This window comes from Eulemur rufifrons, chromosome 6, assembly GCF_041146395.1.
Source record: "Eulemur rufifrons isolate Redbay chromosome 6, OSU_ERuf_1, whole genome shotgun sequence".
Lineage (NCBI taxonomy): Eukaryota > Metazoa > Chordata > Mammalia > Primates > Lemuridae > Eulemur > Eulemur rufifrons.
The window spans coordinates 1,125,508-1,269,686 of record NC_090988.1 but is presented as its reverse complement, the minus strand read 5'-3'; the positions used below and the strand labels follow the sequence as shown (position 1 = coordinate 1,269,686).

The window sequence follows — 144,179 nt, the reverse complement described above, 5'->3', positions numbered from 1 at the left end:
GCCAGTCCTCATCAGGACCCCACACCTGCCATCCTTGGCTCCAGGTCTGCGAGAATTAGATCCCAACACATCCTAGATTGATAAATATTCCCTTGGGTCTGGGGAGCATGCACAGGAGTGAATTCTAAGAGAACAAAACCAAGGATTGTGAAATATAAAGTTTGAACAGGCAAAATTGTTGATATGCATTTATTCACTCAAGATTTGGGGTTTAATATGTTGTTTTAAGCACTTGAAAGAGGCATTGACAGTGTGTTAGTTTCTGTAACTGAAGCCTGGGTTTAGTGGCAGCCTATGGTCAGTGAGGTTGAAATACTGTAGCTTCCCTGGGGTCACTGCATGCAAATGATTCTCCATTGTTAACTGCATATGAGTCAGCGGGGGTTGCCCATTCAGTAGATCTGAGCAGTGCCTGAGATCTGTGTTTCCAACGAGTCCCACATGAGTCCATTGCTGTGATTTTGAGAATTACTTTTTAAAGGAATGGTATAAAGGGAAGCATACGAAAGCTTAGGGAGATAGAATGTTTGAATGTATTTGCTTTGTACAACCCACCTGTCTGTCCATGCCCTAATCATATGCCCTTGGAAACCCCAAATGACACTCCCTTCACCAAGGCATTAAGGATTGCATTGGTAACAAAAGAAGTACAAGATGTGCACTCTGATGACTATAAAACATTGCTGAAATAAATTAAAGAAAGTCTAAATTAATGGAAAGACATTTCATGCTCATGAATTGGAAGGCCTAATATAGTTAAGATGGCAATATTCCCCAAATTGATATATAGATTCAATGCAATACTTATCAAAATCCTAGTTGGCGTTTTTGCAGAAATTGAGAAGCTTAAAAATCATATCAAAATGCAAAGGACCCCAAAACAGCCAAAAAGTCCTGAAAAAAGATCAAAATATAAGGATTCATACTTCCTGATTTCAAAACCTACTACAAAAATCAAAACAGTAGGATCTGGGCATAAGGGTAGACATATAGATCAATGGAATAGAATTGAAAGTCTTAAAAAACAAACCTTACATTTAAGGTCAGTTGACTTTTCAAAAGGGTGCCAAGACAATAAAATGTGAAAAGAATAGTCTTCAACAAATGGTGCTGGGACAACTGACTGTAAACAACATGTAAAAGAAAGAAATTGAACTCTTTTCTTATACCATGTACAAAATTAAGTGTGAAACTATAAAACTCATATGTAAATCTTAGTGATCTTAGATTAGGCAATGACTTACTTCTTAGATACAACACTAAAGGCACAAATGACAAAAGAAAAAAGTAGACAAAAAGGACTTCATCAAAATTAATTTTTTTTATGCTTCAAAAGATACCATCAATAAAGTGAAAAGACAGTCCACAGAATGGGAGGAGATATTTGTAAAACATGTATCTGATAAGGCACTTGCATCCAGAATATGTTAAAAAAAAAACTCTTATAATTCAACAAAGAAAAGACAACCAAATTTAAAAATAAGCAAAAGATTTGCATAGTCATAGCTCCGAAAATATACAACTGGTCAATAAATACAAGAAAAGATGCTCAACTTCATTAGCCATCAGGGAAATACAAATCAGAACCACAAGGAGATACCACTTCATACTCACTAGTACGACTATGATCAAAAAGACGGGTAATGGCAGATGTTAGGCTGATGGGATATAAAATGGTGCAACTTCTCTCAAAATAGTTTGGCAGTTTTTCAAAATGTTAAACTAGAGTTACCATACTACTCAGCAATTCCACTTCTAGGTATATAAACAAGAAAAATGAAAATATAAGCCCACAAAAAACTTGTATACTAATGCTCACAGAAGCATTATTTATAATAGCCAAAAAGTAGAAACATCCCAAATGTCCACCAAGTGATGAATGGATAAACAAAAGTGGTATATCCATAATGAAATATCATTTGGCTATTAAAAAAGGAATGAAGTGCTAATATTAATACATGCTACAACATGGATGAACCTTGAAAGCATGCTAAATAAAAGAAGTGGTCACAAAAGACCATACATATATCACATGATTTCACTTATATGAAATGTCCAGAATAGGCAAATCTTTAGAAACAGAAAATAGATTAGTGGTTGCCTAGGTCTAGGGTTGGTGGAAAATAGAAAATGATTGCTAATATGTATGGGTTTTTGAGGTAGTGGTGGTGGTGGTAAAAATGTCCTAAAATTGATTGGAATGATCGTTGCACAACTCTGTACTGTGTTCAAAAGCACTGAATTTATACTTTATTGGGTGCATTGGATGGTATGTGAATTATATCTCAATAAAACTATTAAAAAATGAAATGCAATGTTGAGAGGTCACAGCCATCCTTTAGAATCCCTGTGACGACTGACTGTCCTTTGTAGACTATAAATGATGGTGGCAGATGCTGCAATGTAATTGGCTTCCCTGATCTCAACAAGAATAATGGGGGTCTCCAAGTGGGAGAGGCCAATTGGAAATGCCTAAACATCAGACTCAATGGACGTCTTTACCCAATAAGCTACACAGTGGAAATAGTAATCAGAGTATTTTATCTCAAAAACATGTATAGTGACAGCTAACTAGTCATGAGATATCTGGAAATGAAATGGACCATTTACTAAGGCACTGCATACGTAAATGAAAAAACTCTAGGTATAAGAGAGTTGGGCATAAACCTAAACCTAACTTGAGTTCCTGTATGGGCATTCCTTGCTTCTTTCTTGGTTCCCAGACGTGAGCTACTTCCCAGCCCCCAGAACTCTTTGATTGAGGGTTTGGCCAGGTATTTCTGAGAAAGGACTACATAATCCTGCCATGACTATATATTATGAATTTTCCCATAAGTATTTTCCAGTCGAATTTTCAGCCATTTGCCAGGGTGATTGTGAATTAGGGAAATGGAAATACCCAGACCCTCTGGGGACATTAGATACTGTCTCTGAACTGATTCTAACCCCCAGATATTTGAAATGCTACCGTGGTCCACTGGTCTGGATGGGAACTTATACAGGGTGAGTAAATGAGGGAGTCTTGCCCTAGTCTGTCTCACTGTGAGTCCAGTGGGACTCCAGCCCCATTCTGTGCTTGCTTTCCCAGTCCAAGTACAGCCATGTGCCACATAACAACATTCTGGTCAACAATGGACCACATATATTACTGTGGTCCCAAAAGATTTTAATGAAGCTATCCTTTACAGGTATTCCATTTAAAAATATTTTATACCATTTTTCTATGCTTAGATACACAAATACTTATAATTGTGTTACAGTTGCTTACAGTACACAGTACAGTAACACACTGTGCAGGTTTATAGGCTATACCGCATAGTCTAGGCATGTGGTAGGCTGTGCCGTCTAGGTTGTGTAAGTGCACCCTAGGACATTTGCACAATGACAAAATTCATAACAACTCATTTCTCAGAAGGCACTCCTGCCCTTGCGTGAGGCATGACTATATGTACCGTGGGAATAGGTATACTTAGTAACTGGCAGAATCCCCATATTGGTTCCCTGACCCATGGATTGATTCCTATACAGTTCTTCTCAATCTAGATTTTGTTGACTGAATATTCATGTACAGTTCAACATATCCCTCTGTTTCCTGAAAATTTAGAGCTGGGTGCAGAGGCTTGATCTCACTCAAGCAAGAGTACAGGAAGTGTTGTGGTCTTTACTATGAGGTCTATAAGGTCTAGTAGTGTCTTGTTTTACAATATTAGCAGTTGTTGAGTTTCAAACTTAGCTCTATTACATCATTGGGTGTGGCTAAATGATGATATTCTAATTCTACCGTTTCTGTTTTTGTTTATTAGCTAGAGTATTTTCATAAAAAGGTATTTCCCTCTTCTGCTGTTACCTAGCAGTAGAGTAGTTTATATGAGAAAGGCAGAGTCAATTTTTTATTCCTTTCTTTTATTATATTTACCAGTTTTCAGGATAATGAATTTGTTCTTTAATATGCTCCAAAGGTAACCCATTGGTTTTTTTAAATATCAGTTTGAATTTATAGACTTAAACATACTTGAGGAGTCCTAAACACCTGTAATTATGTATTTTTCTTTTTGGAGCTCAGATTATACCTTCTTTGGCCAATGAAAGCTTTTTCAGTTTGATCCCTGGTTTTTTTTTTGTTTTTTTTTTTTGGAAAGATCCTAGTAGTATTTTAAAGCTTCCTTCTTACTGTGTAGAAAGACAAGACTTAGGCTTCTCTTGTACATTTCCTTCCCCAGACCTGATATTCAGCTCTTTCTCCAAGAATCTCTGATTTCTCTTAGTGGGGAATGATGTTTCAAATTGAAATCTGATGCGAGGAGTGCTCATTGCTGCTGGCTTGTTGATTGTTTCTTTAATAGACAGGGCTAACTAAACTGTCACCCACATTATATACTTGATAGTCTCAGAACTGTCAAGTCTCAACACTGAAACTACCACCGCATGTATAATTACTGAAAAAAATTGAAAATTTTTCCATGTGCTTTCCTCGTATAGCTGTACTGTATTTTCATTCATATGTGACGGTGAATCTTATGTGTCAACTTGACTGGATTGGGGATACCCAGGTAGCTGGGTGTGACCGTGAGGGTGGCTGTGGAAGAGATTAGCACTGGAATCAGTAGACCGAGTGAAGATCTGCCCTCACTGATGTGAGGGAGCATCGCCCGATTCATTTGGGGTCTGCGCTAGAACAAAGGAGGAAGGGCAGATTTGCTGTCTCTTCTGGAGCTGGAACATACACCTGCCAGCTTTCCTGCCCGTGGGCCTCAGAGCTTCAGGTTCCCAGACTTTTCCACCTTGGATGGAGAGTTACACCACCAGCTTCCCCGGTTCTCAGGCCTTCGGACTCGGGCTGAATTACACCACTGCTTTCCTGGTTCTCCAACTTGCAGACAGCGTATCACGGGACTTTTCAGCTTCCATAACCACGTGAGCCAATTCTCGTGATAAAATTGCCTCTTAAATCTGTATCCACTTAGACTGCTGATTCGGTTTCTCTGGAGAACCCTAATATAGCACATAACCATTTCGTACGGTCCTCTTTCTCTTAGTCCTCATCTAGCCTTCATTCTACAAGTAAGTGTGTGTTTGATGTTCACCACGAGTCCTTATATCAATGTTTCTCTAGTCATCATGGTTGCCTGAAATGAATTTTCTTGTAGGGCCCTCAAGGGGGGCTCATGAGAATGACGTTCCCTGTGTCCCTGAATGTTAATAGCAGGAACATTGCAACCGTGATGCTGTCCTCTTACTGCGTTCCATCAGGCAGCGCGTGGTGTTATTTGTTCTGTCTCGGGTGATGTCACCTTGATCATTTGATTGAAGTGCTATCTACTGAGATGCTCCGCCACAAAGTTATATTTATCCTGTTTTTACTTAGTAATTACTTTGTGGTGAGATATTTTGAAACACAAGGATCCTATTCTTCATTCAACTTTAATCCACTAGTTTAAGATGTATTGTCATACATTACATCCAAGAAATTACAATTAATTTCTCGTCTGAATTAATTTTATTACTGTGATTGTTTCTAAATGGTGATTTTCATATTCCATCATTCCTTCTATATTTACAACTTTGCATTTACTATAAGGAAGGGCTTCTCCTCTCCCTATTTATTTATTCATTTATGTATACGTGTATATATGTATATATTATCAATGGGATATATAATCTGTTACTGTATTTATTTATTTTTTGAGACAGGTCTTGCTCTGTCGCCCAGGCTAAAGGGCAGTGATGTCATCACAGCTCGCTGCAACCTCAAACTCCTGGGCTCAAGTGATCCTCCTGCCTTGGCCTCTCAGTGTGCTGGGATTACAGGCTCATATTTATTTTGATTCACAATTTGCCCCAGATTTTCTCAGTGGAAGCCCCATGTGCCAGCTTCTGTGTCCCTTTGATATGCCCCATCATTCTTTTAATTCCCTTACTTTTGATCACAACAGGGTGTTCCAGGCTCATGGTGTGCTTTCCCTGCCCTCGCCCTAGCATTAGCCATGTCTCCTCTTATTGGAGAATGGTGTTTGGAAGCCAAGGTCTGGGTGTGCTCATTGCAGTTGGACTGTTGCTGCTCCCAGACAGTCCCAGGAAACAGGGATAGGAATTACAGTTACAGCTGCACACACAGACACATCCGTATTTACTTATTTTCTACGTATGGAAATCAGCAGTTCACACCAATGCTTCCAATTCCAGCCCAGCTCCCAACTCCAGTGCAACAACAGAGCGTTCCTTCTAGCTTTCCCTGGCTTCAGATTCGCAGCTCCCTTCTCTGATCATGAGGAACCTGGTTTTCCACTGTCCTCTGCAGTATTTCTACTTATTTGCTCAATCACCCTGTTACCAATTTTTTGACCCCATTGGGTCTTCCTTGGCCACCTTCCCCGAGCCTGCTGAGCAGTCTCTCTGCTCAATCTCCTTTGCTTGGGCCTGACTAATGGCTCTTTGACTCAATTATTTAAAAGGAAAGAAACGTGTATTATTTTTAAAATGTCTTTTAAATTATTCTGAAATAGAAGTTTACAGCTTTGCCCTATTCTGTGGATGAGATTTTCGAGTGCCTTATTGTCTGTTGGGGTGTCACTCTGGTCCTTAGTCTTTTTTTTTCTTGTAAGAATTTCCATGGGATTTGACCTCGATGCCTCTGTGTTGCTATGTGAAATTCATTTTCCTGAATTTTTAGAAGGAGACATAGTTCAGAGTGGCTCTTCTAACGTCACGGTAGTGTTTCAGTATACAGTGGCTTGCTTTTTGAGATTTTCTTTCTCTCTTCCTTTGCCTCTACTTTATCCAAGCCTTTTTCTTCCTTAGTCTTTATTGTGCCTGTCCTGTGGAATTCTGACTTCACTCTTTGGACTTTCTCCTCAGTGTGGGTCCCGGTCTGGGAGGGAGACGTGGAGAGTCAGTTGCAAGAGTGGCAGACGCTAGGCTGCTCCAGTCCTTTTGGTCTTCACCTTGGACTCCTCAAACTCACCTACCACTGGCCAGGCAAAACCGCTGTTTCAGCTGCTGTCCTCAAGTTAGCTCATCACATTTTCCAGGGAGCATCAGGTACTGTTTTTGGGTTCACCTGTTCTCAACTTGTCAGGTACCCTATTGCTTCCATCTGCACTTCCTCACACCTGTGCCAACACCATGCCTGCCTCGTGCCGCTGGTGAGCCGCCCTCACTGACCGCATTGTGCAGTTCATGAGGATGCCTTGTCACTCAGCTTCCCTGTAAATGCTGTCCATGGGTTTTTGGTTTTTCTATTAGTTACTCTTTCTCTTTTTATGTGAGGACTCAGAAGGAATAAAAAATTACACTGTCACTGCCTGTAATCTTTCCCAGGTTTCCGTGTCCTTCTCAAGCTTTCCCATTTGGTTCATGTGAGAGCCAGGTAAGTGGCTGAGAATGGTTACGGGGTGGGACAGACTCAGGCAGGCAGCGATGCCAATCACAGCTGTGCTCCTGGATGCGACCTCTTTGCTGGAGTAAGTCAACACAGGCTTCGGCTCCTGGTGTGCAACCGCTGACGGAACACGTTCCGCCTTCCACTCCCGTCAGAGAAGATAATCAGAAGCGCTTTTCTTTCGTGTAGCAGAAGCAACAGTGTTACTTCCACTGTCTCAGAGCCATGTCAAGTCTTCTCTCTGGCATAATGTAGTCTGGGGGAGTTGATCCTCCTACTGTCACACAGAATATCATGCTAGCCCTTGAAATCGATGACATTTTTGAGTTGCACTTGTAATGTTGCAACTGGGTGACCAAACTTTGAAGGGTGGCAAATGATGGTCCAGTTGCAGAAGGATTGAGCAGCACGTGGGGTGCCTTAGTAAGGCGCGTGCATGCTAGAGGGCGGGAGCTCAAAAGTGCTTGCTACGTGAATGAAATCACTAGGGGTCTAGTGGTCTGGAGCACACTGGGACATCCACTTTCAAGTGAGACATAAGTTGCTGCCCCTTGCGCTACTCACCACAAAGAAAGGGCACACAGTCTGTGGGCCTCTTTGGATTAGGAGTATCGTATATGACATTTGGGTGTGCTGCTCTGACTCATGCACTGGGTAAGCTACATGGTTGCCAGTTTCAGTGGGGCCCAGTACAAGAAATGTCTTGGCAGAGGTCTAGACTTTGTTTCAAACTGCCCCGCCGATTTCACTATAAAATCCAACAGACCTAGAATTATTTTAAGTATCTCTGGCAGAAAAAGGTGCTATACACATCTGACAAGTTCTGATAGGAGACCCCAGGGCAAGGCCATGCCTCTTGTGTGGACAATTATTTTCTCTATTTGAAAAGAGCACTTGCCTTGCTATTGGGCCCTGGCCGAGACTGAATGTCTGACTGTGGGACACCATGTGATTATGCAACCTGAGCAACTCACCTTGAACCGAGTCTTACCTGTTTAACTAAACTGTGACATTAGACTGTCATGGCAGGATGGAAATAGTATCTAGGAGGCCAAACCTAAACAGATCCAGAAGGCGCAAGCATTTCAGTTATCTGTTACTGTGCAACAAACAACCCCAGAACTAAATGGTTTAAAACATCAATGACTTATTATTCCTCATGATTCTGCGGGTCTCGAGTTCAGGCAGGACCTGGCTGGGCAGTTGATCTGCTCCTTGCTCTGTCTCCATGTTGTGAGGTCACTAAGTTGGTTGGGCTGGATAGTCCAAAGGGTTCACTCAGGTGCCTGGTGCTCCTCCACGTGGTGGCTCTCTTGCCACGAAGCTGGCTTGGGTCTCCTCACAGCTCAGTGGTCTCTCAGGGTAGCTGGACTTCTACATGTCGCTGGCTTCCAAGAGAGAAAAAGTGGATCTGCCAGTTCTCTTAAGTGCTAAGCCCAGAAGTGCCACAGTGTCACTTCTGCTGCATTCTACTAGTCATAGTGAGTCAAAGGCTGACTCAGATTCATAGGAGGAAGAAAACAGATTCCACTTCTTGATGAAAGAAACAGTAAAGAATTTGTGGCCACAAAAAGTAAATTATATGAGTGGGTGGTTCAAATTTCCATGATGCTTTTATCATCAGCTATTGCCATAATTTGCTTCTCAAAACTCAGTGGCTTAAAACAGTAATCATTTACACATGTGGATTGGCAGGTTGGCTGAGAGGTGACTGATTGTGGCTGAGCTTTGCTGAGCAAGTTGGTTCTTCTCTGTGGGTCCCTCTCCTCCTCCTGGGAGCAGTGACTTAGCCAGCCATATTCTTCTCATGGTGATAGCAGAAGTGAAAGGTACGAGCGGAAACAGGAGAAGTCTCTTGAGTCTAGACAGACATAGAACAGTTACACCATCACTTCTGCTTTATTGTATTGGCCAAACGAGTCACTTTGCTGAGTGGAAAGGCAGCAAATCACCACAAACTTAACTGTCTAAAACAACAGCCATCCATTAGCTTACAGAATTCCAGCATGCTGTGGCTGGGTACTCTGCTTAAGGTATCACAAGGCTGAAATCAAGGTGGCAACTGAGTTGTTGTCTGGAAGCTCTGGTGAAGAATCTGCTTCCAAGCTCAACTGAGCTGTTGCTGGAACTCAGTTCCTTGTAGTTGTAGGACTGAGGTCTCAGTTTCCTTGGTGGTGGTCAGGCAGGGGCTACTCTCAGCCTGTAGAGGCTGCCTGCATCCTTGCTGCACAGACCTCTCAATCTCCAAGTTAGCAACCTGCATTGAACTCTTCCTGTGCCTCACATCTCTGTCTCTGACTCCTAGGTCCCAATTTAAAGGTTCAGGTGATTAGGCCAGGCCCACCAAGATTATCTCCTTATTTTAAGGTCAACTGATTGGGAACTTCATTACACTTGCAAAATCCTTTTTGCCATGTAATAACAGGAGTCACAGCCCATCATAAACACAATGCTAGGCATGCTTCAGGGGCTGTATACCAGAGGGCAGAAATCTTGGGGACATCTTAGATTTCTGTCTACCACACTTGCCAAGAATTATTTTACTTTTTTGTGTCACCTAGTAATATTCCCAAATTTATATGATATGGGTCATTTGGTTCTTTCATTTTTGCCATGCTGTTTTTAGACTTCTTTCAGTTGAGAACCTAACACTATGTATGGTGAACATCAGCAAGGCCAACAGCAGACAAAACTGAAGCTGGCTCCCCTTTCTAGGGTATTTTGCTCATTCTATAATTTGCTTAAATGAGCCAGTCATTAACTTTTAAGGGCATTTAAAAACATTTTTAAAAAACAAAAGCATAACACATATGAAGTACACAACTCTTAGGTGTATAGCTCCTTGAATTTTTAGAATAGTATATACTCATTTAACTCCCATCCAAGTCAGGGCATGGAGCATTTCCAGTGTCTCAGAAGGCTCCCACATGCACTGCCTAGGCAATGCCAGCTGCCAAAGGTAAGCATCATTGTGATTTATTTCATTATAGGTTAATTAGCTTGTTCTTAAAATTAATAGAAAGGGAAACATACTTTATCAATCTATTGTGTTCAGCTTCTATCCTCAAAATTTTGCTTATGGAATTCATGCATGTTGCTGTGTCTAATGGTTGTTAACTATTTCTAATTGCTGTGTAGTGTTCATTGTAGAATGTAATGCAATTTAAATATTCATTGGTTGAAAAATATTTGCGTTATTTCCACTTTTTTCCTATATGAATGATGCTGCTATAAACAAGATTTTGTATCATCATATACTTTCAGTTCTCTTGGGTATATACATCAAAGTGGAATTGCTGGATCATATGGTGACTCTTCTGTTTAACTTTTTTGAGGAACTGCTAAATTTTGCACAGTGGCTGTACCATTTTACATTCCCACTAGCAATATATTGTCTCAATTTCTTCACATGCTCTCCAATGCTTGTTATATTCTGTTTTTTTCTTTTACTATTATAGCTCACATAGTGAGTGTGGAGTGGTAAATCATTGATGTTTCAGTTTGCATTTCCCTAATGACTAACAATGTGGAACATTTTTCTATACATTTTTTGGCTGTTTGCATATTTTCTTTGAAGAAATGTCTACTCAAATCCATTGGCCATTTAAAAAATAGGGTTACCTGTCTTTCTATTGTTGAAATTTATGATTAGATTCAAATATTTTAATGCATTTCTCTCAGTGGTAGAATAAGACGACAGAAAAAGTGGTAAGGAGACAGAAGATTTGAACAATACAACTAAAACCTAAGTGTCTTGATCTAGTTGACTAGATAGAATAGAGTTTGGCAAAGTTTTTCTGTAAATACTTTATGCTTGGCAGGTAACACATGGTTTCTGACACATATTTTTCCCAGTAAATACAAGAATCTTACAACTTTTAAGTCCATTTTTCCTTTTCTTCCTTATGTGCTACTGTTGTCCTACATTATTTTTACTTCCACATATCTTCCCAACCCAGAACACATTATTATGGTTTTAAGCACTTTATATTTATTTATTTAATTTATTTTTTTGAGACAGAGTCTTGCTCTGTTGCCCGGGCAAGAGTGCCGTGGCATCAGCCTAGCTCACAGCAACCTCAAACTCCTGGGCTCAAGTGATCCTCCTGCCTCAGCCTCCCAAGTAGCTGGGACTACAGGCATGTGCCACCATGCCCAGCTAATTTTTTCTGTATATATTTTTAGTTGTCCATATAATTTCTTTCTATTTTTAGTAGAGACGAGGTCTCACTCTTGCTCAGGCTGGTCTCAAACTCCTGAGCTCAAACAATCCACCCGCCTCAGCCTCCCGGAGTGCTAGAATTACAGGCATGAGCCACCGCACCCGGCCCATATTGCTCTCATTTTCAAAAACATTTTTAAAATTAATTTTTAAATTTTTATTTTGTTTTTAATTAACAAATAATTGTATCTGCTTATGGGGTACAATGTAATGTTTTGATGTACATATGCACTATGGAATGACTAAACCAAGCTAATTAGCATATCCATCACCTCACATATATTTTTTTGTGGGGCAAACATTTAAAATCTGCCCCCTTGGCAATTTTGAAATATACATTACATTATTATTAACTATAGTCACCATGCTGTGCAATAGATCTCAAAAATTTATTTCTCCTATCTAATGAAACTTTGTACTCTTTGACCAACATCTCTACCACCCCCTACCCACTAACCACTCCCCACCCCCAGCCTCTGGTAACCACCATTCTACTTCCTACTTCTATGGGTTTAACTTTTTAAGATTCCACATATAAGTGAGATCGTCTGTCTTTCAGTATCTGGCTTATTTCACTTAGCTTAATGTACTTCAGGTTCATCCATGTTATTGCAAAGGGCCCATAGCAGATCCTGAAATGTCTGAAGAATATTTTTGTAGGATAGATCTTAGGTTAATGTTTATTTTCTTCTAGCCTTTTAAAGATGTCATTCCATTGTCTTTTGCCTGCCATTGTTTCCAGTGAAAAGTCAGCCTTATTTCTTATTATTTGGAAGTTAGCCTTCTCTTTTATTATTGTTTCTTTGAAAGAAATGTGTCTTTTTTTATCTGACTGCTTAAATGTTAAAACATTTCTCTTTATCTTTAGTATTTAGCATTTTACTGTGATGTGCCTAGTTGTTTGTGGTTCTTTGTATTTATCTTCCTTTGAGTTCACTGAGCTTCTTGAATCTGTGGTGTCATGCCGTTCATCAGTTTTAGAAGATTATTGCCCAGTGTTTCTTCACATAATATGTCTCCTGATTTGAGTATTTGGTTTTAAAACCTTATTTTTAACTTTAAAAAGTATTTTATTTTCTGTTCTAGGGGTTTCAGCATCAAAGAGCAGAAAAGGAAAATATTTTTAGATTAAAGAGTATTTTTTCCATTTCCTTTAAGTTGCAACTAATAGTGACCTGTCTGCTTTTTTCCCCCCACTGACTCTGTTTCTCTCTCTCTCTCTCAATAAGCAAACTGGTTAGATTTGTTTGATATATATGGCAGAGTTTTTCTGAAGGTTTAAAACTCAAGCTTTCTAATTTGAAACAACTTGGACTTTAGGTGTCAAGACAAAAAGAGGCATGATTTTTCTTCTTATAAAACTTCTCTGTAACTTCTGCAACATTTTCTTTCTTTAAATAGAAAGGAAATGATTATAAACAGTGGCAAGAGATATGAAAAATGTCACACTTTCCCCACAGCGTGTCCTTTCTTTAAATTGCTTTGCTTCCTATATTAGCTCTCAGACTTCTTATGAATGTCTCTACTTGCCTACTCCTTAAATATCAATAAATCTTGGGATTCTCCTTTTGATTCTTTCATCTCTTCATTTTCATATTCCCTAATTCCATTTACTCTCAGGGTGTGAATTCACATATACATGCTGATGGCCTATGAATTTTACTTTTTTTTTTTTAAGAGACTGTTCTTGCTATGTTGCCCAGGTTGGTCTTGAACACTTGGCCTCAAGTGATCCTACTGCCTCAGCCTTCTGAGTTCCTGGGATTACAGATGTGGGCCACCATTCCCAGCTTGACTTTTACCTCAAATTAAGATTTATTTTCCAAATTTCAGACACATATAGTCAACTGTATACTGTACATCTCCATTTGTATATCTGATGGACATCTCAAATTCAACATACCCAAGCTGAACTTACTCCTCAAACTGAATACTTTCCCCTTATCTTAGTGAGCAATAGCCTTGTCAACTTATTTGCCAAGTCAGAAATCTGAGTACCATTCTTTTCATTGTTGCTGTTTTTTTTCTTTATAGCTTAATATTGAGATATAATTTACATACCATACCATTTACCCATTGAAGGTGTACAATTTAATGTGAGTTTTGTTTGGTCTAATACATTATTAATTTTTAAAAATTGTGCTAAAATATATGTGATATTTTACATATATTTGCCATTTAAGTTTGCCTTTTAAACCATTTTTAGGTGTAATAATTTAGCACCATTAACTATACTCACAATGTTGTGAAATTATCACTACTATTTATTTCCAAAACTTTTAATCACCCCAAATGGAAATTCTATAACAATTAAACAATAACTCTCCATTCTTCTCTCCCCCTGGCTCTTGGTAACCACTATTCTATTTTCTGTCTCTATGAATTTATTTATTCCAGGTATTTTGTATAAGTTTAATCATACTTTTCCTTTTGTGTCTGTCTCATTTCACTTAGCATAATATTTACAAGATTCATCCATGTTGTAGCATCTACCAGAACTTTATTCCTTTTTATGGCTAAATAATATTCCGCTGTATGTACACAGCACATCTTGTTTATCCAATGTATGGTCCATAAACACTTAGGTTGTTTCTATTTTTTGGGTACTGTAAATAATGCTGCAATGAGCATTTGCATACAAATATATATTTGATTTCCTGTTTTGAATTATTTTGTCTATATACCTAGGAGCAGAATTGCTGGGTAATATGCTAACTCCATGCTTAGCTTTTTGAGGAACTGCCAAACTATTTTGCACAGTGGCTGTACCATGTTACTTTACTAATAGCAATGTACAAAGGTTCCAATTTCTCCACATCTATGCCAACATTTGTTATTTTCTGTCTCCTTTGATTACAGCTATCCTAGTAGGTAGGAAGTGGTATCTCATTGTGGTTTTGATTTGCATTTCCCTAATGACTAATAACATTGATCATCTTTCCATGCGCTTATAGGCCATTTGTATATCTTCTTTGGAGAAATGTCTGTTAAAATCCTTTGCCCAATTTTTAATTTTTTAATTTTTTTTCTTTTTGTTGTTAAGTTATAGGAGTTTTTATATTCAGGATATTAAATGAGATCATTCTTGACTTTGACTTCTTTATTTTCTGACCTCAAAATTATCCTTGAGTCTCATGGATTCTCTTTTCTTGAAACCACTTCAATCTTTTGTTTTTTCTTCATCCCTACTGCTTTAGAAGACTATTACCTCTCACTTGGATTAACATAGTAATGTGGTAACTTATTAACTGTGTTCCCTGTCTCCAGTTTGCTCTCCTATCCATACTCTATAAACGTTGTGGCCAGGGTGTTCAGACTTCACATCTGATTATGTCACCCTCCTGCTATAACCTTCAGTGCGTCTCATTGTTTTCAGAATAAAGTATAAATCAATACCATGGCATAAAAGATGCTTTATGATATGGCCTTTCTTTCTTTTCTCATTCTCTCTGGACATTTTCCTCTCTAAACCTGTGCTTCAGCCACACTGAACCCACAGTAGCAGGTCCCAGGACGCAAGATACTTTCACTTGCCTGTAAGCCTTGGTTGTTTTGCTTATCTGCCTTGAATAGTCTTAACCTTTCTTTACCCCTTGCTAACTCATACTCTTCCTTCAGATTTGAGCTTAGATCACAGTTCTTTCTGAAATCCTTGCCCGATGCCTTTTAAGACTGAGGTAGGTGTCCCTCCTTTGTCCTCTTGTAGCTCCCAGTAGATGATCTTGGGGATTGCCGCCTGTTGATTTGTCTGTTTCCCCTACAGGTGTGTTACTATGAGGAGGAACAAGTCTGTACTGTTCACCACATTTCTTTGGAGCAGCACAGTTCCTGGGACAAAGTAGATGCTCAATAAATATTTGTAATATTCAATTTGTCTACATTTCTCTCTACCACATTTTTATAACACACTGCCACAGTTAAGAAAATATAATGCAATACAAAGAAGAAAATGTTACCATTCAAGAAGATGGTATTTAAATACCTGGAAATATAACAATGTCCTGTCTCCAAACTCAGTTATCTGATTGGCTAAACAGTCATTAAGAGTGCACCACTGCAGCCAACTTCTCAATCGTTGCCCACAGTTTTGTGGTAGCTTTATCCCGTCACATGAATTGGAGTTTTGTTTTGAAATTTTTTGCGGGAGGAATGGTTGTTGTAGTTATGCACCAGCTTGTTTTCTCATGCCTGGCAAGAGTGATTGGCTCTGCTGTTCTATTGCAGGAAAGGGGAAAATAGGAAATAGCCTTTTTATGGGAAAATAGCAAAGCCACTGCCAATGACTTTGTATTTGTAATTTATGGGGTCATGGCTTTCTCTCAATGGTAGGAAAAATTGAGTTCTTTCTATTTCTCTTATGTTCATCCTGTTATTAACATTTTACCTCTTACATTTTTCTTTTGTTAGCCAGACTTGCCATTCCTTTTTTTTTTTTTTCCCAAGAAAGTTTACAACCTAAATTACCAGGTGCCGCCCATAAATTCAGGGTACTGTAAGTGCACCCAATCCATAAAAGCTGTATATATTCAAACATGGTCTAGAGTAAACAACATGTACTGGAGTTGATGAAAATGTAATGTACGTACATATTGTTGCTCACATGAGAGATCTACCACCACAAACTAAGCAGATCTCTGAGACAGACTAACTCAGGGAAGTGGGCTTTTACTTATGCAAAGCTGGGTGGGACTTGAGCTGCGTTCGCTCTTCAGCTGTGATGTCAGAGCACAGTCTTGGATCTTGGAGTTGTGTGCTGTAGACTTTCTGCTTGTATTATGTGCTGCTTCCAAATCCTCCCTTGTTAAATGCCCTTATTAAATAGAAGTAGAGCTGAGTTACGTAAAGTTATTTTAGATGGCGAATTCAAATCCTTGATGGTGAGAATTATCAGGACTAAAGCTAGAGTCTGGGACCGCAAAGAGCCTTCCCTGTCAAACCTAAAGAGTGTCCCTTGATCTGCAGAAGAATAGCAACTAGAGAGCTCCTGGTAGCGCCCAGACCGCCTGTAATTAGCGCTGACTCAGCACCTCTCAGACGCGGGTCTTCCAGGGCGTCCTTTTTTCCTGCCAGTAGAGGGCGACGCGGTTCCACGGCACAGACGTCGCGCGTCCCTTTCATCCGGTCGAGGCAGTGACGGCCACACTGCGACCCTGGGAAATTGCGGCCACCTTAGGAGCCTGTGGGCGTGGGCCACAGCCAAGGCTGCTTGGCGGCAAACTCGGTCAGATGCCCGGGCGGGATGGCTGGGAGGTGAAAAACTTACGGGAACTCAGAGCCCTCCCGTTGACAGTCCACATTCTACATAATTATCAGCTCACTTTCCTTGCTCACGAAATTTCTGTTAACTTTTAACAGTCCTATATTTAGAGGATTACCTAGTAACCAAAGCTCATGACACATGAGATGGTTAAGGTTTCTAGCAGACCTAATTTTATTTCCTGACTTACGTATGTTCTCATATCAACCTTTTTAATGTTCGATTTACCTCAGTGTTATCAAGTGCTTAGCATTTTTTTAACAAGTTGAGTGGATACATGAAAAATAGAAACTTGCAAAACTGGAATCCCATTTCTTTTGAAAAAATATGACCAGAATCAGTGAGGAAACATTGTCCAGTAGTAGGTGTGGTGATATTGGACTCAGAAAACTTGGGTTTGAGATTTGAATCTGCAAGTGTGGATTTAGCTATGTGTGGGTAACCTTAAATAAACCACTTTTCCTCAGTTTCCTCATCTATAAAATAGGAATAATAGGACCTGTCCTTTTTCATACATAGGGCTGTATGAAGTTCACAAGATAATATATGTGAAAATTTTCTGTAAATGGAAGTTTTATGCAAATGTAAGGTGAACTATATATTTTTGAACTTAGATATATTTTGTAGGAAAAATGATAAATGTTAATTGTAAAACAAGGAAAACAATGTTCAAATGGCAGAAAGAAGTCTATCAAAATTCCACTATGAAGAAATTATCACTGTTAATATTTGAACATGCTTTCAGACACCTCTGTATGGACTTATATACATGTATATATAAATACTATTTCAAAAATTGGATCATATTATACATTCTATTATTAAAATGACTTTTTCACTCAGTATTGCATTACCAATAGTTAACATTTATTAGTCTTTAACTATGTGTCACTCGTCTAAGCCATTTATGTGTATCTTTTTATTTAATCTCACAATAGCACCATTGGGTATGTACTTTTATTGCAAAGACAAGGAAACTGAGGTTCAGATAGGTGGAATGAGATTTTCTAATTTCCTTCAATTTTAAGAAATCTTACACTAAGATATTTCTTTCTATTTACAGCCTTTCCCTCTTTTATTATTATTATTATATTTTTGACAACCTGTTTGTTAAACAGTATGAAAATCAAGAGGACTGCTTGTTTTAAGATGTCAATTCTTACACATTTCTGGGGGAAGAAACCTCGGAATCAGCAGATTTTAAACAAGCACTCCTAGGAGATTGTGTGTGCAATCATATTTGAGAACCACAGCTTTGGTTTCAATTCCTGGATCGAGACTGCTGGATCGATTTAAGAGTTTAAGACATAATGCCAAACTGCCCTCCAGAAATGTCATACCAGTTTATATTCCCCGCAAACAGCGTGTGACTAATTTAGGCTCTTTTATGTGGGTCTTTGTGCTCCAAAATATTACCTTGTAAATGACTTCTTAGTTTGTCATCAGGACCGTAACCTACTTGTCGGCTCTTTAGCCTGTGTGTATGTGGGGTGCGTGTGCTGTGAACTTGGAATTTGAGGGTGGGCACTTTTCTTTGTGCATGTTAATAATTTTAAGGTCCGGAGGAACCTGAGAATCTGCATATTCTGTTCAATGACACACTCTCTCCTCTCTCCTGTACCCTCCTTCATGCGCTGCTCCCTTTCTGTTTTCCGGGCCATTGACTTCAGGGCCGTAAAACCTACTTTTCTAAAATTATACTGGATAAATAATGGCATAAACTCTGCATAATTAGTCTTACAGAGGGAAAGCAAATTCTAGTCCTGTCCACAGAAGTTAAATACCCTCCACTCTCCTGCTGATCACTCTAGTTTATCCTATTCTTGGTCCAGGTCCTTATTCTCCAAAATCGGCCTCATTCTCCAAAAAAATCGTGATCCTACCAACTTCCAATCTGGCCAAGTCTGAACTGAAATCCTCCCTCTTAACTATCTGAACATCATTCCTTCCCTGGACCCCAGATTTTGCCCTTTAGTTTAGTTGAGCTATTAGTAAAATTTCTTTTTTTTCATAAAAGAAGATTCTATTCATACTGAGATTCTAAATAAACCTTTCCCTTTTTAAAAAAATCATCTTCCTCCTACCTATAAACCTGAATTTCTTTTAATTTCTTTGTTCTTGAACAGAGCTATTTTCTCTCTTAAAGGAGACAGAAAGACTCTTTTGCTAATTCATTAACAATTAACCCTTAACAGTTAAGCTATAGCCATTTAACAAGTTAGACACAGATATCAGCCTAAGAGAGCATGTTCTCTGGAATATTCAGTAGGAGGATGAGTCACCTCAGACCTTAATATAACGTTTATATCATTTAGTTATGATAATAATTGTTCCTAATTGTCTCTGGTCTTTTTTCCCTTAAACTTCAAATCTATGCACAGAGAACAAAGTCATATAAAATTAGACATGGATAAGTTACCTGTACTTAATGTTGCCCCAAATTGAATACGAAAAAGTTTTCTTTTTCCAGTACATTTATTCAAGTGAGAGCTTGTATTCTAATACAGATTTCTAAACCACATTTTTTTTAGAACATTTTGGATCAGAGGATTTTTAATCCAAGAGTGAGTATGTCAATGTGAAAGGAAAATGGGGTGGTAGGAGCAGAACGCTGGGCTCCTGAATCTCCCGCTCCTTCTCTGAGCATTTTTGCTCTTTGGGGCTGTCACTGTGCAGTCTATAGAGGTAATGATTTGAAACTCCAAATACCCATTGAAGATACTATGCAATAGACTAAAGAAATAAAGGGACTATATTATTTTGATTTTGTAGAGCAGCATTTTGTGCAAGAAACTTCCAGTAAAAAGCTGTATCTTCATCTGTATTTGGCGATTCAAATCATGAGTCAGATTTTGTCAAAGTGAGGACAAATGCACACAAGAAACCAGTGGATTCCAGAGGAAAAAGCACTACTCTGTGATTTCTAGTACTGCCACTTGTATTTTTCAACATTTAGCAAACACCATTGCGGCTTAGTTCTGGCTTGGTCCCAGCCTTGAGAACACAGAACTCAAATGAACACAGAATTGTCTCAGGGACGTGGCCAAGTCATCTTCATACCCATTACATTTTGGACTGAAGATCCGTCAGAACACCTCCCAAACATTAACTGATAAAAATCACAGCCCCTCAGGAACCATGAACTGTATTCTGGTTCAGAGGAGAAAACCAAAACCTTTTGAGCTATATCCACTTACTGTCTACCCAGAGAAAACAATCCATTGTTCTGCCTATACAAATGAGTAATTTGACTAATTTTTTCTCCTGACTTGGCAGAATCTTTTATTGAACTGATTGAAATGACCAGATGTTTTGGCAGCTTCTGTAGACATAATCTAAGAGACTCAGTAATTGACTTAAGTAAACGTATCAGGATGTGTGGGCTGGCAATGGAATTGGGGATTCTGTTCTGTGATGACTTCAATTCCATAGAAAAAGGCAGGCTGCTTGCGTAATTGAAATGTGGAGAGATGGGCACCTCTCATTCTTTTACTTTAGTAATTTATAGCCTATTTAGATCTCAGCTTCCCTGTAACTTTTGAAAGTAATGAAGGAAAAGCCACAGCATCAAAGATCTATAAAAATTGTCCTTAAAGTGAAGTAAAATATTTCTCTGCATAAAAATCCCCAGATGAAAAAAACCTAAACAAAAATTCATTTGACTCACATTATCCAGAAAACAATACCTTTGCATTTTCTTAAGTTTTTGAGTGTCTTATATAAGAATGTTCAATGCTAGAATTTTCCATATTTTTTTTTTGTTTTTCTAGTTTGCTTTGAGCACATTTGCTGGGTTATAATCTCTGTTGATGATATTATTTCTTATAAATAGATCACAGGTCAACTTTCTTTTAAAAGGTTATGATTGTAAGAAATATTTCAAATTGTGGAAGATTTCTTAGAAAAAGAAACAGTCTAAATTTCTTTGCATGTATAAAAGCCTTGGGATCTGGGCTGAGCATAGGGCAGAAAGATAATACAACTGTGAAACCTTGGGCTGGATGGCTCGCTCAGCTTTTTCTTTTTTCCCCTTATAAGATTGAGGATTCCTCTTGAATTTATTTAATAAACAAGATTTTCAAATGTATCTCCTTTCACTTTCTTTTTATTCCCTTTTCCCCGTCCTCATTCCAAAAGAAGGAAAGAAAGAAGAAAGAAAGAAAGAAAGAAAGAAAAAAAGAAAGAAAGAGTTTCTAGAGTGTGGACACAGGCACGCATGTGTGGACACACAGACACACAGACACAGACACACACCCCCTCTACACTTAGAGACCAAAGTAGGTGATTAGCACCTGTGTCCAGGAGTTTGTGCAAACTTCCTCTTTCTTAAGGACCTGGAGCGCAGAGGCCATTATGTTCTCTGATTGGCATGTTGCACCCAGTGTTCTAGTAAATATTGTTCTGTATTAGCATAGTAACAATCATGCCAGCAGATTTCCCTAATCATCCAAAGCTCTCTGTGAGTGTTGTGTGAGTGTTGTTTTCCCTTCACGTGTTCAGAAGGCAGACTGGCTGCGTAAGTTTTCCCCTGCACGAGCTGACACAGGAGCTTTCTTGTCCTTGATTACAGGCGATGCCAATGACTCGCTGACCGTTGTTCTCTATGAACTCCTGCCTCGCTGTGTTGGGGAAGACTACAGAGAATTCACATGAAACCTAACCAGGGACTGCTTGAGGCCAAGGAGAGAATAAAAATGTTTTATGAGATGATTTGCATGAGATGTCACCAGTGGGTACAGGATCATGGCATTTTTTGGCAGACAAAAAAAAAAAATCAGAATTATAAATGACCCAGTGCCCTGTGACGTGCTGGTTAGACTAATTGACGCCTGCAGATGTGCTGAGTCTATGGCTGAAGGGCCAGATGTTAAGTAGCACTTAGGGACTCTAGGTGGCCAGGGCCATTTCCTTTAGTTAATGATAGTCCTGCCCTCCTACTCATGCCCCTCCCACTCTTTATTTTTTGGTTGATCCTGAGTTTAGAGCATTGAGCAAAACCCACCCTCGAGCACATACGAAACAGCAGAGGCAGGCTCCGGTGCTTTTTAAGTCACGGTTTTATTTTGTGATGGTTTTTGATAGCAAATTGCCTATTTTATTGAAAAGTAAAGGTGGTATGGAGACTAGCATTTCATGAGTTAGTGCTGTGTACACAATCTCCTGCCAGGTTTGTGTACGAAATCCTCCTGCAAACTCTGAGTTGCTGCCACCGCGCACATGCTATGGTTGTGGACCAGAGAGGTCAGGGAAGTTACTACATGACTGGGCTGGGACTGGAACCCAGGTTCGTCTGACTCCAGAGTTCTTTCCTCTTAACCCCACACAGCCAGGATACTGTCCCCTCACATATTTAAAGCTACTGCTTCTTTCTAGTTGTTGCAGCCTTTTCATCAGTGAAGGGATAGCCGGTGGGGGAAAAAAGTCAAAACGAATGATACCCCAAACTTCCCTATCTGTTTTCACAATATTAGGACAAAGTTAGGAGAGATTAAATTTTATTTTCCTGGCTACATCAGTTGAGATAACTGAGGCACACAGGATATTTGCAGAAATATGGCTCTTTGATGTCAGGACATCACGATTTAAAAAGGGAAATAATTGGCAAATTTTAATCTGTGTACCAAGCCTCTAAAAATTCCCCTTGGATGATTTACTGCATTTTCACTCTTCGTGTGACTGTTCAGTGCTCTGTAGATATAGTCATGGTCTTATGTTTTCTGAAATTAAACTTTTCCTCCAGAAAGATGCTTCGAGGAAGGATAGAAGAATCTATTCAGTCCTTCCCAAGCCCCTTTGTCAAGTGAATTGCATTTGTGGCCTCTCTTAAAAAGGTGCTTTGCAGTGTACGAGGGTTTTTGTAAATTAATGTCATCGTTAAAAATAAGCTGCCTTCCACATACACCTCCCTTAACTTGTTATCTAAGGCTGCTGTGCGGTCGCCATGGACGGCAGTTTGGGCACGGCCCTGGGGCCTGAGGGAATATTAACTTACACAGCTTTCCCCATGTTGCTTCTACGTGTCTGAAACTATTTCAAAACTTAGTGACTGAAATACAAGTTATTAAATACGAGAATGCATTTACGAGAATGCAAGAAGTGTTTTTGACCCCCTCTCTGCTCTTTGAAGAAAAGATGGTTGGGAAATGGATTAGTGTATTTATACGACTTACATCCTGGCTGCTTCTGAATAGCTACATCAACATACAGCCCAAGATTGTAAAAGGCAAGTTAAACTAAACATCAAGCAGAGTCCATCTAGAGTCTAGATGCAATTTAAGTGTCACCTTAGGATTTTTAAAAACCATTTTGCTTTATTAAATGTCAAGAGTTCTACTTGAGTGGGGATACTGGGTGTGAGGGGAAATGGTACAGAGGAATTCTTTGGTTTCTAGCTGGCAGAACCTCCAACCCTAAGTTTGCAAAATTTCCTTGCCCTCTTCTCTCTGGTTGGGCTCTGCCCCCAGGATTAGGTGCCAGCTGGGGGCGGGGAGCCGATCCCCTGAAGCCTGCTGGTGGGTGCAGGTTTTCATCCCCTTCCAGGCCTGCCCAAGTGTGGGTCAGCGTATGCCGCCTGCTCCTCTGTGTGTGTGTGCCCCTCAACAGTGCAGGAGCAGACAGTGCCTGGGTACAGTCACAGGAGGCTGGGAAGTGTCTGTGGGTCTCCAGCAGCTGGAAAAGGTTTGAGTCCCATAGCAGATGTTTGCTGTTCCAGCCAGTTCATTAATGTTGGAAACAAAACCCCCGACTATTCTGACCAACGTCCCAGTTTGTGATTGACAGCTGGGGTGTGCTTCGTGGGACAGAAGCACCGTATAGTCTGGGAGCAGGAGAGAGAGAATGAAGTAGGGGGAGATGGGAGCACAAAGGAATTGGGCTAGATGCCATTGCTAAAAAACCCAAAATTATCAAGAGAGAGGGAGACACTCATTTGAAGAGAAAGACAAAGTTAGCACAACTAATTAAGAATCGATGTCCCATCTAGCATATTATATAATCTAATTTCCCCGGCTTCCATGCATTCATTTATTCATGGCACGTTCACTGACAACCTACTATGTGACAGAAGAGGAATAGTACCGCATAGGGCGTTGGCTCACCAGCAGTTCATTGTCCAGTAGGTGAAAGAAACATGCAAAAGACTATAAAGGAAATGCCACCACATAGAGGTAGGAAGAGCAATACCCTTGGGGAGTGGGGAAATGCTTCAGTGAAGAGGTGACATTTGAGATGAGTCTCCAACTAGTTTTTCCAGCAGAGGAGGGAGGGGATGGGGTGTGGAGGGCATTCCCATTGATGGGAACAAGTTTGTATAAGGATGTGGATTATGAAAGCCCAACCTTGTGCAGATTTTTTGATTATTGTTTACAAATGGGAAAACTAGGCTCAGCTTAGGTTGTAGCGACAGAGAGTGCGAATCACCAGACTCCAGGATCTGGAATCTCTCTCTCCCTACACGTGGCATAGACTCCCTCTGAGATTTCTGGACTCTGTAGCAGAAAATAGAAAAGACGGAAAATTCAAGGAACTGAATTGGAACGTTTCACTTCTTCAGCTGTTAAAACACACAAATTTCAAATCAAACGACTAGTCTTCCGGGAGGGCCTGCGCAAACGTGTGCCTGTGGCCGAGTGCAAGCGGGGAGGAGAGAGAGCGGTGGGGGTCGCGGCAGCCAAGGCGAGACTGGTCCGAGGGCGGTTCCCGCCGGCGGGGCGGCTGGTCTAGCGCAGAGTCCCCGCCGGCGAGCTGCCTGCAGCTTCCCGCACGGGCACACGGGCGCGAGTCTAGACCCGCGTTTGGAAGAGGGAAGAAAGAAAGGAGGAGAAGGGAAGGAAAAAAAGAGAAACAAGAGTAACAGTGGGAAGAAGAAAAGAGGGCAGAAGAGAGAAAAGAGAAGCAGGAAATTTGACAGAGGAGAGGAGGCCCAAAGTGCGGGGCACAAAGGGGAAACGGGGGAAATGGGAGGGAAAAGGGGAAGGGAGCTAGTGGCGGTGGAAGGAATGGGAAGAGCCAGGGAGCACAGAGGTTGAGGCAAAGGAGAGCAGTGCAAAGACAGGGCCCCAAGAGACACCCGGAGTGCGCGCAGTCCGAGAGCACACGCCAGGCCCCTCGCGGAGCGTCGGGTCGCCGTGCTGTCCCTCAGCTGCTGGGGTCTGAACGCTCCAAGCCTGCCTCACAGTCGGCGCTGCTGGTGGGGTTGTCCCCGTGCCCTGCGCTCTCGGATCCCGCCAAACCCTCGGTTAATAGGCGGCTGCCTACAGCTGTGCGCTTTCCTGGAGGCACATAGAGCTCCCCGCCCAGGACTGTCCTCCGGACGGGCGCCGCGTCCCCCGGTCCCGGCCCCGGCCCATTGCGCGGCGGGTCCCTGCTCCGCCAGAGCCCAGGAGACCCCCTAGTTGGTGGCGCTGGGCGACGGCGCCTGGGTTGAGATGTCAGCAGTTCCCGGACCCGCGCTTTGACAGCAGATAAGCCGGAGGGTCCCGACGCGAAAGCAGGGGGCGCGCCTGGGCACAACCAGGTGACCCCGGGGCCCTGCGGGGGGACGCGCGCCGCAGCCGGACACCTGGCCGCGGGTGTCGCGGGCCCTCGAGCCGCCTCTGCATGGAGAAGGAGAATAAACGGAAACAGTTCTCAGTGGAGGGGAGGGGAATCAATTCACAAACACTTCGGGGTTGAAGTTCCTCAAAGACGCGTGGCGGGCCATGTCTAATGCTAGGCTATGACTCGGTCTATTAACACCTATTTTCTCTAAGGGTCTAATTATTACTTCTCCAGGTGTGTCCCTCGCTCTGAGTTTAACCACCCGCTCAGGCGCGCGTGGACTCGCTTCTGAGGCCGCCGGGGTCCGGTAAGCGGGGCAGACAGACGGCGGGGACCCGGGGCTTGCGAGCCGCGAGCCAACGTCACTAGCCCGAAACTCTGCGCTGCCGAAGGCCGCTCGAGATACAATCCTCAGTGCTCCTACCGTGCATTTTCCCTTGAACCCCGTGCACACCAAGTCTGAGAAAAAATCGTGGAAACGAGCGCGCCCCGGGCTGTTCCCGCCGACCGCCGGGCGCGGCGCAGGCAGCGGGAGCCGTCCCGGGCGCGGAGGCTCGGTGGGGTCCCTGTCTCCCACCAATTCCAATTATAAACAAAAGTTCATAGAGATATTGATTAGAACAGACTCGGAGACTAGGAGCTCAGAAGGAAGAAGGCAAATCACCCAGTAGGGCTCCCCGAACCCTACCGTGTCGCGAGGGACCCAAGGAATGAAAGCCGCGTTCGTGGCAGGATGGGGAGCTAAGAGCAGCCGGAATGGGGCTGCCTGCCCCAGGGCCCGCCGGCACCGGGGCCTCGCGCTGCGCTCGCTGGCCCTTTGGCGAGGAAAAACATTTTATAAACGGAGTTTAAAATAAAGAAGAATGAACGCTTTTATTAGTTACTATTTTTGTAGTTTTTTACTGGGGTAACGGACGGGGCCAGGGTCACTTATAGTTTGGGATCTTGGCGGGACAATCAAGTTTGCAATTTCGGCGCAAACGTTCCACGCTTGGAGCGCGCGGGCTCGGCCCGGGCTGCGGGGCTGTGTGCGGAGGGAGGGGGGGAGCACGGTCTTCGGGAAACGGTCCACGCGAGGAAGGAGAAAGGCACAGTGGTCCTCAGGGGACGCCAGCGCTGTGGCCCGCAGCCCCAGGAGCCTCGGCGAGGACTGGACTTCTAGTAAGAGACCCGGAGGTGCCTTCCCGCAGGGTTGCAGGCGTTGGGAGCCGGACCGACGGGAGGCCGGACAGGCGCTAAGGTGCGCGCGGGGGACACTGCCCGGAGGAGCGGCTGGCCCAGGCTCGGGCCGCGGGCGGGGGCGGCGCGCGCTCCCCGTACCGCGGGCACACACGCGCGCACACTCCTGCACACACACCTGGAGCTCGTCCCAGGAGGGGGGCGGGGAGGAGAGCCGAAGTGAGTGTCTTAAAATAGAGAGCCAGGCAGCTGAGCGCGGGACACCGACCGGCGGGAGGCGGCGAGGGAGAGCCGCCGGGCGCGAGTCGCGCAGGTCGGCGTCCGGGGCGCACGGGCGGGGGCGGGGGCGGGGGTGGGCGCCGACGCCCCTCCGCGCGCACTCCGCACCCGGCCCTGCAGGAAGCGCGCGCTGATTGACAGCTGCGTTGTCCCAAAAAGGTCTGGCGAAGATGCTGGTGTGCGGGTGGGTCTAGACGCGCGGCAGGCGCGCCCGCTGCCGCTCCCCTCCGCGAGGCCCCGGAGCCCCGCCGCCTCCCCGCTGCCGAGGAGCGGGGCTGAGGCCCCCGCCGGCGCGCCAGCCCCCGCGGCCCCAGCCGGCCGGGCACTCGCAGCGGCGCTCGGACCGGCGGGCGCTCGCCGCGGCTCACCATGCACTGCCACGCCGAGCTGAGGCTGAGCTCGCCCGGCCAGCTCAAAGCAGCCAGGCGGCGCTACAAGACTTTCATGATCGACGAGATCCTCTCCAAGGAGACCTGCGACTACTTCGAGAAACTCTCCCTGTACTCCGTGTGCCCCTCGCTGGTCGTGCGACCCAAGCCCCTGCATTCCTGTACGGGTAAGACGCCCTGCTGGGGGCAAGTGAGGTGCGGTGGCTTTCGCTCCCGTCGGTCGCCTCTGCTTTTGCACCCGAGGGCGAGAGGAAGGAGTTAAGGGTGTTCTTCCCCGCGCCCTGCAAGCGGTGGGCATTGCGAAGGCGTCTGCAGCCCGGGCGGGTGCTGCTCCTGCAAGCCCGGTTGCCTTGCTCGGAGGAGAGCGCTTCCTCCTTCCTGGCACCGCTGCGGTTTTCGGTCAGAAAGTTTTCGAACACTCGACCTGGTTCAGCGCCTAAATCATTGTTTCAGGAAGTGGTGGTGTGGGTTTCAACTTGAGCTTGGCGGCCTTGCTTTTCACATTGAATTAACTTGCCCAACCTCCCACTGTCTCCACTGGGAATTTTACAGGTAAATCAATGTCTTGAGGTTCTCAACAAAATTCTGAATTCACTGAACTTTATTTAAAATGATTTGATCTCCCTTTGGGAAAGTATTTCTGGAGTATGTTGCGTTTATGGCACAAGCAGAAGAGGTCACTCCCGTTTGTCTTAAGTGACTAAAAACAGTTACTAAAAACGTTGCTCAAGTCTGGTGTCCTCTCTCCACAAGAGCTGACCAACAGGAAAGATAAAGATAAATTAATAAATATATTGAAAAAGTCATAGTTTACATAGAAAATAAATCCAAAGGTATTTAAAATACTTTGCATTAAAGAGAAGCTCCAAGTTGCAAAGTGCCTTGGCATTAAGAGGATTTAGGTTATGGAAACGTGGGTATAGCAAAAAGAAAAAGAAGTTGAAGCAATTTTTATCGATAAAGTTACTGACCGTGCTTTCAACTAAACGTAAAAATTTGGTTTGGAATGTCTTCCACACCAAAAATCCTTTGAGGTTGTGTTTGTTGCATGGGTGGCATGAAATAAATTAAATTATACTTACATTTAAAGAATGAAATGAAGAGCCAGCAGTGGTTTGAAAAGACATTTTTAGAATATTCAGGCTGTTAGTACACAATGCTTGGAATGTTGTCTTTTTCTCTTGGTTTCATTGATAGCCCCTATAGGACAATCAGTAAATACATAATAAACACATATGGTGAAGTTCTTTTAAAATCTAATTGTTCCTACGTGTATTCAGTTATAAAATGAACTATATTCAGTTACTCCTTTTTGAAGTTAATTTATCTGTCAGGTAGAATTAGGCCTGATATTGTGTCACAAACCTTGTAATACTGAATTTTAAAAGCCAAGAAATATGTGAAATAAGAAACAAATAAGAAATTTTGGAAACAAGATCGATATCCTGGATGTTGATATTTTTGCATTTGCATGTCAGCTGTGTGTGGACCTTGGATGAATAGTCTACATATACGTTGAATAGGGGAGGTGGTCTGAATCTTGTTTTGAGTACAAATTGTCATTTGCTATGGTAACTCCAGTCTCTTTGAGGAAAAAGAGAGGATGTGTCTGAGTCATGAGCATTGCATATGGGAAGTTCCTAGGACAAACAGAACAACTTCTCCTAAGCACCTAGGTATAGTCTAGTGCTGGCAGAATTTTCCGTGACTTTGTGCTCTGCATTAACTTGAAGGCAGCTTTTCCTGGCTTATAGGAGTCACAGAACTGGATCATAGAAGAAAACATGCCAGAAAAGGAGTAATAAATAAGCCTCAGACAATAGTCATCCAGTCAATCAAGACTGAGTAAGTTTGTGTTTACTGAACCTTGTGTGGGAAATAATTCAGATGAAAATAAAATGATTCATGTATAGTTTTGTGAGTGTTAAAGTGAATTGCAGCATATATCATGGACTAAAGTTGTGCTCGGTCTTGTGCTTTTAGAATGATGGTTTGTGGCAGAGGGTAGGTGTTGGCAATGGTTTTCTTGCCCTATTATTCTAGTGCTTGCTTCCTTCAGATTGTTCTTTTGAAAATGTGTCGTGATTTTGCTCTAGTTGAGAATTAAAATATAGAAACTGGGATTTTCTGGTGGAATTAAACCCATAAAAACTGGCTACAATAGTCCATACTTTCAGATCATAAGCCTTCAGTGGGTTTACAATTACAGTTAAAGCCTTACAAGTATTAGATCATGGGAATCCCATTAGTGACTTCTCAGGGGTTTTGCAAATACCATACTTTCAAAGCATTTTTGTTGCTTTTAACAGTTAAGTTCAGGATCAAAAATCCTAGATTGGATAAATATAATCTTTTTTTATTAATTAAAAAACAATAAATTGCTGATATCCATAATAAAATTATAATTTTTTTTTCTGGATAGAGCTAACTGCTTAGCAGTTTTGGTGGAGCTAATGTATAAAAGTTCAAATCAAGTGAAAGGCATAAACTGGAAGTAAAGTTACCGAACTTTCTCAGCCTTTTGTTTGATTATTTATGGTTTGAGTAACTGTAACAGAAGTGAACTGTGTCAGGTAAAATAATGAAAAGTAAGATAAAAAATGTACTCAAAAATAAAAACGTTACTGGCATGGACAATAAGTACATAAAATTGGAGTGGAAAGAAAACAACAGTGTTTTAAAAACTTCTACATAGTGAAGAAGTCCATGTTGTTTAGATTTGTTAATCCAAATGTCAATTTATAATACTAAATTTCCTCAGGCAGAAGAGTATGTATTCAAGCAAACTGAGAAATGGAAGTATTTTTCATCAGGCAGATAATTATCTGACAGTAATTTATTATTAGATACTCCAACCCTAATGGAATTCTCTCCATCAAAAGATTATTGTTTATTTTAACAGCCCCTTTCTTATTAAAAATGCAGTAATTTTAGTCCTAGAAAGCTGTTTCTAAATTTGTTTCCCAGTAGATCTTGTAAATCACCGTAATAGACACTGAAAAGGATTCTAAGCCCAACTACAGGAAAGTTTATCATTAAACTTAAAATAAAATTTAGGAAACTAAGCCCAAAGAAAGCCTCAATTTGAAAAAAGTCTTTTATTAAGGCCATTGGTAAGGGGTGGATTTTTTTTAGAGTTAATTTAGTATAAATTAACAAGTTGGTCTGATTTTTAAATCTGCTAACAGTAAGCTTCATTCAGAATGGAAATATATTGCCATTTAGAAATCAGTAACGATCTCTCATAAACATGGGAACATTGACCATGATCGAAAAGGCCACAAATGATGTTCACGTTAGGATTTCGTAAATACCATCTAGCATTAGGGTGCATTGTTTTCCTTTTTTTTTCGGTTGTGAATGTTTCTAGGTGAAAAAGTTACTTGAAGAAAGCGGACTTCTCAGGATCAGATGGATTGCAGAGGTGGCCACGCAGTCATTTCTGAAGGCTCTGCCTTTCGGTCAGCTCTTTTTGAGTTTATAAATTTGACGGGTGTTTGGAAAAAATAATAACTTGCTTCACAAAAACAAGGATGTAGCAATTTATCCGAAGGGATTTCATATGAGGATACTGATAAGTGAACCTATGGTTCTAATTACTTACAATTTATTATAATTGTTTACACTTAGAATTACCCTACATTTAATGCACATGCACACTTGGGGAGAGGTGAGCGTAGAAACTTGGACATTTTACAACTTGTGACCAGTACTGGACTTTTATTTATTCTACTAAAACCTATCATCTGATTTCTTCCCAGTTCTCTGGCAGAATGGTTCTGTTGGATCTCTCACCTCTGTCTGACCTTCGGTGGTCAGTCCTACAGAGCTCACGATTGAGTTAGAGCTGGAAGGGGTCGTAGAGATCATGGACCAATCTCCCCAAGTAGGGGATCCATTTTGCAAGGTGCCACGGGCACAGCAGTGTTTCAACATAATTTCAATCCATTCTCTCCACCACTATCCTCCTTGTCAGGGTAACTTAGAAATCAGGAAGACTTTTCCGCTTTGTTACACACCCGGGATAAACCGCAGTCACACCCAGGGGATAGTCAACCAACCAATTAAAAGGGGCATTTGGGGAAGGGTGTTTATCTTAGGAGGTAGCATTGAGAACATTTTATCCTTTGGTGGGTCCAAGAGAAGCAAGTTCTCCGGGGTGGTGTCCTTGAGTGCATTTTTATCACAAAGATTGGTTGTCATCTCAGTGAAAAATTAAGTGCGGTGCAGACGTGTGTACTGACTTGTTTGGGGGTGGGGGGCGGCTACTGCTTCTTGGAGCTGGCACTTGCGATTCCCCAAATCTCAGCTCCGTCTTTGGTCTCTTAGTCAGAGACCGAAATCCATAGGGTCTTGGGAACCTGAGAGTTGGACACTGGAATGTTAATGGAGAAACATAAACCAGGGTCTGGGAAAATGATCATTATCAACAAGCATTTGTGTTTCTGCCAGAGGCACACAGGCTTTTATTAGCAATTACTCATGACTGCTGCTTCTGTTCCCATTCTCAGGATAAATGAATCGAGGCATGCACAGGATCTAGGACTCATCCAGGGCTGGAATATAGTTGGAATGGAGTTCTTTAGGGATCCTTAGCTGTTATGTCATTATGCCAAAGTTTTTTTAACTCCTTTGTTAGTAGAGATGCCAAGAGGTTCCTTAGGAGTCAGCTTTAACTTGTGAATAGTTCATTAGCAGCGTCTTCTTTGGCTCTGATTTTTCTAATAACAAATAGGAAAATGATTGCAAATTTTGTTTATGAGTTGAAATGCCTCTCCAAATGTCTGTAATCTTCAGTATCATTTAATTCAATAATTTAACTCAACAAATATTAATATTGCTTGGTGATGGCATTGTCATTGAGTCCATTATTTTTAAGCTTATTCTAAATCTTGACTAGCAGTTAGGGTGTTTTTACAAATCCCTCTAAACGGCTTGTAGAACCACTGCCAAGCCTTTCTTTGTTGTCTCTAGAGTATATGAAAGGCAGTTTGGAATTGGGATGGGGAACATTTTGACAATTTAGTACTTTTGCTTAACCATGTGGAGTTTTCTCTTTGAACTCCACCTAAAGGATGTTATCACCAGCAAAGATGTCAAATTAACTTTGTTAAAAACAACTCAAATGAAATCGTGTGTGTATATATTAATAAATGTAAACTATTTTATGAGCCCGATTTCCTACAGATATGCTGGTATTCTCGCTGGTGTATTTCTGGACTGAAGACTGAATTTGTGATAGGAGCATGGACAGTATGAAATTGTTAGTTTTAGCATCCTCTAGCAATCAAAGTGAAAAGATTAAGTTTGACGTATCCCAGACATCTATAAAAACAGCAATAAGGATTGCAAAAGGTTGTTTAAATTATAAAGAGAAATTAAAAGGAAAAAAAGAAGAGAATAGGGAATGAGATAAAGAGTGGGTTTCTTTCGAATTCTTGAGGGCACTTAGATTCAGCCCCATAGCACTGTGTCCCTCTGAATCGCTGTACAGGAAAAATAAAGGTGGCTTCTGAAATTCTGCCGTCGGTCCGTGGATAGTAAATGGCTAAAGTTAACTCTACTTAGACATATGCCAGGGCCTATTAAGGGGTAAGATCCACAGCCTGAGCTCTGCTCGGCATTTAGCATTCACAGTGGAGGACTGAGTAAATATTAAACCAGAAGCATTTTTAGGTGTTATTTGAATTTTGTTTTGAGGTCAGGCAGGGGGAGCAACAGAGGTGAAAAGCTGCGTAGGGCACGTGGTCTGAGCCTCTCTCATTTGTATTAAACTTGTGAACTTTTGTGGATGTCGTGGAGCTGAGTGCCACACTTGCCACGTGTCCTGCCCCAAAGTGAAGTTAAAGGCTGTACAGTTGGTGGGTCCTATGGCTAAGCCCCTTGGCCAGTTCTTACCCAGAATATGGTTAGAGGGCTGCGAGGACTTGGGTGGGGTGCATAGACGTAAGCCTCATTTTGCGTCCATTTTGGGGGAGTGCGATACTATTCAACACTCTAGCCTTGTGGAGTAGGAGATTCTAGTGTGGCGCTAGAGATGGACCACAGCTGGATTGGCCGCCGCCTTCTGCCCCAGAGCCTGCTGAAGCCCGCAGGTGCTCGCGGGACTGTCAGGAACCACACGGCACACTGCTCTTGGAAGCAGCATGACAAAGAGAAAAAGAGAAGGATTGGGGGTATTTTCGTGAAGACGCCACACATGGAGAGCCTCTCGGGCCTGCCTGGTGGGTGCCTGCCTTTGTTTTAGCTGCCTGAGGGGTTGAAATGGTGGTTTCTTCCTCCACAGCAAGGATGACAGAATTAGAATTAGCATCGGGATTTATTAATAATGGAGCTCAGACCATGACTTTGTTGGTGGCATTAACAAAATAAATGTTCTCCAGGAAGGGAGGTATTTTGTTTGTTTATTTGTTTGTTTTTGAACCAGAAAACCTTTGCAAACTCTCAGGATTTATTTTTATTGCGGTTTAATAACAGTTAGAAATAGAAAAGTCTTGTTAAAATAAATGCTCAAAATAAAAACACAGTTAATTTTCCATTACAGTGTCTAATTACTCATCATCATCAGGGATTTTTATATGGCAATTTAACTTCTCGAAAGTGGAAACTTGGCACACGTTTAAGGAAGAAAGCCGTGCAGCTAGATAGATATCAGACGATGGTCTAATTATATTTGGGCTCCAGTTGAATCTTCCGTATGATTGCTCTGAAGAGACGAGGAGGAGAGAGGGCCTCTCTGTCCATGGTCAGTAAGGAGAGTCTCTGGTTTCTTTAGTGCCAGCTGAAATTGAATACAGCGGGAGGTAATTCTGAACGTTAGGTGATGTTCGAGTACGTGTGAAAAGGGCCCAGCCAGTCGCCAGCTGAAGCTGACGTCAGGACTACTTGATAGGTCCGGAGCCACTGGCAGGTTCATAAGGACGAGCGAACCTTCCTCCATGCAAAGGTCAAAGGCGAATGAAGAGAAGCCAGTCTGGGAGGATGTCAGCACCAAACTAAATACGTTCCACATCCAAGCAGAGATGCTTGTGGGACTGCGCCTCTGCAGTTTACCACATGTCCTTAGGAACATGTTCTTCTGGGTATTGGGACTAGATAAGTAGTTTCACAGTGGACATTGGATAGGGTTGGCTGCCACCTGCGTGAGGTCAGTATACTTTGGTCATTATTTTTTAAAAAACCCAACTTATGTGTTTGATAAATGATATCATGGTTGTTCCTTGGCATTTCTTACTCAAGGATCACTTACAATAACATGTGGGGAAGTGGAGCAGTCTCTGGCCTGGCTGTATTTCCACCTCAGGAAGTAGCTGGTAATGGCAGGTCCCTGATACTCATTAACCTGCCAGCCTCCACTGCCCCCCACTGTCTCCCAGAATCCATTTCACTGTGTGCCTTAACCATTGCTGAGACTTGGGATAATGGCCAGTTCACAAACAAGGTCACAGTCACATGTGGGTTGATGGAAGTGTAACTTCGATATTTAGTTTAAGCAATATCTTGGGGAGTTGACTACACATTTCCCTGGCAATTTCTGGCAATTTATAAACGGTGGAATACTGGTATTACATCTTCTTATCTTTGTGAAATATCTTGAGCAAGGAGAGTTGCTGAAACTCCCCTTTTTGAGTCCTGCAGTATTCATCTGAAGGGGGCCACAAACTTGGGAGAAATGCTAGAAATACTTTATACCCTGAATCTTATTCATATGCATAACAATGATAGTAATAGGCTTCATTTTTTAGTGCCTGATGCATAATAGGTACTGGACTAAGTGCTTTTTGATCAGCTTTAAAACATCCCTATCTCCACTTTGCCAATGGGGAACCCCTGGAAGTTAAGTAACTTTCACAAAGTCAAGGATGTAAAGAGGGCTCTTACAAAGCAGTAAGAAAAAAGGCAACTAGGAAAATGGGCCAAGGCTACAATGAGGAAGTTCATAGAAATGAAGGTCTAGGTGGCCAGTAAGCATCTAAGGATGCGTGCTCCTTTTCACTGGTAGTCAGAAAAACCCAAATTACTGTGGGGTACTGTTTAATAGTCATCAGATAGGCAAAAATTAAAGAATCTGACAATATCAGTTGACGATGACAAAGATGTAGCAAAACAGACATATTCAAATGCTGATGGTGGGAGTGTTATTTGGTACGATGACTTTGGAGAGCAGTTTGGCAACACCTGGTAACGCTGCAGGTGCACAAACCCTACAATTTGCCAGTTCCACTTTTGTGTATGTGCCTGGAGAAGTCATTTTATGTGTGCAAAATGACACACATATCAGAATGTTCATTTCTGTGTTGTTTAGGTTAGGAAAAATAAAAAACAATCTAACTGCTCTTTCAGAAGGAAAAAGTTTAAAACAATATGTGCTATATTTATGCAATCAGATTCTATGCAATGATTAAAATAATTGAACCAGATATACTTGCATTAATACAGGTAAATTTTAGAAACACAATGCTCAGAGAAAAACAAGTTGTAGATTGACACATGTAGTCTGACACCATTTGTATAAATGACTGAAAACATGCAAACTAATCCTACATATTGTTTAGGGAGACGGGGGCATGGGATTGGGGAGTACTAACCACAGGTTTTTATATTCCTATGTAACTATTTATTTTTTAAGAAAAAAGGCCTAATGCAAATATGGTTAAGCATTATAATGTGACAAAACCTGGTCATGAGTACACAGATGTTCTTTGTACTTTTCTGTATATTTGAAATTTTTTATAACATAAACATTGAAAAATGATAGTACATGAGACCACATGTATCCATGAAACTCTTAATCTTGTGGGACTATTGATGGCTTTCTTAATAGCCTTTCTATCCTGAAACAGCAGCTTTTAAATACGGAGCTTGTTGTTCAAAGTCTCACAGTGGGAAAATGAGAACACTTTATAATTAGACACATGTACGACTCACACTAAAACAACCACTGTGGCTGCTGAAATTGGCTTTTGGATCTTACGAAACTTCCCTGGCTGGTTGGGGGTGTTATTTGTCACCAAGATAACTACTGTTCCCTTAGTAATGCGTTGGCATGTGAGTAAATAGTCTCTGAGCTGGGCATTTGCTCTTGAAGGAATTACTGGTGAAGCGTTTGGTTTTCCCCCCCAAATATCCATCAGTAATCATGTAAGAGAGAGTTGTTAAGGTTTTTTCTCTTCTTAATGATGTTTAAAGTCATAATGAACTGCTTTTGATTGCATCTTGCTGATACGGCAATGTACTACCCTTAGCTTTTGGCCAGTGGTCCATTGGTATTGAGAATTTCATTTACAAAAATTGTCTAGAAATGGCCATCATTGAATACCAAAGAACCTAAAAATGTTAACATGTAGCTTCTTAGTGGGGAAGCATAGTGTTGACGTTGGCATATTATCTATGAGTTCTCTTTGTATTCTGTAATCATGATTTGATTTAAAACTTTGTTGAACGTGTGGTGGCAGGGATTGTTGGAAGGGATGAACTGTTACCATGGTAATCCCACAGAGCGATGTCTGTTAACAGTAATAAACGGTGTCCTGGCGTTTGGAGGAGTTAACCTAGACCACATTACTCCCTAGTGGCAACTGTAGCGGCAGATGCTTTATTTAGCCCATCTTAACAGCAAAGACATTTGTCTTTTCTCTGCAAAATAGTCCCCATGTAGGAATGCAGCTCTTAGACATTTTGGCAGAAATGTGGCCTATTGGGAGTTCTGTCCTTCTGTGTCCCTCCAGAGGGAAAGTACTCCTTAGTGTGGAGGAAACAGTTTGTACAGTCAGGAGTCGGCCGAAGCGTCCCCCTCCCTTGACCGCTCCTCCCTGCCCAGCTCCACAGGCAGAGAAACAGATCACAGCACCGGGACCACCTGTGGCCAGTGTCCTGCACTGCAGTGCTTGGCTGTGCAGCCGCGGTCGGCGGGAATGGCTGACCACATCAGGAGGATTGTAGCCAAATTGGTCCTGACTGACGGGGTGGTGGCTCTGTCAGACTCATTGCAGACTCCCCTGGGTGGTCGAGCAGGGCCTTCTGCGTTTTATCTTACCCAGGTGGCCACACGGGATGCTTCGGGTCATTTGAACGACTGTGTCTTACTCTCTCGGCTGCCTCGATCTCTCCAGGTAAACTTTATTCCTCGTGAAGTGGACTGACCAGGCTCGGGGCTGTGAGTGCAGGAAACATTACCAAGAAATCAATTCCAGAGAGCTGCCCTGCGACTATGTAAGTCAGAAAAACACGAGAACTTCCTCCTGCAGCCCATGAAAGTCTGCTCGCTGGCAGCAAATCTGACAGATCCACTTCTTGAATTTTTTTTTTATTTATTTTTGTTTTTTATTTTAGCATATTATGGGGATGGAAATGTTTAGGCTACATGTATTGCCTTTGCCCCACTTGAGTCAAAGCTTCAAGCGAGTCCATCCCTCAGACGGTGCACACCGCACGCGTTAGGTGTGAATACACCCGTCCCTCCTCCCCCTGCCCGACACACGATGAGTGTCTACTATAGTAGACTATATGTCTACTATGCGTGCACACACAGATCCACTTTTGAATCCTCTCTCTAGAACTACCTGGGAAAAGACAAGCGAGGATTTAGGATATTTAGGGTAAATTTTAAGCACATTTCAGAGAGAGAGAGAGAGGGAGGGAGAGGAAGATATTTTAATATGGTTCCAATATGAGTCCTTTCTTTTTCATGACTAAAAATTTTACTGAAATAATTGGTAAATCACCCCAGAGGAGACTTTTGGGGCGGGCGTTGTTAATTTTGTTATCCCTGGATATCGTGATGTCTTGTTAATGCTCTTAGCACGGTGGGCTGCTGTGTGTGTTGGAAGCATGTTTTCGATCTTCAGTGTAGAATGCAGCATAAAGGAACACGGAGTGCCAGCGTTTTGTTTTTCTACTGGGAGATTGGGCCTTTGGCGGATAGAACAATGAGCTGCCTAAACAGAATGTGTTTCACTTCTCAGGGAGCTGCAGATAGAAATAACCACAATGGTAAATGGTAACCACGTTCCAGGCACTGCACTAGGTGCTTGTGTGTGTAAATGCATTTAAAGTGAATGGAGACCCTGTATGAAATAGTTGCTATTAACATTATCACTGCTTTTCAGGGGAGGAAAGAGAAACTCAAAGAGGGTAAGAAATGGCAACAAGGTCACACGAGTAAATGGCAGAGTTGAGATTAGAACTTGCACCTGTGTCTTTCGATGTAAAGTTCTGTACTGGGTATGATTATATGAAAGTGTGTAAATTAGAACTCAACTCTGTCCTTTTACGTGTGGGCTCCACATTACATTGTGTGTGTGTGTGTGTGTGTGTGTGTATAACGAGGTCCAGTTAATGTGTCAGCTCCGGAGGAATTTTATTTTGAACCTGTTAACTCTGTTACATGCATTTGCAATCATTTACTGTGTGCCCGTTTCTGAGAGATTCCAGGGGATTCCCAGAGGCAGTGGGTTGTGGAGGAGGCGAGGTGGCTGGGGACTGTAGACTTGCTGCGTCGGCCGTGTGACTCTCAGCTCACCGCGTTGCTCTGGGGGTCAGCGTCCTTGCCTGTGCAGCAGCTGCTCTTCTGGTCACTGTGCTTCCGTGAGCTGTGATTCTTTGAATAAAGGTTTCCTAGCGGAGTCACATGTGGGCTTCTCATTCATTCATTCATTATAATGAACTAGAGAGAAAATGTTTAACATCTAAAAGCCAGCCAAGTGCAAGAGATAACACTTGGCATAGTTTTTAGGGAATTCTCAATATAACATATAGGGAAAAAACAGTCTGGCTATTTGTTTGACATTACTTAAAAGAATAAGAGGCTAATTTTCCACGTTGTATCTGGCCAAGCTGGAGTGGGTTCTGGGAATCTCTGTTTTTAAAAAGCTTTCTCTGTGATTACAATGAAAAGTTAAGTTTGGACTTATACCTGTAATCCTAGCACTCTGGGAGGCCGAGGCAAGAGGATCACTTGAGCTCAGGAGTTCAAGACCAGCCTGAGCAAGAGCAAGACCCCTGTCTCTACTAAAAATAGACAAATTAGCTGGATGTTATGAGCTACTGATGATGCCACTGCACTCTATCCAGGGCAACAGAGTGAGAATCTGTCTCAAAAAAACCAACCAACAAACAAACAAAACAAAACAAAGTCAAGTTTGGGAACCACTGGAAGTGGAGATAACAGCTTAAAGATGAGATTGATGTGATTTACACCTCATGACTCAAACATATGAAACCATTTAGTGGAGTGATCCTACTGTATGTGTTCTGAGTCAGATGTTCCTGAGTTTGTCTGTATTTTATTGTCTGTGTGACCTTAGGCAAGTTACTTAACCTCTCTGATACTCAATTTCCTCATCTATAAAATGAAGATAATAATAACTGCCTAATAGGTTTAGTTGTGTAAGTTAAATGAGATAATGTATATAGAAAGCTCTTAACATAGTTCCTGGCAACAAAGTGCTCAATAATTAATAGATAGCTTCAATTAAAAATAATTATCTTCTAATAATAGCCTCATCGTGGTTGACTGAGACACAGCCCTTTAGGGAAAGATTATCATTATTGATGACTTAAACTCAAGAAAAATTAAATATCTTTAAAAAATCACTTTGGGCCGGGCGCGGTGGCTCACGCCTGTAATCCTAGCACTCTGGGAGGCCGAGGTGGGCGGATCGTTTGAGCTCAGGAGTTCGAGACCAGCCTGAGCAAGAGCGAGACCCCATCTCTACTAAAAATAGAAAGAAATTATATGGACAGCTAAAATATATATATAGAAAAAATTAGCCGGGCATGGTGGTGCATGCCTGTAGTCCCAGCTACTCGGGAGGCTGAGGCAGGAGGATCGCTTGAGCCCAGGAGTTTGAGGTTGCTGTGAGCTAGGCTGACGCCACGGCACTCACTCTAGCCTGGGCAACAGAGTGAGACTCTGTCTCAAAAAAAAAAAAAAAAAAAAATCACTTTGCTCCAGGGCATTCTCCTGGTTGCGTGGCACACTAGCTGCTGGGTGGTCCTTGAGTTGTTTGAGTTCGAGTTTTCGTGAATAGTTACGTTTCATTCCTCTCATCTTTCTGTGTTGTAGTACAAATTCAGAATTTTATAAATTCATAACTGAGTGGCACAAACAGGTCAACACCACAACATCACAAGATGTGCTTTGTTACTTTATTTTTTACAAGAGCTGCGCAGGATTAATTGCCTCTAGGCAATGTCTCATCGAGCAGCTGTAAGATTCTCAAGAACTGTCCCAGAAAAGTGGCAGAATTTTCCAACAAGTTTGATTTCTTCTCTTCTTTGAAGAGTAAAGTTAGGGATAGTCTTTTCTTTTAGAAGAGAATAAGAATTCTCTTATTTTTGTACTCTTCTAAATTCTCTTATTAAGAATCTTAAGTATTCTTATTTCAGAGCACTGAAAGAGAAAAATAACTTCATGGAGACTTTCTTTTCTAATTAGTGGTGTGGGAAAAGGTAGCCGATTGAGAGCCAGCCATTGTCCTGGCGCTGGGTCTGTGATCCAGCGTGATTCCAGAAGCCCCTGTGTGGCAGCCTTTGGGGTGCTGGTGGGCTGGCTTCGGTGGCGCTGTCCGTGGCGGTGACGGGGGCGGCCGGGTGGAGGGGCTGCCTGAGCACGAGTTCTGCATGGGCTTTCTGGAGTTGTTTCTCAGCTGACCACCGGCGTCGTGTGGAATCATCCACTGGTGGAACACTGAAGTCAGGGAATCCCCTCCACAGTGTGAGGAAATTCTCTTGAGGAGGAGTTCTCGCCCTCCGTGTGCGAGGGAAGCCCCGGTGACAACGGCAGTACCTCTGCCCAGCCGTTTATGACGGTTGCTACAAACCGTCTCCTGTGGCCTCATCCCGGGCCAGTGGGGCGGGGGGCCAGTGGAAGGAAGCAGGTGGGTGTGTCGCCATGGCCCTGGGGAGTGGCATGTGTTTGTGAAGAGTGAGAAGATGACTTGGTCCCTAAGGTCCTCAGAACCAGAGTCTGAATTTTCTTTTTTTTTTTTTTTTTTTTTGAGACAGAGTCTCACTTTGTTGCCCAGGCTAGAGTGAGTGCCGTGGCGTCAGCCTAGCTCACAGCAACCTCAAACTCCTGGGCTTAAGCGATCCTACTGTCTCAGCCTCCCGAGTAGCTGGGACTACAGGCATGCGCCACTATGCCCGGCTAATTTTTTCTATATATATTTTAGTTGGCCAGATAATTTCTTTCTATTTTTAGTAGAGACGGGGTCTCGCTCTTGCTCAGGCTGGTCTCGAACTCCTGACTTTGAGCGATCCACCTGCCTCGGCCTCCCAGAGTGCTAGGATTACAGGCGTGAGCCACCGCGCCCGGCCTTGAATTTTCTTAACTACTGACATAGGGCTCAGTTGGAGATACGGATCTTTGGCAGCTGGACGAGAACATTCTGCTAAACCTATGGATTCAGGAACACAAAGTGTGCGTGCTTGTGTTTGGCAGGAGAGCAGTGGGCAGGAATGGGGTGGGGTGGACAAGGAGTGTTGGCGAATGGGGAAGGAAGGGTCAGGGTAGGAAACGAGTCAGCCGAAATGTGGATCCTTAAGTGCTTGCTCAGCATTTGTTATCCTCAGGAGAAAAGCAAGCTTTAAAACGAGGATGGAAGATTTCATTGGGAAATGGCCTGTGAGTACGCGCTTACTTTCAGAGGCGTTCCTCGGAACTGACAGCAGCCAGTGACTTCTGCTTGGGCAACCACACGCCCCGTGCACGTGCAGCCCAAATATCATGTGTGCTAACGATGCACTGAATGGCATCATCTGGGTCACAAAAGATCGTTATGGTTGCATTATTGTACAGCATAGTAATGGTATTCATGCAGCGCCACACAGGACGTTGTATGCACTTGACGTGAAGAGGCAGTTTGGAAGCAGAGTTCAAAGTGGAAATTGTGTCAAAATCCTTTCTTCTAGGGACCATCACTGACTCATTCTGTGTTGTTTCAATGCCTCTGTTTCTGCTATTTATAAAACACAACAGAACTCCCCGGACTGATTAAGAAATACTAATTTATCTCTTTGAAAGGTAAAAGTGTGATGAACATGCAGAGACTTCTCGGGAGGGCTGCTGTGTAGTGTGCCGAGAATTACATATATTACTGTGCTTTTGGAGATAACTGGACCAGGGATCTGTCCCATCACCAACTTTTCCACTGCCGTGAGCTCAGAATAGTTTTTGGCTGGTTTTAGAACAGTCATTTAATCATTTGTAAATGATTGAAAGGAAATCAAGAGAAGAATAATATTTCATGACCTGTAAAAATTTTGTGAAATTCAGATATTGGTGTCCGTACATAAAAATGTTACTGGAACACAGCCATGCGCTTTGGGTTTTGTACTGTCTGTGGCGGCTTTCGTGCTGTAACAGCAGAGGGAAGTGATGGGGACAGCGTGGCCCATGAAGCCTAAAATATTTACTCTCTGGCCCTGGACAGGCAAAGCCTGCCGACACTTGAACTGGACTATTGGAAGCAGGTTCCTCAGTTATGAAATAAGGTTATTACTGATCCACAACCTATGATGTCATTCCAGGCCACAAAAATACCTCCACAGACCAGGGTTCTCTTGTCATCCTGTGATGTGTGAAAGGCCCAAAAGTGGGAGGTTAGTGGGGAATTTTGCAAGGATACTCTTAAATTGAGATCAGACTGTTGGCTCTAAGGGTAAATTTCCAAGCCTTTCTAGAAATAACACAAGGATTTTCTGCACCGAGAGAGGGATCAAAAATGTTTACGATAAAGTGATTGGAATTCAATAAATTGGTTTTGGGACTTTCTCTGCTGGTCCAGCCCTCACTGGTTTTCCCAGAGGGAATCTGAGGATGAGGCTGGGAGTATCAAAATTACTGACACTTTTCAGTTTGCGATCTGGGTGACAGTTTATATGTTTCTTAATTGACTTTAACTTGTTGCCCATCCCTAGAAGTAATAGCAACAATAATAACAGTTACGCAATCACATTAGCACAGCCCCACCTGGAAAGGTTTGCGTGGCTGGATAAGGCACTTGCTTGGATCGTCAGTTCTGCTGTGGACATGCGGGAGACCGTGTGCCTTGGGGATCTGCAGCTACTCAGGGCCGGGGGCTGCCAGACCTTTCGGGAAGGACAAAGCATGACTCTCTTGGTGCCCCGGTTGCTCCTGTTTACATTTAGGCACTTGGGCCAAGGTGGAGTTTTGTCTCCAAGGCAGCCTTTGAGCTAATGCAGCCACTGGGAAGTGAGAGATGTGAAATTAGTCTTTTTTGGCCACAACTTCCCGAGCACTGTTGGGTTACACAGCCAGTAGGCTGAGAACCCTTTAGAGTTAGCCCTTAGCACTAAAAGGGAGCTGGGAGGAGGGTGTGCAGGTGGAAGGTCCATTAACTTCAGAGGAAGAAATGATTGATGTTGGTAGTTAAAATTCTACCTCAAAGAGAAGTACATGTGGTACATGCTACACCTGATTTTCTTACTCCAAATCAAAGATGATGTCGGCAAAAAAACAATAACAATAATAGGTACAATCACAGCAAACGCTCATGGGATGCTCTGTGCCAGGCACTGTTCTGAATGTCTTATGGGAATTAACTTATTTAATTCTACCACAATCGTATGAGGAGATCCTTTTGTTCTTCGCATTTGATAGGTGAGGAAACGGATACTGAGAGGTAGAAAGGTGGCCCTGTTCGTGGGAGAGAGAGGATGGGGAGGAGAGGAGATAAGGTTCTGGGCTGTATGGAGATTAGCTACATCAGGGGGCCAATCTCCGGTTTCTGCAATGCTAATGAAGAGAAAAAACCCTGCTCATAAAATATGGGCGGAGGAACAGAAGACGAATCCCAACCTTGTCGCGCTTAGGGAACTCTCTTGCTCACTGTGGAGCTGGGCTCAAGAATTTCTTATTTTAAAAAGCATGGAAGCATGGTATGGGGCACAGAGTAGATTCTCAGCAATATTTTTTGAAAAAATTTGGATTTTCTTTTGTTATTACTGACTTGATTTTTCTTATCTGGTTCTTTATTTCTAGGCCATATAAAACTATCCCTGGAATGACTATAACATGTTTTTTTTTTTTAATGGAGCGGTGAAGTTCTGACGTAGCTGAAGCTCTAGGGAATGTATTCGAGTCCAAATTTGCGAAGCGAGTTAATGGCAGGGACACAGCTCAATATTTTATCGATTATGTTTCACTGCCTTAGGTATTGTTCTGGGATGGATATGATTTAAATAAATTTTCTCACATTAATATTTTTTGAAATTAAATATTGAGCAGGAAGACTCAAATATATGTAAGATATAAAGAATAACAATACGTGAATAGTTGTGTGTGCCCACTACCCAGTTTAAGGGAAAGGACATTCCTTCCGAGGTTGCCTGTGGGTCCCTCCCTGACACTCTCCCCCATTCGAGGTCCCCAGCTTCTCAGTTCTCAGTTCATACTCTGCTTTTCTCTGTAGTTTTGCCATATGTTTGTATCCCCAAATCATATGTTGTTTAGCTTTGCTCGTTTTTGAACTTTATATAAATGTTATACTGCATATATTTTTTGCAACTTGTTTTTTCACATAACCTTATAGTTCCAAGATCCGTATTTGCTGTTGTGTGCAGCTGTAGCCCACTCACTTTCATCTGTATATGGTGTCCAGTGTTTAAATAGACGCACTTTGGGTTATTTTTGCTGCTTTGAACGTTCTTGTTAAATTCTTTTTTAAACCAGTGATTGGGAGGACTCATTTAAATGAACTAGTTTTTCTATGAGAAGAATAGTTCTACAGTTTAATGCAAATTCTAGTATCTATTCCTTGAACAAATAGATGTAGTTTTTATTTTGGGACACATACTACCTATTAAACAGGTTTATTTTTAGTTGCTTTTTTGGTTATCTTTTTTTCCCCCCAGAGTTGAACAATGATTTGTTTATTTTATTTTCTAAAGCAAATCAAGGAAAATAACTCTTCCTAATTTACCAGTGAAGGTTTTGTAAATATTTTAAGAAAACAAATTTTAAAACATGAAATAATTTCAGTTAGAATGTGAAGTGCTGTCTTATCTAAATTAAACATTATTCATCCAAAGCAACAAAAACAAAAAATATTATATTATATAGGTAAGATGGTCTCTTCCCTAATCATGTTTATTTGTAGATGGGAAAAGAAATGTTTATTTCTAATATTTTTCAGCTTAAAAGGACCTTAAAAACCTTTTGAAATAATCTACAGAATTGTGCAAAGGCACAGAGGTTTAGAGCAGTCAAGAATCTATGGTCCACTCAGTTTTTATTTTTTGATGGGAAAGAAAACCAAAGCCCAGAGTAATTAAATTACTTGACCAAGATCACACTGAGCCCTGCAATGCCTTTTAAATACAACTTCTCTAAAATAGCTCTGTGAATCTGTAGTGTCATTTCTAAATTAGAAGCCAAACACTTCTTTTCATAATAATATTTTTTGCTTCAGTGCATCTTAATTTAACTTATTTAATACGGTTTTAAAAACAAAGTCACTAATAAAATTTATAATGACAGTTTGAGGTTTGATGTTTAAAATTGCATTTCTCCACCCTATTGACTGTGCTGAGCCTAGAGAGATTTTATTTAGTTCCCATAGCCTGGTTTCTGGCATTGACAATATTTCCATTGTCTTACAACTAGGCTGCTGTCAGTGGTGTTCGAAGACCAGCACTAAGCTTGAGGGATCCTGCTGTTGTGTCAACAAATAATGGCACAGGCCTGTCTCTGACAGCTTGTCCACAGACTGTCCCGGGCTTTCCCTCTTAAGGGAGCGGCAGCTTTGCAAGAGAGATCTTAATGAGGTCATTTGGATTAGACTGGGTTAGTGGGCAGTGAGTTCCTTGCATTTAGGGTTGGGTGTGAGGCTTTTCATGTTCTTGGAATCTCCCCTGGCCCTCCTGGTCACACCCCTCCAGTGCCACGTGCAGCCGGCTCCCTCTGTCCCTGTCCTGAAATAGCCGTGGTTCAGCAGGGAAGGAATCCACTCCTTAGTCCCTCGGGCTGCTCGGCTCTTCGTTTTCCAGGGGTGGGTTTTGACTTCTGTTTCAGGAGAATCTCTGAACACTTAAAATCTGGTTTAAGAACACAACAGGGCTTGGAGGCTGACGGTGCGGATTCCACTTCCAGCTCTGCTGTTTACTTGGTGATTTGGGCAAGCTGCCGAGCTTTTCTGTCCTCGACTGTGAAATAGGTAGAATAACACCTGTGTGCCGGGGTTTGGTGTGGAGATTGAATGAGCTCAATCTCCTGGATCTCTTACGGACGAAAGATTTCACCTCTGACGGAAGTAGAGTCTTAGATGTTTCTACATCAGAAAGCCAGGGCACGGTCTGCAGGAAGCCACCCCAGCCTCCCTCTTTCTCTTGTGCTCCGGTAGCACTGGCTTGTTCAACGCCTCGTAGTGACCCTCTCTCCTTTGGGACTCTGAGCTTCCTTCAGCCTAGGACTGTGCCTTCCTCATCTTTGTGCTCCAGCACCAGCATATGTTTTGGCACTTAGTAGGTGCTAAAAATGGTGTGATTTTGAACCTTACTAAACTTATATAGTTCCTTTATATAATGGTACTTTTCTTACCGTAGGCATATGTTTTCTCTTATTCAACGTCTCCCTGCTTTCTCCACACAGTTGAACTGTCCCCTGTCTGGGGATCACCCCGGCCTTACACCTGCAGTTTTCAGATGTTGCTGCTCCCCTCCCCACTCGCCTTTTTTTTTTTTTTTTTTTTTGGTCTAAGAATGTACAATATGCGGCTTGTCACACTTAGCTAATAGACTGAATTATCTGGAATAATCTGCTCCAGCTTGAGAAAATATACGGCCTCATTTTTAGATAATAAAGTGTCTGCTATTTTGCTTTTTTAAAAAAAAGATTCTTTAAGTTTGTATTGACTGTACTTCATCGTGAGGATATTGGTTCATTTCAAGTTAATCTGCAGGACTAAAGTATAACCCATTTGGGTGGGGGAGAGGGGTGAGACGGCAGCTGTTAAACAGTACATAGCAACTCTTCACAACAGCTTAAACATGAAAAAGGAACTGGAGTAATAGAATATGCTGGAATTTGATGAGGACACTGAGAGCGACAGGACATGGGATTTGGACTTGCAGTTGTAGACAGTGACTGTGTCCCCAAAGACCAGAACCCCTGAACCCTTAGCCCCAGGATACCCAGAAGAAAGGCTGGTGTAATTACCAGCTAGGGTCCGTCCAGCTCGTGGAGTTCACACCGTTTCCACACATAAATAAATTTCCCCTGAAGCAGGGAAAGTGTAGTTCTTGCCATCTTAGTGTCCCATAAAGTTGATGATATAATAATTATAATACCCTTAAAAAATTTCAGAGAAACAGTGCTAAGAAACTGAAAGAATTAAGTCACCTAAAGCACATAACTGGTATTAGGCATCTTTTCATGAAAGAATCTGGCCTGTGCTAACAGACATTAGAAAATGCCCCCCCCCCAAATGTTTATAGCATCATTTGAGAGTGCTGACCCATTTGGAAATAAAATTATTAATGAGCTCATGTGCCTCTTTTTATGCACGTTTTTATACAAGGAAATTGTATAGGTAAATGACTTTTTTGGATTTTATACAAAATTGGATTCTAAACAAGTTTCTCAAAAACTTATAGCATCTACATTAAAAATCTTAGTGAATTAAATTTAACCCTTAAATGAACTTTCTGATTAAAGCAAAGAAAATCCAGCAGTTGTTTCAACTAGAGCTCATTAAAAAAAAATTATGGAGCCTTTACCCCCCAACCGCTATGCTAAGGACTGAAGAGATGGTGGTGATGTGAGAGTCAAAGCCCTCCCTCCCTGCCTCACTCGTGCGAGATACAGATGAATAACTGTGTAGTTACCCATACAAAATCATATGACAAATTCCAGGAGGGAGGGTGGGTGTGCTGAGGGGCCCCTACCCCAGACTGAGACTTAGGGTAGCAGTTCGGCCCAGGGAGGATGAATAGGCAGGCTGAAAGGAATGATCTAGCAGAGGTAGAACATCTCTAAAAGGAGTTCCTCTTCCTGAATGCTATAATGAATATGAGGGAACATTTTCTGATGGTTAAGGATCTCATGACCTTCAGAGTAATTGTTTTTTGTCACCAGTCTTGATATAGTGTTGTAGATATCATTGTATAAGATGTTGTAGAGTATTAATGACAATGCAACCTCAAATGCATCTTTAGAAGTTGTGTTTTTAAAATAAACCTGCATAAACTCAGCCTAACACTTGTATTGTAGAAGTGCAATGCAGACTATTACGGTGAATTATATGTTTTTGTAGTTTTGTAGTTTCTGACTTACTGTTGCTTTATAAAGTCATACTTCTTTTTTTCCTTCTCATTATTGCTGCCTTGGTAGGTCAGGGTGTTATTGACATATCTTGATGAAATTAGGGCTTTTGTGTTTTACCAGGAATAGAGGCTCATTTGATATACTGAGTTTACTTTGGATTTTGTAATGAGCCCCAGAGCGACAGGGGTTAGTTGTTTCCCTTCTTTTGAACTGTTTTTCTCTTTTTGGACAGAGATAATATGCTCATTGGTGAAGTACTTAGAGATTCTTAAATATCAAATAGGAAGACTAGGGAAATGCAAAATATGATTATGTATGAATGTTGGCCTGTTCTGTTACGGGATTACAGTTCAATTCTAGGGATATTTTCAGAAAGGGAAAAAGCATAAGCTCTCTTCTCCATAGCTGTTCAAGGAGCATCATAACAGACTACCCTGTATGATAGTCCCTTTGGTCAGCTCAGCTCTGCCCGGAAGATTAGCCCAGCAGTTGCGTTTGTAACATACGGTGCTTTAGCTCTGTGGGCTCTCCCAGAGTGTAGGTATCTAGACAGCTTATTATTGGATTACTGTTCTCATGGGGAGACCTTCAGATTGACGGAGGGCAAAGTGGGATGACGAGTGGTCTGGAGAGCAGAGGGAGCCAGTTGGACTTTCAGCTGCTGCTGCGTCTCTTGCATCAGAGAGCTGTTCTTTGATTAGAACGTTCCATAGACCTTCAGAGCCAAAGGGAACTTACAACTGCTCAGCCAGTCAGCACCTTCACTTGGCAGAGGAGAAGTAGGGATTGAAGGCAGCTCCGAAAACATTCATGGCGCACCTACTGTCTGCCAGGTTGAGGGAGCAGCTGTAACGATGATTATCCCCTCAAAGAGTTTGCAGGGTCGCAAAGGGATACAAGCTGTTAGAAGGTAATTTAAATACTCCAGAGAGTGCTGGCAAAGAGGTAATAAGCATGAAGGCACCGTGGGAGTGCAAAGGCAGGGACTTGGAGGAGGCAGCAGGAAGAGGCCAGGGAACGGTTTCTGGATGAGAAAACCTGAGCTGAACCTTTAAAGGATGAATGAGAATTAGCCAGGGGAATGAAACTTCTGGGTGAGGCCATCTGAGAAGAGGGCAAAATATGGCCAGAGATAAAGTGGCTTGAAACAGGTCTATGCATCTGGGAGCTACGAGCAGGCCAATGTTAATAGACTATAAAGTGTCACAAGGTGAGGCTGGAGAGGAGGGGGCTCGTGCTGTCGAGAATTTATTCTGTAGGCTCTGGGGAATCACTGGGCGGGTTTCAGTAAGGGAATAGCATAATGGGATTTGGGTTTGGGGAGAATCATTGTGGAGGGTGAGTTTGGGAGGGAAAGACTGAAGGCTGGAGAACTTGTTGGGAGGCTTTTGCCTTCATCCAGGCAAGACATGATGAACCAGGACACAGGTAGGAGTGGGCCGAGGATGGAGCCTGGTGGAATCCCAGCATTTAATAGACAGGAGAGAATTAGGCATCCAAGCAAAATCCTACTCAGAGAGATGAAAGAAAAATCAGAAAAGAGTGTCAAGAAGAGAAATTCAAAAGGAATGAGCCATCAGCGGTGCTAAATGCAGCCGAGGGATCCAATTGCATAAAGACTGAGAAGTGTTCAGAACAGTTCTACTCAGACTGTAGTCAGCAGCACCAGCGGTGTCTGGGAGCTTTTTAGGAGTGCACACTCAGCGCTGCACACTTAGAGACGTAGTCTGGGTGTGGAAATGGCTGTTGAGACTCTGACGTGCTATTTCTGTTGGAATGGTTGAGATGGAGTCAACACTGCAGTAAATTTAGGAGTTAATGGGAAATGAGAAACTGGAGATAATATAGTCTTGCAAGACACTTGGTGCTATAGTTTGATACTTCCCCCCCCCCCATCTCATGTTGAAATTTGATCCTCAATGTTGGAGGTGGAGTCAGTGGGAGGTATTTGGGTCGTGGGGGCAGATCCTTCCTGAATGGTTTGGTGATGTCCTCATGATAATGAGTAAGTTCTCACTCTGTCAGTTGCCCCGAAAGCTGGTTGTTAAAAAGAGCCTGGCACCTCCCTTCTTTCTCTTGCCTCCTCTGTCACCACATGATCCCTGCACACACTGGCCACGCCCGTCACTTTCTGCCATGGGTGGAAGTAACCCGAGGACCTCTCCAGAAGCAGATAGCACGTTTCTTGTACAGCCTGTAGAACTGTGAGCCAAATAAACGTCTTTTCTTTGTAAATGACCCAATCTCAGGTATTCCTTGATAGCACAACTAAACGGACTAAGACATTTGGCTCAAGCTAGGAAAGAGAGAAAGTGTTAGAGATGGCTATAAGTCAAGAAAACACATTTTTAGTATGGCAGAGACTTGCGCATTTTTGGTTTAAAGGAAAGTATAGGGAGATTGAGGTTTATGAGGAAGTTGGGTAGTGGATGATAGTGGGTCCTGGAGGAGACCGAGGGGTTGAAAATAGGTTACAATAAAGTGGCTTTATTTCTGTAATTATTATTTTTTTTAATTTTAGGCTTCAATAATTTGATCATGCAGTTTTGTGGTTAGAAAGAGGTTGAATTGATTATAGATTGACATAAGTGTGTAGAGACGAGATATCAAGGAACAACTAACTCTAGCCTGCAGTGTATACATAGTGCTTAATGCAAACTTGGTCTGTTTGGCCAAATTTATCCAGGGCACAAAGGTAAAGGCTCGTGATGAGTGGATTGATTTAAAGAAATAAAGGCCAATTTCCAATGCACATGGTTGACGATGTTCTCTTAAGAGGAAAAACAAATATGAGGAAGACATAAACATCCTTACATAGAAGTATATGAACAAATGTGAATCACTGCAGTGTGGGTCATGTGAAATGGCTGCTGCTCCGGAGGGGTGAGGCTGGGCTCCCAGCCACGTCTCAGGGTTTCTCCGAGAGGCGTCACTGTTTGCTAGGAGTAGCCTGCAGCTTTGGAGGCACAGACGTGGTTTGGATTCTCGGTCTCACTTCTAGCATGTTAGCTTGGGAAGATTACTTAGGCACTCTGAGCGTTTGTTTCCTCATCTCTAAAAAGGCATACTAAAACTTACTGCACGGGATTGTCATGGCCATTACATGAGAAGCTGTGCGTGTAAACTGTCGGGTGCACGGTGCTAGTGTTGGCATGATAAGCATTCAACCTCTGTTGAATGAATGAAAGAGTGAATGTAAAAGTCAGTGTGTGATTAGGCAGGCTGTTCGATATTGAAAAGGGCTGATGATGGTGCCCTTTCATTTACAGGATTTTATAAAGAGAAAAATGAGCTATTTATGAAAGCACTTTTATGAAATTTAATGTTTTAGAAGTTAAAGAAATCATTTCATTATGTTTGTAGGTGGTCACAGGGTTAACTGGCTCGCTAAGTCCTTTGGCTTAGGTTCCCCGTGTATCCTCTAAAGGAGAAATCAATCAATTGATCACTCAGTCAACAACTGCTAACTGAATGCCTGATGGATGTAAGATACCATTGCAGGCACTGAGGAAAACCCAAAACAAACAAACAACAACGGCAACAATAACATGAAAGCCAGGTCCTTGTCCTCCAGGAGCTTAAAGTCTCAGAAGATAAGACATTCCAGGAAGGAGGTATCAGGCCTCGTGAGGAGCCCCACAGTACACAGTAAACAAGTTGCTGGCCGGGCGCGGTGGCTCACGCCTTAATCCCAGCACTCTGGGAGTCCGAAGCGGGAGGATCGTTTGAGCTCAGGAGTTCGAGAACAGCCTGAGCAAGAGTGAGACTGTGTCTCTACTAAAAATAGAAAGAAATTAGCTGGACAACTAAAAATATATAGAAAAAATTAGCTGGGCATGGTGGCGCATGCCTGTAGTCCCAGCTACTCGGGAGGCTGAGGCAGGAGGATTGCCTGAGCCCAGGAGTTTGAGGTTGCTGTGAGCTAGGCTGATGCCACAGCACTCTAGCCCGGGCAACAGAGTGAGACTCTGTCTCAAAAAAAAAGAAAAGAAAAAAAAAAGTTGCTCAGAGGAGAAGTGTCATATTTGCAAATCACTTCTTTACGCAAATGCTTATTTGGAGAAATTGGCATGTAATAAGACCTTGGTGGAATGCTAATTGTCCTTGGAATAAGGTACCGCGCCCTTGAGTTGAAATGGTCTCACCTGCAGCTCTCCTGCTTTCCAGAGCTCTGAGCTCAAATGGTTTTTTTCCACCCCCTTTAGGTTTCTTAGTTAGGAGTTAGCTGTTTGGAATAGTGGTCACTGTCAGTTGTTTACTTAGAAATTGTCTCTTCCTTTCCACTACTTCTTGCCTACAAAATAGGTGGTGGCTATAGTGGGGCAGTGTTGCAAACCATTTTTATCATGGAAATTGAGTGATCCCTGCGTTAGGTCACATATTTGTATATTTTTGAGACAGAGTCTCACTATGTTGCCTGGGTGAGTGCCGTGGCGTCAGCCTAGCTCACAGCAACCTCAAACTCCTGGGCTCAAGCGATCCTCCTGCCTCAGCCTCCCGAGTAGCTGGGACTACAGGTGTGTGCCACCATGCCCAGCTAACTTTTAGTAGAGACGGGGTCTCACTCTTGCTCAGGCTGGTCTCAAACTTCTGAGCTCAAGCGATCCTCCCGCCTCGGCCTCCCAGAGTGCTAGGATTACAGGCGTGAGCCACCGCGCCCCACCTAGGTCATATTTAAAGGCTTGTGTGAACTCTGGTCTGTCTCTGGTGTTATTCCCAGTTCCTCCATGAGAGTGCTGTGGTCTCACAGCCTTCACCCCTGGACCACCACTTCCCAACATGCCCTACTGTCTTGGGCCACAGTCCCCTCTCAGCACTCTGGGAGTGTCCCTAGCCAGTAATTTAGCCCTCACCCTGTTTCTTGCTGAGGTAATCTTTGGTGGCTTCCATTGCAGCTGGAGTTTGGATCAAATGGCAGCTTGTACTTTTCTGAAGGCACAGAAAGATCAGTAGGTGTAAGGACAGCATGAGAAACCTACTCTAAATAATGATTAAAGTTTCCATGAGAAATAATCCAGTATCCATTTTGCCCTGACATTTCCAAAAAGGAGAATGGTTGAGACCCACAGCCACACATCCTGCCACCCAGCCATCTTGCCACAGTTCCGACTGCTACTGCCGTGTCCTGTAGTAAGCCCTGGGCAGCTTTGGGAGGGCGGCGAGGGGGGCTGCAGGCTGGCGTGGTGAACAATGCCCCATTCACAAGTTACAAGGGCATGCCTGTCTCACGGGCCAACAAAAATGGTGCTGGGAATCAATGTCACTCCACAGTGACATTTAATCACCTTGCTATAGGTGATTAGAACCAATTAAGAGGGTGACACATAGCAGAGATGGGGAAAGAAAACACAGAGGGAGTCAATCTTTTCCCCTTGGCCTAAGAGAGAGAGCAAGTGTTTGCCATTTGCCTACTTCCTAAGTCCACTTACAAATTGCCGGATAACCTTTGGGTTGTCAGTTGACCTTTCCAGGCTTTTTCTCCCTCCCTACATAGTTCATAAAACAACAGTGATGTTACCTGCTCCATGAGAGTCATGTCTTAATAAACCTGGTGGGAAATGCTTTTCTCTTCTGAGGTGTTTGCTGTTACTTCATGTTTCATTCCCAGGAAAACACAAAGCCCGTCCATTTGGTGTGAGCAGTGAAAGGAGGATTCCGACAGGTGCCTCTGCGAGCTTCCTGGTGCAGGAGCCATTCCGAGGGCATCAGGCTCATTTTGATCTTTGGTCGGATGGAAGGCTAGAAGGGTGCACTCTCAGGCTGGCTAGGGGACTCTTTGATCTCGCTGTGCCTAATAGGCAGAACGCTCTTCTCTGTTTCCTCTAAGGACAAAAATAAACAGAGAAGCTGAGTTTGTGAACAGCTGCATAAACAATGCAATTTGGAAGTATGCAAAAAATATGCGGGTTATGTATACATTCATACATATATTCTCTTGATCCGTCTTTTGCATCCTTGTGACCATCGCTTGATCTGGGAGAGATTTCCGTCTGATGCAATGGAAATCCAGTCGTTTTTAAGGCCTTGAGGGGTTTAAGGACTCAGAATTTGGACAGAAGCATTTCTTTCCCCTGGATGTGGCTCAGTTCTGAGACATCCTACAGTATACAACTACAGTACAGTAGTTATAAAACTACAACTACAGTATAATAAAACAAAATAACCCTCTTTAATATGCCGAGAGTAAGCTACTCACACTCCGGAGGGTAGGTGACTTGGGTTGATTTTCTGGTACAGGAGATGAGTTTACACTTGGATGATAAGAGTTTGCAAATCTGAAACCAAACTCACCTTTCCTCTACTGCTCCCTCCCAAAGATCCTTTTCTTGTGAAGCCGTCATTTACTCCGTGGGAGTGCTACCGCGTCCTCACACTGGCGTGACGCTCAGTCCCCTTTATTTGTCCCCTTTACACCTCCCCTCTGATCAGTCTCCATAAACTGTGGCGTTGTCCTTTTTGTCTGTCTCTTCACTGACACTCTTAGTTCAGGCCATTATTCTCAGGACGGGTAGTGTAACAGTTCCCTACTTGGTAAAAAACAACTTTACATTTGAAGATGAGAGAGGAAACTTGATTGTTTTGGGAATACATGTGACAGAAGGGAGAGCTCAGACATATCCTTTAGGCTTTCAGGAGAACAAAGGAACAATGACTTTCAAAAGGCAACAGAGGTTAAAAGTTTAGCAGTTCTATTTTGCACCCGGATGTTGGTCTATGCTTATTTCCCACCACTTTTCCTCACTGACATGTCATGTGTGGTTTTGTGTCTATGCCTCTGTCCTGATGTCCCTTCTGCCTAGAATGCTTACAGTCCTTCCTTCTGCCGAGTGAACTTCTCTGTTGTTCAGAGTTTAGTTCCTTGGCCTTCTCCTTCCCTGAACACTCGAGGCAGAAATATTCACTCTTTCCACTGAATTTCCAAAACCCTTTTATTCTTTACTCCCTGTTTAATGGACTGCCTTGCTTTATAGGTGCCTCTGTATATTACTTATCTGTCTCCTTACTAGATTATGAATTCTTGGACAAAAAGGTTTTTTTCTTAAACATATTTGTTACCTACAGAGCATAGCTAGTGCCTTGTATATGGTAATTCTAAACCAATACTTAAAAAGAAATGGATGGTACTAAACCATGATAATCAAACATTCATCTAAAATCCCCTGTGCCCATTGTTTTAAGCAAATGTTTAAGGAGCTCTTCATTAATAAAAATCATATAAATTTCATTTAAGTCTCATGGTAATCTTATGGCATAGTCATTATTTTTGTCTTCATTTCACACTTTAGAAAAATGGGGCTTTGAGACTAATTCTTCAGGGCTACCCAACTTGGTAGTGGCAGACTCTGAACTCAAATTCAGGTCCACCTGACCCCAAAGTGCATGATCATATTGGCCACGTTGTCCCTCATGTGACCTGTCTGGAAATACGAGGTGAATGAAGCAGTTCCAGCTTGCAAGGAGCCTCGGACAGTGCGGGAGACAGATGTGGGAGCAACAACTGCATTGCAGTGACAGCTCCTATAGGAGAGGCGACTGCCATGAAAGTGCTTGGGCCTGTAGGGGAGAGGGGACACTGCAGGGCAGCTCGCAGGAATCAGTGACCTAGGTCTGCCAGGGGCCTGGCAAGAGGGTGGACCTGTAGTTTTCCCCTGTGCCGGGCTAACCGGCCTCCACATCGGCCACATCTGTAACTGTCCCTCCTTACGTCTCCGTTCCGGCGAGCCCGCGTTTCATGGCAAACGGCGACATGGACCCTCAGTGTTTGGATTCACATAAAATAGATGATGGTGATGATGAGAGACCCAGAGGGAGTAAAGGGCAGAGAGGCTACTGGAGAGGTTGATGACATAGTGTTTATAGAAATTTTAAGAAATGAGATACAAAAATGTAGCTGTGAGTTTCTTTTGTTTTAAAGTACCCAAGCTGTGGAGAAAAACCAAGGAAGCACTCAGTGGGCGTCTAATGAGCAAAGCTGACACAGGTCTCCAAAAAGGACAGTCCAGGATCTTCTCAGCACACACCTCTGTTCTTGCATATGTTCCAGTGCAGATTCTCCAAGACCTGCAGCTTGCTGGGGGGGACCTGAGAAGTTAATTGCTTTAACCTCCTACGTGCTGTAGGGCCTTCATTCAGAGACTCTGCCTGAACGTGGCCGGTGGGGAGGAGGGCAGCTTTTCCTATCCCTGCTCAGCGACGCCACACCAGACTCCCACATCTTCATTTAACACATTTGAGAAGCCTAAGTTGATCACCTATTTCCTAGGAACACAAGGATGAGTAAGACAGCTCTTTCCTGCTCTAGGAGCTCATAGGCAACTTCTGCTAGCGCTTCCTGAGATGACATGGTTTCTAAACCTCCGGCTGTTCTCAGCACCCTCTTCTGGTGCTCATTGAAAGCCTGGCTCCAACAGGTGGACCCAACACTCTGTGCACGGTCCCTGATTTGCACTTCTGTTAATGAAGGCTTAAATTGAGTTGGCTCTTCTTGAACTGCGATCAGCTCAGATCTCACCTTTCATCCATCCCCACTCTGCAAACAGCTGTGAGATCAAATGTTTTCCATGTTAATGGATTTACTCATTCAGTAAACTTTGAGAATCTACCAAATATTCAGCACTCTACTAAAAGCTATTTCTAAAATACAGTTCTGGACTAAGATACATTTTTTTGGATTCAAGTTCAGTCTAGTAGCAAAGATGTACGTAAACAGAAATCACCAATATGTTGTGCTAAGTGCTATGATAGAAATGCCTGCAGGGTGCTCTGCAGTCATGAAGGAGGTTGCACTTACCCCTCACGTGCAGCGGAAGATGGTGGGAGGAGGATCAGAGAAGCACTCTTGGAGGGTTAAAGCTCAGAGTACAAATAACAGCTAACCAGGTAAAGAAGGAGAACCAGGCAAACAGAGCAACCTTTGCAAGAGATGGGGCACAGGTTGGGCGCGGTGGCTCACGCCTATAATCCCAGCACTTTGGGAGGCTGAGGTGGGAGTCTCGCTTGCGGCCAGGAGTTGGAAGCAAGAGTATGGGCATGAAAAGGCCTGGGATATCTGGAGAGCTGAAAGGATGACTAGAATAGGTTTGGTGATGAGTGAACAACCTAAAGAGATTGGATTCCATTCTCAAAGCCATTGGAGGATGTGTTTAGATCTGTTGATTTTAGCCCATTCCAGGCTTGAAAAATCCTGATTATTTCATGCAACACATTGCTTTTTTTGCGTGACATGAGAACATTTGGTAAGAATACCTTTTATGTTTCTAGACAAACTTTAGATAAAAATATTGGAAAGGGAATAATAAAACAAGGACCAAAGCCCCTAACATGCCTTGTAAGATGGCCATTAATCAACCTGAATATGGATGGCCAGTGGGCCGTGCAGGTCTTGACCCTGTGCAGCCTGGCCCCTCCCTGTTTCTGCAGCCTCCTGGTCCATCCACATCCTCTCTGCTGTTCCCAGAACATACCAAGCTTTTCCCTGTTTCTGGCCCTCCCCATACGTTGTTCTACTATCTGGGACAGTCCTTCTCTGGCTGGTTCTTTTCAACCTGAGATTTCCTCTGAAATGTCTCCTCTTTGGAGACTGTGCGTATCTCAGCCTCCCCACCCCAGACCTCACCAAAATAGTCTCCACCACTCAGTTCCATTTGTTTCTCTCACGGCACAGTACTTATCCCAAGTGTAATTAAATATTGATTATATACTTGTTTATTGATTTAATTATTTATTTCCTTTCTCTCTCTAGACTTTAAGCTCCGTGAGAAGAGAAACCATGTTTGTTTTGTCTACCACAGGTGCCCAAGACATGTTTTTGACTGTTTATTACATGAGAAGGTTTCCACATGAATACCCATTGCATTTGGTTGAACATGAACCCCGAGAGATGTGCATTGACCTTTTTGCCCTCAGGCTAATCAAAGGGGAGTCGGATTCATCATCCAGAATCTGGGGTGACTTGGACCTCAGGGGCCAGGAAATACTGTGCGATAACATAGGAGCTCTCAGAGAAATTGGCAAGTTCTGAGCAACCTCTGCCTCCCTTTAGCAACTTACTTTTTAACATTGAACTGAAGAGGAATAACTTCCTTACCTCTCAAAGGACAGCATGCTCTGAAACTGCATGTTCTCCCTGGAGGAGGGGTTCGTGTTTCTCATCCTGCCCACCTTTCCCTGCCTCATATTTAAGGATGTGGGAGATAGTCCACATCTAGGATGCTACCTAGAAGTATAGGATCTGGGAACTTGCTTTTAAAGAGCTTAAGTACAATTTTTAAAATGGTCTGTTCTAGAATCTCTCCCTCCCCCACCACACACACATTCTAGGGGCTTGGTAGTCAAGCTGACTAAGCATAGACTTGTTTTTCTTTTTTGAAAACAGGAATATCTTTCAGTTCCTGCAGCAACAGGTGAATATGTTAGTAGATGGGGAAATTGTTGTCCATTCACCATTTTTAGAATTGATGACTTTAGAACAGCTGGTAAAATTAAGTTCTGCCTTAGAGCAACATTTACCCGTAATTGTGTTTTTTTATTGTGATATCAAAAGTTCATAGTTTGTTTTTTCCTCCCTCTTTGGAAACCTTTAGAACTTTATTTATGTCCTCAGTTTTCTGAAATTTTAGAATAATTATGTACTTTGGTGAGTCTTTTTACATTCATTGGTAAGATGGTAGAGCCACCTAATTCAGTTTAGAAATATTTTATTATACTCTTTCTTTTATAATTTCCTCCATTCTTTTTCCTTTTTCTCCTCTTTGGAAGGTCTGCTAATTGAATATTGCAAGTCCTGGGTTGATCCACTAATTTTCTTATTTTTCTCTTCACATTTCTGAACTTTGTGTCCTGACTGTATCCTATCTTAGAACCTTGGACAAGATGTTTAGCTTTACATGAGCCTTAAAAGCCTCATCTATAAAATTGAGGTATTGATGCTACCTTGTTACAAGGATCAAATGTAAATTTACATTTACAAATAAACATAAAATGTTTAGAACAGTACCTGACACTGTTGTGAATATTTTCTCTATATTTGTCTTTGATCTACTGTTGTTAGTATTACATTCTATATCCTTGTGTTTTTAATCTACTTTATTATGTTTTTTCTTAATTTGATCTTCCAACTCTTGTCTTCTTTTTTTTTTTTTTTTTTTTTGAGACAGAGTCTCACTCTGTTGCCCCGGCTAGAGTGAGTGCCGTGGCGTTAGCCTAGCTCACAGCAACCTCAAACTCCTGAGCTCAAGGGATCCTCCTGTCTCAGCCTCCCAAGTAGCTGGGACTACAGGCATGCGTCACCATGCCCGGCTAATTTTTTCTATATATATTTTTAGCTGTCCATATAATTTCTTTCTATTTTTAGTAGAGATGGGGTCTCGCTCTTGTTCAGGCTGGTCTCGAACTCCTGAGCTCTAACGATCCGCCCACCTCGGCCTCCCAGAGTGCTAGGATTACAGGCGTGAGCCACCGTGCCCGGCCCCAACTCTTGTCTTCTATTGTGAAAATTCAACTATCATATTTTTATTTTCCAAAAGTTCTTTCCTTCTCTATTGTTCCTTTTGTAAAATATTATAGGACCCTGTTTCATGAATAAAATATTTTTTTCTCATCTCTCTGAGGATGTTAATGATAGGTTTCTTTTTAAGTTTTTCTTCTGCTCCCTGAATTGTTTCTAACGTTGCCAGTTTCCCTTTTTTTCACCTGTTTGTTTGATTTCTGTCTTTTATGTTTGAGGCTTTCCTCATGTGTTTAGTGACTTGTCTCTTCCTTTACAGGAATGAGTCTCTGCGACTGCGTGGGAGGGGGTGTGTGTACACGAGTGAATGTGTGTGGGTATCCAGGCAGGGTACCCGGGTAGGCAGCAAGCTGTTTAGCTGGGGACCCCTAAACACACCAGTGCCAGTAGGCCCTTTGGTTTCTCTGGAGAAGAATCCCTGGTGCTGTGCTGGCAGGCGGGGCGAAGACGCGTGTCCTCCGGGATTGAGAAGCCTCGGGACCGACGCGCAGTGCTGCGCACAGACGTCCGTTGGATGCCTCTGTCCTCTGCTGTGCCTCGTGTGCCCAGTCCAGAGCCTCTTTAGATCCCGGGCCATTGAAACCGAGTTCCCTTCGCAGTATGCACTGTGCAGCCACAGTATAGACAAGCCCGAAGTATAACAAGATTCTTTCCAAGGACATTCTTAGGCTTGAAATAGGTCTGGAATACACAGATGTCACAGTCTGTCTGTTGGTGTCGTGGTGACACTCCATGTTTAGAGTGTCTAAAAAATCGCAGAGAGTAGATACCACTGAGAATAACATGGACACGATGAAGTGTTGCTCAGCAAGTAGCACTTTCAGTCCCCGAGGAGCTGCGTTTGTGTGGCGACGCCGTAACTGCGGGTGTGTGGGAACGGGCGCGTCTCGGGTTATTGACGTCTGATGCCGGTTGGAACGTTCTGACATTGTCGGAAGGAAGGGATTGGAGTTGAGAATGCATATTCTTCAGAGACTCAAAAAGGCAAACGGTGATTTTTCTGAAATGGTTTAAGTTCTAGCTACATTAGTTCTAGGCTTGTAAGGATTGTATGACCTTTGATTCAGTTCAGTGCTGGATGTAATTTAATGTAGGCCCTGTGACTAAGCTATTTTGTACGGCTGATCTGAGAGCCTTTGAGATAAAGGAATTACATAAGTACAGTCTTTGATTCTAATGTCAGACTCTGGCAATGTTGCTCAGCATGCCAATAAACTTATTTCTCATTCCCCTGCCTTTTCTTCAGTATTAATTATAGCTGCTAGGTTGGGTGCAGATATTTCTTTAACAACTTGAGGCCTTTCTCCACTGAACGAGATGTTCTGCAAGTCTTGGATGAGAAACTTCCATAAATCTTTTCCCTAGGCTTCCATAATGCTGTATTTATACCTAACTCATGTCTTTAAATCATACATAGCATGACATGCAAATGACAGCAATGGGAGAAGCAGGGAGTGAATCAGAGCCTGTTTATAGCTCTGTTGATTGTAGTCACGTGTTCACTTGAGAAAGACCTTGTGCCTTGATGGTGACTAGTGGCAAAGGTATGTGAAGCTACTGCATGAGCTAGGTGTGAGAAATCCAAATACATTATTGCTAATGATTTTCATAAGGGCTAAAGAGTTTAGGCCAAAAATAATTAAAGTGAACAATAGTGCTGTCAACAAAGCTCCCAAATAATGAGATAGTAATTAATGGATGAATAGCCTCATTGTTCTTTTTGGCTTGAGGCATTAAGCATCTCATTTTTTTTTAAGTCATGGTAAGAAGTGCAATATTGCTCATTTCTACCTTTATTTAATACTACTAAATTTTAATTTTAATTTATCTCATTTTTATTTAATCTTAAATCTTTTATTTTAATTTAAAAATTACAGGATTCCCTCCCTCGCCCGCATTATATGAACTTTCTGAGCAAGAGTGGTTTTGGTGCTTTGTGACTTTCTCAGTTCACTCCCTGTGGTAGGCCCTATAATTATGCTCTTAATACCTGTTTTGATAGTGTTATTAATGATAATGACAAGTTCTGAGTGTGCTTGTATTGCCTAATAAGACAGACTCTCTGGTGTTTTCCATGACTTCACCATGTGGGCTCAGCCTGGCCAGTTGTTCTCCTCATGGCTCTTTTCCCCTTTTGGCCTCAGAATCATCAGGGAAAGCCTTATCTTATTTTTTCAGCGAAGCCTGCATGACGACGTCCCGGGACATGCTCTTACAGGACTACTCCAGGCAGCCAACCTTCTTTCCTACAGCTGCTTGGAGCGTTCAGGTCAGCAGGAAGCCTCGCTCTGCTGAGCCCATTGGTTGTAAGTCGTCGATTAAACACATCTGTTTCCTTCAGCATCTCTCCTTTCTCCCCAAGAAGGACCAGGTGCTTGCAAACCATTTCCCGGGTCACAGAGCATCAGGTCCTAGAAACTTTTGGCTTCCTCCTAGGACTCAATTGTTTGAAGAGTTGTAAGCTGAAGAGTTGTAAGCTGAAGAATCGATGTAGCCTTCATTGTACAAAATATATTTAGACAAGACATTTGTCCAGACTTGATTTAATAAACTCCTCTCCCTTTCCCCCAACCTTCCTTTGTTCCCTTCCTCCTGAAGAAAACATGCCCACATCCCATTTTAAGTCGTATCTGAAGCAGTAGATGACCCTAGTCATTTCTGGGGTAAATTGGTGGCTTGAGTCCCACTAATTTCCATATCTTCCAGACGGTACTGTTTCCCGTGGCTTCTCATGCTTGGATCTGCTGTGACCAGGCTTTTAGCTCCCTTCTTAGATTTCTCAGAGTCCATTACCAGAAAGACTCACCGAATTTCAGAGATGTGGATTTCTTCAGACATCTCCTGTCTCCTGTGGGCAACTGAAATGCAAGGCCTTCGCATTTGGTCTGCAGGTGTCTTCAGGGCTGGGGCTGGTACATAGACTAAGTCTGAATGTGCTTTTTAAATCTTCACACACTGTGACTCTTGAGTTTTGCCATTTCATTGCACAGTGTTGGGGGGTCTTGCTGGTATCTGGGTCCTAGATTGCTTATCCAGCCCTGACACTCAGAGGTGGCTGTGGAGGGAGTAGAGTGTGGTTAGGGGTGGAGGCGGGAGCTGAGGTTAAGAAAGACTTGCAAATGTTTAGTCTGTGGAGAAGGAGGAGGAACGGTGCTTGGGAAGGAAAAGTTTGGCAAGAAAACCTCTTCCTACGGAAACTTTCTCAATCTCTCAGGAGAAATGAGATGGCTTAGTGTTTCCAACCGATTATCTTTGCCTGTCATGCCCAGAGAATGTTCAAACTGAGGCTTGTATAGCTCCTTGCTAGTTTAGAATATTAAGAAAGAGTGGAGTCAAAAATACCGGGAGTCAATGTGTTGGGGCCGATCATTTCCCCTTTGAACTCTGACCAGCCAGAAGCCCTAATTGGTGAGTGAGTGGCTAAGACGTGGTCACCATTGGTTTATATTTAATTACAACCTTAGAAAAGTGACAACTTGAACTTGACTCTAATAACTTCATTATAGGCCTAAACATGTAAACAATGGGAATGGGTGGCTCCACTGAGATTTTGGCATGGTTGGGCTGCTTGAAGCTATTTCTGGAGGCTTTTACAGTATTCTAAGAACACATCTGTGTAATGTCTTTACTTTTACCTTAAAGGGCATTACGGCACTCCTGCCTCTGCCGGTCCTTTGCTGAGTTTGGGGTAATGAAATAAACTCAGCCAGATGGGAGAGGGCCACTGCTCTGCCCTGATCCTCAGCTCCGTTCCCTGGGACAGGGAGACTGTTACCCCTTATTATGGGGGTACCTTCAAGAGCGAGACTCAAACATCAGTCAGTATTGATGTCTGATGTAAAACGTTCCCATGACTATTTGGGGACACACTGGCTGCCATTTGATCTTAACAGCTTGAGTAAGAGAAAGAGAAGGAACTGTTTCATTCCATCTAACGAGATTACTCCATCGAGCACAGAGCTTCTCTTTCCTCCTCATTTCAATGGGGTAGATTCCTTCAAAGTTTGAGTCCTTTTTGCAACATAATTTTATGTCCCCTGAGCACATTAGCTGTATAATATTTAAGGGCACATTTTTATACGAAAATAATGGGATGCTAGGAAGAGAAAACAAACGGGGTTCCATAGAATCATGTGGCTGTCTGCGTGATGCCGACAAGCTGCTGGACATGCCAGTCATGGTCGCGGTGGGAAATGCAATCATCGACTGTGTTTTGGGGCCTTCCCGGATGCTGGTTTGCTGACGGTGCTCCGGTTTGATGGTTTGCCTTTGTGTTCCAGCATGGAGTTCTCCCCACTTTTCCTCATTCAGTGGAACCAATTTCACCCTCAGAAGTTCTTTAAGTGTTCTTCAGTTAGGTGCACATCGCAGAGGCCTGTGCTTTTTAAATCTTCTGGGTTTTTTGGTTTTGCACCTTTTCTGGGGACTGAATTTGACAAATTTGCATACTTTTTTATGCTGACAGATCTCCCACTTTGACCTGTTCCTTTTTAGTGTTCACTGTTTGTCTCAGATTGGAATCTTAGCTAACCTCATCCTTAGAATCTCAGTCAAATGCCACTCTTTCAGGGGAATGCTGACAGCCTGTATTTGGTTAGAATAGATCCTCCTGCTTTATAGCACCCTGCACTACTACTTTTTAAATTGTCTGCCCTCCCGGCTAAACCATAGCCGGGCAAGGATCTGGTCTGTCTTGTGTATTGTTTTATCCTCAGTTCTTGGCACAGTAGCTACACTAGGTATTCCATCATTCATTGAACGGAATTGAATTTTATTCTCTTTTATCTTGCTTTGTTTCTAATTCTTTGCAACTCAGGCAAGCCATAAAGATATTTGAACCAGGATTAGAATTGTGTAGGGAGAAGAATGAAATCAGATTAGGTTTTTAAAATTATATTTTGACAGAAGATGTTCTGAGTTTGACAGATGTATTCTCTTTCTGGGTAATCAGAAGCTTGCCTGTGGACCCATGGGGCCACTTGCGGAAAGGTAAGTGGCTTTTAAATTTATTTTCTTTTTTCTTTATTTTTATTTCAAAATTTTAAGGGGGTACAAATGTTTTTATTACATGATTACCTTTTATTTTAATATAATGCTTAAGTCAGGGCTACTAGTGTGCCCATCACCCAGATGGTGTTCATTGTACCTGATAGGTAGGTTTTTACCCGTCCCCTCCTGGTAACTGGCTTTTTCTAGACACTTTCCCAGTGCCCTGATTATGCACATCTTCTGAGCCTGCCTGGTGGACATTCCTAAATCATGAATAGAGGCCTGGAAGTGTTAGAGGCGGAGAGAAAGTTTCAAAACTTACGTCAAAAGATTCATTAGTGAGTCACCTTGCTGAAAGTTTGTCTTTCTCAGAATTCTCTCTGGCCACTTTCATTGCCCCTGTGCTCCTTTGCTTGTGCGGCTCTTGGGCTGCAATGTCCATCTCCTCTGTTGGTTCTGTCGTATTTCCTTTCACAGCCCTGTGGGTGGAGACGTACCCCAAGGCCCAGGCCTTCCTCCTCTGTAGTTCTACGCCTTCCTCAGGGGATGCATTCTACCTTCAACCCTTCCACTCTGGTTCTGTGTAAAATCTACACGTCCATCTCAGAGCCCTACTGGGGAGCCCCAGTTTGTGACTATGCCTGATTTCGGGTGTCTGATTGTCACCTCAAGCTGTAAGCTTCATCTTTTCTCCCACACATTCCCACCCTGCAGACTTCAGTTTTTTCTCGATGGTGGTCCACATCTGGCAGTCACCTCGAGGGTCCTGAGTCTTCCTGCTCCTCCGTGTGTCTGCCCCTTCTCCCCAGCCCAGGCAGGTGTCTCCCAGGTCCTGTTGGGTCCTTGACAGCCTCTGGAGTCCACTCCTTCCTTCACCCCTATGAGCCAGGGCCGCCCCCTCTCACAGCTCACCTCACTGCCAGGCGTGGCACGTTTTAGAACCCAGCGGTCTGCCCTGTATTCCTGCGGTTCCCATACCGCTCAGCATGGGCTGCATGCTTCCTTGTTCCCCTGTTTCACTTTTACTTTAGATAGTTAGCTTCTTGAGGGCAGAGATCAGGAGTGGCTTCTCTTCGTGTCTCTGCCAGTTAGCACAGAGCTGAGTAGCTGTTTAGTAGAGTTCTCCAACGATGGAAGTGGACTAGAGGATTCCTCCTGGTAAAATTTGAGCAGACTCTGCCTCTGGGAGTGCCAGGACCTGAGCTAGAAATTGTTGAGCACAAGGTATGAGGCAAAAGGATGGATTAAGTCAGCACAAGAAAGCAGTGTTGTGACTTCCTAGTGAATACAGGCATCTCTAAAATATGGAATATTAGTTGGGTCTGCTAAATTGGGTGTTTGAAAAAGTGCCTTTTTTTTGGAATAGTTCGTCATTGTTTTTCATACTCATTGTCCAGTGTTACTGTCCAAGAAGCTTATGGAGAAGTACTATTGTTGCCATTTTATAGAAGAGAACACAGAAGCTTCAAAATATGCCCTGACCAAGGCCATACAGACCATAGGGGTCAGACCCACATCTCCAGCCCTAGTCCACTCATTCCAGGTAAAAATCAGTTCAATAAAGCATTGAGTTAAGTGCTAAGAAGATGCATTTTTTTTTTATTTTGTCCCAAAGAAGTTTGCAATCTCCTGAAAAACAGAGGAGTAAACAACTTAACACTTAACTGAAGGTTTGAATTAGAATAAGGACACAAACAAAATGTGTGAATGCACGAAGGTAGCAGTGATCAATTCTGTCTTTGTACTAAACGGCAGCTGCTCTGGGCAGCTTTCCGTCAGTGAGTGCTTATGATGTATGGATGAAAGCAGGTGTGGGTGTATATAGAAACAGCTTGGCTAGGAGGAGAAAGACCATGCCACTGCCGTGTGTTCCTTGGCTGAGGGGGATGAGGAGTGGTGGAGGCTGCAGGGTGGGTGGACGACCACGTTAGGCAGCAGGGGAAAGTCCAGAAACCTTCCTGCTGGTCTAGCTTAATTGATCTCACTTAGCTCCCAGAGCAGCCCGGTGATTTTGTGGGCATCTACAGTGCTGATGACGCTGCAGGTTGAGTGTGATAAGACTGAGCTTCTCTCTTTGCAAAATAAAGAATCTGAAAAGATGGCACAATGCGGTCAGTCTACCTGTATTGCTCTGATATCTTCTGCTCACGTTCCAGGCTTTCTTCATTCTTTGAAATCCCCTCAGTGTTTTCTCCCCACTCTACCTCTCTACCTTTTATTTTTAAATGTTTATAACCTTCTTAAGTTTTTATTTTACTAGACTCTATTCCAGAGTCTACATCATGGCAATCTCGCATGAATTTTGGAATAAATTTATTCCATGTTTCTAATTCATTCACACTTAACTGATCAAAATGCTCCCCCTCCTTTTATAAATGAGGTTGTTAACGGCCAAGACATTTTGTCAGCCTTTGAGTTGGCCCCCTAAAACATTTTCTCTCTTCTTCTGTCACTTAAAGCTAGAAGCTGTAGGGAGTGGGTCTGTTTCATTCACTCTTGCTGGGCTAGAAACTTGGTGTATCACAAAGTTAAAAGGCAGCTCAGCGTCTCTTTGTATTTCCTTCCTCCCACTGTCCCCTCTCTGCCCTGCTTGCAGATTACCCCGTGGACACACAGTCCTGAACTTTCATGTCGGTTACCACTGAGTCTCTGCAGCTCGCTCTCCGCCTCAGTCAGGGCAAAGTAATTTTAGCCTGTTTTTCCTGCAGTGTTTAGAAATTGACTTTGGTTCTATCTCGTGCCCCCCAACTCCATCCTTACTTGCTTTTTACTAACCTTGAGAAGGGCTGTGCCTTGGAACTCTAGAGCTGTTCTGTGAATTTTTTTTTACAGGTCTGCAAAACCAAAGTAACTATTTCTGGAGTCTTGGTAGTTTTATGAAGTGCCTGGCCAGGTTAGCCCTTCCACTGCCTGCTCATACCTCTCTTACCAGTCTCGGTCAAAGGCGGCAAGGGCATTGGGCCGCCTCCACTGCGCCAAGAGAAACTCTGCTGTTGCTAAATCTTGCTTTGCATGTGAATACACAGAGGATAAGAAGATACATATACATACTTCACAAGTAGGTCTGCTTCCTTGATAAGAAAATTCGTCCACTTTAATTTGGCTCCATCACAGAGCATCTCGAAACTAAGTGAAGGGAGGGAAAGCAAGGGAACTGATAGCGATTGAGTGCCCCTTGGGCACGTCACATCATCAGTGCATTTAATCCTCACAGCAATAATCTAGGAGGGAGCACTGACTGTATAGATGAAGACACTGAACCTAAGAAAGTTTTGGTAACCTGCTCAAGGTCACTCTGTGAGGGGTAGAGATCCTAGTCTTTCTACTACCCCAAATTTCCAGCCAGTTGGTAGGAATGGGAGCCCAGGGGAGTAATTTGGTATGGGTGATTTGATGATTTTTTTCTTAGGAAACTCAGCTATAGCGACCCAGTTGTTCTGTGGAGTCCCCTTTTCAGGTTACCTGAACACGTCTGTACCCAAGTCTTTGTGTGTGTTGCTTGCGTGCCTGCAGAGCTTTCTGTGCATATATAGGTCACACATTCCTGGAACATAAATCATTCAAGCAGGCAGCTTAGAGATTCGTATCCACTCAGACCTTTGGCCCTTGCTTGTGTCAACCGGAAATGTGGGTGTGGGGAGTCAATTTGGGGACTGGTATGTTGGAGGAATGGATGAGAAGCCCTCAGGAGGTGTGTATGAACAGAAACGACTCTTTGGGTTCCTGCTCTGAGGGTCAAGTACAGCCATAGCTGGAGAGGTCTGGCTTCTGCCGTGAAGGAGAACTTACGTTGAGGAGACGAGCCAGGAGTCAGCAGCCCTGGCCTGGGTGCATGCCTGGCCCAAGCATGTTCACACACATGAGTTTGCAGACAGCTTCCAGCATCAGCGTGTCTGAAGGACTCTGTGTAGCCCACCAGATGTCCACGTCTCCCCAGACTCCCTGGGTGCCCCTCAGTGTAGCCAGCCGTGAGTATATTCGGGTTTTTAAATCCAAAAACAGAGTCTGAAAAAGGCCAAACATTTGCAGGGAAGTATTTCTAGGTATATGACACAGACAGTTATGTGAAATCCATCCTATAGGGAAACATTGGTTAAGGGGATTGGTCGAAGAAAAACAACTATTAGAAAATGCATCCAGTGCGGTCATGTTTACACTCCTTTTGTCAACTAAAAATGTGTTTGTTTGAACAGTGTCTTTGGTTTATTGCAGTCGTCACTCCCTTTCAGTAGCAGATAATGTGCTTGAATTTCACAAGTGTATGTAAATGATCCAGGGTGGAGGGCAGCTGTCTTCAGTCCACGGTTTCACATAGTGATAATTCTCAGGAAAAGAGAAAGACATACTTAGGGTTATACATTATCTGCCTTCTCAGTAACCACAGTGCCCCTTGTGTATGCATTAATTTATAATGTTGCCCTATTCTTAAAATCTAAATTTGATTTTTAGCCAAAATATAGATTTATGGCTGGACTATCTCACAGTCCTTTTGCAGGAGTACGAAGTGGTAGTACATGAACACTTTGTGAGATTAAAGCTCCAGGCCGATGCTGTTTGGTTGGAAGTCAGGTCATATATTAAAACAAGAAAAGACAGCCAGCAGCTGGCTAAAGTATATTTTGTCTCACTTTTCTGCTCCCCATGGGTTTGCCTTCCAGGAGATTCAGTGATTTGTGGCACTTACCACTGACTCCCATTCCAGCCGTGCCCGTTCCTTCTGTGCCTCAGAGACGTATCGGATACCAGGAACTCAAGACAGTGCCCCGCTGCAATTCTAGTTATTTGCAGTGGTGGTCCTCCTAAGAGCCCGAACGTTTCTCAGCATCACACGTGGCTTTGTGTGTGCACCTCCAACTTCAGGAGGCTGCCCTCAGCTGGTGAGGGGACAGTACGGTTTTGTCACCGAATTTGCATCTGAACACTGGGACAAGATTCTCGAAACTACAGACTTTGGTGATCAGGATGTTGCCTTAAATCACTGTCATCCATCAGAAGTTATTTATTTATTTTTTTCTAATGAAGGTTTTCCTTTGGCTTAAGCTTTATGGAACCAAATCGCATAAATCTCCAAAAGCCGTTTTTAAATAACCGGCGATTGCTTTTCAGTCTACCAGAGGACAGGATCATCGGTAGAAACATCTTTCCATAAATTAATCTTTCAGGTTAGTGTAACTCTAATCAAGTTTTTAGTGGGGCTTGCTTTTCTTAGAGCCTGACAAGTTGATTCTAAAGTTCAACTAGAAAAATAAACCAATGACAATAGTCGAGAAAATTCTGTAAAAAGAATAAAGAGAGAGACTTGTTCTACCAGATAACAAAACTCCCTAAAAACCCACAATAATTAAAATGGAATGGTCCTATAATAGGATCATATATTAGTTCAGTAGAACAGACGAGTCCAGAAACAGAACCATGTATACATAAGATTACCCAACTATTTCTAGGACCCCGTATGGTCCAGTACATGCACAACAGAAATCTGACTGGAGAAGCCTTGAACAGGAAGACCTTCATTTTAGTTTTTCTCGAGGAGTATATTAATGGATTTTATGCAAGATACCCCCTAAAATGTTTTCCAGAAATCCTCTCTAAATAGCCTTCACACTCCCAAAGGGGCAGACTCACAGCAGCCTCTAACAATGTGCCCCCCTTCCTCTGGTCCATGTGGTTTCCTAACTTTCCTCCTCCCCTCACACAGCGTGTTCCCGATTTGTGACCACTCCGCAGAGGGCAGCCCTTGGGAAGGGTAGTTCTTTTCCCAGTTTGGCTGCTTTTCTAGAGAGCAGGAGATTTTCAGAATCCTGGTGATAAAAATTCCTCAGCAGACTTCCAGAATTCTGATGAGCAAAAATTTATTTATAGTAAACTCCAAACTTCATTTCTTTGGGAATTTATTATGTCTTAAACCTGGCATTTTAAGTCACCAGACTAGTCAATATATGGTGTTAGGGTTGTTGGCTATCAATTTAGAAAAAATAATGTGACCTATTTATATTTTACAAAATAAACATCTTGTAACTATATATTTTCAATAGATTAACACACATTACTAGACTTGGGTCATATGTGTGTTTGTATGGATGTAGCAACAATTCTGTAAGTTTACCTCTAAGATTTAGGGGTTGAAAGTGGTAAGGGTAGTCTTCTACTTTATGTGATTCTGAATCTTTACAAATTTCTTTTGTGACAAATGCTTGTAACTGTTTTTTATTTCTTATAAAATTTATTTGAAATTTGTATTCAGTAAAAATTTACTATTTTGGTGTAAGGATGAGTTTTGATAAATGCAAAAAGTGTATAACTGCTTTCAGATAGAAAGCAGTCTCAGTGCCTCCTCTTCCATCACCCCCCACCCCCACCGTCCCAGCCAGTGCTCTTGTCACTGAATTTGCATCTGAACACTGGGACAAGATTCTTGTACTTGCTCTTGTACTGTCCCTTTAATGCCCTTAACCTCCAGTAATCTGCTCTCCATCCCTTGTACTGTCCTTAACCTCCAGTAATCTGCTCTCCATCCCTTGTACTGTCCTTAACCTCCAGTAATCTGCTCTCCATCCCTAGTGATGCCTCTCCTTTTATGTCATATGAATGGAATCGTATAGCCTTTTGAGTCTGGCTTCTTTCACTTAGTGTAATCATTTGAGGTCCATCCATGATGTGTTTAGCAATAGTTTTTTCCCTTTTGTTGCTGAGTAGTATTTCATTGTATGTTTGTACCACGGTTTGTTTATCCATCCCCAGTCGAGGGACATTTGGATTGTTTCCAGTTTTTGGTAATTACTATAAATATTTGCTTATAGGTTTTTGTGTTTTCTTTTCACTTGGGTTAATACCTAGGTATTTGCTGGGTCATATGGTGACCATTTGTTTAACTTTATAAGAAACTGCTAACTCTTTCCAAAGAGGCTGGACCATTTCGCATTCCCACCTGCAATGTAGGAGAGTTCCAGTTGCACTCCATGCTTGCTGACACTTGATGTTTTCAGTTTATAAAAACGTTTAGACTATTCTGGGAGACGTGTAGTGGTATATCATGGTGGCTTTAATTTGAGTTTCCCTTATAATCATCTTAAGCATCTTTTCCTGTGCTTATTTGCCATCTATGTATCCTCTTTGGAGAAGTGTCTTTTCGAAACCTCTGCTTATTTTTTATGAGGTTATTTTTTAATTTTTGAACTTTGTGAGTTCTTTATATATACAAGTCATTTGTCAGGTGTGAGATTTGCAAATATTTTCTCCCAGTGTGCAGCTTGTCTTTTCATTTTCTTAATATTATTTTTTGCAGAGAAAAAAAATTGTTAATTTTGATGAAGGCCAGTTTTTTTTTTTTTTTACTTTTTTCTTTCACCCTTCATGTTTTCAGTGTCATAGCTAAGAATTCTCTGCCTAACCCAAAGTCACAAAGATTTTCTCCTATGTTTCCTTTGAAAAATTGTATAGATTTGTGTTTCCATTGGGGTCTATGATCCATCTTGAGTGATTTCGAAAAATAATGCCTGAGGTCAAGGTTCAATTTTTTTGCATATAAATGTCCAAGTGCTCTAGCACCACTTGTTCAAAAGGCTATTATTTCTCCATGTTAAGTGGTGTTTATTTTAAAAGAATGAATAGGATTCTACTAACATGAGAACTCAAACATATTCTAACATAAAGGGAGAAAATTCCTTAGACCCTTTGATTCTGAGAAGGCAGAGAGTCCTCTTTGCCCAAGGGGACACCCACAATGTGTGTTTTACTAGAAGTGCATTAAACTACACATATTTTATACTCCATTTCTGGGATTCTAGATTTATTTTCTTTGCCTAGCTTTCTAGGAGAAATTTTAACTACTCATGGGTACAGGGGTCAAATGATCATACTTTTTTAACAAATTGAACATATGTTAAAACTTTAGAATGAGAAGGAAACTTTAAAGCTCATTTAGTCTAACTTTACTTTTTTTAATTACAAAAATAATACTTGCATGTGCAAAATGTAAATAATACAGAAGTATCATCTAGGTATTGGGATGCCATGGCATGCTGGTTTTTCCTACTGCCTCTCTGTCCCTGCTTCTCAGTCTTTTTGGCTGGCTCCTTTTCCTCTTTGTGACCTCAGAGGCTGGTGTGCCCCGGGGCTCCATCCTTGGATTTCCTTATTTCTTTATTCCACTCACTCCCTTGGTGATCTCATGCAATCCCGTGGCTCAAAATACCACATGCACTCCCATGAGTCAAAGTCGTGTCTCCAGCCCAGCCTCTTCCCTGCACTCCAGACGGGTTTATCCAGCTGCCTCTTGTTAAGAGGCATGCAACTTGTCTGACACGAAAATCTTGGCTTTCTCACCCAGTGCTGCTGTTTCCCCAATCTTTTCCCATCTTAGTGAGGGGTACAGTCCTTCCATCCATCCTTCAGTTGCTAAGATCAAAAATCCAGGCATTACTCAGCTATAAGAAATAATGAAGATACGACATCTCTATGGTTCTCCTGGAGAGAGTTGGAACCCATTATATTAAGTGAAGTATCCCAAGAATGGAAAAACAAGCATCACATGGACTCACCAGAAAATTGGTTTCCCTGATCATCACCTAAATACACACCTGGGAACGACACCAATCGGATATCAGACTGAGGTGGGGGGAGGGGATGGGTGTATGCCTACATGATGAGTGCATTGTGCACCGTCTGGGGAATGGTAACGCTTGAAGGTGCTGACTCGGGGAAGGGGGGGTGGGGAAGGGAGGGATATATACCTACATGATGGGTGCAACGCGCACTGTCTGGGGAACAGACACGCCTGGAGCTCTGACTTGGGGGGACAGGTGGTACATGGGCAACGTATGTAACCTGAAATTCTGTATCCCCCATAATAATAAGATGAAATAATAATAAAAAAAAATCCAGGCATTACCTGGCGCTCCCTCTCTCTCTCAGACCTGACATTCAGTCCTTGCACAAAGTCCTTTCAACCCTAACCGTAAAATGTACCGAGTCTGACACCCTCATTGCCACAGCTGCTGCCTGTCTGGTCTAGAACTCGGCCTTGCCTGCTCACGGGTTTCTTTGCTCCCACAACTGCCCCTGCAGCCCGACCTCTACCCGGAGCCACAGGGTCCCTTGAAGACGTCTGTCTGATCGTGTCCTTCCCCAGCCCACTTCTCGCCCATGGCTTTTGATCACATTCTGAATAAAATGCAAATGAGTTGCCTTGGCCTACAAGACCCTGCATAATGTGGCTCCAGCAGGTCTCTCTAAATTTTACTGTCCTGTGGCCTGTCCCCTTGCTCACTCTGCCCTTTTGCTGTTCCTGAACCCACACTGCTTCCCCCTCTAGGGCTCTGCACCTGCTGCCCGCTGGGCCCTGTGCCTTCTCAAGGCTCTCCTGTGTGGGGAGGTGCTCACGTGCTGAAGGGTCGCCTTCCCTGAGATGCCTGCCCTCCTCCCCACCGCCCCATGTTCCCCTGTGTTGTGAATAGAGGATTCATTGCTACCTGGCATTGTATTATATATTTGTTTGTTTATTTGTTTGCTGCCTGCCTCCCCTACTGAACTGTGAGCTCCTGGAAGGTGGGCTTTGTAGTACTCATTGCTGTATCCCCAGCCTCCAGAGCAGAGGGTAGCCTGTGGCAGATACTCAGTGAATATTTATGGCAGGATTGAGAACAGGATTAGATGAATACCCATGTTTTCCTTTTCATCCTATTCTACTCCCACCCTTTCCCTGGAGGTTATCACTGTTAATAGTTTGGTAACTAGCTTTCTGGACTTTTAAAAAATGCATTCATAAATGCAGACAACACACAGAGATTTTTTTTATGATAATGCAAACTATTTTATATCATACTTTTCTCTCTTTATATTTTAGATATTTTCTCATATTAACAATATTAATTCATATATATAATATAGATATCTCTGTTCATCTATCTATATCAGTTTATAGAAAGAGTTATTTAAAAAAGTTTTTGGGGGGACAAAGTCTCACTCCATCACCCCGGGTAGAGTGCAGTGGCGTCATCGTCACAGCTCGCTGCAACCTCAAACTCCTGGTCTCAAGCGAGCCTCCCGCCGCAGCCTCCCGAGTGGCTGGGACTACAGGTGCGTGCCACTGTGCCTGCCTAATGTTTCTACTTTTTTTGTAGATGTGTCTTACTCTTGCGGAGGCTGGTCTTCAATGCCTGACCTCAAGCGATCCTCCCGCCTTGGCCCCCTGCAGTGTTAGGATTACAGGCGTGAGCCACCCTGCTGGCCTGAGATAGTTTGTTAATGGTTACATTGTAGTCCATATGATAGGTGGACTTTCTTATGGGTAGATATGTGGGTTCTTTCCCCCTTTTCACTATTATGACAAGACTGCAGTGAATAAACTTGTACGTAAATCTCTGTACACATAGACCCCAGCTTGCAGCATTCTCTGTTAGTAACTTGGTAGATACTGCTTAGTTTGTTCGTCTAAAAGATTATACTGTTTTACAAACCCCCCAACAATATATGAGTGACTGTTTCCCCATATCCTTGCCAATGCTAGATACATTACCACACTTTCAAATATTATTTAGTGTTAGGGGAAAAAATGTTTAACCCTCTTACAAAAGAGAAAGGTGATAAAAAAGCCTTTCTTACAGTTAGGTAACTAGTCATTTCCTATACTGATAAGCTCCTAAGTTTCTAGGTTATAAATTAGCCTGCTAAAGAAAGGTAGTCTCTTTTGAAAGAAATGGCAGAATTAAAGGAGTCAAGTGATTTGAGATGAGAAACATCTTAGGCCTGTTTAAGAAGTTTTCAGATTCTTTCTCAAGAAGTATCATTTCATCATGCATGCTGGGAGATCCAATCCACGAGCCCAGGCATTCTCATTTTCTTGCTATAAGATATCATTCGCAGATGATTTTTTTTTTTCCTTAAAAAGAATCCGCAACACAAAACCTCAAGTGTTAGAGTTGGCAGGAGAGTAATGGAAGTCGTAGCACTTGGTGATTTATTGTTATTTAACAGCTCTGTGGTTTCCCTTGGGCCTTGCTGGAAATATACTCAAAGAACAAGAGAAGTTATTGGTTTTAATAACTTGTGACTGGGGTCCAAAGCAGAGGCATGGGAAGGAATACGAAGAGAAATGCCAACCTGGAGAAAAGAGCGAGAACACGTGTCGTGCCTGGTGCTTCCGTGATGTCAGGGGGTTCGGCTCAGATGCCTGCCTTGCCCAGTAGCCCCTTGTCAGGCTGGACGGAGCCCCACAGGGCAGGCTTGAGTCTTCTCCATTGCCATGAGATACCGAATGGTGGGACGAGAGGGACTTTGTGGCATCAGTATATTAGAGTTTGAAGGATTCTTTGAGATCAGCTGTTCTTACTCACTGTACAGGTGACAACTGAGAGATGAAATGATTTACATAGGTAATGATTGAGACATTTTAAACCTGGTGCTTATTGAATAATGAAAGGAAAGAGGTCTTTACTGGAACTTCAAAGGCTTAACAGATTGTTGGATGGGGAAGTACTCTTGCCTTGAAATTCCTGCAGCAGGAGTGGCATGTAACTAGTACAGATGCCACCGTAGCCTGCCCCTGTGCGTGTCCATGGCAGACACTGTTAACCAACCTCAGCATCGGTGCCCTTTGGTCAGCCAGGCTCTGACCCAGCCTGAGAATCCTCCCTAACACAGTGCTGTGGGCACCAGTCATAGCTGACCTGAGTTTCCATGGGAATTAGAATCTACCGGTCCCTTCTTCTAAGTGATGAGTCCGTGTGATTAGAGATGTGGTGATAAGAGCCCTGGCGGTCCAGCCGGAAGAACTTGGTTTGGCTTCCTGAATCTGCCTTTTCCTTGCTGTGTGATCTCAGGCAAGTCACTGAACCTTTCTGGGACTATTCTTCATCTCTGAAGTGAGGGAGTTGAATTAAATAATCCTAAAGCATCCTGCCAGCTCTGAAAAATGCTGTGATTCAAGGAACATGAGACCTCTCAGGAGGAATTCATAGTTACAAGCATGTCTTTTGATAAAGACCACGGGTAGTTCTCAGGAAATCTAGGTTGGATTTCTGAAATAAGTGTTTCTAGCTTTTTCTGACCACTTCTTTTTATCTGCTTGGGCCCACTGACCAAGAATTTAGGGGTTCAGAAGGGAGAGAGGGGGGAAAGGTTCAATTAAAACTGGAGGACTTGCAGGAACCTCTTGGCCGCTGGAAGGTCTCACAAGCAGATCTCCGTGTTGCCTGCCAGCCCTGAAGTCGCAGGTCTCGAGTTGCCGCTTTCTCTTCCCCTGCCTCCGTTTGTAGCTCCTCAGGAGCAGGGGGCCCTGCCAGCCACAGGGGTCTCAGCACGTGGCCCTCCGAGGGCTCCCAGCCTCCTTCCCCGCTGCTCCTTGCGTGACGGTGACGGTGACGGTGACCTCCCTCCCTGTTTGTTTTCCAGGCTCCCCTTCCCTTCGGGCCTACCCTCTCCTCTCGGTGATCACCCGACAGCCCGCGGTTATCTCCCACCTGGTCCCTGCCGGCCCGGGGATCGCCCAGGCGTTGTCCTGCCGCGCAGTCCCGGTGGCCGAGGCGGTGTCGGCCGAGGCCCCGGGCGGCGAGGCCTTGGCCAGCAGCGAGTCGGAGACGGAGCAGCCCGCGCCGCGGCAGAAGAAGCCCCGCCGGAGCCGCACCATATTCACTGAGCTGCAGCTCATGGGCCTGGAGAAGAAATTCCAGAAGCAGAAGTACTTGTCCACCCCAGACAGGTGAGCATGCACGGAGGGGACTCTGCGGCGAAGGCCCTTGAGAAGGGGAGACTCCTTTTCTCTGAGCGTGGGCTGGGGCGCCACAGACGACTGCTTCCGGGAGGCATGGCAGGAATCCACTCCTTGGCTCAAGTTGTCTCAACCCTGATTGGACAGAATCCGGCCCTCGTCCCACACGGCCGCGACAGCCTGCCTGTGGCTGCGCCGACAGCCTCCACTCCTTTTGCCCCCTGGCCTGTCCATATCAGGGTTGACCCCAGTCCTGTCAAAGAGAAAGGGAAGGAAACACAAATGAATTCCTTAAGCGTTTTAGTAGCTCTTTGATAAACGTTTAAGTGAGAGAGGAGTCTGCAAATCACTGGCCGAGAGGGAATTTGGCTACAGATTTGGTGCACCAGGCACCATCGCTGTTATCTGAGGGTCTTCTGGGTGCCGGGCACTGGGGCAGGGATGGCACGTCCCAAAGGTGGCTGTGGAGGAGGTCGTGGGCAGGAATAACAACTACCTACGGTACGGTGAGCCCGGTCCTGGTGCTCGTGTGGTGCCGTAGGAACAGATGTGTCAGACGGGGTGAGGGAAGGCTTCTCAGAGTAGGAAACATTTAAGAAGAGATTTGATTCCAGGAAGGACAGGGCACCCCGCACCGAGGCACAGAAAGAAGCCTGTCTTGCTGGGCATGTGGAGGGAACTGCAAATGGCTGGGACATCTGCAGCTTAAGGTGCGAATGGGTCAGGTGGGGATGAGGCTGAAAGGCCGGAAGGCTCTCGCGTGCCTGGCTGAGAACGCGGCCTGGTGGTTCAGGCAGTCAGCAGCCTTTAGGAGCCGGGGGTGACATGACCAGACTGCCCTTTTAGAATCGTCTCTGCAGAGATGCCATAAGTGATGGATCCGAGAGACAAAAGATGGAGCAGGCAAGCCAGTTAGGACAGAATCCAGGGATAGTCACTGAAGACTTGAATTAGGGGTGATGGTGGGAATAGACAGGCGAGAGCAGATGGGAGAACAATTGTGAGGAGAGAAGGGACAGAGTCAAGTCGGGGGAGGAAGCAGGAAGGGAGCTGAGAGTTCTGCGGTTCCTGACTGGGCCTCCAGGTAAGCAGGGATACCATTAACTGAAGTGAGAAGCAGAGGACAGCACGGGTCTGGGGGGGACAGGATGAGTCCTGTTTTGGACCTGTGCATTTTGGGTGCCTTGGGGCAGACAGTGGAGACAGGTCTGTGAATCAGGTGTTAACAGACGGGCTCTCCAGGTATTAAATGGGTGTTTTGATGCCCCCAGCACGTAATCGAGAGCCTCATGGACTTGTGCAGCCGGGGGAGTGGGCACCATTGTTTATGAGTTGCGTGCGTGGTAGCTTGTTGAAAGGGCTTTTGCACACATGAGTAAAATTTTAGGCTTATTTTCTGGAAGTCAGAGGATGTTTTTACAGAAATGTTAGTTCTTGATAAACCTCCTGGGGCTTCCTGTTACCTGCCCAGGCATCTCTCAGGTGACCTGCACAGGATTGATTCCTTTGCCTGGGGAGGACACCATCTGGCTGGCACTGAAGCTGCTGCCTTAACCCGCCCGCTCAGATGATCCTCACCTCCCTACGTGACCAGGGCCATGAGCACGGCCTCCTCCCACGGCTCTCGCCCTCCTGCTCTCTGTTTGTTTCTCCAGTTTCCTAGGTGAGCCCACTTAAGCATATATGCAGGGAAGTGAGAATTTGTAACGGTGGCAGGTAATGAGAGAAAGCTGATGACAGTGAAGTGTGTTTCTGTAGCCAGAGTGAGTCAGGGCTGCATTTTTCCCAAGTGAGCTAACACCACTTGCTAACGCAGCAGCAGAGCTGTGAACTGAACCTTCCATTGACTAATGCACCTGATGGCCTCAGGTGAACTGGGCTTGGGAAGGCCCTGCAGAGCCCACGGAGGACCGGTCTCCAGGGAGGCCTGTGAGACCAGAAGTCTGTGGGGTGGCCCCTGCGTGCTTGGTCCTTAGTGAATGATGGCTCGGGAAGCAGTGCCTCCTTCCTGGGAAGAGCTAAGCGCTGTTGGTGCTGGGAATTTGTTGGCTTTAGCCTGTTAGTAACTTTCAATAAAACTGCCAGCTTCCAGTAGCCATCTGCAGGGACAACCAGATATATGTAAATGCAGATTTAAGACAAGTTCCACAGTCTCTGAAGGAAGACTGCTTATTACTGGGAATTTAAATTGTGCACTCTGGTCTGAGCAGGGGGACCAGGCAGCTGCACCAGGGGGTGCCAAGAGTCAGCACCTGGAACCTTCAGGGCTGCTACCTGTTGGTCTCCCTGATGGTTAGATCTACTCAGGCAGAGAGAGCTGCAGCTGAGAACATGCACCTGAGACCCCACGGCTCAGTCTGTTTGGCTGCACAGGCTTGTATGAACTTGTGGGCCTTAGAGCCACAAACGGCAAACTTCAGAAACTTGGGCACCTTCAGAAAAGGGGGGTCACCGCCCAAGTTCTATCAAAGGTGATCGTCCCAAATTGCTGCGTTGAAAGTTCACACTGCTTCATTGAGTAGGGTTGGAGCTTCAGGTAGGCAGCTAATGTTGGCTTAAGGAGATCGTCCTTCCAGTTGCTTAGGTAGGCCTGGGGTTCTTACCCATTGGGTCAATGTCATAGGCTCGAGAACTGAGGTTGGAAGCCTGGCTACAGACTTCCCTTTCTCATTCCATTTGCTCCACTCAGGTTGTTTGCTGCTCCGTGGGCTGTAGCATCCCTGTGTTTCTCTTTAGCAGGCCCAACTTATACAAATATATTGTGCGTGGGGGTGAGCCCCAATACAGCACGTGGTGTACAAGTCAGACAGAAGTGGATTTGGATCCTGCCTCTACCTCTTGCTCTAGGATCCTCTACCTAGGGTCAGCAAAGTTTTTCAGGACAGGGTCAGATAGTAAATATTTTAGGCTTTGTGAGCAGTATTATCTGTCACAAATACTCAATTCTGATGTTGTAGCACAGAGGCAGCCATGGATAATATGTAAACGAATGAGCATCTCTATGTTTCAGTAAAACTATATTTACAAAACCAGGGAGCAGGCAGGATTTGGCCATAGTGCTGATAGAGTCTCATCTGTCTAAGCCTTGAATCATTTCCCTGTAAAATGGGAATAATTATACCTACTTCAGAGTGTTGTGAAAAGAATAGATGAGACAGCAAGCACATGCTAGGGGCCAGTGTGCAGCCTGGGACACTGTGGGGCTCAGGAAGCAGGGGCTGTGTTTTTGGGCTTTCCTCGACTGCACACTTCCCAGGACTGGCTTTGACTTTTAGGACTTTTCAGATGGCTACTGAGAAGTGCAGAACCACGATTAGGTAGAATAGAAGGCAAGAGGGCTATGGATTTAAAGTTTCCTTCAGAATCTTTGTAACATTTAATTGATCATAACATTTTAACCATTGTAACAGTTTGGGGCCGCTACAAGGAATGAATCAATCCATCAAAAGGTATTTGGAGCCCTGCTTCTGGACTTAAAGAGTGTGATAGGCACTTTCGTGGATATGAAAGAAGTGGGAGACATGCCCTGCTCTTGCTGCTGAGAGGCAGAAATAACACGTGCGAAGTGGTTTCAGAACTGTGGAGACTGTGGGGCCGTCTGGGTGGAGGGTGCAGAGCAGACGGGCCGTGGAGTGGGGGCTGGCCTGCAGGCAGGGACTGGCACGGGGTCTGCAGTGGTGAGTGGGGCGCCCATGAGGAACGGACAGCTGTACCTTCCGTTTCCTGCTTGGACTTCGGTTCAGAGTCCTCATTTGTGGGGGATCCGAGTGAAGACCCTGTGGGGTCAGGACAAGGACTGTGTGATGAAGGCGCAGCCGTCCTTCTCAGGCCCATTGCAGACAGTGGGTGTTTCCAGGGTGGGGCCAGGCCCAGGCATCCCTGGGCGTGGGCTTCTGTTTCTCAGCTTCCCAGAGCTTCCTCCGTAGGATCCTTGGGAGGAAAGAAGAGCCCTTTGGGGAAGGACTGGAGTATGAAGCGGGAGGTCGGAGCTTTGGTGGCAAGTGCTGGAGCTCGTCAGCAGGACCCCATCCCTACTGCCCCTCCCCGTTTCCTCATCCTTCCTTTGTTCTTGTGCCTTCCAGGTTGGACTTGGCCCAGTCCCTGGGACTCACTCAGCTGCAGGTGAAGACTTGGTATCAGAATCGCAGGATGAAGTGGAAGAAAATGGTAAGAAAGGAGAGAGTCCAACCGAACGCCCATCCTGATGGAAGGATTCCTACTGCAGGGCTGGAGTTCAGAATGTGATAGGCACTTTGGTGGGGTAGGCAGGACCATGCGGCGGTCTGGGTTGCGGATGGGAAGGACTTCTAAGCTGCTGGCGGGGAGGGAGGCTGTTTGACTGTAGGGTGAGCTATTCCTCTTGACCTGGATTTCCTAACCAGAGGGATATTCCTTTTCACAATTTCCTTAGAAATCAAGAAAAAGAAAGCCCACAAGCCTCTTAGTTGCTAGTTTTAACCCTGCCGGCTAGCCTTTTCAAAGAACTTCCTTCCCCCTCCTACCACAAGCTAAGAATAGAAGTCAGTACTCTTTGTTTATAATGATGGAGAGAACACATCTGTTCTTTCAGCTCTCGGTCCTCCAATGCAGTGATCCTCAAACTTTGGTGGGCATCAGAGTCCCCCGGGCAGCAGATTAGATGTGGGACTCTGGGCCCCCTCCCAGGATTCTGATCGCAGAAATCTGAGACACGGCTGGGAATGTGCACAGTAACAACACCCAGGTTATTCTGAGGTGCCTGACGTAACGACCACCGTTTCTGTAATGCCGCTCTAGTGCCTGGCTAATGAACACTTTATCTTTGATTTTTAAGGGTACTTATTGGAATAGACATCTCTATGTTTTGAAGAACTCAACTTCATTATCATTTATCTTTTTGCTTTTTTTTTTTTTCTTAAAAGTACTGTTAAATCCAGATTTTCCAAAGTAGTTGAGTATTTCATTTCTCAGTTTCGTAAACCACAGAGACAAGGTTAAAGCCCAGAGAAAGGTGAAGGGGTGGTGATGAGGGCAGAAGGCCTGCTCTGTTCTCTACCGACCAGGTGCCACTGTGTCATCTGACATGGGTCCCTTACAGCCTCACTGAATCTCACCGGCTCTTTGTCCTGTTGTATGGATCAGGCATTTCATCCTTCCTAGTGACATTCTAATTTGCTAACCCATCTGGTCACAGGCCATATTTCCTGGTATTTCAAGGGCTGGAATATGTTTTTCACAATAATCAAATAACTAAGTTGTCCCCCACCCCATTTTTCAGGGGAAAAAAGTCGATAGATATTTTCTCAGTCTTGTGGTCTCCTCCACTAATTTTGTTCTTAAACCTTCAGTTCTTGCTATTCCTTTCCATCTGCTAGCAATGAGAGGAAAAAACAAAATAAATAAATTGCCAGTGAATATTAATGGGGAAAATGAGGAAAAAAGCCAACAAGCAGCTATGATTATGGTCCCAAAAACGAATTCTTGGGCAAATCTCATAATTTCTACTGGGGGCACCTGGCCCTGAAATGGAAGGGCTTTCAAATGGAGGCAGCCTGGCCCTGAAGTGCTCGCGCAGGAGGGCGGCGATGCCAGTTGCGTGTACAAACACACGGATGTTGCATGAATCGACAAACGTGTATTCAGCATCTCCTGTGAACCATGCCTTTTCCTAGGCACTATAGGAAGGAATGAAATAAAATATAACCCCTACCTTCAGGGAATTTCTGATCTGTAGAGAAACAAGGCCCAGGAAGCAGCTAGGGAGCACATTATAATTAAGTGCTGGTTGTTTATTATAGATTTATAAGTTCATCAGAGTTCAGAGGAGAGGTGGTGGAGAGGATTGCAGGGAGAAGTAGAGATTGGAGGATGAATGGATTTAGTTAAATAGATAGTCATTCCAAGAACTCTGCAGTGCTAAGACACACATGAAACTTAACAGTGGAGACCTTCTGGGGGATTGGTATTTAGAACCTGGCGGGGGATTGAGAAGCGCTGGGCTGTGTTCCCATGCCTGCCTCTCCCTGGCTGATTCTGGGCAAGTCCCTTCACTGCTTTCTGTGCAAGTTCCACCACGCACCTCTTTCCTCGTCAATCATCGGCATGGAAATCGATGTCTCTTGAGTAGCAGAAGCATTGTTTAAATTGGTTATCAGCAATCTTTTCGTGAGTCAGATGATTAAGGAATTGACAGCCAGCCTTCCCTGCCAGCACCGCCCGACACCCGTGGGACGACGCATGTGCCTTCGCCTCTGACGTCACTTGTTTTTCACCAGCCACTGTGCTCCTGGCGCAGCTGTGGGCTGGTTATCGACGGCTGTCAATGCCCTGTAAACCAAAATGGAAGAAACTCAGCAGTTTGACCTCAGAGAACATTCAGGCCGACCAAATTCAGGTCTGTTTAGGAGACTAGAGTGCTAGGCTTTCAGTTCACTTTTGCAGTAATTCGTTGAGCACTTGCTTTTGTCAGGCAACAGAGATGCAGAAACAAGGCATGACCCTGTCCATTGAAAAATAGAGTTATAAGAAGGTACTTAGTCAAGTGGGGGAAAAAGACCTACAAACTGGTATTATTATTGCACAGAGTGATCAGAGCAACAGCGGAAGGATTTACAGGGCTCAGAATCAGTGTGGAGAAGGGAGGGCTTCCGGGAAGAGGGGTCGCCTATGTTGGCGTTAGTGGCTGAATGGAAATGTGCCAGGTGACGGTGGGAAGGGTGTTGCAGGCAGAAGGAAGGGACAGAGTCCTTGGGGGCACTGCAGTGCTTCAGAATGGTGGGCGCTGGCGTGTGGGGATGGTGCTCAGTTGTGGAACAGCAGGGCATTGTTGGGATCCTGATTGCTTCACATATTTTCCCAGCAAAACTCTTTCAAGGCTACCTCTTCAGGTACCGGGCAGGAAAAGAAAAGGTAATTGGGTAATAAAGATGTCTCAAGGCTAGTAACCTAATTGGAACTGGAAAAAGATTAGCAGTTGATTCTCAGACTTATCCACACGCCTGCCAAGGGCAGCCTTGCCAGGACCAGGATAGCATCTCTGACTGGTTCTGACCGGTCGGCGGTGGTACCGTGTAGCGGGCTGGGTAGATCTAATCTTGCACGTGAGACGGGTGCTCACCCTCTCACGTGCTCATTCCGTTTCAGTTGGCTTTAGTTCCAGGAGGCCCTGGTGCTTCGCAGCAGGCCGACAGTATCTCCTTACTCAGGGGTCGTTTTCAGCTCTCAAACAGACTTCTGTTCCGTGAGAGGATCCAAATGGACATTACCTTCCTCTCGCAGTCTCAGAACTGGGTGGGCCCACGCCATGCACCGTCATTATCCTTCTCACTAAGTCCCCAAGGAGTTAATGACTCCATGAGACTGTTACCAGTTGCTTTCTATGTAACCCTGGGTGTTTACTTAACCTCTGTGTGCCTGTTTCTCATCAGGAATGTGCCTAACGTGTACCTTGTGGGTTGTAGTATTAACTGAGATAATCTCCAAAACTCTTAGAACAGAGCCTGCCATATAAGATGCAGCCAAGAGATGTTATTATTATTATTACTATTATTTACCGATCCTCAAAATGGATCTTGAGGATGTCTTCAGAGAATCCAAATGTTTGGAGGCCAGGATTGATAAGCCAAAAGTGAATTGTACAAGCTTCTGGGGCTCTAAAGTTTTTTTTTTTTTTTTTTTGGTTAATAGCAGTCCTGGGCGTCTGTCCTTTCTCAATCCCCCTCCCCAGCTGTCTCCCAGTCAGTGCCTGAGCCTTTGGGACCCTGCTTGGGGTCTGATGGGACGTCCCACCTGCAGGCCGAGAGAGCCAGCTGACGTGAGCAGCAGTGTCTAGCAGGGTATTCACGCCGGAGAATCCAAACTTGTTTCTGAGCTTCATGGACACAGTCATCAGTTACATGGCCCCACTGTTGTACAAAGCTGCCAATAGAGAAAACAGAGCAAAAATCACCCCCATTAATCCGTCTGCTGCCTGGAGTCTGCTGGGAGTTTGGATAATTGCAAATAAATACCTGACCCAGAACGGCGGCACATTTTACACATCCTTTCACGTTGTGGCGGATGAAATACTGCTGAGAGTGTTCGGTTGGAATGGTCAAGGGTTTTGTGTTCAAATCCCAGCTCTGCCTTTGGCTAGCTCAGTTTCCTGTCTGAAAAGTGAGGGAGAGAGAAGTTTTCTTCCTGCGCTGACTATCCCTGTCTCCCATCTAAGCACCTCAGGAAGGATGCAAAAGGCCTCATCTTGACGTCCTCAGCAACAGAACATTTGAATACCTAGTTTTAGAGCTCGGCGGCAGAGGGCTGTCCACAGGCATGGCTAATAAAAGTAGGCGGTGCACTAGATGTTCTTCCTAGAGGCAGAGAGAGGCATGTGACCTCTTGTGCTGTGGGTTGTCTGGCTTCTCTAGACCAAGGGGACTAAATTGGCTCTAGGAATAATTGGGGACAAGGGCCACAGGGTGCATGTGAATGTGCACACCCTTGTGTAGGGTGGTTTTGAGATAATTGCATGTCTCAGACGTGCTGGAAGGCAGGGGGCCAGAGGTCGAGTGCAAAAAGCAGCCAAGAGGGTAGTTATCTGCTAATTATTGCTTGCGCGGGAATGTTTTATTCCATTTAGAAAATGGTCTGATTGTTTTGATTTTTTTTTTCTTGCTGTAGGAAAACAGCCAGGTGGGGTCTATCCAAACTGTGTGGGTGGTGTTCTCTAATTGCTGGGCTGGACTTTCTTTTGCCAATTAGGTGGCTTCCTTAGACCTGCCCTTTTCTAACTTGATTACTCCATGGGGCAACTTACTTTTGTATAACCTCTTTCATGCCGAGTGGAGCTGCTTTCAACATGTAAATTCTATCTTGGCACATTTGGGTGCTTTCAAAAGCATGCACTCGGACTGAAATCAAGATCAGATAATGACTTACGTGCAAAGGAACACGGGGCTGTCTTCTCTCCAGAGGTGGTCTGTCAGCATCTCTACCTCATTAAACGTCCCCTTCACATTCGTGTGTTAGCTGTTTGGGTAGAAAGTACGGTACTTGAGCAGATTTTCAGCTAAAAGGAGGTGTTTATTAAGAGCTTATTGTTTTCCTCATACCATACACAAAAATTAACTCAAAAAAATCATAGACCTTAATGTAAGAACTAAAACTATTAAACTTTTAGATGAAAATATAAGAGTAAAGATTCATGACCTTGGATCAGGTAAAACCTTCTTAGATACCACACCAAAAGTGCAAGCAACAAAAGAAAAAACAAATTGGACTTCATCAAAATTTAAAACTTTTGTGCTGTGAAGGACATCCTTAAGAAAGTGCAAAGACAACCCACAGAATGGGAGTAAATATTTGCAAATCTTATATCTGTAAATATTTGCAAATCTTGTATCTGATAAGAGACTTGTATCCAGAATACTTAAAGAACTCTTGCAACTCAATAATATTACAACCAAATAATCTTACAACCAAATCTAAAAATGGGCAAAGGATTTGAATAGATATTTCTCCAACAGATGACTTTTTAGAATTTAGCTGAAGGAATTTCTGTGTCAAAAAAGGTACGCACATTTTAACATATTTGATTTGAATTCTCAGATTATCTTGAAAAGGTACCAATCACACTTTCACACTAGAATGTCAGTGTTTATTTTCCTGCTTGCTGCAAATGTTATTGTCTTTTTGTCAACTTGATAGTTATGGTATTAACATTCTAATTTTCATTTCTTGCCTTGTTGTTGAAGTTGAATTTTCTATCTGTTTATGATCACTTTATTCAATGCCAAAATGTATGATATTGATCCAAAGTGCATTGAGCATTTGCAGAATGAAGGTGTGAATGAACCCTGTGATCTCCCTGCTGGGAAGAAGTGGTTTAGTTGCTGTGTGGGGTTCTACTGGGGAGCAGGAAGGTGGAGGGAAGGAGTTATTTCTTGGATTCAATAAATTTCTTCTCATACAGGTTCTTAAAGGTGGACAGGAAGCACCCACAAAACCCAAAGGTCGTCCCAAGAAGAACTCCATCCCCACGTCAGAGGAGATTGAAGCTGAAGAGAAGATGAACAGCCAGGCCCAGAGCCAGGAGCCCCTGGAACCCCCTCGGGGCCAGGAGAAGCTCTGTGAAGCACAGGAACCCAAAGCAGGCGACGTCCCCTTGGAGATGGCAGAGCCGCCAGGCCAGCCCCCGGAGTTGCCAGAAGCCTCTTCTGAACCCCCTGCCATTGAGCTGAAGTAAAACTCTTCTTCGGGGAAGAGGGAGACAGGGAGGAAGGGAAAAGAGAGAAGGCAGGGAGTAGAGGGAGAGAAAAACTTCCAACAGCCAGTAAACTGGAGGAGAACAACAGGTCACCCGTCTCCCTCCCCCGCACGGTTCCCATGGCCTTGTCATCACAGGCATTTGGGGAAGACTTGCGCGACTTAGGCCCTTCTCTTCCCGAAAGGCTGCTTCAGCCACGGATGCCCTTGACTAAGGGAGACAGCACCCTGGAGCTGCCTGCCCAGCTGGGTGACGCCGCGGGGGCGGGTCTGTGTCGCAAGCCCCATGCTGGTGTGCAGTGGCCTCTGGGCAGCCAGCCATCAATGCAGGGGCTTGCGGAGGTGGGTGGGGAGTGTGCCCAGGTTCCTTGCTGACGCAGCACTTATTTCTGTAGTTTTAAAAGAGAATTTAATGTTTTGGGTTGTTTTGGGGGGGAGGGGAGGAGGAGGGCAGGCAAAAAAAAAAAAAAAAAAAAGATGGGGGAAGGGAGTTCTGAGTTCTTAAGAAATGTTCCTGGATCGAGTTTGTTTGTTTGAAGACACGTGTGCCTTTGTACCCATTATAAGATGGTCATGTGAGCCAAGAACTGATAAGCCTTGTTTTTCTTGCTTCATTGAATTGCCATCCCTGAAGCTGCAATGCAGATATGTTAAGATAACTTTTATTTTTTAATTAAAAATAAATCTTTCAAAAGGATTGGGTGCTTTGTGTCTTCTTGGGAGCTTACCTAACCCTTCCTGAACGTCACCCATGGAGAGAGTGAGCCAGGCTCCCTGGGCCTTCGTTTCCTCATCTATGAAAGGAGCGGCTGGGCCAGGCCGTCCGTGTCCAAGTGCAGGGAGCCGTGGAGGTGGCGCTGAGGCCCCAGGGGAGGAAGGAGGAGCGTGGCGGGGCTTTCCCCAGCACCCCCTGCGCCCCCACCTTCCCATCCTGCCTCACCCCCACCCCCTGTAGGTAATCGTTTTTACTGATTTCTTATTTATCCTTCCTGGATTTCTTTATTAAGTATCCATTTGGATGATGGGGCTCTGCAACTTTTAACAGAAGATGTGAGAACTACTTGGCTAGATGTGCTCGGTGATTTTAAATTTAAAAATGATGTCCCGTTTTTAATAAGACCAGGAAAGAGGTAGGCTTCAGGTTCTCTTCAGGTGTGTGTGGGGGGACCCTGCCTGTGTATTTTGTCTGATTCTCATGCGCGCTGGCCCAGAGCCCTGATCTTGCAGGGTCACCCTGATGACGGCTTTCCCCGCATGCCCCCCTGTGCTGCCCCACAGGTAATTCTGCCCAGGCGGGGGCTTGGAGACTACCAGCCAACTTTAACAGTGGCCTCAACTAGGAAGCAAAACCTGTGACTAGTTCTCTAAAACAACCATATATTTCATTTCAAAGTTAAACAGGAAAGATCTGTGTGTTTTCAATCATGTGGCTGCCCACTCTCCATGAACACAGGCAGTCGGAAAGTGATGCAGTTTTGACTTTGCCAAGGCAGTGCCTTCATTCCCTTTGCTACTGAGATCAACAAGAGAAAGCAGTCTTTTCTTAACTCTCGTGAATAGACAAAGCAGTTAAGGATTTGGCCTCTGAGAACCAGTTTGTGCAGACCACGCCTAGCTGCCTGTGCGAGGTTTCTTGCACAGAGCGTGCAGAAAGCTGTCTCCTCCACCTCCAGCCCACCCCGCGGTAGTTTTATGATCTGCATACCAGGTGGTGTCACAATGCGCCACAGTGTGCACAACGGCCAGAGTACGCAGGTGGGCCTGTGCCAGTTCAGTCTCACTCCTGAGGAACTGTCCTGTCCTGTACACCCCACCCCAAGAGGCCTGTGGTCTGGATGCCGGTTTCCAAGGGCGCTTTTCCACCTCTTGCCCTGGGCTCTCATGACGTCATTTTTTGAAGTGTTTGGTAGTGACTGTCACCGCACGGTAACTGTGTGCGTGTGGGCTGGCGTTCCCGAGTGCTCGGTTCCGTGTGCTGTTTCTGCCTTCTAGTTCTTACTCCTTGGCCTGTTCCCTTTGGTTTTGTGTCTTGCCCCTAGGAGTTGAAGGTATTTCGTTGGTGAATTTAAGACCTCAGATTATCTTTCCTTGTGTTTTGGAGGATCCAAGCCCAAGGTTCCCTCCACTTACAAGCCCTTGGCTTGGCTTCCGGCCTCAATTCTGCATGACTTTGCCCAGTGTTTCAAAAAGAGGCCAGGCTGGGCCTTTTTTTTTTAAAAAGAAAATCTATTATTTTTTTAATTGGCTGATACTTTGGGTATTTATGGTGTACAACATAACGTTTTAAAATACGTATACATTGTGGAATGGCCAAATCAAGCTAATTAACATATGCATTTCCTCACATACTGTGCTTTACCTGTGATGAGAACACTTTTTTTTTTTTTTTGAGACAGAGTGTCACTTTGTTGCCCTGGCTAGAGTGAGTGCTGTGGCATCAGCCTCGCTCACAGCAACCTTAAACTCCTGGGCTTAAGCGATCCTACTGCCTCAGCCTCCCGAGTAGCTGGGACTACAGGCATGCGCCACCATGCCCGGCTAATTTTTTTTTTATATATATATATTTTTAGTTGGTCAGATAATTTCTTTCTATTTTTAGTAGAGACGGGGTCTCGCTCTTGCTCAGGCTGGTCTCGAACTCCTGACCTCGAGCGATCCACCCGCCTCGGCCTCCCAGAGTGCTAGGATTACAGGCGTGAGCCACCGCGCCCGGCCGAGAACACTTAAAATCTACTTTTTAGCAATTTCCACATAGACCTTATTAACTGTGGTCAGTGTGTTGTATAATACATGTCTTGAACTCATTTCTTCTGTCTAGCTGAAATTTTATGTCCTTTGGCCAACATCTCCCCAACTTCCCCACCCCCCAGCCCTGGTAACATTCTACTTTCTATTTCTGTAAGAGTTCGACTTCTTTAGATTCCACAGAAAGGTGACGTCATGTGGCATTTGTTTTTCTGTGCCTGGCTTATTTCACTTAACGCAACGTCCTCCATGTCCACTCATGTCACGAATGACAGCATTTCCTTCTCCTTGAAGGCGGGGTGGTGTTCCATGGTGCACGTACGCCGTCCTGCACCCGCTGGCAGACCCAGGCCGGTCCCCCAGCTTGGCCGCCATGAATAGCGCTGCGGGGACCCTGGGGGTGCACAGGCCGCCTCACACACCGCTCTCATTTCCTTCGGACGTACAGCCAGTGGTGGTGCTGGGTCACATGGTAGCTCTGTTTTTAATTTTTGGAGGAAAGGGCTGGCCTTTTGAACTTGGGTAGGGACCTGCTGGCTGTGCCTTGCCTCAGAGCCACGCCCTGTGCCTCCTGCAACTTCACCTTGCCCTTTCTCCTCAGCTCCTCGGACTGCCGGCAGCCAGAAACCCACTTCCCACGTCCTCTCGCAAACGTGTGATGGGCGTGGGTTCCGTGCGGGGTCGGGAGCGGGCTTCCTCAGTGACTTCCGACCCTCACTCGGTCTTTCTCGGGCCCCCTGACTTTCTCCCCGGTCACCTGCCTGTCAGGCCTTGCTAAGCTAAGTTCTCTCCCTTCTCCGCATCCAGGCTGCTGGGCCCTGTGGGTTCAGGGGCTTATTGGAGAGTCGGCCACCTGCTGCTTTTTTGAGGTTTTCTAGAAAAAGGAGAGAGCCAAGGCAAGTCCTCATGAATCCTGACTTGGAGAAGATGACCAGTCGAGGACTTTGGCCCTCCTGTCTTTAGCAATGCCCCCGCCGGGAGCCTGGAGAGTACAGTTCAAGCACTTTGACAGGTTGTGAAATGGGCTGTTTCTTCCAGTTTTATAGGAGCCCGTTAACCACAGAGAGGCTAATATCTTTCCCAGGGTCCTTGGTGAGAGCTGAGCCCAGGGGCCAGACTCCCTGCAGAGGGTCTGTCCCTTTAGTGTGCCTTCTCTCTGCCTGGTCTGCGTGGAGAAGCTCCCTACACTTAGCTTTTGTCCCCCTGTAGGGGCCTGGGGGGTTCCCTGCCTCTGCTTCCATGCGCATCTTTTCTGCTTCTGCCTAAGGCCCTGTCCTGGGTCGCTGTGCTCCTGGTTTGCTTGCACGAGGCCTCCAGAGCTTTGCTGAGACACAACGGCAGCCTCAGCTTGACCCAACAGTAACCAGCGGGTCTCACGAGCCCTCACACTAGTCTGAACAGATCTGTCAGAGTCCAGCCTCACACGGGCTGGTTTTAAGTTTCTCTCAGAGACTGGTTAGTTCTAGAACTGTCGTAAAGAGGGGGTCTGAGAACACTGAGCCTCCACAGAGTGCTTAGAGTTCACCCGCCGCCCTTCTCACGCCCTCTGGACTTCACACCACCCTGGCCAGGACAGGCTGTCCTCAACAGAAACAGGGTTTTGTCAGCCTGGTCTGGTGGTGTCCACTCAGCAGGAAGTGGGCAGGGACTTAGCGGTTTGCCTGGAAGACTGCCCCGAGGCTCTCTCCAGTGTCTCTCCTGCCAGGGTCAGTCGCTAATCACCTCATCCTCTAAAAGTTTTCTGTAGGTGCTACCTACATCTTATCCCTTGTTATATTTGGAAGGAACCCTTGGGGGACAGGTAGTGTTGGGGTTAAAGAGCTGAAATGTGCCTTGCACAAAACCTTGTTTCTCAGGATTTCTGTGCACTTAATTGCCTGTTTGCCTAAAGCCCTGGGTGGCTGCCGCTGCTCCTTGTGTAAATATCTCCCCACCGCGCTTCCCCCTTTGCCTCTTGGATCCGGCTCCCATAGGTGGTGCCCCGGCGTGCTCTGTGCCCAAGGGACAAGGTCCTTTCTCCCACTTGCTCTCCTCTTATGCTTCTCAGCACAAGAATTTGAAGGCGCCTCTCCCTGCAAATGTTCCTTAATTAACCTCACCTCTTCCCCAGTCTAACCTGTTGACTCCTCCCTCACCTCGTCCTCTTAATGCGCCTTTTGTAATTATCACTGTGGTCCTGCCATATTTCCAAAGAGGACACGGATTAGTTTTGTTCTATTTAAGTGTAAATTCCTGGAGGCTGTTTTTTGGTTTATATGTTCCAAGTTCCTTTTTCTGTGCTGAGGTCGCCAAAGGCCCCAAAACAGGCAATTAGAGGATCTGGCTTCTCCCAGTCTCCCCGTCTCCTTCTGCTGACATCTTGCTTGAGGGTCCAGGGGGTTTGCATTCTCGGCAGTACAGTGAGTGCAGCTCACTGTCATGAAGCTCTGAGGTCCTCAGTCATAAATTAGCTCCCCTGGTTGTTGGCCAGTATTAGAGCTGCACTCGTTGTCGGCAGGACTGGGGTTGCCACCACTCTTCAGAGACAAGCGGGAAGGCAGAGCAGTGTCTGTGCCGTCTGCTGAAATAGTCCCAGCACTCAGGGGATCCTATGGGGCCAGAGCCTGCCAAGGGGACCGAGGTGATCAGGGAGTCCACACTTGAAGGCCCTGGTGGCCAAGGGTCAGTTTGCTACTTCCTTTGGGAAAAGGTATTGACAGGGCTCTGGGGAAGATGCTTTCACAGGATTTCCCCCCAAGGGGACCCTGGGCAGTGTCGCAGCAGGCAGCCTGGGAGGAAGACAATGCCAGTGGAGGCATTTCTAAAATAAGAATTAAAGTCTTACCTAGTCCAAAATTATATTTGGGCACTGGTGGCGGGTTGTGAGGCTGGTTTGACCTGTGATCTTAGGGGGTGACTGAAGGGAGATGGGTTGGCCCTCGCGTGTTACGGAATGACTGGGAGAGTAACGCAGCAAGGTTGGAGCTGCACCTGGGGACTCAGTCTAGAACTTGGGATGGGCAGGAGCCAGAGACGTCCTTTCCATTTTGCAGAGGAGGAAACTGGGAGAGACGGTGGCGACTTGGGAGAGGGTCCGAGGCAGCCAGGGTCAGAAGCCAGGGCAGCGTGCCCCAGAAGGCAGAGTGCTTGGGGCTTCCTACGCCATTAGCTACAATTCAAGCCAACAGGTATTTCCTCAACATCTGTTTTGTACCGAGCCCTGCGCTAGTACTATGGGGGAGAAGAAAGAGGGGACAAAGTAACATATTCCTGCCTCAAATAAGCTAAATCTTGTTATAAAGAAATTTATAATGTTGTGAGTTTGAGGGTGGGGCCAGGAATTCCAGCCAGGTTTTTGTGATGTTTACACCTTCCTTTACCGAGGGAGATGGTGTTCTTTCTTGGCAAGGAAGGTGATTCATGGAAGATACATCCCTAGGCATGTCCTCGCCAGGCAGGCTAAGCCCACGAGGAGAGGGCTCATGTCTTCGGTAGGCCCCTTGTGCCTCTGGAAGGGTGATTAACACTAGAACAACAGGTGTTTGTTAAATTCACCTGAATGTGCCTCTAATCCCAGATTGTCAACCAAATCCTGGGTGGAGGGTGGTGTGGGGCGGGCAGAAAGATCCTGGTAATACCATCTGTAATCTGGGTGTGGATCCTGATGGAAAGTGGGGAGCAGCAGCCTGCTGTGGCCTCCCTGCACTCTGCCCTCGCCTCCCAGTGGGCAGTGGAGGGAGTCGTCTTGCTGCGTCCTTGCCGCCCAGCGTACGGGCCCGTCCAGGTTCGCTCGGCCTTGGCCTGTACCTGCTGCTCTGCGCCGTCAGCCCCTTGCGTCTGCCTGGCCGAGGGGAGCTGTGTAAATCACCGCGACAGGCCCCTTTCATGACTGCCGGCCGACCTTCCTTCCCAAACCCGCTTCCCTTCTGTTTATTTTCGTTGTGGATTTATTAGACACACAGTTAAGTGCCCATTTAGCTCTGTGAACTGTCATCGTGACTGCTTTATGAATAAGATCATTCACTGACAAAAGTCTTTAAACATTTTTTAAAAAGAAGGTGGGGGAGGCACAGGGAGGGGGAGGAGGAGGAAATAGCGCCCCAGGTCAGCCGGGAGGCCAAGAACAACCGAAACCCAAGCAGTGGCCTCTCCTGCAGCTCAAGAATGTAACAAGGGCCCTCAGAGTTGCCCTGCGCTCACCCTGCTCGTCGAGACGTGTGTCATCTCTGCCGCGGGGCGCCGGGGTCTAGAGTTCATCCTTTGTCTCGGTGCCGGTTGCATGCCGCGTGGGGCAGGCTCGGTGGCGGCTGTGCACCTGCTCGGGATGGTTGCCAAGAACCCCAGGGCACGTCAGTCCCAGCCCTTGCCCCTTTGGGGTCCTAAACTTCCCTGATCCGAACGCTCGCGTTCCGCCAGGGCTGCCCTGCTTCAGGTGGCGTCTCTGCCCAAGCACCTGGCTCCTTAAACACGCAGATGGCTTTGCCGCGGTGGCAAGGCCTTGGTCCAGCATCTTCTGAATGCACGCGGGCTGCACTGGCGCTGGAACGTGCACGGCACATGTAGTCTCCGTTTCAGAGGTCAGGACGTGAGAATTAACGTGGTTAGGTGACGTGCCCCGCTGCTTACCACAGCTGGGAGGCCCAGCGTATCCCCGACCCGGGCCTGTGCTTGTTTCTAGGGAGGCTGAGCTGGCCGAGCCCGATCTCAGAGCAAAGCCCTGCGGCGGCCAACCTGCACCCCTCAGCTCCCGGGCGGGCGCCCCTTAGCCTGCTCCCACACAGCTGTGACGGGGCATCTCTCAGGACCTGCCCTCACAGTCTGGGGTGCAGTCAGCCCCTCGAGTGTGAATGAACAGGCCCTCCACCCACCACCAGTATTAGCAACGAGTCCAGGTCCCCGCCCACCTCTTCTGTGGCGTATCCAGAGGCTTGGGAACGTTCGGGCTCTTGGAGTACGTTGTCATTCGCAGTTACCTTAGAAGGGGCTGCTAGCGGCATCTGGAGGCACTTGGAGGCAGGGGTTCCATCTGCAGCACAGTAACAGGACAGCGTCCTCACCGTGGAGTGGCACACCGTATTAGGGGACATGGTTTTCCACACCAGAGTGGAAGAGGCCCAAATAGAAGCTGTGGGACCTGGTAGACCCTGCTGGAATGCTGAGTGCTCTGTTTTAGCTGTTCTCTCTGAGCTGTTCATGGAATGACTCTGAGGTCTCAGCAGCCCTAGTGCCTGGCTCTGGTCCCAGATCACCTTGCTTCTGTCCCACAAAGGCCCCTGAGCTAGTCTTCCTTTCCCTGCTCCTCCCCTGCCTCTACTTTTCGATTTCTCTTTCAGCCATTTATTTATTTTCATTAATATTTGCAGTTTGCTTTCAGTTTGTGTTCAACGCAAACGAAGTCCATAATATGAAAAAGTTACTAGGAACAAAGCATAATTACACAATACAATGTACAATCAAAACAGTTGTTCTGGCTGGGTGCGGTGGCTCAAGCCTGCAATCCCAGTACTTTGGGAGGCCAAGGTGAGGGGATTAACTTGACCCCAGAAGTTCAAGGCTGCAGTGAGCTATGATTGCATCTATGAGTAGCCACTGCACTCCGGCCTGGGTGACAGACCGAGGCCCTGTCTGTAAAAAAAAAAAAAAACAAAGAAAAAGAAAACAAAAAACACTAAAAAGAAAAACAAAACCAAACAGATGTTCCACATACAAATATGAGGCTAGAAGGGAGTGTTCATTCACCCATATGAAAGCCTGGGATGCGCTGGAGCCTGTATTGCTTTCTCAGGATAACAACATGTGCTTTTGTTGTCAGAGCTACTGTGCCCATCTGGACCCTGGGACACCAGTGTGTGGTCATGCAAATCAGAGACTTAAATGAGTGCATATTTCTAAAGGCTTCCACACACAAAACCAGCTGTACAAAACTTACTTTCCAGAATCAAGCCAGTTTTAGACTTACCATCAGGATCTAACTATTTAAAACACCACCTTCTATAGAGTGCTCCAAAAGCAGCCGACTTTACTCATAAGGGTGAAAAAAAAGTATTTACAAATATAGTCTATCAGAATATTGTGATCTATACAGGTGAATTTCCAATGTTCTACTTACTTTATTTTTGACTTTTTCAAGATTAAATAATTCCTTTATAATTTTACCTACGCAAGGTGTATTTTACATAAATACAAAACACTAATATAATGTTATTTTGGGTCATATTTCCATAAAACTAAAAGACTCCAACTCTCTTTTGGTGAATGGGAATGTATGAAAAGAAATGTCCATCCTTTGACCCTTTTAGCATATAAGCAAGATTTAATGATAATCTTTGGACTTTGAGCAGTTTCCAATCCATCATTGCCCTGGCATATGTCAATTACTTACAGCAAGTCAAGTGCAAAACCCTGGAGAAGACAATTTAGGCCCCAGGAGAACAGTGTGGGCTTAGTAATGGAAAACTGTAGAGTACATCAGCACTAAATTAGTGCTGCTGAAACATGGAAACATTTCATATTATCTAATAATTTTATAGTGTTATAGATTTCACGAGCCAAAATTAAAATGGGGTCTCCATTCCACATCCTATTCTTTTACTCTAGATCAAGCAAAAACCTTTTCTTTCAATTCCTAAGGTAGAGTTTTTAAGTGTCCATATTTCCTGGGCTATATTTAATAAATGTGCATCTTTCTTCAGTCTCATATAAAAAATTTCATTCTCCAGATTTAGCATTGGCATCCACACATCCAGTTAAATCCCTCAGATGTTCTTCAACAAGTCATATTTGGGATTCTCAATATTTTCTGAATCATATTTGTGTCAATAAAACTGGTGAGTGTGATGTCTCCATCTTTGTTCTTTTTGCTCAGGATTGCTTTGACTATTTGAGTTCTTTTTTGATTCCATATGAATTTTAGGATTATATTTTTATTTCCTTGAAAGATGTCACTGGTATTTTTGATAGAGATTGCATTGCATCTGTAGATTGCTTTGGGCAGAATGGTCATTTTAACAATATTAATTCTTCCTATCTATGAGCATGGGATGCCTTTCCATTGTTTGTGTCCTTTTCAATTTCTTTCATTAGTGTTTTGTAGTTTTTCTTGTAGAGGTCTTTCACATCTTTGGCTAAATTTATTCCTAGGTATTTTATTTTTTTTGTAGTTATTATAAATGTGATTGCCTTCTTGATTTCTTTTTCAACTAGTTCATTACTGTTGTATAAAAATGCTACTTTCGGCTACTCAGGAGGCTGAGGCAGGAGGCCTGCTTGATCCTAGGAGTTGAAGACTGCAGTAAGTTTTGACTGGCCACTGCACTCCAGCCTGGGCCACAAAGCTAGACCCTGTCTCTTAAAAAAAAAAAAGAAAGAAAAGAAAAAAAGAAATTCTACTGATTTTTGTATGTTGATTTTGTATCTTGCAACTTTACTGCATTTTTAAAAATGAGGTCTAACAGTTCTTTGGTGGAGTCTTCAGGTTTTTATAAATATAAAATCATGTCATCTGCAGAGGGACAATTTGATTTATTCTTTTCCAATATGGACTCCTTTTATTTTTTTCTCTTGCCTGATTGCTCTGGCTAGGACTTCTAGTACTATGTTGAATGGGAGTGATGAAAGTGGTCATCCTCGTCTCATTCCAGTTCTTAGAGGAAAGGTTTTCAGCTTTTCCCTGTTCATTATGATGTTAGCTGTGGGTTGTCATATATGGCCTTTATTATATTGAGGTTTGTTCCCTCTATGCCTACTTTGTTGAGAATTTTTATCATGATAGGATGCTGAATTTTATCAAACACTTTTTCTGTTTCTATTGAGATGATCATGTGGTTTTTTTCCTTTCATTCTGTTGATGTGATGTATCATATTTATTGATTTGCATATGTTGAACCATCCTTGCATCCCTGAGATAAATCCCACTCGATCATGGTGAGTTATCTTTTTGATGTGCTGTTGAATTCAGTTTCTATAATAGTATTTTGTTGAGAATTTTTGCATCTATGTTCATTGGGGGATATTGGCCTGCAGTTTTCTTTTTTTTTGTTGTGTCCTTGTCTGGTTTTGGTGTCAGGGTAATGCTGGCCTCATAGAATGAGTTAGGAAGAATTCCCTCCTCTTCAATTTTTTGGAATAGTTTTAGGAGAATTAGTGTTAGTTCTTTTTTATATATTTGGTAGAATTCACCTAGGCTTTCTTGGCGGGGGGGAAGCACTTTTTATTATTGATTCAATCTTGTTACTTGTTATTGGTCTATTCAGGCTTTCTATTTCTTCCTGGTTCGATCTTGCTAGGTTGTATATTTCCAGGAATTTATCCATTTTCTCCAGCTTTTCCAGTCTGTTAGCTGTTTATAATAATCTCTGATGATCTTTTGTATTTCTGAGGTATCAGTTATAATGTCTCCTTTTTCATGTCTAATTTTTTCAAATTTGGATTCTCTCTCTTTTTTCTTGGTTAGTCTAGCTAACAGTTTATCAATGTTGTTTATCTTTTCAAAAAGCAATCCTGAGCAAAAAGAACAAAACTGGAGGCATCACACTACCTGACTTCAAAATATATTACAAGTCTATAGTAACCAGAACAGCATGGCACTGGTATAAAAACAGACACATAGACCAATGGAACAGAATAGAGAACCCAGAAATAAATCCACATATTTATAGCCAACTGATTGTTGACAAAGGCACCAAAAACATGTATTGGGAAAAGGACACCCTATTCAGTAAATGGTGCTAGGAAAACTGGATATCCATATGCAGAGGCATGAAACTGGACCCCTATCTCTCACCCTGTATAAAAATCCACTCAGAATGGAGTAAGGACTTAAATCTAAGACTTGAAAGTATAAAATCACTAGAAGAAAATGTAGGAGGAACATTCTAAGACATTGGTCTAGGCAAAGATTTTATGGCTAAGATCTCAAAATCACAAGCAACAAAATAAAACATAGACAAATGGGACTATATTAAACTAAAAAGCTTCCACACAGCAAAAGAACAATCAAAAGAGTGAAGAGATAACATGTTGAATGGGAGAAAATATTCACAAACTATTCACACAATAGCAGCAAAAACCAAATCATTCCACTAAAAAGTGGCAAAGGGCCTGAATAGACATGTCTCAAAAGAAGACGTACAAATGGCCAACATGTACAAGAAAAAATGCTCAACATCATTAATCAGCAGGGAAATACAAACCAAAACCACAATGAGATATTATTTTATCCCAGTTAGAATGGCTATTATCAAAAAACCAAAAAAATAACAGATGCTAGTAAGAATGCAGAGAAAATGGAACTCACACACTGTTGGTAGGAATGTAAATTAGTACAGTCACTATAGAAAACAGTATAGAGATTTTCCCCAAAACTAAAAATAGAACTACTATACAATCCAGAAATCCCACTACTGGGCATTTATCCAAAGGAAAGGAAATCATCATATCAAAGGAATACCTGCACTATTCACAATAGCAAAGATATCGAATCAACTTCAGTGTCCATCAGCAGATGAAAAGCTGGTTATATGCACAATGGAATACTATTCAGCCACAAAAAGAATGAAAGCTTGTCATTTGCAGCAACATGGATGGAACTTGAGGTCATTATGTCAAGTGAAATAAACCAGGCACAGAAAGACAAACATCATATATTCGCACTCATGTGTGGGAACTGAAAGAACTGATCTCACGGAGATAGAGAATAGAAGGACAGTTACCAGAGGGGGAAGGGTGTGCGTGGGGGGAGGGGATGAGAGGCTTTGGTGAATGGGTGCAAACACACAGTTAGATACAAGGAATAAGTTCTAATGTGCGATAGCAGAGTAGGATGATTATAGTTAACAACGATGTATTTTATATTTCAAAATAGCTAGAAAAGAGCACTTAAAATGTTCCCAACACACAGAAGTGATAAATACACAAGATGATAGATATCCTAAATACCCTAGCTTGATCTTTACACATCCTGTGCCTGTAAAAACTATTACATATACCCCATAAATATGTTATGTGTCAATAAAAAACAAATAAAAAATTTAAAAAGGTAAAAATAAAAAAATTAAGGAGTGAAACTTAGCAGATTTGGTAAGGACATTTTGATTTTTGATTTCTTCTCTTGCCATTCTGGACTTTAAGACGTCGCCATCTCAATTTCAAAAGATGGGTTAGTGACGTGTGACTGCCTGTGGCCTGGGCCAAGGGCTTAGTCTGAGTTTGCAAGCTGCTATTTCACTTAAGTCTCTTTGTATCTGTGGGTTTCTCTTCTATCTCTTTTCTCCACCTTGTACTTCATTTGTAAATAGATCATATTATTTCCAATAAGGTTAAAGTCATTGACATCAATATAAATCCACGATGTATTTTATCTCCAAAAAAATGTTTTCTAGCTTTGCCTTTTTAAAACCGAGAAACAATGGTTCACCCAATGGCGATGAAAACTCCTGGCATTTAGACGATGGTTTCTAAATTCTATTTCACGCTAAAAGAAACAAGGACTCCTTAAAGAAATGGCTCATTCCGGATCTGGGGTCAGGCTTATATAAGTTTCTCTTGGAATGTCTCGTGCCGGATTCAGCAGAGCTATCAAACACTACTAGGTCATGTCAAAAGGATGTAGGGCACACAGGAGCCAACTTAAAGAGGCGTCCATCAACCAAAGGTGGAGCAGTAAGAGTGTCAGTAAGAATAACAGTTGCAATGGGTTGAAGCACATCAAATATGCAAAAATCTGTGTGTTCAGAATTTAAAAAATAAAACTAATTCCTTACCTTTGGAAGGATGCTGGGAAACTAACTTATGATTTTTAAAACTAGTAAATAAAAGTGTGCAATAAAGGTGTGTCAGAATCAAAATAGAGTTGCTTATGTCAAACCCTGACAAAATGGAGCTGGGAGGCCACGAAGGGGGCAGAGGGTGGGTGGGTAGGTGCTTTATCACGATTGCCTGATAACAGGGACTGTTGCAGTAGACTCTGCTGAACTGCAGCCTCGCTAGGCCACCTCAATAAAATACCTGCCCAGCAACTGCCTGTTCAACCCTGCAGTGATGCTACCCTTCTTATTAATCCTTGTAGCCAAGGGTAATTGTTTCCAAACAACTTATGTAACCTTCACTTTGCCTTTAAAAATCTCCTCTCTCCCAGCCTCCCTAGTTATGCCCATGATCCATCATGGCTTGTGTATCCCAGGTTGCAATCCCTGTCACTCCTGAATAAACTCTTTTTTTTGGAGAGCCTCTGTCTCTGCCGTTAATTTAGGTTGACAAAGGGAGAGCATCAGGCATTTATTCTATATGAACTGTGCCTCCAGGTAACTAAATCATTGCTGAGGGGAAGTTTCTCTTTATAGAAGATAATAAATGAATAAGAAATGATTGATTTAGAATGTTACCATTTGAAACCTCATGGAATTAATGAGTCTGGGCAATGACCATTAGTGTACGCTAGCATCACAGAGAGACAGCCAGGCATTATGTACGTCCCAATAAAAGTACACACCACTGCCTAGGAATGGGTCTCGCAAAAGAAAAAAATATCAAACCTGAGCCGGATCAAACTTCTAGATCAAAATAAAGGACATCAAGGGACAGAGAACATGTTAAATGATGCTCCAGGGATACAATCAGCAAAATCCAAACAATCTTTTCAAAAACACATCTTTATGGTCTTTCTTAACTTCACCCCACATGGCAGGTCACCCTCAGTGTCCTACTTCAACAGCCACACCGGGAATCTTGTCGACATCCAAAACTTATCCAGCTTGAAAATTATTATTTTATACATCCTATTCCCTGATCACAACTTTCAATTCTTGCTATTCTTAATTCAACTATTTGCCCTACAACTATTCTGAAATGCCATCAGAACCTCTGTTCCACAGATTTATTTTCTCCCAAAATATTAGCTTTCTCCTTTCTTCATTTCACTCCTTATTCACCCTAGATTTCATGCTCTGTTGATACCTTGAACTTCCTTTCCATGTATCTTTTTGCCATCACTGTGTAGTGAAATCTCCAATGCGGTGAGAACTGAACTACCTGCTTCCTCGGTGTCTGCACCAGGGCGTGTGGCTGCTGCTGGAGCAGACTGCACGGGAGGGCAGAGGGGCACCGCCACCCGCTCGTGCTGAGCAGCCTTGGCTTGCCCTCAACACTTCCTGGAAACCATTCTTCCTCTCTCTAAACACATCACATTCCATCTGCAATGACTATTTCAAACATTCTCCACCTCATCCTCAGCAGATGATTTTGCCTTCAACTTTCCATTAAAAAAAAAAAGAAGAAGCCATTAGATGGGAACTCTTTCAATTCCTTGCTACCAAACCTACAACCCCCCATCCATCTGACCCCACTCTCTTTTTCCCTCCTGTTGCTGAAGAGGTGTCCTTACCCCTATGCAAACTACTTCTTTGACCTGTGTTTTGCATGCCCCACTCCCAACTTTTGGAAATTTACCATATAGATGATACCTTTTCATCCCCTCCCCTTCAATATCTGTATGTATCTTATAAATATTAATATTATTTTTAAATAGCTTTATTGAGGTAAAGTTAACATACAATAAACCCATATATTTAAAGTTTGTATAGTCATGCACCGCATAACAATGTTTTAGTCAACATTGGAATGCATCTACGACAATGGCCTCATAAAATTATAATACCATATATTCACTGTACCTTTTCTATATTTAGTTATGTTTAGATACACAAATGCCATTGTGTTACGGTTGCCTGTGATATTCAGTGCAGTAACATGCTATACAGGTTTGTAGCCTACGAGCAATAGGTTACACCTACATATAGCCCAGGTGTGCAGTAGGATGTATTGTCTAGGTTTGTGTAAGTACACTCTAGGATGTTCACGTAGCCACTAAATCACCTGATGATACAGTTCTCAGAATGTGTCCCCATTATTAAGCGATATGTGACTGTAATTTGACAAGTTTTGATGCGTACATACGTGAAAAACCATTACCACAATCAAGAAAGTGAATATGTCCATCACCCCAAAAGGTCTTCTCATCCCCTTTCAAATTCTTTCCTCCTTCCCCCTCCTCTTAGGCAACCACTGAACTGTTCTGTCACTTTATGTTAGTTTGCGTTTTCTAAAAATTTACATTAATGAATCATACAGCATGCATTCTGTTTCTGTCTGGCTTCTTTCACTCAGTGTGATCATTTTGAGATTCATCCATGCTGTGTATATAAATAATTCACTCTTTTTTACTGCTGAGTAGTAGTATAAAATCCAAAATTTGTTTATCCATTCACTGGTTGATGAACATTGGTGTTGTTTCTAGTTTTATGCCATTACAAATGAAGCCGTAAGAATATTAATGTATAAGTCTTGGTGTGAATGTCCTTCTTTTCTCATGGGTGAATACCTAGGCATAGCTGGATCATGGGCTAGGCTTATGCTTGACTTTTTAAGAAACTGCCAAGCTGTTTTCCAAAGTGGTTGGACCATGTTGCGTTCCCACCGGCCGTGTGTGAGAGTTTCAGTTCTTCCACATCCTCACCAACACTTAGGATGGTCACTCTTTTTACTTGTGATTATTCCTATTGGTGTGTAGTGGTTTCTTACTGTGGTTCTTTTTTTTTTTTTTTAATTTCAGAGTATTACGTGGATACAAATTGCTTTGGTTACATAAATTGCTTTTTGCACCACCTGAGTCAGAGCTACAAGTGTGCCCATCCCCCAGAGCATGCACACCACATCTGTAAGGTGTGAATTTACCCATCCCCTCCTCCCCCTCCCACCTGTCTGACACCCTGTGAATGTTACTTCCATATGTGCACATTAGTGTTGATCTGTTAGTACCAATTTAATGGTGAGTACATGTGGGGCTTGTTTTTCCATTCTTGGGATACTTCACTTAGAAGCATCGCTCCACCTCCATCCAGGAAAATACAATGGGTAGTTCACCATTTTTTATAGCCCAGTAGAACTCCATGGTATACATACACCACATTTTATTAATCTACTAATGTATTGATGGGCACTTGGATGGTTTCCTGTGGTTTTAATACGCATTTCCTTAGTGACTAATTATGTTGAGCATCTTTTCATATGCTTATTTGCTATTTGTGTATCTTCTTTTTGAAATGTCTTTTCAAACTTTTGTCCATTTCAATTGGTTTATTTTGTTATTATTGAGTTCTTTTTATATTCTGCATACAAGTCCGTTATAGATATATGCTTTGCAGCTATTTTTCCCAAATCTATGCCCCGTCTTTTCATTCCAGTGTCTTTTGCTAAGCAAAAGCTTTATTTTTTATGGATTGTTCTTTTTGTGTCACATCTAAGAAATATTTGCCTCACCGAGGTCACAAAGATTTTACTCTTATGTTTTCTTCTAAAAGTTTTATAGTTTTAGATTTTACATTTAGGTCTTAGATTGATTTTTGAGTTAGTTTATGGGTAAGGTACAAGAAAGGAATCAAAGTTCTTTGTCTTTAGTCTCTTTCCCTCTTTTTTTGCACATGGATAGCCACTTGTTCCATAACCATTGGTTGAAAGATTATCCTTAATCCACTGAAGAGACTTTACAATTTTGTAAAAAATAAGTTGTTCATATAGGTTTAGATTTTCTATCTCTGGACTCACTATTCTGTTTCATTAATCTGTTTTTTATCATCACACCAATACCACACTGTTTTAATTTCTATAGCGTTATAAAAAGTCCAGCTTTGTTCTTCTTTTGCAAAATTTGTTTGACTATTTTAGTTCCTTTGCATTTCCATATAAATTTTAGAATCACTTTGTTAATTTCTATGGACAGGCCTGCTAAGATTTGGACTGGAATTACATTTAACCTATAGATCAATTCGGGTAGAATTTGTATCTTAATTTTAAGTCACCCCACCCATGAGCAAGGTATATTTTTCCATTTATTTAGGACCATAATGTCCTGTAGTTTTCAGTGTACAGGTCTTTCATATCTTTGGTCAGATTTATCCCTAAGTATTTCATACTTCTGATGCTTTCGTAAATAATCAATATTCTGTTGAGTACTCATGGGGGCATCCTGTAGCTTTCTGTGGTTGACCTCTGGGCAGCTTTTGTCCTTCTTGGTACTCTGTTCTGCATGATTCAGCTGCCTCAGTCTCCCTGGACTCTTGGTTTTGTCTCTTCAACTTAGGGAGGCCACCAGGTGTTGCCTGGATTCTCCTCCTGCACTACAGCTGGACACTCTCTCAAGGCCGCAAACTGGAGCAGTCAGTGGCCACCTCATTGCTTTCCCATCTCACAGGGCTCTCTGTTCCCCGTTCCCTGATGCCCATTGTCTGGAGAACTGTTTCCTACATTTTGTCTGATTGTTGGTGTTGTTCAGGCAGGAGGGTAGAGCTGACCCCTGTTATTCCATCTTGGGCAGAAACAGAAATGTCTCTTGTGAATATTTTAGTATCAACTTTCTCATTTTAAGGAGCAAGCCCTCTTGAGTACACCTTCCTCCCCATCTGTTGACCTTTTTCCTTTCCCAGCCACGTTTCCTAGGAAGAGTTGTCTGTTCTCAAACTTCCCATTTCCTTCTTCTCACTCACTGCTCAGTGGACTCCAGTCTGGCTTCTACGCCATCACTCCATGGAAGCGATTTCTGTCTCTGCAGCCAGGGGATGATTCTCAGTTTTCATCTTACGTGACTTCCCCACACGTCTGCCCACTCTTTCAGTTGTGAGTCCTCTCTCTTTGGAGTTGACCATACCATACTCTTCCTCACTACCTCTTCAGCCTTTCTTTCTTGAGTTCTTTTGCAGGCTCATCCTCATCTGCCAAGGCCATTAAATTCTTGCATTTCTCTAGTTTCTCCACAGACCCTCTGTCTTTTCTGCGATCTGTGTTTACTCTCTGGGCCAGCTCATGCACTCCCACAGCCTCAAGTGTAAGCCAGCTGTCTACTCAATGTGTACACATAGTTGCTGAAAAATGCATCATTAATTCAACATATGCAAAATTAAACTCATGATATTTTCTCAATTCTGCCCTGCCTTCCTTGAAAAAAGATCATGAAGGTCAATTATTGCATCCTGTGCGTGGCATTAGCATCTATCCAGTTATACAGGTCAAAGACCCAGAAAGTGTCCTTGACCCTTTCTATCCCATCGTATTCCTTACACAGTATATTATCTCTATCCCACCACTGTAGTTCAAGCTACCATTTTCTCTCACCTGCATTGGTATGTAGATGTACATAACTGGGCCCCTACACTTACTTTATTTTTTCTTTTGCAATCTACTGTCTAAACTGCAGCCCAGGTGATTATGTTACTCTCTTGCTTAAAACCCTGAGGTGGCGCATGCCTGTAGTCCCAGCTACTAGGGAGACTGAGCAGGAGGATCGCTTGAGCCCAGGAGTTTGAGGTTGCTGTGAGCTAGGCTGACGCCACGGCACTCACTCTAGTCCGGGCAACAGAGTGAGACTCTGTCTCAGAAAAAAAAACAAACAAAAAAAAACCCCTGAGGGGGCTTCCAGCTGTTCTTAGGAGACCAAAACCCTCAACATGGCCAGCAGAGTCCAGCTTGGCCCTCTCTCTGGCTCCCAGTTCCACCACTCTCCCCCTTTCTGCTCTGCACTCCACCCACGCTTGCCTTCTCTCAGGTCCTTGAGAGCATCGTGCCCACTTTCCATCGCTGGGCCCTTGTGCCTGCTGTGCCCTCTGCCGGAAATACTGTGTCGCTCCTTCCCTTCCCTGCTTTATATGTCAGTTCAAACTTTCACTGTGGGAAAGCAGCACAGACTCTCTAAACCAGGTCAAGTCCTTCTTTTATCTTCTGTTTATCTTGTCTTTAAAGCACGTAACATGGTTTGCAATTATATATTCATTTATGTATTTGTTTAATCTCTGTCTCCCGTCAGACTATAAGTGCCCCGATGGTATAAATCCTGCCTGTCTCTGTGTACTGTTGTGGCCTCACCTCCCAGAAAGGTCCCTGACACACAGTGGAATCTTAATGTTCTGTTGAATAAATGAGTGAATGAATAAGAATTTAGGATCTATCTTTTACGATGAGAGTCAAATGATCATTATAGTCTTAGTCCCAGTCTAGAGATTCATTTTACTATGGCCGTGATGAAACCTGGATTGCACAAAGTTTCCCAAGTTATGAAGATCCCTAAGAGTCTCCCCACATGTAACCACAGTCCAGAGTGGAACTGAGCGCCGCCATCTCTTCCCAGAGTGTTACGCTCAGGCCTCCCACCCGGCCAACTGCCCGTCCTGCCAGGAAGGACAGAACCACCCGCCTCCCCACAGTGGGTTCCAGGGCAGGGCTTCTGCAACGTGAGTGCTATAGTCACTCGGTTTAAAGCTGGTACTGTTTCTGAATTCCAATCTAGTCCCTGTCGCTAGTTTCCAAAATTGGTTGTAATTGATGGGGAGATGAGAGGCAATTCAGTAGGTGCAATGGAGCTTTCCAAAAGTAAACACAAAAACAAGTGTGGCTACTGAGACCACGCAGCACTACCCACACTACAAGTCACACCCAGGATCATTGAAATAAGAGCACAAAGCAAAAAATACAAAATTAAACATGTACCATTAATATTATAATTGTCTATACACTACATCTCAATAATGATGATTTAAAAATGGTACCTGCATTCCCTCTTAATAAATTGGATTAAAAATTATTTTAGAGAGTCAGTTTCTCCAGAAAATGTGTCTGCGAGACTGTTCTGCGGGGCTTCCCAGCGTTCCCGGCCGCTTAGGGAGGCTGTTTCCCCGTAGCAGCAGCAGATAGCCAGGCCCAGTCACGTCGGGGCGCCGGGCGGGCCAGGCCTCAGACCTGCGCGGAGAAGGGGGGTGTTGGGATGTTTCGACCCAAGAGTAGCCTGGTGGGGAGTACGCTGGCGGCCAGCTAGTGACATCGTGGGAGTCATAACCGGAACCAAGTGATAGGTCCGAGTTGCCTATTCCAGCCACTGCTCTGGGCTCTCAGATGCTGGCCGGGAGCATCAGGCCAAGCTCAGCTCAGGCGCTCACCTCGGAGACTCAAACTTTGTCTTTCGCTTCCCGGGTCTTCCATCTGGGCCAAGACGTTTTTTCTTTAAGCCCTTGAAATAAAAAGGTGTCCTTTTCTCAGAAGCTGACACTGGTTTTCCTTCACCCACCCAGCAAAATGAGGCCCTTTCAGTGACTCTATGATTTTCTTTACGTTTTTAAGGGGAGCAGGACCGTCCTACCACATCTTTCCCCAGGAACGACGTGCCCCCTGCGGCAGCCCTCTGCGTGTCACTTCAGGGCGACCCCCTCCAATGAAAGCGAACATCAGAGCGTCCCAGGGGTTTGATGCGAGCTTTTCCGGACCCAGAAGGGGAAACAAAAGAACAAATGTGACCTCTGGCATGTCGCACTAGCACTGCTCTATCCCAAACCGAACCTGACCTCCCAGCATGCTCAGCTCGGCTCATTTGAGCTGACATGAAAGAAAAGGGGCTTATTTTGCTCTGTCTCTTCCGCAGGGTGTTTGCTTTCATATGGTTTAAAAATAGTTAATATAACATTTAGGAAAGTAGAGAAGCTAGAAAATCAACATTGACTCGACTACTTAGGACAAAATGACCACTTCCATTTTATCTACTCCCTTGGTAATTGCTTTATTTATTTATAAATTTTCATCTTTAAAAAAATAGACTTTATTTTTTAGACAAGTTTTAGGTTTACAGAAAAACTATGTAGAAACCACAGAGAGTTCTCATACCCCCCCCCCCCCGCAGTGTCCCCCACTATCAATACCCCCACCAGAGTGGCACGTTAGGACCAATGGATGACCCTACACTGACACATCATTGTCACCTGAAGTCCACAGGTTATGCCAGGGCACTCTTGGCGGTGTGCATTCTGCGGGTTTTGACACGTGTGCAGTGACGCGCATCCACCATTGCGGTGTCAGACAGAGCAGCATCGCTGCCCAAATACCCTCTGTGCTCTGCCTCCTCTTCCCTCCCTCTCCCTTAACCCCTGGAAATGACTGGCATTGTTTCTGTCTCCATAGTTTTGCCTTTTCCAGTATGTCATATAATGGAATCATATAAGATACAGCCCATTCAGATTAGCTTTTTTCACTTAGTAATATGCATTTAAAGTTCTTCCATGTCTTTTGGTAGCTTGATAGATCATTTCTTTCTTTCTTTCTTTTTTTCCTTTAGAGATGGTGTCTTGCTGTGTCTCCCAGGCTGGAGTGTAGTGGTCTCCTGGGCTCAAGTGATCCCCCTGCCTCCTGTCATGGGGATTATAGTGTGAGCCACTGCACCTGGCTCTGATATCTCATTTTAGCACTGAGTAATATTTCATCGTCTGGATGTATCACAGTTTATCCATTCACCTACTGAAGGACATCTTGATTGTTTTCAAGTTTGGGCAATCGGGAATAAAGTTGCTATAAGCATCCGGGTGCAGGCTTTTGTATGAACATAAATTTTCAACTTTGAGTAAATACCAAGGAATGTGATTGCTGAATCATATGGTGGGAATATGTTTAGTTTTGTAACACACTGCCAAACTGTCTTCCAAAGTGGTTGCACCATTTTGCCTTCCCACCAGCAATGAACGAGAGTTCCTGCTGCTCCACATCCTCGCCTGCATTTGGTGTTGTCAGTGTTCTGGAGTTTGGCCATCGTGATAGGTGTGTAGTGAAATCTCATTGTTGCAATACCCTAAAGATGTATAATATTGGAGCATCTTCTCATATGCCTATTTGTAATCTGTATACCTTTGGTGAGGTGTCTATTCAGCTCTTTTGCCCATTTTTAGTGAGGTTGTTTGTTTTCTCATTGTTGAGTTTTAGGAATTCTTTGTAATATATTTTGAATAACAGTCTTTTATCAGATATGTCTTTTGAAAATATTTTCTTCCTTTTTGTGACTTGTCATTCTCTTTTACAGAACAAGAGTTCTTAATTTTAATCAAGTCCTGCTTATTAATTCTTTCTTTCATGGGCTTTGCTGTTGGTGTTGTATCTAAAAAGTCATCATCATCAAACTCAAGGTCATCTACATGTTCTCCTATGTTATCTTCTAGAAGTTTTATATTTTGCATTTCATTTCTAGGTCTGTGATCCATTTTGAGTTAATTTTTGTGATGAGTGTAAGGCCTGTGTTTAGACTTTTTTGCAGGCAGATGCCCAATTTTTCCAGCACCATTTGTTGAAAAGACTTTTTTCCATTTTATTGCCTTTGCTCCTTTGTAAAAGATCAATTGATATATTTGTGTGGGTCTATTTTTTGGCTGTCTATTCTGTTCTATTGCTCTGTCTATTCTTTCACCAGTACAACACTGTCTTGATTACAGTAGTTTTATAATAAATCTTAAAATACAGTAGTGTTGGGCTGGGTGCAGTGGCTCATGCCTGTAATCCTAGCACTCTGGGAGGCTGAGGCAGGAAGACTGCTTGCGCTCAGAAGTTGGAGACCAGCCTGAGCAAAAGCGAGACTCTGTCTCTACTAAAAATAGAAAAATCAGCTGGGCACAGTGGCATGTGCCTGTACTTCTAGCTGCTTGGGAGGCTGAGGCAGAAGGATCGTTTGAGCCCAGGAGTTTGAGGTTATGGTAAGCTAGGATGATGTCACTGCACTCTACCTGGGGTGGCAGAATGAGACTCTGTTTACAAAAAAAAAAAAAAAAAAGGTAGTGTCAATCTTCCAACTTTGTTCTTCCTCTTCAGTGTTGTGTTGGCTATTCTGGGTATTTTGTTTCTCCACGTGAACTTTGGAATCAGTTTGTCAATATCCGTAAAACAACTTGCTGGGATTTTGATTAGAATTACTTTGAATCTATAGGCCAACTTGGAGTAATTGTTTTTTTTTTTTTTTAAATATCAAAGATCAAATTTAAAAATGAATCTCAAGCATCAGTCTGTTGGGAAGTTCATTTGGGAGTACTAGTGGCCGTTCAGGGACCTGCGATGTTCCATTCCATCTGGTGACGCGAGGCCACAGTTGCCTTTATTACAAGGTAAGTGTCTGGGATATGAGGGAGTGTAGGCCTTGGAGCAGCTGTTCCCGCAGCGTGGGCCTGCTTCAAGAAGTTCTTGTTCCCCAGCCTGTAGACTCCTCCAGCTAGTGTTCTCATTTCTGCCATTCATGGCTGAGTTTCTCGAGTTATCTAGACTTACTGTCTCCACGTTTTCATTTCTCTTCCACTAAAATCCACTACTATATTTGGTCTTCTGCTCTCAACCCCTAACAGTCAGAGTTCTTGCTTAGGTTCCTAATGCTCAAGCCTGTTCTCATGTGGCTTCTCTGCAGTGCACAGCATTACTGGCCACGCCCTCCCTCCAACCCCCACCCCCCCCCACCGCCTGTACCTCCCTGGCTCATACTCTCCTCACTCTCCCCTTCATGCCCTCGCAACAGCTTCTCGGCCTCCTCCTTGAGTCCTTCTCTGTCAGCACATTTGCTATTGGCCTTCTCTAGCATTCAGCCTCAGTTCTCTGTCTGCTGGACAATTCCATTCTCCTCCAAGGCTTCTGTTACTATCTTTGCTACAAATACTCTCAAAGCAGCATATTCAGTTCAGTATCTCAGGAGAGTGATGTGCCAGTGAGATGTCTTCACCTTCTCAAGATGGAGATCAGTTTTTTCCTTCCCCCTAGATCTTTAAACCTGTTCTCGTTCTGTGCTTTCTGGTGACTAGAACCACAATCCACTCAAACACCCACTCAACACCCTGGGAGCCATCCTCAGCTCTTCTCTTCTCAGTGTGTTCCACGCCCACACTGCTACCAAGTACTGTCTGCCGTTCCTAAATATATCCTCGACTGCTGCTCATCACATCCAACCTGATCCTGGCCCTCAGTATTGTTCACTGTTACGACAGCCTGTCGATCTGTCTCTTGGCCTCTTGGCCTTCCCATTTATTATTTATTCTGCCCCTAAAGTGATATTTTAAACATCTGTCTGGTCAAGCAACTCCAGAGCTTAAATACCTTTAAACGTTCCTGCTATGATGCAAGATAATGTTAAGATTCCTATGCGTGGTCCAGAAGGCCTTCATGATTCACCCCTTTCCTGATCCTGGGCTTACCTACTTCTCCTATCCCTCTTGCTTCTCAAGAACCCACCCATGCTCCAGCCACACCAAACTTCTTGCAGCTCCCTGAACCCCACATAGTTTCAGGCCTACATTGCTTCTCAATTTCCTCTCCTTAAGATACCTGGCCTGCCTTGTATACCTGCCAGGCTCTACTGTATCTCATAATTATTTATTTACATGTCTATGTCCTCCCTTCAGCCCCACCAACACTGGAAATTCTTTAAGAGTAGAAGGTATTTTTAACATTCATCTTTGTTTCCCAAGATCCTAACCTGGTGCCTGGAAATGTTTGTTGAATGAACATTGAATGAATGGGACTTTGATTCTAAATCTGGTAGGGTAGAAAGAAGCCCGAGGTACAGCAGCTGTCAGGATACACACCAGAATTTTGGTACTGCTTATACCAATTACCTGCCTAAAATTGTGCCTGTTATTTTATGAACTATTTTGGGGCCTCAGGTTCTTCATTTGTAAACCAGAGAGGTTGGGTTAATCTCTTAGCTCCCTTCTGGCTCTGATGGTTTGTCTGTGTTTATGTCACTAGGGATCAGACGTTAAAGGAATAAATGAGGCTCAGATGTGAGCTGTCTAGAAAGGTGAAGACATAGGTAGGGAGAGGGAGAAGAAGAGACACACATGCATGGGTACAAGTTAGGTTTGTTTTTTTCTACAGAAGGCAGGGGAATCCTGAAGCAAGAGAAAGACATGGTTTGAGCTTAGAAAAGATGGCTTTAAAAGTAGACCTGTAAGGGACTTTGAGATTTCGAGAAAAGGAGGTGAGAGTAGTCATGTAAAAAGATGGAGAAAAGGTTAAAATGAGGAGACTGTATGGAAGGAAAGCCAGTTGTTCTTGGAAGTCTAATTGGTGAGTGAGCTGGCAGCAAAGACAGAATTTCCCTGAGAGTGTTTCTTGTGGAAACAATAAGGCTTGAGGAGGGGAACAGAAAGCAGGCTCCTCCCTCTGTCTCCCCCCGCCACCCCGACAGACTGTGTCTGTGCTAGTGCATCACAAGCAATGAGCGTAGTGTGTCCTGCATTCACGCTGGCCATACCCCTCGGGGTTGTCCTTTCCCACTAGTGGCCAGAAGAACACTGCAGATGTTGCAAAGACAGCCAGATAGAGCCAGGTTACCTTGGTCCCCTGGGCCACTGTAAGTGTCATTACTGCTTATGGATTTTACACCCATGTAAAAGAATAAGATAACCCCACCAGTCTAAGTTAAAGTCAAGGGGAAAAGAGTACTTAGTTGAGAAAAAGCTGATTTGCACACAGCTCTTTAGGAAACATCACCAGTAAAGTAAGGTTACTCATCATCTCTCTGGCCTCACTTTCCACATCTGATAAAATGAAGAAGTCAAATGAAATGATTCTCTGTGGTTTCTTTCTGTCCTAATGTTGGGTGGGACTAGAGATCACTATAATTAACATACACATTATAAGGGGCAGCTGGTCACTGTCAAAGCTGTCTCTAGAGACTCAAGCCTCAGGGCAGACTGGGTAAGTCAAGGGCTTTAGGAACTTATAACCAGGTATTTAGAAGGCAAAACTCCTTTAGTCTGCTTAGAGATCACCTTCATGACACCCTTGTACTGTTTTGTGGTGTGTCTTTTTACCTGGTTTGTTCAGAATCAAAAGAAAAGACAGGAGAATATAAGAACTATCAAGGAGGTATAGAAGGGAAGACAGTTGCAGAAGGAGAAATGAGGCATTTCTCATTTTAAATTCTATATTTCTTATGAATTTACTGAGAGCCATTTCATGATCTCCTCCCTCTACCCCCAGCAATCACCATAGTGGAATTATTTTCAAATTCTACCATGATGGCCCATGAGCTGATGAGAAAAACATATATTCAGTGGGCTTCATCCCCGAGATGCAGGGATGGTTCAACATATGCAAATCTATAAATGTAATTCACCACATGAATAGAAGCAAAAACAAAGACCATATAATCCTCTCAGTAGATGCAGAAAAAGCATTTGACAAAATCCAACACCCTTTTATGATAAGAATGCTTAACAAAATAGGCATAGATGGGACTTACCTCAAAATGATAAAAGCCATACACAAGAAACCCACCATCAACATCATAGTGAATGGGGAAAAATTGAAAGCATTCCCATTTTCAACTGGGACCAAAGTTGCCCTCTATCACCACTTCTAGTCAACATGGTGCTGGAAGTCCTAGCCAGAACAATCAGACAAGAGAAGGAAATCAAGGGCATCCTAATGGGGGCGGAAGAGGTCACACTATTGCTCTTTGGTGACGATATGATCTTATATCTAGAAAACCCCAAAGATTCTGCCATGAGACTACTGGAATTGTTAAACAAATTCAGCAAAATCTCAGGTTACAAAATCAATGTACAGAAATCAGGAGCACTCCTATGCACCAACAACAGTCAAACTGAGAACTAAATCAAAGACTCAGTACCCTTCACAATAGCAACAAAGAAAATAAAATAGCTAGGAATATATTTAACTAAGGAAGTAAAAGACCTCTACAGGGAGAACTATGAGACATGGAGGAAGGAAATAGCAGAGGATGTAAACAGGAGGAAAACCATACCATGCTTATGGGTTTGCAGAATCAACATTGTTAAAATGTCTGTGCTACCCAAAGTGATCTACAGATTCAATGCAATCCTTATTAAAATACCAACATCATTTTTCACTGATCTAGAAAAATTAATTCTACACTTCGTATGGAACCAGAGAAGATCCCGTATACTAAAAGCAATCTTAAGCAAAAAGAACAAATTGGGAGGCATCAATTTAGCAGACTTCAAACTATATTGTAAGGCTATAGTAACTAAAACAGCATGGTACTGGCACAAGAACAGAGACATAGACCAATGGAACAGAACTGAGTACTCAGATATAAAACTATCCTCACATAGCCATCTGATCTTTGACAAGGCAGACAAAAACATACACTGGGGAAAAGAATCCTCATTCAATAAATGGTGCTGGGAACATTGGATAGCCACATGTAGGAGACTGACACAGGATCCACACCTTTCAACTCAAAAAAATCAACTCATGGTAGATAAAAGACTTAAACCTAAGATGTGAAACTATAAGAATTCTAGAAGAAAAACTCTTATAGACATTGGCCTAGGTAAAGCATTTATGAAGAAGACCCTAAAAAGCAATCACAGCAACAATAAAAATAAATAAATGAGACCTGATCAAATTAAAAAGCTTCTACACAGCCAAGGAAACAATCATGAGAGCAAACAGACAAGCTACAGAATGGGAGAAAATATTCATATGTTACACATCTGGTAAAGGGCTGATAACTAGACTCTCTATAGAACACAGGAAAATCAGCAAAAAAAATAAAATAAAATAAAAATAAAAAATAAAATAAAACAACCCTATCAAAAAGTGGGCAAAGGACATGAACAGAAACTTTTCAAAAGAAAATAGACTAATAGCCGACAAACATATGAAAAAATGCTCAACATCTCTAATCATCAGGGAAATGCAAATCAAAACCACAATGAGGGCCAGGCACGGTGGCTTATGCCTGTAATCCTAGCACTCTGGGAGGCCAAGGCGGGTGGATCGCTCGAGGTCAGGAATTTGAGACCAGCCTGAGCAAGAGTGAGACCTCATCTCTACTAAAAATAGAAAGAAATTACCTGGCCAACTAAAAACATATATAGAAAAAATTAGCCGGGCATGGTGGCACATGCCTGTAGTCCCAGCTACTTGGGAGACTGAGGCAGAAGGATTGCTTAAGCCCAGGAGTTTGAGGTTGCTGTGAGCTAGGCTGATGCCATGGCACTCACTCTACCCTGGGCAACAGAGCGAGACTCTGTCAAAAAACAAAACAAAACAAACAAACCAAAAAACCCACAATGAGATATCACTTATGTCCAGTGAGAATGGCCTTTATCAAAAAGTCCCAAAACAACAAATGTTGGCATGGATGCAGAGAGATAGGAACACTCATACACTGCTGGTGGGACTACAAATTAGTACAACCTCTGTGGAAAGTAATATGGAGATACCTCAAAGAGCAACAAATAGAACTACCATTTGATCCAGAAATCCCATTACTGGGCATATACCCAAAAGAACAAAAGACATCTGCACTAGAATGTTTATAGCAGCACAGTTCACAATTGCAAAGATGTGGAAACAACCCAAGTACCCAGAAATATGTGAATGGATTAATAAAACGTGGTATATGTACACCATGGAGTTCTACTCAGCCACAAAAAACAATGGTGATCTAGCACCTCTTGTATTATCCTGGATACAGCTGGAACCCATTCTACTAAGTGAAGTATCCCAAGAATGGAAAAACAAGCACCACACGTATTCAACATCAAATTAGTATTAACTGATCAACACATATGTGTACATGTAGTAATAATATTCATTGGGTGTTGGGCAGACGGGAAGGGGAGGAGGGGTTGGGTATATACACACCTCATGGGTGCAGTGAGCACTCTCTGGGGGATGGACATGCTTGAAGCTCTGACTTGGGTGGGGCAAAGGCAATATACGTAACCTAAACATTTGTACCCCCGTAATATGCTGAGATAAAAAAAATTATTTCAAAACAAACAAAACAAATTCTGCCATGATACTTTTGAGTTCAAGGCAGATTTGAAATGGAGATCAAGTTGAACAGCAAAGCATAAAGGAAAAAAATGAGAACACTAAGTGTTAAAACAATATATATAACAATAACAGGCTTGGCCCAGGTCTCCCTCTCTCCTGATTATTTATTTATTTTTTGTAGGGATAGGATCCACCACACCCAGCCTCCCCTGATTGTTCTGATGGGGTTTCCTGGAGCTCCAGGTTCAGGAGGACTTCCAGTTTTCTGTGGACTTAAAAGCACTGGTTAATCTGTCTCTCTGATTAGGCTGTAAGCTCTACAGGGCAGGGATCATGCCTGCCTTGCTCACTTTTGTATGCCCCAAACAGAAGCTCAGTAATATACGTTGAATGACTGGGGGCAGGAAGGAATGACTGCCCTCAACTTTTGTCATGCTCCAGGATCACCAAGGAGCATGTTAGCAGTACATGTAATGGCCAGTTACCCATACCTTCCAGATTAAAATCTTTGGGTGGTGAGGCCTGGGCATTTGTATTTTGTAAAGACCATAAGCTAAGAATGGTTTTATATATGTATGGGACTATAAAAAGGAGAAGCAGAGAAAAAAGAAGGAGAAGGAGGAGAAGGAAAAGGAGAAAGAGAAGAAGAAGAAAGAAGGATGAAGAGGAGGAGGAAGAGGAGAAGAAATAGATTTTCTAATATTAAACCATCCTTGCATTTCAGAGATTAACCTACTTGGACATGATGTGTTTTTATATATATTAATGGATTTGATTTTATAACTTTTTATTTGTGATTTTGCATCTATTTTTATGAATTATATGAGCCTATATACCTTTTTTTTTTTTTTTGACACAGAGTTTTGCTGTGTTGCCTGGGCTGGAGTGCAGTGGTATCATCATAGCTCACTGCAGCCGCAAACTCCTAGGCTCAAGCGATCCTTCTGATTTAGCCTCTCAAGCAGCTGAGACTAAAGATACACACCACCACACCTGGCTAATTAAAAAAAATTTTTTTTTTTTTGTAGAGATGAGGTCTCGCTATATTGCTCAGGCTGGTCCCAGTCTCCTGGCCTCAAGCAATCTTCCTGCCTCAGCCTCCCAAAGTGCTAGGATTACAGGCATGAGCCATCAAATCCAGTCTATCTTTTCAAATTATTATTAATATTATTTTAGGACTTGCCAGCCTTTACTAGTGTGTGAGCCAATTCCTTAAAATCTCTCTTTCTCTCTCTCTCTTATCAGAGATAATGTGTTTATAATCCATTGGTTGTGTTTCTCTGGAGAACCCTGATTAACACAGACCCCAAATCCCATGCTGCAGCTCCCAGTATATTGCTTCTTTTCTTCTTTTTGTTTGCTTTGACTCTCTCTCTCATGTTGGAGATTTTCCTCAAATGTCCCTAATCCTTGAACATCTATATATTATTAATAATAAATGATGCACTAGGTAGCTGACTGGAAATCATGGGTAGGATTACCAACTGGTGGACTGTACTGCAGGGTTTTCAGGGTTTTCAGGCATAGACCTACATTTGTAAGTTGTTTGGAGTGAAAGAATTGATCAAAGAAATAAGAGAAGAACATTTCCAAGATTTTAAGGACACTAATTTCTATTATAGATTAAGAAGGTATGTTGTATGCCCAGCTCTTGAATGGAAAAAGACCCACATCAAGGCAAACATGGAAATTTAGAACACTGAGAATCTAGAAAAGATGCTTGTGCACATCTCGAGTATGTTTGCAAATATCTCTAGAACAGACACTGAGAGGTAGAACTGCCACTGTGTGCGGGTTCACATCTTCAGCTTAACAGGTATTGCCAATTGCTTGCCAAAGTGTACCAGTTGACAGTGGTGAATGAGAGCATTATCAGACTTAATGTTTTGGTATCTAATTGGCGTGAATGGTATTTAATTGTCATTTTAATTTGCATTTCTCTGTTTGTTAGTGCGGTGGGTCACACTTTTACATAATTATTGTTCATATTTATTTCTCTGTGAATCATCTGTAAATATCCTTTGTCTTTTTTCTTATCAATTTGAGTAGTTGTTATATATTACAGATACTAATCCTTTTTTAGTTTCAATATGTTGCAAAAATCTTTTCCCATTTTGTGACTTTTCTTTTCACTTTGTGTTTTTAAAGTTCTCTTAATTTTCTTCTGTAAGTTTTAAATGTTTGTTTGAAGAAATTAGTGACTCGGGATTTTACTTTTCTTGTTCAGCATGTGAGGTAGGGATAGAGTTTCCCTCCCATGTGGATAAAAGCCATTCATTAAATAGCCAATCCATTTCCGGCTGATTTGCAATGAATGATACCTGTCATACACCCAGCTTCTGCGTATGTTGAGGTCTGTGGGCGGGCTCTCTGTCCACTTCATCTGTTCTCTGTCTCTCTTGGTGACAATACCATGCTCATTTAATTATTTTGCCTTCTAGTGAGTCCATTTAGTGAGATTAATTCTTCTTTATGGTTTCCTCATCTACACAATTGTTTTGGTTGTTTTGAAATATGAAATTTAGAATTAGCTGACCAAGTTATGTGAAAAAAAATCTGTTGGAGATTGATTGAAATTGCACTAAATTTATATGTTAATTTAGGGAATATAGTCTTATTTCTTTTCTTTTCTTTTCTTTTTTTTTTTTTTTGAGATAGGGTCTTGCTCTGTCTCCTGGGCTAGAGAACAGCGGCATCATCACAGCTCACAGAGAAACTCTTGGGCTCAAGTGATCTTCCTGCCTCAGCCTCGTCTTCTTTTTAAGTTAAATTCTTTAAATTAAAAAGTATTTTGATAATTTTCTAACATTTTCTTCACAAATGTCCTACTGTACATCATTGTTAGAATTATTCCTAGGTACTTTATAGTTTTTGTTGATGTTGTAAATAGTCTCTTTTTGAAATTATATTTTCCAGTTTTAAATTGATGGCCTATAAGAATACTGCTGATTATATATACAACTTTGTTAAATTGTCTCATTAGTACTAATATTGGAATTGTAGATATTCTCAGACATTCTAGGTAGACAATTATATCCTCAGTGAACAATGACAGTTTTTTTTTTCCTTTTTTGGTAAACCAAACTTTTATTACTTTACATACAAATCACATACAAATGTGTATGAAACAAGCTTTCTTAAACCCATTTTGACTCACCCAGCACAATTCAAAGGTGAAAAATTAGTATCTCCTTTTTTGTAGAGAAAAACCTTTAAGAACTCAAGAGATGTTTTTCATATGATACAAACTAGACCCGGATTTTGCTTGTGTAATGAGCTGCTGATGTGGCTTGATTTTATCACACCAAGATCTGCCACAATAAAGGAAGGCAGAGAGAGGTAGGCTAACAAGTCACAAATACAACAATACATTTCAATTTGAAAGCAGTCACTGTTTATTAACTGACCAGATTACAAAAATAATCATGGTAAATACCTTAGTTCATTCTTCTAATAAGCCTGTTGATCTGGTTTTCCCTGTTGCCAGCATCTCCACCTTCTACAAAATGGGCTGTCTTTTTCTTCATTCCACCCTGTGGAGATGACAACTTGAAGGGCCACAGGAAATTATTTGCTTCTTTGAAGCGTTTCCCAACAGTATAGATCTCATGAATCAGATCTTCCATGCAGATGATGCCATATTTACCAAGAGATCGAGCAATCAAAGCGTTATCTGTCAACGCAATTCGTTTCTTATTGATTTTGCCATAACCACGCCTCTAGATTAGTTCATTTACTGACTTCAGGTTTGGGTACCCCCATGCAATATATGGTTTTACAATCCTCAGCATGTTAATTGAAGCCTTGTTGAGCTTAACAAAGGTTCCATTGAAGATCTGATGAAGGCAAAGAAGCTGCAACACCTTTCGGACCTTTGGACTCACACCATTGATACCTCGGATCCTGATGACAAATGCCAATTTGGGTTCTGCAGGTACATAAAAGTTCCCCACTTTTCTCTTCATCCTAGCCATTCGAATCTCAGTTCTGTACATCTGCCTGTATTCCTTGTGATAATGCTTAGCTTTTTCATAGATAAGCTTCCTCCTTGCCTTTCGAAGCATCTTCTGGGCAAACTTCTTTCTCAGGCGTTTGATCTTCAGCTCTGCGAAATTCCTTTGCTTTTTCTTAAGGGTTTCTGGCACAGTAGGAACCTTGTTCTTCTTCTCTTCGACACCCTCCATGGTTCCAGCCGGAAAAAGAGGACAGTTTTGTTTTATCCTTTTTTTTTTTTTGTTTACCTATTGGTGTCAGAAATTGGGGCTAGGCGTGGAAGAAAATAAAATAATAACATTTGTAGAGAACAGTTCAGTTGGCATGAAACATCTCACTTTTTTTCCCTAGTACCATAGCTTTCTATTTCCATTTTGTTGATGAGGGAACAGAAATAGAGAGTTTATGTAATTCCCCCAAATTAACTGAGCTAGTTGGTGAACCCAGAATTATGGTCCAAATTTTCTGACTTCAAATCCCATCCTTTTCTCAATCATATCACAATCCACATAAATATTCTGATATTTTTTAACAAGACATGGAAATTTGGGCTATATGATTGGACTAATTGTCTGCAGATATTTTCATGTTTCCAATATAAATTATTCTGAAAGCTTAGAAACATGGAAGGGATCCTGTTTCCTATCCATTCATCTTAATTAGGAAAGATCTGGAGGAATAAGGCATTCCAGGGAGCCGCCTAGACAAGGAGTTATTTATTAGCAGAAAAATGGAATCAGACAAAAGCATTGGGATCAGAAAGAATTACCAATGCATTTATGTTCTCTGAATGTACACATGACCATAAAATTCTCAATGAAAGAATTATTCACCATATTTCCATTTTTTCTCTCATATCTTTTTTTTTTTAAATTTCATTTTATTATGGGGGATACAGAATTTCAGGTTACATACGTTGCCCATGTACTGCTTGTCTCCCCAAGTCAAAGCTCCAGGCGTGTCCGTTCCCCAGACAATGCACATTGCACTCATCATGTAGGTATATACCCATTCCCTCCTCGCACCCCCCCTCCCCGAGTCAGCACCTTCAAGCGTTACCATTCCCCAAACGGTGCGCAATGCACTCATCATGTAGGCATACACCCATCCCCTCCTCCACCCCCCACCTCAGTCTGATATCCGATTGGTATCATTCCCAGATGTGAATTTAGGTGATGATCAGGGAAACCAATTTTCTGGTGAGTACATGTGATGCTTGTTTTTCCATTCTTGGGATACTTCACTTAATATAATGGGTTCCAACTCTCTCCAGGAGAAGCGTAGAGATGTCGTATCTCTGTTATTTCTTATAGCTGAGTAATATTCCATGGTATACATATACCACAGTTTACTAATCCATTCATGTATTGATGGGCATTTGGGTTGTTTCCACATCTTTGCAATTGTGAATTGTGCTGCTATAAACATTCGGGTACATGTGTCTTTGTTATAGAATGACCTTTTTTCCTTTGGGTATATGCCCAATAATGGGATTGCTGGATCAAATGGTAGGTCTACTTGAATCTGTTTATGATACCTCCATAATGCTTTCCACAGGGGTTGCACTAGTTTTCAGTCCCACCAGCAGTGTATGAGTGTTTCTGTCTCTCCACATCCACGCCAACATGTGTTGTTTTGGGACTTTTTTATAAAGACCATTCTCACTGGAGTTAAGTGATATCTCATTGTGGTTTTGATTTGCATTTCCCTAATGATTAGGGATGTTGAGCATTTTTCCATATGTTTGTTAGCCATTCTTATATCTTCTTTTGAGAAATTTCTATTCATGTCATTTGTCCACTTTTTGATAGGGTTGTTTGATTTTTTTCTTGCTGATTTTCCTGAGTTCTAAATAGATTCTTGTTATCAGTCCTTTATCTGATGTGTAGTATGCAAAATTTTTTTCCCATTCTGTAGGTGGTCTGTTTATTCTCGTGACTGTTTCTTTGGCTGTGCAGAAGCTTTTTAATTTTATCAGGTCCCATTCATTTACTTTTGTTGTTGCTGTGATTGCCTTAGGGGTCTTCTTCATGAATTCTTTGCCTAGGCCAATGTCTGTAAGAGTTATTCCTACATTTTCTTCTAGAATTCTAATAGTTTCACACCTAAGGTTTAAGTCTGTTATCCACCGTGATTTGATTTTTGTGAGAGGTGAAAGCTGTGGGTCCTGTTTCAGTCTTCTACATGTGGCTAACTAATTTTCCCAGCACCATTTATTGAATAGGGATTCTTGTCCCCAGAGTATGATCTTGCCTGCTTTGTCAAAGATTAGGTGTCTATATAAGGATGGTTTTATATTTGGATTTTCTGTTGTGTTCCACTGGTCTGTGTCCCTGCACTTGTGCCAGTACAAGGCTGTTTTAAGAACCACAGCCTTGTAGTATAGTTTGAAGTCTGGCAAATTAATACCTCCCATTTTGTTTTTATTGCTTAAAATTGCTTTTGCTATACGGGGTCTTCTCTGATTCCATACAAAGTGTATAATTATTTTCTCTATGTCTGTGAAAAATGATGTTGGTAGTTTAATAGGGATTGCATTGAATCTGTAGATCACTTTGGGTAGTATAGACATTTTAACAATGTTGATTCTTCCGATCCACGAGCATGGTATAGTTTTCCACCTATTTGCAAGTTCTGCTATTTCTTTTCTCAGTGTTTCATAGTTTTCCCTATAGAGGTCCTTTACCTCTTTAGTTAGATATATTCCTATTTTATTTTCTTTGTTGCTATTTTGAAGGGTATTGAGTCTTTAATTTGGTTCTCCGATTGACTGTTATTAGCATATATAAATGCCTCTGATTTGTGTATATTGATTTTGTAGCCTGAGACTTTGCTATATTCGTTAATCAATTCCAGGAGTCTCATGGTTGAATCCTGGGGGTTTTCCAGATATAACATCATATCATCAGCAAAAAGTGAGAGTTTGATCTCTTCTTTCCCTATTTGGACTCCCTTGATTCTGCTCTCTTGCCTGATAGCTCTCGCAAGGACTTCCAATACTATGTTGAAAAGCAATGGGGACAGTGGGCAGCCCTGTCTGGTTCCAGTTCTAAGTAGGAATGCTTTCAATTTTTCCCCATTCAGTATGATGTTGGCTGTGGGTTTGTCATACATGGCTTGTATCATTTTTAGGTAGGTTCCATCTATGCCTATTTTGTTAAGCATTCTTATCATAAAAGGGTGTTTAATTTTGTCAAATGCTTTTTCTGCATCTATTGAGAGGATCATATGGTTTTTGTTTTTGCTTCTATTTATGTGGTGAATTACATTTATAGATTTACGTATGTTGAACCATCCCTGCATCTCTGGGATGAAGCCCACTTGGTCGTGGTGCATTATCTTTTTGATAAGCACTTAGATTCGATTTGCTAGTATTTTATTGAGAATTTTTGCATCTATATTCATGAGAGAAATTGGTCTGTAGTTCTCTATTTTTGTTGCATCCTTTCCTGGTTTTGGTATCAATGTTATGTTGGCTTGGTAGAACGTGTTGGGGAGAATTCCATCCTTCTCGATATTGGAGAATAGTTTATGTAGGATGGGCACCAATTCTTCTTTGTATGTGTGGTAAAATTCAGGTGTGAACCCATCTGGACCAGGGCTTTTCTTTTTGGGAAGGTTTTTTATTGCTGTTTCGATTTCAGTTCTTGATATTGGTCTATTCGGGTACTCTATTTCTTCCTGTTTTAGCCTGGGAAGGCTGAATCCCCTCCCTTCCTCCTTTCCTCCCTTCCTCCCTTCCTCCCTCCCTTCCTCCTTTCGTCCCTCCCTTCCTCCTTTCCTCCTTTCCTCCCTCCCTTCCTTCCTTCCTTTTCCTTTTGTATTATTGAACAGGATAGTATCTCAGTGCAATATGGCATTAAAGTAGTGATAGCTGGAGTTCTTGCTTTATTTCTGACTTTAAAAGAAATATTTCTAATGTTTTACCATTAAGTATGCCAGCATTTGTAGGTTTGGGGCACATAATTATTAGCAGATGAAGAGGTGGTGTTCTATTGCTATTTGCGAAGAATTTATTGTTTTGTAACCATGCATGGATGCCATATTTTATCAAATGCTTCTTTTATGGATGCAGTCATATAATTTTTCCCTTTCATCTGTTAAAGTGATTAATTAGATTAACAGATTTTCTAATATTAAACCATTCTTGCATTCCAGAGATTAACCTACTTGGACATTATGCATTTTTATATACATTGATGGATTTGATTTGATAGCATTTTATTTGGGATATTGCATTGGGATTTTTATGAATGACATGAGCCTACATAGCTTTTAAAATTATTACTATTTTTTGGAATCAAGGTTATATTAATATTAGCCTCAAAAAATTATATCTCTTTCCTACTTTTTCTCCTTTCCAAAAATTTTTATGTAACACAGTTATTGTTTCTAGAATATTTGGAAGAAACTGACTGTAAAATCTTCTGAACATGGTGAACTTTTTGTGCATAAAAATATAATTACTTAATCAATTTTAATGATTATAGATTGACTCATATTCTCTGTCTTTTCTTTTCTTTTTTTTTTTTTTTTTTGAGACAGAGTCTCACTCTGTTGCCCAGGCTAGAGTGAGTGCCGTGGCGTCAGCCTAGCTCACAGCACCCTCAAACTCCTGAGCTCAAGCGATCCTCCTGTCTCAGCCTCCCGAGTAGCTGGGACTACAGGCATGCACCACCATGCCCGGCTAATTTTTTCTATATATATTTTTAGCTGTCCATATAATTTCTTTCTATTTTTAGTAGAGATGGGGTCTCGCTCTTGCTCAGGCTGGTCTCGAACTCCTGAGCTCAAACAATCCGCCCACCTCGGCCTCCCAGAGTGCTAGGATTACAGGCGTGAGCCACCGCGCCCGGCCTCTCTGTCTTTTCTTGAATTAGTTTTCGAAAATCCTATTTTCCCAGAAAATTTTCCATTTTGGCTAAAATTTTTTATTTGTCAGTTTACAGTTTCCACAATATTCTACTACAATTTTAAAAAAAGGTTTATTTTATTTGTAGCTATTTTTACTTTTAAGTCCTGATTTTGCTTATTATATTAATATTTATATTTTTATATCATTATTTTATGCACTGGCCTTTATTATAATTTCTTCTTTTTTTCCTCTCTGAATTCATGTGTGTGTGTGTGTGTGTGTGTGTATGATCCTTTGCATTATTTCCAACTTTTTGTCTACTTGGCTTATTAATGTCTAAAATATCTTTCACTTAAATATATACATATTGGGCTATAAATTTCCTTCTTAGTGCTGTTTTACCAGCATCCTATAAGTTTTAAAATACACTGTTTCTATCAGTTAGTTTGAAATATTTTATAATTTCAATCTTGATTTCATCTCTGACATTAATTTTTCAGGAGTGTATTTTAAATATTAAAAATACTTTTGGTTATGCTGTTAATTTAAATGAAACATTGTGGTCAGACAAAATGGTTTTTGTGATATCAATTCTTTTGATATTAATTGAGGTTTGCTCCATGGTATAGGGGTAGTCAATTTTTAGAAATTTTCTATGTGTAAGTAATAAGAAGGTATTTATCTAACTGTTAGGTGCTATTTCTTACATGTCTGACTTGTTCATTGTGGTCTTCTAGACTTCTCAAACTGTATGAATTATTTTTTCTACTTGATCTGAGTACAGCTGTGTTAAAATCTCCCACAGCGTCTGTAAATTTTTCTATTAACCCTTGTAATTCTGTTAATTTTAAAAACGTATTTGAAGCACATTGTAATGGGCTAAATTGTGTCCCCACCAAATCCATATGTTGAAGTCCTGCCCTGAGTACCTCAGAGTGCGACTGTCCTGGGACACAGGGTCTTCAAAGAGTAATTATTAAAATGAGGTTAACTACATCTGGCTGGAAAATATATCTTAGATAAATAAAATGAGGTCATTAGAGTGGCCTTAATTCAGTATGACTGTCATTCTTATAAGAGGAGGAAATTAGGACCCAGACACACACAGTGGGGCCACCATGTGAGGACACAGGGAGAAGATGACCATCTACAAGCCAAGGAGAGAGAGAGGCCTCAGGAAAAGCCAACCGTGCTGATACCTTGAGCTCAGACTTCTAACCTCAAGAACTGTGAGAAAATCAATGTCTCTCGTGTAAGCCATCTTTAATACTTTGTTATGGCAGCCCTAGAAAACTAATATACACATTATTAGACTTACAGAAATTCAGAACTATTATATTTTACTTGTGAACAGTCACTTTTTTATCAAGGCTTCATCTTTCTTTATTTCTAAATATCTTTTTTACTTAAAGCCCATTTTCTCTGATATTAATAGTAATATATTTATATAAGCTTATCATCGTAGTATTTATCTAATTAATTTAAATCTCTGTGTCCTTATGATTCTGGTATGTTCATATATATTATGTGTGTGTATATATAATATAAACAAGAATATCAATATATAATATATAAGAATGTAAATGTATATAGTTTATATTTTTAAAATATATAAATATATATTTTTATATATCATATGTAGAATTTTAAAAATCCAAACTGATAAAATCTGTGTTTAAATGAGAATATATTTTTCAGTCAACTTTAAATTTAGTCTTCTTGCTTTATGATTCAGGTGAGTTTATTATAAAGAATATATATAAAAATACATATATATGCTTTATATTCATATATATATCTTCTAAATAGAAAATCTTTGTACTTTAATGCAAAATGAATCCTTTTACATTTTTTGTGATTACAAATATATTTTAATGTATTTCTCACACATATTTCATATTTTCTATGCTTTTTCTTTACTTCTTTCCCTCTTCCCTTTTTCTGAGCTCTATTAATCTAATTTAAAAAAATTTTCTTTTCCTCCAATTACTGGCTTGGAAGCTTTGAATTCTTATTTCATTCTTTTAGTGATTGCCAAATCCCTTCCTTGCTATATAACAACTTCAACAAACACATTTAACATTACATGGTTTTAAAAAAATACCCATCATTCTGTGGTTTTTCTTGGTTCTTGAAACTAATTTAGGAAGTTTCTCAGGAAAGACATGTTTTATCTGTCATTCAAGGCTAGAACTTTAGGTTGAAGCCATTCAACAAAACACAATTGGAGTAATATAAAAAAATACTGAATTCTTCCAGTCTATAGAACAAAACTGGTGATTTTTTTGTGGGCTTTGGGAATTCTAAAGATGTGGTCAATGGTTGTGTCTTAAATCAGTTTTAAATTTTGAGCATAAATATTTTCAATATAAAAATATATATTAGTAAGTTTTTAAATATTATTTATTTGTTACTATATTTATTTTAAAAATAGGTATCACATTATTGCACTTGAAGTAGAAACAGTTGTTCCATGTACTCCAGAAGTGTTTTTGAGGGTATTTGAGACGTAATGTGGTGTTTTGGCCTGCCATTTAATATCAACTAACTAAGTACATTGGACAATTAATATTCAAGAACAGTTTTCTAGGTTTGTAGGAGTATAGAATCAGCTTTCACCTGAATTTCTTTAACCACTGAACACCACCACATGGGCCTGAGGATTTGCTACCGAGAGTTGATTGCTGAGTGTGGACACTTCCTACGAGTCTTCTGGGCCCTAACTCTTTAGTGCTGTCCTGCTTTCTCATACCCAGGGCCTCTGCTCTGCCTCTGACCCTCTCCTCACTCACTTGGACTATTTTAATGACCATCTTAGTGGTTTCCCTGCTTTCAGTATCTCTCTTTTTTCTTTCTTTCTTTTTTAATAGGAGAAACAGCATACAAATTTATTATTAATAAAATGCATCAGGAAAACCACAGAGTGATTACCCTAGTATGTCTTTTTAAACTCAGCGTGTACCCTGGCACCAGACATACTTCACATTTTTAAGAAACAAATTGTGTGGACCAGTGATGACAATGTGATCTTCACCAAGTGTTATTACTAACCAACCAAGCCGTTTGCATAAAATAATATAAAATGTAACATGTATATAAACTATAAAATATGATAAACAGTCACAATTCACCACCTAGCCTAAGTAGACTGCATCTACTGTATGTTCCTCGTCTATTCCAATTTCTCACTGGACTCATTCCAATAGCTCCCACTTTTTCTTCTGCTTGTACTCTCTCTTTTCCAAACTCTCCCCTAGAGCTAAACTTTTGTGTTTGTTTTGATTTAAAAATTTTAAAATCAATAAACATTTCTTTCTCATATCATAGGGTGAAGCTAAGTAAAAGTAAGAGCAATGGGGTATCTCAGACCCATGAAGTCTTTTAAGAAATGAGGCTTTTTCCATGTTGTTTCTCTGCTATCCCCCGGGGGATGGTGGAAAGGGGAACAGGATCACCACAATGCACAAATATAAGACCCAAATTTTACGTAGCCCTGGGATGGGGGAAAGAAAGAAAGTGATTGGAAGGCAAATGATTCCTTTTACCCAAGTGACAAAGACGGTGTGCACATAACCTCCAATTGACTGGTGTGAACTTAGCCATATGGCCATACCTACCTGCAGGGGAGGCTGGGAACTGCAGTCACTGTTTGAGAGGCTACGTGCCCCACTAAAACTCTGTTAGTATGAAAGAAGTGGAGAAGGGACTTTGAAAGACAACTACCATTCTGATTTTCCTGACACCAAAAACTTCACTTTTCGCCTTTGTATGCTACAGTTTCTTGACTATACAGAGCACTGAATAACCTAAGAACTGTGTGTATTGATTGGTCGGTGGACCTCATGTAGTTGCAAATGAATCACCTCAAGCTTCTGCAGGGCATCGTAGAGTATTAACATAATTCCTCTTGTCCAAAGCCTGTATGCTGTTTTGCTCAAACAACGAATTCATTTTTCCTTTGATTTTGCTGTGAGAGTATCAATCAATCCATGGATCTTTTCCCAGATGGAAATGGAGAAGGTAAGATCAGCAAGTGATCAGTCAAGAAGAGTTTTACTTAACCAAAATTTCCATGGAGTCATTTTGAGAAATTCTAGCCAGTCCCAAGGACTCTGTTCCCCTCATATTCGTAGAGAGAAGGGAGATTTAAAACATGAGGTAGGAAAAACATGATGGAAAAATGTAGGATAGTTATTAATAACTTGAAAAAGGAAAGACAGCAGGTGGGGGCATGAAGATTGTCTTCCAATGTCTAAACAGATGTCAAGCTGAAGACGACAAGACTCGCTGGATTGCAATCTACTCAAACCCAGTGCTCCCCAGTGTTGCACCGACCTCTCTGTCAGGTCCAGCTGATGCTTCCCGTGGTGTGGAAATCTGTAAACCAAAAAGACAGGTTGTCTGCCTGATCCCAGCCCCCAGCATCCACACACCCCTAACAGACTGTGAGGGAGGGGGCTGGATAACCTCGGCAGGGCATCCTGTTCACAAAGGGAAGAGTAGGGGACACACAGCCATCACCAGTCTGTAACGATGGTAACGCATGCCGGGCAGGCATTGTAAGATCCCCCTACTGAGGCAGGGAGGAGGGGGAGGGGAAGCTCTTTGGTCAGACCTTGCTTCTCTTTGGGAGTGACCACCTTGTCCATCATTCACTGCAGCTCCGGAATCCACCCACTGTAGGTTCTCCCGTGTCCACTCGGCTATATCCGAAGCAGATATTTTGGAGGATGCCTCCTTGAGGGCTGTACAACCTTACTTAGTAGCTCATTCGTGCTGATGCAAGTTTCGGGCCCCAAAGGATTACTTTGATGCTTGAACAGTTAAAGATGTTTTAGTATGGTTTTGTGGTTTTCTAGTAATACAGTAGCCTTAAGTTTACTGAGCTTCTACTCTGTTTGCTCCCAGTCAGCTCCATGTCCCAGTACCTAAGTTTCTTTCCCAAGCATAATTCTCAACCTTGATTTGTTTCTTTGCTTCCTCACCAAGCTTATTGTTCCTGTGAAACTAGCTGAGCTGATAGGCTTGGGTGGGAGACTACAACCCCTAATCTCATCTTTGTTGAGAAGCCAATTTTTCCTGAGCTCATCTCTTTATTGTAATACATATCCAATGCAACCAATAGCAGCCAATACACACTAACACTTGAGTTCTTTCCAAGCATTACCTCTGAGTTACATGCTCAGTGTCCGTAGGGCTTGCCTTCCGGGTTATTGTAGGCAATATTTTCACCAAATATTTTGCCATTACAAATACCTTTCCCAGCCTTCATTATCAGTTTTCTTGCCCATCATCTCATTGTTAAGCCAATGTCATGTATTTTAGGTTTTTGTTTGTTGGTTGGTTTGTTTGGCTTTTTTTTTTTTTTTTTTGTTTTGAGATGGCAGCACTTTACTTCAAGGTACCAAGTTCTGCACAAATCAAGGCATGCTAACTGCTCCAAGAGACAATCACATTTCTGTCAGCACAATGAAATTGATTTCTTGCTCGTGTAATGGGCCATTCTGTATATCCCTTGTCAAGTGGTTTTTCTATGTGGCTTTCCTCCAAGCTGAGCCTCAGCGACCTCATTCTAGGGGCTCTGGCATCTCTCAGTGCCTCTCTGAATGCTCTGAGTCCAGTTGGCCGAGGAGGTCAGAGAATGCAGTGGCGGACATGTGTGTGGGGCTTAGTGGCCCAGGCCTCCAAGTGGGATACCGTCTAGAACTTAGTCACATGCTGCTTCTAATTGAAGGAAACCTGGGAAATGTAGTCTAGCTGTGCTCCCAGGAAGAGAAAATGGGTTTGCTGAGCCGTTATCCAGCTTCTGCCAAATCAAGGATGCCTTTCATAACAATTATAGCTATATGAAAATAAGGGCATGCTGTCACCGAACCTGCCCATTTGATCTCCATTCTGTGTTGGGTAGAAAGTTGGACTAGATTACCTTTAAGGTCCCTTCCAGCTTTATTATCAGAGAAGACTCAAAGTCAGTTAATATAGCCATATGGAGAAAAGATAATTAACATGTTCATAAATCTTGGCCCTGTTTCTTTTTAAATGGGACTTTTAGTGCACTATGATTTTATTTTACTTTATTTTATTTTATCATCACCAAGCTTTATTAAGGTATAATTGTCAAATAAAAATTTTATTTATTTACAGTGTACAACTTGATGTTTTGAAATATATATATATATATATATACCTTGTGAAATGATCAAATCTAGCTAATTAACACATCCATCACTTCTCATATTTATTTATCATATTTTGGTGGTGAAAACATTGAAGATCTACTCTCTTAGCAATTCTCAAACATACATTACTGTTAATCATAGTCACCTTGCTGTGCAACACATCTTCAAAACTTATTCATCCTGTCTAACTGAAAATTTGTACCCTTTGACCGATACCTCCCCATCTCCCTGCCCCCACCCCTCAACTCCTGGTAACCACCATTCTACTCTCTGCTTCTATGAGTTCAACTTTTTAGATTCCACATGTACATGAGAAGATGAGTCATTTGCCTTTCTGTGTCTGGCTTATTTCATGTAGCATAATGTTCTTGAAGTTCATCCATGTTGTCATAAATTACAATATTTCCTTCTTTTTAAAAGCTGAATAGTATTCCATTGTGTGTCTATATATATACACGTACACATGTATATATACATGCATATATGTATATACACATACATACACACACACAACATTTTCTTTGTCCATTTATCCTTCAATGGACACTTAGGTTGATTTCATATCTTGACTGTGGTGAATAATGCTGCAATGAACATGGAAGTTCAGATGTCTCTTTGACAAATTGTGTTCATTTCCTTCGGATATATAACCAAAAGTGGGATTGGTGGATCACATGGGAGGTCTATTTTTAATTGTTTTAAGAAACTTCATACTATTTTCCATAATGGCTGTATTCATTTGCATTCCCACCAACAGTGTGCAAGGATTTCCTTTTCTCCCCATCTTCATCAACACTTATCTTTTATATTTTTGATAAAAAGCATTTTAACAGGTGTGAGGGAATATCTCATTGTAGTTTTGATTTGCATTTCCCTGTTGATTAGTGGTTGAACATTTTTTCATATACCTCTTGGCCATTTGTATATATGCCTTCTTTAGAAAAATGTGTATTCAGTTCCTTTGCCCATTTTTTAATCAAGTTATTTGTTTTCTTTCTATTGAGTTGTTTGAGTTCCTTATATATTTTGAATATGAACCCCTTATCTCATTGTGGTTTTGATTTGCATTTCCCTGATGATTAGTGGTTGAACACTTTTTCATATACCCGTTGGCAATTTGTATGTCTTGGATCTCATCCCAAAATTAAGGAACTGGGAGATGAGAGCCCCGGGAATTCTTGTTTTTAACAAAGATCAGCAGATTACTCTGATGGTGAGTGGAATTTAAATTATGTTTCAAACAATTGGGAGCATTTGGGCAGATGATGATGGAGGGGAGGTAGAGGCAGGAAGAAGCTTTCAGAGCATGAACAGTGTGAGCAAAGCTGTGAACAGCAAAGCTTTAGGAATGGAAGGTGGACCAAATGGGATAGAAGACCGATGAAGGGAGTTGAGGGGATTCCGGTCAAGAAGGAGGGTGGTGGCTAAATTGTGACAAATTTCAAACTTTATGCTGAGAATAGTAGACCCTCCAGGGTAGGATGGGGCAAGAAAAGGAGAATTACTAAAATCCTAACATGCAAAAATCCTTGTCTTTGGGCAGAACAAATAATGTCCCACTTAAACATGTATTATTTTGAATGGATGTAGACGCTGCTTGGTATAACTTAGTACAAAAGGTTTCCTGAATTATATTAGGTTATTAAGTAAGAAATACCCGATTTCCTTAAATACTAAGTTTGACAGTTGATATCTCTGCCATTTCACTTTGACACATCTCATTTTATTTTTATTGTGAAGATACATCCTGATTCTTTCAAACACATGGTTTGGCTTGTGATTATCTTTCATATTTTTTTACACAAATTTTTGTGAAACCACAGATGAGGCAAAAATTCCTGTTATTTTCAAATATGAGTTCTATCATGGAACCAATGCAGTGTTGACAGCTTAAAATATCAATGGAGTGTTTGGGAAGGATGTGGCTAATGAACACATAGCACATCAATGGTTTGAGAAGTTCTGTTCTGATGATTTTAATCTTGAAAATGAGCCACATGGGTGACCTGAGATCAAGGTGGATGATGATGATCTGAAAGCTGTAGTGGAAGCAAATTCATCTCAAGCGTGAATTAGCAGCAAGGTTTGACGTCACTATTCCAACAATATTGGACCATTTGAAACAAATCAGCAAAGTAAAGAAGCTGGGTAGATGGGTACCACATGAATGAAACAAGTGTTAGAAGAGAAATGGTCTCGAAGCTTGCCTTTCTTTGCTGTCAAGACATAAAGGTGAACCATTTCTACACTATATTGTTATGTGTGGTGAAAAATGGATTCTTTTTCACAATCACAAGTGTTCGGCACAATGATTGGACAAAGATGAAGTGCTGAAACACAGTCCAAAACTAAATATTCATCAAAAAAAAGCTAATGGCATCTGTTTGGTGGTCCAGTGCTGGTATTATCCACTACAGCTTCATGAAACCTGATCAATTGATTCCAGCGGATGTGTATTGCCACCAATTGGACGAAATGATGAGGATACTTGTGATTAAGCAGCCAAGACTGGTCAACAGAGACAGGCCAATCCTCTTGCAAGAAAACGCTCCATCACATGTCACACAAACAACACTGCTCAAACTACAGAGGCTGGACTTGGAAACTCTCTGTCATCCTCCTATTCACCAGACCTCCCACCAACTGACTACCACTTCTTCCAGGCTTTGGAGCACATCTTACAAGGAAAAATATTTAATTCTCAACAGTCTGTGGAAAACACCTTTTGCGATTTCCTTGCCACTCGCTCTCCAGGCTTCTTTGCTGCTGAAATAAACAAGCTACTGTTAAGATGGCAAAACTATGTCTATAGTTTAGGCACATACTTTGATCAATTGTACTGCTCCTTGTTTGAGATATAATAAACTACACTTTGGATTCAAAATTGGACATTTCATATTTAATAACCTAATAAGTAGCTTTTGGTTATTTTTAGCAGATCATAAGAGTACAATTTCTACCATGTGAGAGACTCTGAATTTTTTTTTAACCAAAAGGTTGAGAAATGCTCCTGGACGCACAGGGAGTCCCTGGAAGTTTCTGAGCAGGAGAATAATGGGGGCTCAGCATGGACCAATGAAGGGAGCTGTTGAAGGTGTAGACACCAGAGAGAAGGCTGTTCAAATAGCTCCAGAAAGTGGCAAAGAGGACCTGGGGGGAGGTGGCCAGCAGTGGTTTGATGTCAGCACCATATTTTGTGTTCTGCCTATGAGTCAGCTGCTCCCTTCTCTCCTTTGTCACATATCTGTCCTCTGCAGACCTGGCCAAACCCCTGTGTCTGCGTTGAGTTACATGCTCCAGAGGCAGGGCCGTGCCTCTTGCTTCTATTCTACAGAGTCGTGGGAGGGCAGGTAATAAGGGATTTGATGGATGCATCTTGCTAATGATCATCTTCCCACATAGCCCCACTTGCTGGAAAAGATTCTCCCAAATCTGGAGGTCTATTGCTCTGGATCAAATTATAGTCCTGAATGAATGATGGTAGAAGAAAGGGCCAAAGAACAGCCTACTAATAACTCTGAGAGAGATCAGATTGAAAGAGGCGGCAATCCTTTCATCCCAGGTGATATTGCTTCTGCTGCAAACCCTGGAATCGCCATCACCACACAGAGGAGCCCTGGCTGCAGTCCTCAGCCACTTGATCCCCAGAAGGGGCAGGGAACACTGGCTATTCCAAAAGTGGGCATGATGGGCTTGCCACTGGGGGTCAGGTGGGGCTGAACACTGTAATTTCAGCCCCAGTCTGCCTCTGTCTCTTCTGGGAGCGATTGGTGTGACCAAAATGCAGAGAACCCTAATCCTATCTTGGCACAGGGGCAGCCTGGCAGTCGCCAGTGCTCTCCTACCCAGAAATTCTGCTTTATAAATAGAGGAACCAGTACGCAACATTGTAGCGAAGGTCACTGAGGTATACTCCATGGTGACAGTGGTGGAATTTCCAGGAGGGAGGCACACTTTGGGCACCACATCCAGCCTTCCTGCCTCAGGCAAGACTGCCTGGTGGGCTAGTCTGCCTTCTTTTCATATCACCTGCACTTTCATTTAAGTGGAGGAAAGCAGTATGTGGGTAGAAAATTTAATCTCTACTGATCTCTAAAGTTCAGAGCTCTTAGGGCAACTAAAGTTGTGCATCTGTGCGTATACATACAAGTGCACAAACTTATAAATGTGTACTGTGGGTAACAGTGGCTATAAATCCCACAACTTTAAACTTCTCCTTACATTTTGGTAACTTCCCATATTATACATTCTCTCTTCCCAAGTAGGAGCCAGAAAATGTACAACTGCAGACCTCATGTAGCTAGGGCACACTCACAGGGCACACTCATAGGATCCAGGTTCCAGCACTCGACCACACACCCATGGGACTTGGATCTGGAAGTAAGTGATATAAGGAGACAGCCACAAATGAGTAATCTCAAATCTTCAAGCAGGTGTAGTGGCAGATGTCTCCAGGTCTTTGGCAGTGGCAGAGGTGGAGTTTCTGGCATCTAGTAAACCTGTGGGACCAAGTCATTGAATATTGTTTCTGGCTGCTTACCTTCAGGCCTGGCTCTCTTGGCCTCCAGGACAGTCTATGAGTTACTTAATGTTCTTTTCTTTTGGTGGGGAGATAGATTCTCCCTCTGTCGTCCTGGCTAGAGTGCTCACTGCAACCTCAAGCTCCTGGGCTCAAGTGATCCTCCTGCTTCAGCCTCCTAAGTAGCTGGGACTACAGGCATGTGCCACTGTGCCCAGATAATTTTTCTATTTTTTTTTTTTTTTTTTTTTTAGTAGAGATGGGGACTCGCTCTTGTTCAGGCTGGTCTTGAACTCCTGAGCCCAAGCAGTCCTCCTGCCACGGCCTCCCAGAATGCTAGGATTACAGGCATGAGACAACATGCCAGACCTAATATTCTTAAACCATTTTTTTTTCTGCTTAAATTGGCAGAATAGATTCAGGTGCTCTTTTCATCTAAAGACCCTCACAAATGTACTGATTGGTATTTGGAATGGTTACCAGCAACAGATCCTCAAGGAAATGGAGACTTGGTGGTTGGTAATCTGATGTGATTGGGTTTGAAGGCAAGACAATGATCATTTTGGTAGTAGTAGAGGATGGGATTCAGCAGCTCATGACAGAGGGCGATGAAACAATTACTTAAATTGTCACCTGATCTAGCTCCTACAGGCTTTGGTGGCCTCCATGACGAGGGAGGAGCTGAGGAATGCAAGTACTATGGACTGAACTTGCTGCTTCTCACTCTGTTGGGGGTTTTAAAGAAAAAAAATGATAAATCAAAAGTTAAAAATTTTAGCTCATGAGAATATTGTACACTCACGTAGCTTATACGCTATCTCTTGCAGCCATAAGGCTGATGTAATTGAAAATCAAATTCACAATGGGATGCTGAATTATAAAATAGGTTGAATTCATAGCCTTAAGAAGATTCTTATGTGGAAGTTAAGGTACTGACTGGAAAAGAGTGAGGCATGGAGAATTAAAGTGGGGGCATTTAGGGACATGTCAATTCCTAAAGTCTCAGCAGGAAAAATCCTTTCTTCTTTCCTTATTAAGGCTGTTCTTGCCTTGATTAAATATCAGTAATTACCTTGTTAAAGGGTTTCCCTTAGTGGGGGAAGTCAATTTTGTCCTCACATACCATGTTAGCCACCTCTCATTGCCTTCAGACCTACCGCTAAAGTAAGATCCCAGGATATGCCAAAGGGGAAATTACAAAGTCATTCTGGGGAGATGAAGCAAAATATTAATAAGATTTTTCAAATGTATACAAAACTAGGAAATATGCATAGTAATGAATGATAAGAGGGTAGATGAAAGTGGAATGTAGAAGTAGAATTTTAGATTGTGCCAAATTCATTAATGTGGGTTCACTTAGTGGAGATTTTGAATTCAGTGTGCTGGCTCGAATAGTTGGGAGTAATTAGAATGGCTTTTTGTTGGTTGGCTAAAACTTAGTATAAGCAGGGATCTATGCCAAATAGAAGTTAAGATGCTAGACAATGTTGGAGAAAATGTAGAGAGGAACAAATTCCAAGACTTCAAGGAGAAAAAGAAAGTTGCAGTGCATTTAATATGTGACTCATTCAGACAGCCATTAATATGTCCTTGAGAGAGCCCAGAAGATACTCTATTTTCCAAAGCTCTGAGATACAACATTAGTGAAGGGAGCACCAATGGGTTGGTGTTGTATTGTAGCAGCTGTTTTCTGTAGGCTAGGGATGCATGTGGAAGATGTTACCATTGAAATCATCTATCTGACTGAATGAGGATGATGAGGGTATTATGGTGGCAGAGGTCAAGCAGCAGAATTTAATGAACAGAGGCAAGGTTGGCATATATATATCAGTCAAGATTCAATGGTAGATAACAAGGACTTTGATTTATGGTCAAAATAGAATAGCAGGGACCAGATTTACCCTCCCACTTGAAATATATAATAAAACAAAATAAAATATAATAAACAATGGTTTAAAATATTGAAAATCTGGTAATGAGGGAATATAATCCTTGAGATATGGGAACCAAATGGGAGGCCCCTATGATTGTACCAACTTACAGTCTAAAGACAGTTTCTGGGGAGCTCTCCCTTGTAATGGGGGGAAGAACCCAGGCAGAATTTGATGACATCCCTAAACTGAGGAGACAAGGCTGGGGGTATAGGGAAAACAAGATGATTAAAGTTTGTAGAGCAAAGGACCAAGAAGAAAGAGCTGGAAGGAGTGAAAGAGCACTGCAGATCTGTAAAGGATCCCTCTTGAGTCTTCACCAGAGTAAAGATTTGTGAATGCATGTGAGGAAACTACCCAAGGACAGGGAAAAAACACATTAAAAGATTAAAGTGAACGATGTGTTTGGTGCTCATACAGGGCTGAGAATAGTTCCTTATTTTCATCTGCCAGAGTGTAAAACTTCATCATTCATGGGGCATCAGATAGAGTAGTGAGAAGGGTTTCATTTCAGTGGTGGAGAAAATTCAGTCCTAGATTAAATGCTGCTCTGATGCCACTAAACTAAATGTAAAAGCAGGGCTCGAGAGGATCAGAATATTTACAAGTAATTTATTGAAATTCCAGAACAAAGCTACAGAATATTTATAGGAATATAAAAATATTCAGCACCAAACAAAGTAACATATACAAACATCTGGCATCCAATCAAAACTTAACCAGAAATACACAGGAGCAGAAAATATGACTTGTAATGAGAAAGAAAATCAATTAAATAAATCTGACTCACAAATGACACAGGTGATGGAGACAGGTTATTAAAACAGTTATTGTAACAGTCATAATGTCTGAGATGAGAAATCCAGTGGATCAGATTAACAGCAAATTAAGCAATGCAGAAGAAAAGATTTAGACATGGCAACAGAAACTAAGATGAAACGTAAGAGAAGACTGAAAAAAACAAAAGCGGCATCAGTGAGCTGTGAGACAGCTTCAAGCAGCACAATGTACATGTAATTAGAGCCCCTGAAGGAAAGAATGGGTAGGTGGCAGAAAAAAAATGTTTGAAGAAATAATGGCTGGAAATTTTCTAAATTTGATGAGAATTTTAAGTCTACAGACCCAACAAGTTTAACAGAACCCAGTCATAAGAAACACAAAGAAAACTACACCAAGGCACAAGGTATTATAGCTAAATTAATTAAAACATGTGAAACAGGAAATCTTAAAAGCAACCCAAAAAATGATACATCATTATGTATAGAAGAACAAAAATGATGATTGTAAATCTCTTGTTGGAAACATTGCAAGTCAGAAGATAGTGGAGCAGTATGTTTGAAATGCTGAAAGATAAAACAAACCTTTTCAACTTAGAATTCTACACCCCAAAATACTACCTTTCAAAATAAAGATAAAATAGACTTTTTAAACATTCAAAAGCTGAAAAAACTTATCATCAGCAGACCTGTCTGGCAGAAGAAAAAGAGACCTGATGGAAATCAGGATCCACACAAAGGAATGAAGAGCACTGGAAATGGTAACTATATGGTCAATAAAATTTTTTTCTTTATGGTTTTGAGTATCTTTAAAAGACAATTGACAATGCATACAAAATAACAATATATTTTGGGTTTTATAAAAGGTGTATAAAAAGTATGAAATACCAGATGAAAATTTGAATCTATACAAATGATTAAAGAGTACTAGAGATGATAACTATGTGGTTATATATAAAAGACTTTTTCCTTATTTTTAAAAGCCTTAAAAAATAACTTACTATTTAAGCAAACATAATAACAATACATTGTGGAATTTCCAACATATGTAGAGGAAAAATGTATGACAATAATAGCTCACAGGCCAAGAGGAGAGAAATGGAAGTATATTGTAGTAAGCTTCTTATACTTTATGTGAAGTAGTATAATACTGTTTAAAGGTAGACTGTGATAAGTTACAGATGTATATTATAAACCTTAAAGTAATCTCTAAAATAGCTAATAAATCAATATATGTATATGTATATAAACATTATATGTCTGTGTGTATGTGTGCATGTGTGTGTGTGTGTGTGTGTGTGTGTATACATATAGAAAAGTACAGGTTGATCATCCTTAACCTGAAAATCCATAGCCTGTAAATTCTCCAATGAGCATTTCCTTGAGCATCATGCTGGTACTCAAAAAGTTTCATATTTTGGAGCATTTAGGATTTCAGGTTTTTGAATTAGGGATACTCAACCTGTATATATAAAAGATATATATATATATATATATACATTTAATACATTATATATGTGCTATGTTATTAGGCTCATAAGCATGTAATATTGTCATGTCTTTTGAATTGACACTTTCATTATGATGAGATGAAATTTATATGTATGGAATTATAGAAATAATCTAATAGGGGCATCAAAAGAGGAAAAATTAAACAAAAACAGGTAGAACAAATAGAAAACAATAGCAAGATGAAAGATTCAGGCCGGGCGCGGTGGCTCACGCCTGTAATCCTAGCACTCTGGGAGGCCGAGGTGGGCGGATCGTTTGAGCTCAGGAGTTCGAGACCAGCCTGAGCAAGAGCGAGACCCCATCTCTACTAAAAATAGAAAGAAATTGTATGGACAGCTAAAAATATATATAGAAAAAATTAGCCGGGCATAGTGGTGCATGCCTGTAGTCCCAGCTACTCGGGAGGCTGAGGCAGGAGGATCGCTTGAGCCCAGGAGTTTGAGGTTGCTGTGAGCTAGGCTGACGCCATGGCACTCACTCTAGCCCGGGCAACAGAGTGAGACTCTGTCTCAAAAAAAAAAATAAAATAAAAAAAAAAAAAAAAAAAAAGATTCAAGTCTAACAATTAAATGTAAATGTAAATAGTCCCAGCACTCCAATTAAAGGGAAGTGCTTTGTAAGATTGGATTAAAAAACAAGATCTAACTATATGTTGCCTACAAAAGACCCAAGTTAAATACAAAGGCACAACTAGGTTCAAAATAAAAGGATAGAAAAAGATATATCAAGCTAACACTGGTTAAATAAACTCAAGTGATATATTATTATCAGACGAAGTATATTTCAAAGTAAGAATATTACCAGAGATAAAAAGCGTTTTCTCATAATGATAAAAGGTTCAGTTCATCAGAGGACATGACAATCCCCAATGTTCATGCATTTAATATAACATAGCTTTAAAATATATGAAATGCACATATAGGAATAACATTTATCGGGCATCAGGCAGATGGGAGGGGGGAGGAGGGGATGGGTATATATATACATAATGAGTGCGATGCACACCGTCTGGGGGAATGGACACGCTTGAAGCTCTGACTCCGGCGGGGGGGGGGGGGTGGGGAGGAAGGGCAACATACATAACCTAAACATTTATACCCCCAGAATATGCAGAAATAAAAAAAAATATATGAAGCAAAAACTGATAAAACTGCAAGGAAAAATAGACAAATCCACAATTATAGTTGGGGAATTTTAACATGCGTACTGCAATAACTGATAGAGCAAATAGACAGAAAATCATTAAGGATATAGAACAATTGAACAACACTAGCATCCTGACATATTGGCATTTACAGAACCCACCACCTGACAGCAGCAGATTAAACATTATTTTCAAGGGTGTATACAATGTTTACCAAGATAAGGCACATCCTAGGCCATAAAACAAGTTTTAATAAACTTAAAAGAATTCAAATCAAAGTATTTTGTCTCTTCACCATGAAATTAAATTAGATACTAGGAAAACTTCTAAATATTTGCAAACTAACACGCAACTAATTCATCAGTTAAAAAAGAAATTACAAGGGAAATTAGGAAGTATTTTGAATCAAATGAAAATATAACATATCAAAATTTGTGGGATGCAGCTAAAGCAGTACTTAAAGGGAAATTTATAGCACTAATGCCTATATTAGAAAAAAGATTCAATAATAAACAACAGAAACCACTTTAGCTATTTTAAGCAGAAAGAGATTAAATATAGGAATTGAATGCTTATGAAAATCCTTGGAAGTGATGAAAGAATGACTTGTAGAACAAAAATACAAAACTTGCCAGTCAGGTGAAGGAAGCTTCCTGCTTACCTTTTAAAGAGGGAGGAAGATAAGGAATCAGGAATCTGCCACCATAAATGATGACTCTAGAAAGATACCATCTTATCCGCCATCCACAGAACAATAAGCCACAATTACGCAACAATTAATTCCATAATCCAATGATGGCTCCTAGACTCACATTAGCAAAACATGCATGCCCTCCAATTCTGCCTTTTAACAACCATGGAGTTAAGGATTGGATATTAGGAATCCTGTCAACCATGACCAAAAAAAAAACAAAGTAAAACAAAAACCAACCGAAGGAAAGAAAACCCCACGCAACCCTGCATCTCAATACAACCAGGATTATGCTTGTTAGGAGATTCAACAGAGGTTGCTTGGTTTCCACTTCAGTTCTGCCTTCCCAATCTTATGCAAAAGCATCACGTTTGTGAATCCTAAATAACATTCTGAGTCACAGTTGTAAAGGTATCTGAGATGTATTTTTAGTTTTCTAGACACTGTTATACAAGAAGGAGGGTGAAAGCCATTTCTTATCTTGGCAGCAAGCATTTTTGAACATTCTTCCTATATTTTTCAGATTTCCTATATTTTAAGATAATTATTCCAAGGGAGAAGCAAACTAAGTTTGTAGGCATGTGATCTAGGTTCTACCAATCAGATCCTCCCTGCGGGGACTTGAATTAAGATGTGCACTATGTGAGGAGGTGGCCACACATGGAGGAACAAGTATCTGGCAGGAGCATTGCTGAAGATAGCTGAATCTTCAGAGGTGGCACTAGTATTTCTGGCATCTAGTTCTAGGCATTACAGGTGCCAAGCAGCATTTGTAGAGATGTTTTTGCTAGAGAAGCTCTTGAATGTGGTTGCTGGCCAGCTTCAGAATCTGTCTCCCTGGCTCTCCTGGAAATTCTGTGAGCTACCTAATATCCTTTAAACAAATTCCTCACATTCCTTTTTTTGTATAAACTAGCCAAGGTGGATCCTGTTTGCAAACACAAACCCTGGCTGATACTGCAAACACTCAGGTATGCATTTTAAGCAGGCTCCTTAGTGGAACTAGAGTTTCATGGATTTCACAATAAAGAGAAAAATCCTCCGAACAAATGCATAGTAGGAGTTAGGTAATAAGTATGTTTCATAGTATGTTTTGGGTTCAGTAGCTACTTAGAGCAATTTTTCAGGCCATCTACATAAATTGGGCTTACAGTGAGAACAGACGTTCCGTGTAATACCACTGAAACTCTGCAAGGTCCTCCACCCCCAAAGAGATTTGGGATATAATTCTTTTGTCAGATATATGCTTCTTGCAAACATTTTCTCCCAGGCTGTGGCTTGCTTATTCATTTTCCAGATGC

The 144,179-nt window shown here is 42.5% G+C and overlaps 1 protein-coding gene and 1 pseudogene across 1 annotated transcript; one reads left to right on the top strand and one right to left on the bottom strand.

The window, feature by feature from the left end:
* Positions 1-27,222: 27,222 nt before the first annotated feature.
* Positions 27,223-89,290, top strand: BARX2 (BARX homeobox 2). The gene is made up of 7 exons (XM_069468628.1): positions 27,223-27,409; positions 77,414-77,720; positions 81,812-81,896; positions 87,658-87,926; positions 88,136-88,292; positions 88,754-88,901; positions 89,229-89,290. Exons 1-7 carry the CDS (start codon positions 27,223-27,225, stop codon positions 89,288-89,290), a joined length of 1,215 nt encoding a protein of 404 aa, XP_069324729.1.
* A 31,425-nt stretch (positions 89,291-120,715) lies between these two features.
* On the bottom strand, positions 120,716-121,462 carry LOC138383643 (large ribosomal subunit protein uL30 pseudogene; annotated as a pseudogene).
* Between the last annotated feature and the right edge of the window lie 22,717 nt (positions 121,463-144,179).

Excerpts from the sequence above, each read along its gene's own strand:
- BARX2 (XM_069468628.1), top strand. The coding sequence starts at position 27,223 with ATGCACTGCCACGCCGAGCTGAGGCTGAGCTCGCCCGGCCAGCTCAAA. Across the intron at positions 77,721-81,811 it reads TACTTGTCCACCCCAGACAG|GTTGGACTTGGCCCAGTCCC; the intron begins GTGAGCATGCAC and ends TGTGCCTTCCAG. Across the intron at positions 88,293-88,753 it reads CAATGCAGGGGCTTGCGGAG|GAGCGGCTGGGCCAGGCCGT; the intron begins GTGGGTGGGGAG and ends CATCTATGAAAG.